This window comes from Pimephales promelas, chromosome 11, assembly GCF_988280905.1.
Source record: "Pimephales promelas chromosome 11, fPimPro1.hap1.1, whole genome shotgun sequence".
NCBI classification, from domain to species: domain Eukaryota; kingdom Metazoa; phylum Chordata; class Actinopteri; order Cypriniformes; family Leuciscidae; genus Pimephales; species Pimephales promelas.
In genome coordinates, this window is record NC_142779.1 from 24,866,737 (window position 1) to 25,010,915 (window position 144,179).

At 37.0% G+C, this 144,179-nt stretch overlaps 3 protein-coding genes across 5 annotated transcripts in view; 2 read left to right on the forward strand and 1 right to left on the reverse strand.

The window, feature by feature from the left end:
* Positions 1-7,347: 7,347 nt before the first annotated feature.
* prkg1a (protein kinase cGMP-dependent 1a) lies at positions 7,348-110,300 on the forward strand. Of its 3 annotated transcripts, XM_089117216.1 has the most exons (19): positions 7,857-7,993; positions 8,098-8,197; positions 24,401-24,567; positions 42,488-42,601; positions 70,536-70,641; positions 76,000-76,063; positions 83,460-83,537; positions 83,623-83,717; positions 89,552-89,617; positions 90,081-90,155; positions 98,123-98,219; positions 98,398-98,537; positions 100,092-100,181; positions 100,265-100,406; positions 102,320-102,483; positions 102,619-102,741; positions 102,829-102,891; positions 102,978-103,044; positions 109,216-110,300. In XM_089117216.1, the coding sequence occupies exons 3-19, from the start codon at positions 24,444-24,446 to the stop codon at positions 109,312-109,314; spliced, it is 1,707 nt and encodes a 568-aa protein (XP_088973342.1). In that variant the 5' UTR covers positions 7,857-7,993; positions 8,098-8,197; positions 24,401-24,443; the 3' UTR covers positions 109,315-110,300. The 3 variants fall into 3 exon arrangements, with proteins under 3 accessions (XP_039506767.2, XP_088973342.1, XP_039506766.2); XM_039650833.2 differs by lacking the exon at positions 8,098-8,197 and having other exon boundaries at positions 7,348-7,993; XM_039650832.2 differs by lacking the exons at positions 7,857-7,993; positions 8,098-8,197 and adding an exon at positions 14,887-15,471.
* A 5,852-nt stretch (positions 110,301-116,152) lies between these two features.
* On the forward strand, positions 116,153-118,519 carry dkk1a (dickkopf WNT signaling pathway inhibitor 1a). Its single transcript, XM_039650656.2, has 4 exons — positions 116,153-116,530; positions 116,705-116,846; positions 116,925-117,071; positions 117,620-118,519. Exons 1-4 carry the CDS (start codon positions 116,312-116,314, stop codon positions 117,868-117,870), a joined length of 759 nt encoding a protein of 252 aa, XP_039506590.2. The 5' UTR covers positions 116,153-116,311; the 3' UTR covers positions 117,871-118,519.
* A 16,678-nt stretch (positions 118,520-135,197) lies between these two features.
* LOC148977189 (uncharacterized) overlaps positions 135,198-144,179 on the reverse strand; it is a 12,481-nt gene continuing 3,499 nt past the window's right edge. The window contains exons 4-5 of the mRNA XM_089117411.1: positions 138,272-138,408; positions 135,198-135,398 (exon numbers count right to left, since the gene is read on the reverse strand). Of these exons, the coding sequence (XP_088973537.1) occupies positions 135,198-135,398; positions 138,272-138,408 (338 nt within the window). The remainder of the gene's footprint in view (positions 135,399-138,271; positions 138,409-144,179) is intronic.

The following is a 144,179-nucleotide window of genomic DNA, read 5'->3' on the forward strand; positions in this document are numbered from 1 at the left end:
AAAACTTAAACATTGTTATTATTTTTTTTAAAATGAGTGATCGTTTCGCTTGATAAGACCCTTAGCATCGTCTGGAATCGTTTAAAGCCCTTTGAACAGTTTGCAGTTTGCACTGAAAGTGTCTTTTGGACCTTGAACTGTTTGGTTCCCACTGAAGTGCATTATAATGAGAAAATCCTGGAATGTTTTCATCAAAAACCTTAATTTCTTTTCGACTGAAGAAAGAATGACATGGACATCTTGGATGACATAATGATAATGGATGAGTAAATTATCAGCAAAGTTTTTTAAAGTGAAATACTCCTTTAACAGAACATCATGAGATCAATTTATTTGTGTTAATCATGTGTTGAATTGAATAACAAAGCACATCATGCTAATCTGAGCAACAGCAGAAACTGTAACTGATACCTGCAACATCTACAACTTGAGATAGATGTACATGAACAAAAAAGAAACACAAAGGATAAATCATATTAGCATTTTAGCAAATTAGCATATAATCCCAAACATTCGATTTCTAATAAGCCAAATGCTCTAAACGTTTGAAAAATGTGCATTAACTAGCATTAGTTGTTATCTAGAGACACAAAAATGAGTAGAGTTTGTGATAAAAACCAGGACTTATCCATTCCGGTGCCTGTGCAAGATGTCCTCGGTAAGTATTGAGCCTTTCTTAACTTCCACGTGTTTTTCCGCTCCTGAAAAATACACAGCAGCTTATGTTCTCTGTCTGTTAGACATCTGCATGCTGACCTTTCTCCAACGATTCCTTTCTCACTTGAGTGATAGACACACACCCAGACACACATCTGGTTTACTATCTTTGTGGGGACTCTCCATAGACGTAACGGTTTGTATACTGTACAAACTGTATATTCTATCCCCTTACACTAACCCTATCCCTAAACCTACCCATCACATAAAACTTTCGGCATTTTTACATATTCAAAAAACTCATTCCGTATTATTTATAGGTTGTTTGCTCAATTTGGGTCCCCACGGTGGCACGAGTTCCCATGAGTCAGTATGCATTCAGGTTGAATTCCCCACCAGGATAGAAAAACATGTACACACACAAACATTCACCGCCGTAAACACCGGAGCACCCACACACAGGAAGGGGCAGCGATGTAGACAGATATTCTGTTTTTTCCACTGCGGCTACAATTAGATCAGGTTATCTGAGGAAGGGTTGTGACTGTGTTCTTGCAATGCTGCTCTGTCGCTGAGGTAGTGGATCTGTTTGCTGTCTTTATGTTCCTGCCAGGAAGAGGGTCCCACCGCTGTGTTATAGTGCACAGCCGCACCATTTAAGGTCTGTTACGCTCCACTCACGCACGTATGTAGACACACACACCATCACTCTGCACCACATAATTCATACACTGACCTTTAGAGCACAAATAAAATGTTAGTGTTAACACAGCCACACGGTACAGTCTATCTATATATCTAATTTATCTATCGATCATGTTTTGAAGGATCTGATAAAGTGACCAAGGCTAGTAAGAAGACATCAGGATTAAACTGGGCCTGACCTGAGATGACAAAAGGACTGTCTGGCTACCATCTGAAAAGCTTTTTGCTCAACTCTTGAGGACCAGTTTAAGAATGAAAGGCCATTTTTGACACAGGGAAATAACTCCAAAAGCTGAGACCCATAAATTCCACCAGATGTGGGCAGTCTGGAAGAGGAGCGGTGATGGTCCGACATAGCAGATATTTTGCCATTGTCTCTGAGACCATGACAGCACTGAGAACAAATGAATGAGTCAGATAGTGAGTGAGTTCTGGTTGTTTACATTAAATACGGTGTACAAACTGTTCCCCTAAAAGGCCCAAAATAAAAGTGGGGGAATGGCTTGATACTGAAAGTTATATAAACAGCACCTTTAAATGGAAGTCCATGAAATGAAAACATTACTGAGTTCTTAGAGAGAGAAGAGATAATCAGCCATTTGAATTGTCCATTGGATGGCGTCCTATCATCAACTATTTTCCTTAGAAGAATAAGGTCTAATAAGATGCCCCCCCTCCCCCTTTGATAACGGTGTGTTACACTCCTCTAAAAATATAACATGCCTGAGCCGAGGGGACACAACAGCGTGAGAGAATAAGTCGACAGAGAGAGATGAAAGCTGGAGTCAGTTCCGTTTATATCAACCTGAATCTCCTCATTTAGAGAATGTGAGCACAGACCGTGTGAACTGACAGTCGATAAAACATAAGCAGACAGAGAGACGGTAATTAGCATGAGCACGTCTACGTTGTGACATTTCTCAAGCCTTGTTTTGTAATGATGCATCTGGAAACTGCTGAGAAGGGCAACCCCACCTCTGAGCTCAGACAATTGACTCCTCAGTTTAGAAACAGAAATGTTTACATATTTAAATCTGCACTGGAAACTGATATGACAGTCATAATCAAACTGTTTTTACATTCTCTTAAAAATGTTTTTGATCCTGGAGTGTTTGCTAATCCATTGCCATGTCTAGTAAGAATGGTTTTCATTGGGTTTCCAGTTGCTAGGCTGTTGGTCAAGGTCTCATCTACATTCACACAGTTATTGTCAATGAGTGACAACTGTATTTACTAACAGCTGACTCATAAATTCCCCTGCACATACTACAGCAGACAAGAATGCACTGGCCTGTATGGACAGATAACTGAAGTCAATCCGTTTTTATAGGCTTGAATCTATCTTTCTATCGTTCTACAGTATCTGTTTGCCTAAAACTGTCCATCCATGCATGCAATTTTGCCAGGTACATGGATCAACATATTTTGTTAACATATTTTTGGTAACACTTTACAATATAGGTGCACCAATATGCATTAATTCACAGATAATCATGAGTTAACATATAACTAATGAAGAACTAAACCATTAATTAATGATTACTGTATCAATATCTAAATACGATTAATAGATTAAGTAATACATGAATTGCTATTAATTCAATGTGTCATTGTGTATTAATTCCTTCATAACATATTTTATTAACTAATAGTTGAAATTAATGTGTTAATTACCACAATTAGTCAAAGCTATGCACTTCAACTTCCAGTTGTCTGCTTTAATTAATCATTAGCTAATGATTTGCAAAGGTATCATTATGTTATGACTTTACTTGTTGGGGCACATCATTATTAACTAGTCATTTAGTAATTGTAGTAGTTTTGCACATGAATTTGCACTAAAATGAAGTAATTAATGTATTAATGCATATTAGTGTACCTGTCATATTATCTGGAAGTTGAAATACAAGCCTTTGGGTCATTCTGGTAATTAACATATTAATTAACACTATTAGTTAAAAAAATTGTTATGGAATTAATCCACAATTACATATTTAATTAATAACAATTCATGTATTCTAATACATTAACCTTACAGACTCTTAATTTGTTCATAATGTGGTAATCATTAATGAATAGCTTAGATAATCATTAGTTACACATTAATTCAGTATTATCTGTGCAATAGTTAAGCATGAATTAATGCTTATTAGTGCACCCGTATTGTAAAGTGTTACCATACTTTTTAAATTTTTGTCATAACCCTATCAATTTACCCCTAAACCCAACCCTACCCACAACTTATCTGTAAAATCAGAGGAAAATGAAATGTGAATAATACCATGTAGAAGCACATAACCTTGGTTGTTGGTTGTAAGTCTAAATTTGACATACATTTTGATTGTCCATTGATTGGAAAGTTGTTCAGGAGCACATGTTATATATATATATATATATATATATATATATATATATATATACAGTGTTGGGAGTAACGCATTACAAAAGTAATACATTACAGTAACATATTACTTTTTGCTGTAACGCAGTAGTGTAAGGCATTACCAATCAATTTTCAGTAATATTTTACTCGTTACATGTTCAGTGAGGCTTGTATTACAGTTGTATTACAGTGTATTGTCTGCTTTTACTTCTTAAAGGCAACAGACTATGTGAAAGTTTTAAAGCGGTCTTTTAGTGCCAGTTCAGAGCGGTCGCGTCTGTAACATTGTTTTTTCCTCATAAATGCGAACACGAAAACTAAAATAAAATGAATATTTTAAGTACTATGGAGACTGGAAAGCCAACCCTTCGTCATCCGATTTGCGCAGTGTAATTAACAGAATTACAAAAAATATATTTTACCTCCTATTTTTTTGTCACACATGAATGTGTGTCTTTTCCCTAATATTAAAAATAAAACAGACTGATATTTGTCTAATGTTTGGAGTCCTTTAAGGAAGTAGCCATACACGTTTCAATACATGTATTTTCTGAGAATTTTTATTTCAAGTTTTGACTGCAAATGTCATGTCCATAATGCTGGACTTCCCCAATTTTCAATAATTTATCCTCAACTAGTTTTGTGGTGTAGGTCTACGTATTTTATAATGTTAACTTCAAATAATACTAATAGCCTAATTTAAAGATAAGGCAGCATTGGATCTGGACGGTAAGGAGAATAACGCTGGAGTTGGAAGAGGTGTGTCGCGATTCTGTAGGTTCGTGGATCTGAGTCGTGTGGCGAATCGCGATTTCGGTTTCATATTGCTTATCGTTACAGCCCAAAAGTTAAGTTCTACTTAGTTATTTTTGGTGAAAGTAACTCAAAAGTAATACATGAGTAATGTAACGCATTACAATTCTGGGACAGTAATATTGTAAGGTAATGAATTACTTTTAAATAACAGTAACAAGTAATACCTAATGTATTACAGTTTGGAAGTAACTTGCACAACACTGTATATATATATATATATATATATATATATATATATATGTTGATCGAGGAACATGTTGTAGGCTACTTGGTGAAATCACATTCAGCTCATCCATCCATCTTGATGAAGCTGCATGCATGTAGGTATCATTCAAGTCTGTAGCATGTACTGTATGTATATGAACAATAATAATAATAGTGTTGCATGACTTAGCAAGCATCACCAATAATAAATGATCACTGAACCCTTGATCAAGCCTGCCGTATTGACCATATCTCCTTACTGACTTCCTAGATTTCAGGGCATAGCGGCAGAACTGATCAATGACTGACAGAACGTCCTCTGGTCCTGGAGCTCAGAGACATCCGATTGGGTTTCACTGAGAGAGTTGGATGGAGAGACTGTATAACAGGAATGGGATGAGTAATGTCTGCGCCAGCACCATCCCACCCCACCCTGTAATCCAATCAGTCCCTCAGGTGCACAGCAGTCCTGTGCTAATCACTGTGTCATCATTCGCACAGCAGGATGGACAGAGAATTAGCTCCTATCACATCCCTGTGATCACACCAAAGACAACGTATTTGTGAATCCTGCTCACTTAATAATGATAAACTATCATAACATAATACAAAATATATAACTGTGATAAAGGAAAATGCACATATGTGCATATGGTGAATGCACAGCCATAAAAATTGTTTCTTATTATGATCCTACTTTGATGTTCTGTCAAACATCTAAAAACAATACACCAATGTAGGCTCTGTTTTATGGTTTTACCATGGATAAATAGTAAAACAGCATTAGCCAAGAGGTAAAGCACTGCTAGTTCATCCAAAAATGTAAAATTTGTTATCATTTACTTACCCATTGAACACAAAAGATGATATTTATTTTGAAGAATGGGTAACCAAACAGTTGATGGGGACCATTGACTTCCATAGCCTGGTTTACATACTATGGAAGTCAATGTGGCACATCAACTGTTTGGTTACCTATTCTTCAAATGATCTTCTTTTGAGCTTGTTAAAAGAAAGAAATTCATACTGTTTTGGAACAACTTGAGGGTGAGTAAATGATGACAGATTGTTTTGGGTCCCTGCAACATACAGCTTTGTGTGGCTTATTGTTATATTGGCTGTTAACATGACTTTATAGAATTAATAGTGTGCATTTTTCAGTGCTTGCATAACTAAACTAAATATTAACTTTATTAATATTTTTTATTTTTATTTTATTTTTTTGTAAAATATGTGTGTACGGTGCTGTTTGGTTATGATTAAACAAATAGCCTATTATTAAAATATGTTTTCTGAGCATTGGATGCCTTTCAAAGAAAACCAATAGACTATCTTTTCTCTTGTTCTTTTCTCTCTCTAGCCCTGCATTTGAATTACAGCCCCTCTCTCATGAATGTAAAGAGGGATGATGCTTTCATATCATGGCTGGATGGTCATGAATACACAATAGTCTACTGTATGTCCCTCAGAGTGGCCATAGAAAGAAAAAATGCTGCCATTGCCATAATCCTAAATAGGCTTATTATTCAGCTAATGATTCATGCAAAACAGAGGTTTTTTTTTTCTTTTTAGATTGAATCATTTTAGATCTAAGATGTCTGACAATTAGGCTACAGCATGTAATTCAAGTTTCAGGTTTCACGAGATTACGTCACCCATTCATCACATGACGGAGATGATGAGCCGCATTGAATTTGGGGGCTGCCAGCCTTAATTGGTTTATCGGCTATTTGCACGTGTGGATAAAACACAATTAATTTCATAGGCTTTAAATAACTATTAGGCTTATAACCTGTAACTATGTAGTTTATATTAAATGTGTGCTATCATATCAGTCTTAAAACACCACATTACATGTCTCCTTCACTTGGCATTAACGATGGGAAGTCTATGCATTTCAGCTATCGATTCGTTCAGACTCTAAACTTTGGAGGTTCAATAAACGATTCAGCAGTTCTTTACGCCATTACGGCATTTACTTTAAAACCACAAAGGATTTGCTTTTTAAAAACGATTAAGATTGTTTGTTGTTGTTATTTGTTAAAATTACTGTTTATTTGTGTGTGTCCAGTTTGTTGTTGCCATGATTCACTTCATAAAATATTGGCTATTTAAAATATCAATAGCCTTTGAATTTACATTTTTAATTTTACACAATAATTACGCTTTTTTTCGCTTGTATGTTGAATAGTCTTTTTCTGTAATATTTATTTTATGTAGGCTATTATATGGGCGTAACTAACTTTTCGCCCGCCCTCGGTCAAATCCTTGGTGCAATCCAAATCAGTTCACACATTGGTTTCGGGTCCATAAAGAATCGGGCTTGTTAGGAAAAAGAAAGTTTCGTTTCTTTGTTAAAAATAGAGTCAATAGCTTGGGCCGATTCAACTTTAATGAAAAAGATTGTTCAACCGATTCATTCAAGATATCCAAATCACGTTTAACCGTTTGAAAAGATTCGACTCTTCTGAAGAATGATTCATTCACAAATCGGATACGGCAAGTTGTCAAACTTGTCATATCGATCTATGCGCGTCTGTCTGACCTTACACATATTGAGGTTTGGGACTCCAGTGTAAGCGCATTTATATCGCCTCTGTGCTTTAAAATGTCCGTGGAATTGCACCTTATCGTGGTTTATATAGAATAGGCTAGCCTACAGCTTCTTTCCCCCCACTTTAGCCCCCCAAGCACAAAAGTGAAACTCCGCCTATGCCTTTGAAGATCCAGTGGATGAGGAGACAGTCTGTTCTCGGTACTATGGTGTGTGTTTTTGGACAGGGATGTTTGGGAAACAAGTAACCGTCAGCGGGACCGAAGCCGACTCCCGTTTCCAACTGTAAACACGTGGATAGATCAGCTGTTTTACACTGGAGCTTCACAACCAGAGCTTGTCTGGGCGCGTGATACATTTTGAGAGCGCGCCTGGTTGATTTCAAGGGGATTAAAGTTTTTTTTTTACTACCTCAGAATGAGTGACCTAGAGGAAGACTTTGCCAAGATTCTAATGCTCAAGGAGGAGAGGATACGAGATCTGGAAAGGCGCTTGTTGGAGCGAGAAGACGAAATCCACGAGCTGAAGAGAAAGCTGCACAAATGTCAGTCTGTTTTACCGAGCGCGCAGATCGGACCGCGAACGCACCGCGCGCAGGGAATATCAGCAGAACCGCAAACGCACCAGGATTTATTATCAAACCAAAGCTTTAGGAGAGTTGCTAAATCGGACAGGTGAGATGATTTCACACATGCAACTAATGCTTTATGGTTTTTCACATGGTTTGGGTCATGACTTTTAAAGTTAACACTTTGTTGACATTGATTTGATTCTATAGTGCATCATTACGAGTATTTGAGGATGAGGATTCAGGGCATGAATGAAGAAAGTCATGATGACAGAGCATCTTTGTGAAGCTTCAGAGAGAGAAGGAGGAGGTGGGGGAGATAGAGTGTATCATTGATCTAAACCATCATCATCATCATCATCAGATCCCAGAGGGCTCCGAGCACAGGAAGCTTCGTGCATTATCGGCTTTTAGGGTTTGAACGTGTAGCGCCCAAGAGCCTGTCTGAGGATATTTAATACGCCATTAGAAAGTGCTTTGTTTGACCATATGCTTCCCCTCCCATCAGCCCTATCCATTTGATTCTTTGAGCATCTTTGTGTAAGATTTAGCCAAACCTTCTAAGGATGGCAATTCAGAAGTTTAGGACTTTGCGACTTAATGCGTTTCATTATTTTATTTTATAAATTCATTTAAAATTATCTCAAATATGCTTACAACTATTATTTTTTGTTGCATAGCCATTTTGAATGCATAGCCTTGCATATAATTATCCAGCTAATTTACATGAGTCAAATCCCACCCCAATCCGTAAGCTTTCCAAGTAACAAATACATGAATCAGCTCAAAAGACCGTTTGGAAAACGTATCAGCATCACCTCACATTTGATTTGCATGCAGAAAAGCCCACAAGAGGGCACAAGGTCTTCTGTTATTGTTTTCCCCCTTCACTTTAAGGGCCATCACATCACTTACTGTATGGCCTATATGACAACAAACCTAATAGTTTTATAATTGCATTTTTTTGGGATGCTTAGACTAGAGCAAAGTATGTGCATTTTGTGTTTGTGACCGTATGAAGTTACTATGAAGACAGATGTGCTGGCCTAATCACTCCTACCTTAATGATTTCATTATGGAAGAAGCAGAGGGATACAAGCTGTTTGTAGCTTAATGAGCACTGAGACCATGTGCTGATAAACAAACTTTGCCTTATGATGCATCATCTAACCCTCCGTTTTTAATTAATGATGGAAATTACAATACTACTTTTAGCAACTTGTCAGTAGTAATAGAGAATACAATTACTTATGGTCCACAATACACTCATCTAAGGATTATGAACACCATACTAATACTGTTTTGACCCTCTTTCTCCATCAGAACTGCCTTAATTCTACTTGGCATTGATTCAACAAGGTGCTGATAGCATTTTTTAGAAATGTTGGCCCATATTGATTGGATAGCATTTTGCAGTTGATGGAGATTTGTGGGATGGACATCCAGGCCACGAAGCTCCCGTTCCACCACATCCCAAAGATGCTCTATTGGGTTGAGATCTGGTGACTGTGGGGTAGGGCTGCAACTAACAACTATTTTAATAGTCGACTAGTCACCGACTATAGAAACGATTAGTCGATTAATCAAATAATTATTAAATTTTTCTAAAATTTTGTAACTTTAATGCTGATAGGCCGATTCATACTAAAAGTAAATAAAAATGCCCTGTCTAAAACCAATTAGGCACAGTGCTCGGTCAGTATAGACATAATAAATAGAGAAACTCTATCATTTTTATAAAGGACAACATTTGTTTTATAAGAAAAAATAAATTAAAATCAAGTAAACATTTTCTTCTTGTAAACCAGGGGCAGGCACATTAGCAGCAATAAAACAATAAACAAAAACATTAAGTGCATTTTGTGAGAAACATTCAGTGGTCAATCTGTTGCAAAAGAACTTTACAACTCGTCTCAACATTATGAAATCTAACGATTTTAAAATAAGCTTTCAGAGTCGTCTGAATATCGAAAATACGCTTATAAAAATCGCAATGTACATCCAAAACAAAACGTATTGACTTCCATGTTATTTAAATCTGACCGAGGCGAGTCAAACTCCATTTCATTCAACTGTCCGACGTGCTTTCAATTTAAATGTTCGTGCATCACAGAGGTGCTGCCGTGATACGCAAGGACTGCTTTGCAAACCATGCAGGTAATCTTTTTATTTAAAATGTTCCCAAACTTTAGATGTTTTGGTACGCGCAGCTGCTGCATTGGAAACCGCCATTTCTGTATGTTATCGCTCAGCAGAGAAGCTAATGCGCATGTGCGACTTTCGGCAGAGGTTGAAATGAAGAGAGATGCCTCGGTCGGAAAAAAAAACATGTCTTGCGACAACTTTGACAATGAAATTCATTGTCGACTATTTCTATTATCGATTTTTGTCGACAACATCGACTAATCGTTGCAGCCCTACTGTGGGGGCCATTTTAGTACAGTGAACTCATTGTCATGTTCAAGAAACCAATTTGAAATGATTCGAGCTTTGTGACATGGTGCATTATCCTGCTGGAAGTAGCCATCAGAGGATGGGGACATGGTGGCCATAAAGGGATGGACATGGTCAGAAACAATGTTCAGGTAGGCCGTGACATTTAAACGATGCCCAATTGGCACTAAGGGGCCTAAAGTGTGCCAAGAAAACATCCACCATTACACCACCACCAGCCTGCACAGTGGTAACAAGGCATGATGGATCCATGCTCTCATTCTGTTTACGCCAAATTCTGACTCTACCATCTGAATGTCTCAACAGAAATCAAGACTCTCCATACCTCTGCGCACCTGCTCACACAGACATCACACATCATCAGCGCAGATTGATAGAGGCTCACTGATCCCCGCAAATGGGCTTTATGCCCAGCTGCACTACTTCCTGAACTTCAGCCAGCTCCTTGTTTCCTGTCTGCCATTATTGGCCAAATTGATTAATTCAGGTGTACCTGACCTCAGTAGTCATGGCAACAATAATCAGACACACCTGAATTAATCAATTTGGCCAATAATGGCAGACAGGAAACAAGGAGCTGGCTGAAGTTCAGGAAGTAGTGCAGCTGGGCATAAAGCTCATTAGTTCAAATCTCCCGGAATCTAGAGCGAGCGAGCGAGCAAGAGCGCGACTGTGTTTCAAACTGTGCAACGCGCGCAACAGATAGCGAGAGAACCCTGGCGCATGGCCGCATGCGAGTTTTAAACCTTATTTTGGGGCAAAGTCATCAAACTTTTTCAGGGATTTTTATTATATTTTACTGCTGTTTCTATACATGCAGTTTTTATGTACCGATGACCAGTAAAAGTGCAGTTCTGACTCTCTGCCCATTCATTAGATAGAGCCCGGTCTTGTTAAGTCCGAAATAGCTGCCTGAAGGCGTTGCCAAGATGGCGGCCGAGTCGCATGACTTGCCTTAAAAGGACTTTGCTAACGTCGACAAGACAAACTCTTCCAGTCTCAGCTACAAGTGTTTAAGGACGAGGCAAAGTAGAAGTTGTTCGCAGGTAGCCAATGAAAACCATAGGCTGGGATTATGCAAATTTGTTACATTGCTACTTACGTTCGTAACAGGAAGTCGGACTGGAATTGCTGACGACTCGTTTCAGTAGTTCAGAATCAATTCTTTCTTTTAGGAGACAATAACTTTAGGCTATTTGTTGTGGACTTTTATCTTCAAAAGGTTGCAGACCTTTTTTATTCACAAACAGGTATATTACACTAAAGTAAGTAATTGTTTTGAAATTGGACATCATTTTATTTCACTTGATATCTAAATTTGGACAAAACTTGGTTAGACAAGTTTTAAAGTCCATATATATATTTTTTTATATATATGTTTTGTTTGGTACATTTGTTTTACAATAAACTAAGGAGTAGTCAAGACTTTGTCTCCTCAGCTGGAATTATCATTAATAATAAGATCTTGGTGTCATCTAAAAAATAGCTGGTGCACTTAAGGGTCCCATAAAAGAGACAAAATGGCGGCAGATGTGAGTCTGTGGCACAAAAGAGCAGCCACACTAGTCATGTTACAACAGATCCTCTTTCCATCGATCCACAAAGGAAGAACCCTGCAGGAAGAGTTTATTAAGGTGAAATTTAAAGCCTGTTTTTCTGGGAGAGGTCCTTTCAAGGGCAGTGACAGTGAGAAAGAGAAGGGACAAAAATAAGTGGCAGAAAGAAGGAATAATCTTGCATTCCTCATTTGTTATTTTTAGATATTCTTTATATTTAATTGTTCTTTGTGTGTTATTTTTGACTACAATAACTATCCAAAGAATGGTAGACATCTGGGTGCTGTTGTGGGCCCTTGGGATCTTTTTAAGCGGTTTCAGTTTCAGATACCAAAGATGAGGGTTTGTTTCACTCATTTTCATCTGCTAACACTGCCTTAGTGTCTCTCTTTAAAGGGATAGTTCACCCAAAATTGAAAATTATGTCAACATTTACTCACTCTCAATTTGTTTCAAAACTGCATGAATTTCTTTCTTCTGTTGAACACAAAAGAAGCTATTTTGAAGAAGTAACCAAACAGTCGATGGACCCCATTGACTTTGTTTGCACATACTATGGAAGTCAATGGGTTTCATCAACTGTTTGGTTACCCGATATTATTCAAAATATATTATTTTGTGTTCAACACAAGAAAGAAAGGGTTTGGAAACAAATTGAGAGTATTTGAGTATACTTTAGGATTTTTTAATGTACTCTGCTGTTTTGTTCATGTGTAAATAGCCTATGAAAACAGATAATTTTGCTTAGACTGGGCTCTGAAGTTTAACACCTCTCACAATGAGCATAATTTGCCATCACATCACTTCATTGTCCCTGTGTGTCTTTCATAGTCTGACACCAGAGGGCGCCTTATGTCCTTTATAAACTCAAACGTAATGCATATCTACTAGCTCTTCAAAGTTGAGGTAAGTCAAGCTATATAAGCAATGTCAGTAACTATGAATAGAGGTGACTGGGACTATGTCCCACATTTTATTTCAGTGAATATTTCAGGTTAAGTTTAAATGTGAAGGTACTCTCTGTTTAGACACATTCCAGAAATCTTGGCAATTGATCATTTCCAGGGAGTATTTTTCCAAGAATAAGACAGTTAATTTAACTTGTGAATGTCCCAATAGCAGAGAATGTAATCACATTAGTTGGGGTTGTCACAACAGAAACCTGCCATTAAACAGCCTATAGCAAAGGTGTAAAACTCAGCCTCTGGAGGGCCACAGCAGTTTACCTTCAACCCTAATAAAAACACCTGATCCAGCTAATCAAGACATACTGTACAGGCTAATATGCAAACTACTGGTGTGTTGGACATTCTGCTGGGTTGTTTACATGGCCCTCTAACTAAGAGAGGACTTTAGTAAATAGTAAAACTAGGGCTCTTCAACAAGGTATCTCTGGTGGTAACCATTTATTGGCCAATAGAAATTTGTATCAATTCATTATGTTAAATGAAAGCATACAACACGTGACAACTTGCCCGATTTTGTCCTGAGAATCAGATAAGGTTTTTTTTTTTATTTTTTTATTTTTTAATCTCTCTATAGCCTAATTGTGTTGATTTTGTAATAATGTTTGCTGGTATGTTTTTGTTTATTGACTTTTTCGACCAACAGTAAAATAATAGGCTATAAAATATTATCATTTGGATTTTTAGTTTGGAATTTCTATGCCTTCATTGAGCTCATATCAGATAATAGCCTACCTACATTCATTAGATCAGTGGGAGAAACACTTAGAAGGCTTTCAGTCCACAAATCAGCAACATTCACCATGGATTTATGCTAATGTTATAATTTAACTCTAACCATAAATATGATAATGTGACAGAAATATTCATTCGCTTACAAGTAGACTAAACTACTGATCTATATGATGTCATTATATAGATCAGTACTACATCCAACACTTCAAAACTATTAGCCTATATCATATATAAATGTTGTATTTGATGACCAACACATTTTTTTGTTCATCCTTTAAAAATTGTCCTAAAATGAAAAATGTTAATATGTTGGAAAACTCTAATTTAAAAAAAAACAAAAAAAAAAAAACATTGTAAACAGTAGGATTTTCATTGGCTATTTTCACTCCTTATACGTTTTCACTTCTTTTTTTTTTATAACTAATATTAAGACATTATGAATGATAATAAAAAAGTTAATTTCATCTACATTAAGCTTAGTGATTTATTGTCAGCCCCAGTGCTAACAGATGTTTTTTTTTTTTGTTTTTTTTTTTTTACTCTGTGTGAGTTCTGATTTGAGGTGTTGCTGCCCTCAAATTTGAGTCTGGAGCCCTGTGAACTTAAAATAAAACTGCGTATCGTAATATTTGAATTTGTATTAAAGTTATTTTGGGGGAAATGTTAATAATTGCATTGCAAGCTGCTTGCGCTCCTAAAATTTTCAGTCAGGGGCAACAGCGCCTAGTCAAAAAAAGTTAGTCTGGAGCCAGTACTTTTGACAATAAAACAAAAATATATTAATCTGAGTGTGGCTTAATTTGTTTACATTTTAAGTGTTTTTATGATAATACCCCACCATGTCACTATGGTATTTGTTACGGGGGCCCAGCAAGATGGTTTGTACCCAGGGCCCACAATTTGGTGCTACGCCCCTGCTCATATCTCTCGTTTTTCCAAGAGCATATGGATCCACCATTTTAAAACAATTACAAAAACAAATTCTGATTCTAATTCAGATTTTTTTTAACCAACGGGAAAACTGAAAATACGCATTTATTTAATTGCAACTTTAGCAAACCCCATCTCTGCAATTTTGAATAATTTTGAATTAATTTTGAGTAATTTTGAAACTTATTTTTGTATAGCCTGCTTTTGCAGTATTTTTGTAAAGTTGTCGCACAGCAATCAGCTGTACAGAGCTGAACATCAGACTGTCTAAGAATCTGTGCTCTTCTGTGACGCGCGCGAGCGTTCTGTGCACTCTCATGCTCAACTCATTCATCACGTCACTGCCCACGAGCGATGCGCGCTCACACGGATACGCTTCTGACTGTCAGTGCTGAGGATTTGTGCGGCTCTGTTGGATTGAGCGCTGATTATTCCCTTTTTCTTTTTTTTTCTTTTTTGTACACGGAAACACTGAGATACTTTCCCCTCACAGGTTCTTCTCGTTTTGTAGTTAGTTCCTTTCAGAGTAGCTGGTTTAGTGCTCAGTGTTTCTTTCCTCTCAGTAAAGTTACTAGAAGTGCCGTTCTGTTCGGTTTTATTCGGTTCTGTTCGATTTTATTTGGTTTAGAAGGGAAAGGGATGATGATGGGGACTTTACGCGACCTCCAATACGCGCTTCAGGAGAAAATTGAAGAACTGAGACAGAGAGATGCTCTTATTGACGAACTGGAGCTCGAATTGGACCAGAAAGACGAACTGATTCAGAAACTGCAGAACGAACTGGATAAGTACCGCTCCGTAATTCGCCCGGCGACACAACAGGTCCAGAACCGCTCGGAGCTTCAGGAGCATCAGCGCACCAAACGACAGGCGATCAGCGCCGAACCAGCCAACGTCCAGCAGCTGAGTCACGTGACTCTGCCCAACGTCCCCAAGAGTGCCAAGTAGGTTAACCAAAAAACAAAAACAAAAATTGGTATATTAGGCTACATTTACAGTCGAACGTCAATATGCTAACAGCATCAAATCCCAAATAAAACTAATATTGAAATCCAATTTAAACTGTGACGGAACAGAGTTATCATAACACATTGGAGGGTCATCACTGTCTATGAAAAGGGTCCAATCATTGGACCCTTTTCATAGACAGTGATGACGCGGTTTAACGCCAACCAGCATATATAAATCCGGCAAAGTTTTTTTTAATTTTCAGTTTAAATGTATGAAAGCCTACTTACAACACTATATGCCTACTTTGTAATAGAAGCCTACATCAAATAGCCTACAATAACCTACTGTGAGTGTGTTTCTAAAACAGGGAGTGATAAAATTGACATCTTTCCATCTTCTGATCAACATTAGGCTATCGATCTCTCTATTTTTTATTTTTTTTTGAAAGTTGTGAAAAATGTATTGTGGAGTTTTTAATTTTTTTTTTTTTTTTTTTGAGCAAATAGGATTTATATAACAATATATTTCTCTCATTTACGGAAGTTTACTGACGACTTCCGCTTCTGTGAAACATGGAAATGGGCTATATGCACGCATAAATTCCGCATTTGACGCAAGGATGCTCGTCCATTTCCGGTTGTGGAGATTAAAGCGGAGGAAAACCGAGGAAAACGAAACGTACATACGTTTAGATGTAATGTTATATAGGCCTATAGTTATATTTATTTAATATAATTTTAAAAAGAAGCATAAACACAACGAGGGGTGTCTGTTTTATCTGTTTTTGTGACTAACGTTTCTTTAGTATAACCATGGAGTATAAAATTCAATAAATTCTCGGTATTGCATTGGACTCTACGATCGGCGGAAGTTATCGAAAATCCCTAATGCTTCACCGGAAATACCGCCGTGCATAGACAGCAAACTGATATTGAATCAACGTGGAAACGACGTCTCTCATGACATTGAAACAATGTTGATTTTGCTCATTGAATTAACGTTGAACCAATATCAGACGCGGCATTCTTCAAAGCTAAATAAAAATCGAAAATTGGTTTGCTTTCATAACGTTGAAACAACACGTTGATTTCAAGTTGATTTTCCGTTAGTTTTGAAAGAATGACGCGTCTGACGTTGGTTCAACGTTAATTCGATGAGCAAAACAATGTCAGATCAACGTTGTTTCGATGTCATATTTCCACGTTGATTCAATGTCAGTTTGCTATCTGAAACTCAGTTTACGTTAATGTGTTATTTGATAACGTCAATGTTGAATGTTGAGTTTAAAGTACTCTACAAATACAACATTAATATATATGACCTATGAAGTAGCCTATCCTAACAACAACCACAAAGGAAAAAAGCTGCAGTGTAACAAGAAAAACTTTCTTGTTTTCTATTACACTTTAATAAAAGCTGCCCAGCTCAAAGTTCTCTAGGTTTGTATGCATGAATCTGATCAGATATATGGCTATAGCTTTGTATAGCTTAAACCTTGTAACATGCAGGATCCCTACAAGGAAACAAGAAGCTTCAGTTTCCATAAACCAAATATTTGCCTAGTGTGTCATATTGTTGTATATTCAGACACCCTATACTGATTTGACTTTCTGCTTTTTGCATATCTACTACATAGGGAAGTATGCATACACTTTTCACTGAACTCACCTGTTGTTCTTTAGTGCATTACCTAAATATTATCATAGTCATGCTAAAATAACATAGTAATGCAGGTATTTTAACACAATCTTTCATCTGTGTCAAATTACCATTTTACTGAAGCAGCAATAAATGGTGTTGATTGTTTTTTGGCTTTGGTTACCATGGCAACTTGTTGAAACTATTCTAATGTCTGATGTAAATCCAAAAAAAAAAAAAAAAAAGAAAGAAAGAAAGAAAGAAAGAAAAAACCTTATTATGCTCTCTTCAAAATGCCATTCATTGACATTTGCAGAAGCATCTTAATGATGACGCTCTAAAGTTTGATTTTCCACAAGGAAAAATCGGAACCAGGAATACTGTGTCTGAACGGAGTAGTTATAAGAGCACGGACATGGACATACCCAAAGTCTGCCATTTAATAACTGCTTTGTTTTACGGACTGATTTGCTTATCAAAGCAGCCTGATATCGTGCAGCAGGTGGATCACAAACACTATTTACATGATCATCTGTTATTATGCACACAGTACTGTGTCATGTTTCAATTGAAATAGACACTGCCGTGACCCGAGGGCCTAACCAGACTAAACAGTTCGCCTGAATGTGAAGGATCTTTGTGTTTCAACCTGCTGTCATGAACTCACATACCCTTAATTATTTTGTATCCAGTGGTTTGGCAGTAGAGGAACTTTATTCTTCTGTTTCTGAGCATTGTGACATTTGACAGCTCACACCTTGTTTTGTACAGAAAAACCCATTGAACACCACAGCGGAGCTTGTTCTGCATTTTCTTCTTCTGTTCTGCTTGTATCTTGAGGTCATGAGCACCTCAATGAATGATTATATCAGCTTGGGTTGGGCTGCCAGATGGGAACAACTGGCATCAATAATGCTTTAGTCATATATGCTTAATGTTTTTGAATGTGCGTGGTCAGGGAGAAGACTTATTTTTATTTTGCTTGTCCTTTGCCAATGTGTGCATGCATCAAATGTCCTGCTGCTTTCTTTTAGAAGTAAAGGCAAATGATTTCAAATGACGCGGATCCCTTTCTTTCCTTTGGTAGAATAAGAGTTTTTGCCATTTGAATGTTATTCGCAGTGTGTCTTTGTCTCATAATTGCATCTTCTTTCTTCCTGTTTCAGTTTCTTCTTTTTTTTCTTTTTTTTTGCATTTTCCAATGCAGTGGCATTTGATTGGCTTTAATGATGAAAGACCAGAAGTGTTTTTTGAAGTCTTGTTTAAAATGTCTCTTCTGAACTGGTCTCTCTGACATCTGCACTGTCTGAGGTATTTTGAAATATCAGAGATCTGAAGAAGTCCTGTACCGATATAGGAATGTCTGAATTGGACTCTTTGTCCTCTCTATTTTTCCTAACTAGCCTGCGTTAGCTATAGGAGGCACTTTGGTTTGGGGGAGCAGTCAAAAATATTAAAAGAAATAATAAAAAATCATGTTGTTGTGCTATAAATAATCCTTATCAGTTTGACTGAATGAGCTCTAAAATGTCCTTTATAGTTTTATTTCAGACTTCAGGAGAATAACGCTACACTTGTCCTGTTACCCTCATGTCGTTCCAAACCCGTAAGACTTTTGTTTGTCTTCGGAACACAAGTGAAGATCTTCTGATGAAATCTGAGAGCTTTTTATCCTTACATTGACAGCTACTCTACTACCTCTTTGATGCTTCAAAAAGTTCTTAAAGAGATCTTAAATCTAATCCATACCGTGTGAATTGAGTTTAGTCAATTTTGACACAACACACTAATGGGCATTAATCATGTCGAGAAGAAGCCGCTCAGGCTGACATTTTCTTCAACATGTTTATCAGGGAAGATAACGTGCATAATAATACTTATTTTATTAATGATAAATACTAATAAACAATAAGTTCTTTGCCTCTACTTCGTGCATTAAAATATTTATGTGCATACATAATTAAATTGAATGGGAATAATCAGTGAAATACTCAACCCTGCATGCTAAAGCTAATAAATGCCAGTCTAATTGAAAAACGTCTCTCGGTTAGTGCACATCTTATATTGGAACTATGCAATTTGACATTTCTGATTTGAATATTTTCAATAATTTTATATTTTTTACCAGTTGTTCTTTTTTTTCCCATAATTTTGGCAATAGATAAATTAATGATCTCGATATTATTAGATCGTGTCCCTAGTCATCCAATTTGACTCTCATATGCTGATGTATAAACTTGACAACTGATTTTTATAAAATGGAGTTTGATCACTTATCAGTTGTTTGAAATTTTAAGGCAATTATCAAATGTTTCCATTTCCAATAAAAGATGATAAATTATTACATGATTAGTTACATTTCATTACCCATTTCAACAGTACATATTTAACGAAAATATTTATATTTTTTCTTCAATAACTGAAACAGATTTTGTATAGTTTAGTTTTTTTGTAGTTTTAGTTAAAGTAGTTCACTTTTTAAAAAAAAAACAAAAAAAACTTTTGCTGATAATATCCATGTCATTCTTTCTTCAGTCGAAAATAAATTAAGGTTTTTGATGAAAACATTACAGGATTTTTCTCCATATAATGAACTTCAGTGGGAACCAAATGGTTCAAGGTCCAAAAGACACTTTCAGTGCAAACTGCAAATTGTTCAAAGGGCTTTAAACGATTCCAGACGATGAATCTTATCAAGCGAAACAATCGCTCATTTAATAAATAAATAACAAGGTTTAAGTTTTATAAGCTCAAATATTCGCCTTGCTCTGTTCTGTGACGCACGTTTGTGACTCTCCTGTTCGAACTCGTTCATCAAAATGAACAAATCTTTTTCCAAGTCGTTTGGTTCATTCAACGAACGAAACGAACGAATTGACTCGGAAAAAGATTTGTTCATTGATGAACAAGTTCGAACAGGAGAGTCACACAGAACAGAGCAAGGTGAGCATTTGAGCTTATAAAACTTAAACTTTGTTATTTATTTATTAACTGAGCGATTTTTTCGCTTGATAAGACCCTTATTCGTCGAATCATTTAAAGCCCTTTGAACAGTTTACAGTTTGCACTAAAACTTTCTTTTAGACCTTGAACCGTTTGGTTCCCAGTGAAGTCCATTATATGCCAGTATGGGTGGACTAACTTGGGACTTCATAACCAGATTTATGCAGTTGGATTGTCCTTGGATTAAATTCATGCCGCTGTTCTTTGGTGACTTACAAAAATTGCAGAAACTTTTTTTTTTCAGTTGTGCTGGTATAAAATTAAATTAAGATTATATTCCACTGAGTGAGAATATGGCTAAAATCAATATACTGTACATCACAGCAATGCATTTGGCATCTACTGTATATTCATAAGCATAAACAGTGCAATTTTCATTTAAAATATAAAGGACAAATTATATGTCCCTTAATTCTGCTGAGTAAGTTTAAATCTGGAAATAAATCAACTTGGCCATTCATTTGTCTCAGGTTATTATTATGCAATGTCATGTGCAGTATGAGCTGTTATCTGCCATGAGACTTTGTTTCCTGTTTCAGCATTCTGTCTAGAAAATGGGCATAATAAACAGAGGAAGATGTGGCCATTAACTCATTAGCATACACATCTGATGACCACAGAACAACTGATGGCTTTCCAATGAGACCACAGCAGTCATGCAGAGAGGGTAGAATATGTGAATCAATACAGATCATCCGGACAGTCCTCTGCACCGGCAATGGTGAATTCTTTCTTCAGTTTTTTTCCCCCAGTATTTTTTAATACGATTCTCTTGACGAAAAATGTTGCGAGACAGACAAAATGCCTACCAATGCACAACATTCTCGTAGGAATTTTTATATGCAAGATCTATTCAGTGTCTTTATACAAGACGTTCAGTTCCACGTCTACCACTTTCTCCAAATTTCCTTTCCTTGGCATACTTTGTCCTTTTAAGGGAGAGACAGTCTGTCGACCTGTGTGACGTGAATAATTCTCCTGAAAAAGGCAGCGAGTAAAAATGTAAGTCAAACAAACAGAGGCTATGGATGATCCAGAGGTTGTCTCAAATGAGGCCAGTGATCTCTGTGCTTTTACTGGATGTAAAACATCTCTGACTGCTCCTCCAGAGAGCCAATGTCATCCAGAATACAGACTGGTATGCTAAAATATCACAAAACTAAACCGCAAAACAGAGCACAGAGAGACATTAAATGCATTTTATAGCTACACAGACTGATCTCATGAAGTAGCGTGTGTATGACACACCAATTCGTATTTCCATTTTTGACGTGCTATCAAGACGCATACTCGCTTTTCAGCGTGTTTATGAACGCCGTTGACTTAACGTTATTACTGTAAATATAAATATATGACTTACCTCAACCCCGTCCCTAAACCTAACCATCACTGGGGTTAATGGCATTTATGACTGGACATTTGACGGCGTGTACAGACACGCGGAATCACTCGGACGTTAATGGCGTAGACATACATGCATAGACGCGGATAGCTCAAAATGCGTAGAGATAACACCGCACTTGACTCGAAAGTGGCGTGTATGTTTACGCAAAAGTCATAATGTCATGTTGAGTTACATTATTAAACCAGTTATATTAATAAGACTTTTGCTGAAATGTCCTGCTTCTCATGATATTTCTCCTGAACCTACTAATCTCATTATGATCTCACATGCCCCTCATGAAATTCCTCCAACAACACATGAACCGAGCAATGCCATACAAATTCATTTTATTGCTTTTTAATTGTATTGCATGTCAGCAATTGTCAAATTTGTTTCTATTTTTATATCTCCCATGTTAAAGTCAATAACATTTTCCTTAGGGTGAGACTGTCCATGTGTGAAAGTGAAAGAAGCTGTATGTAAACTATTGCAGAGATCTTAAAGTCCTATTTCTGCTCACAGCGGAGCGTGTCTGTGGAATGTAAACACTGTGTGGTTCATAGGCGAGCAAATGTGGATTTTAGTAGCCTAACTAAATCAGATGACTGGCGTAAGTCCAGGTCTACAAAAATAGGGAATTGCTGTCACAATGATAGGCTTTGTGTTGAGGAATGTTCGGAAGTGTCGTATTTGAAGAACACTCCACCATATCAAACCAGGCTTTTTCATCCACCATCACATGAGCAAGCAAATGTCATTTTGATGAACTAAATGGATTTGCATAAATAATGACTTGAGTTGCATTTCCAAACAGGTTTCCAGAACACTGTGCTCCATCTGCCATTTTTCATTCAAACAGATCCCGCTTCAAAAGGGTAGTGCGAGAAGTTCTCTCTGGCTGCTCAAGAAACCAAACAAACAAACCAAAAAAAGAGCAACGTTTTTAGTGCAAACAGAGCCACGGTGTTTACACTCCTCAAGTCAGTTTCTGCATTTTAGTGAAGTATTTCATCATGGGAACAAAAATAGTTTTGCATCTGATATTTCATGTGTTTGAAAATATTATTTTTTTTCATTGTGTTCAGTCCTTGTGTGGGAGGTTAAGGTTACGTTGACTTTCAGTTGAAATGAGTTTATTTGTGTGTCTGTGACGCAAACCTTTGAAATCCTAATTCTCCTGATTTTTGTTTGCTGTGACGTCCAGCGCTGACTAAGAGACTTTGTCTGTTTACTTTCATCTTCTGAAATATCCTCTTCATTTCATCTTTTTTTAACCCACATTCACTGTTGATTTGTTTCCTGAAGCATCTCATTGGCAATGTTCAGATTACTATCTCTTACTATTTCTACAGTATATACACTCACCTAAAGGATTATTAGGAAGTCCTGTTCAATTTCTCTTTAATGCAATTATGTAATCAACCAATCATATGGCAGTTGCTTCAATGCATTTAGGGGTGTGGTCCTGGTCAAGACAATCTCCTGAACTCCAAACTGAATGTCAGAATGGGAAAGTAAGGTGATTTAAGCAATTTTGAGCATTGCATGGTTGTTGGCGCCAGACGGGCCAATCTGAGTATTTCACAATCTGCTCAGTTATGAAAATGTCTTGTTGATGCTAAAGGTGAGAGGAGAATGGGCCGACTGATTCAAGCTGATAGAAGAGCAACTTTGACTGAAATAACCACTCGTTACAACCAAGGTTTGCATTTGTTAAGCCACAACACACACACAACCTTGAGGCGGATGGGCTACAACAGCAGAAGACACCACCGGGTACCACTCATCTCCACTACAAATAGGAAAAATAGGCCACAATTTGCAAGAGATCACCAAAATTGGACAGTTGAAGACTGTAAAACTGTTGCCTGGTATGATGAGTCTCGATTTCTGTTGAGACATTCAGATGGTAGAGTCAGAATTTGGCGTAAACAGAATGAGAACATGGATCCATCATGCCTTGTTACCACTGTGCAGGCTGGTGGTGATGTAATGATGGTGGGGATGTTTTCTTGGCACACTTTAGGCCCCTTAGTGCCAATTGGGCTTTGTTTAAATGCCATGGCCTACCTGAGCATTGTTTCTGACCATGTCCATCCCTTTATGGCCACCATGTACCCATCCTCTGATGGCTATTTCCAGCAGGATAATGCACCATGAAAGCTTGAATCATTTAAAAAATGATTTCTTGAATATGACAATGAGTTCACTGTACTAAAATGGCCCCCACAGTCTCCAGATATCAACCCATTGGAGCATCTTTGGGATGTGGTGGAATGGGAGCTTCGTGCTTGGATGTGCACCCCACAAATCTCCATCAACTGCAAGATGCTATTCTATCAATATGGGCCAACATTTCTAAAGAAAGCTTTCAGCACCTTATTGAATCAATGCCATGTAGAATTAAGGCAGTTCATATATATTCCGATATGTTTGGAAATTATAACACCTGGATGTTGCACTTCATTTGCCAAAATCTATACAACATATTAGTACACTGCATTGGATTCTGTATTCAGCAATGAAAAGTGTTTCCTTGCAGTCCCATATGGTGAAGCAAACTCACCCATGTATATTATTGACAGTGTCAGTTATTATTTTGTACATTTATTCATAGTTTGATTTTAATTTTTTTTTTAATTGCCAAAAGTTTAGAGTTAGTAGACATCCCAAAGTAAATCTGCATATAATCATAATGAGGTCATATGACCATAATGTAGCATGGTACTGCTTGACATGTTTATCGTTGCATAATGCATTGTTCTATTTTTCTTAAAATTTAGGCAGTATTAGCAGTTTGTAGTAAGCAGTAAGTTACTACTCTATTTCGAATATGGTCATGTTATGTTAAAGTATTGTTACAGCCCTACCTAACTCTGTTTTTCTGCACTGCACAGGTCAAAGGAACTGATTAAGTCAGCTATCCTGGACAATGACTTCATGAAGAATCTTGAGATGTCTCAGATCCAGGAGATAGTGGACTGTATGTATCCAGTGGACTATGAAAAAAACAGCTGTATTATTAAAGAGGGGGACGTGGGCTCCCTCGTCTACGTCATGGAAGGTGAGAGACGGGAACAGAGAGAGAGAGAGAGAGAGATGCAAATGAAAATGTTGTCATTTACTCTCCCTGCCATGTCTTTGAACCCTGAATAGATTTATGAATACCAAAAGGAAAAATATTGCACAATGTTTGAGTAGGCTAATTCTGTTTAATTCAATGAACCCTGATGGCAAGTAACTGCCAGGCTTACAAAAATTATCAAACCGTTTTCTGTACCACTTATGATCTGTCTTCTGAAGAATCTAAAGCCATACGATATTTTTGTGTAAGGAAAATACCAAACCTGTATTTCCTAGGTGAAATAACACCAGTGTCTATAGTCCGTGAGGTCAAACTCAGTCACATTTGGTGATTCTGCTGTAGATCCACTGAGTGGATCCAGAATATTGACTCTGTGATTAGATATGTATTGATAGGTGCCTGTTAAATTGATCCAGTCAAAGCAGCCAAAGCCTCTGAGAGCTGTTAGACTTTCCCAAACGTTAAACGTTGTATTGATATGGGCTTTTACAGTTGAAACGGTTAAAACTGATGCTGATAGAGATGGCCAGACTCGACTCGACTCGAACATAGATAATTAGTTAATGCAGGTTCAGTAATGATTCGTGTTTCTTTGCACTGCAATTAATAGTTTGTGCATTTAAGTAATGTTATAAATGAGAATATGTCCTAAAATGCTGTCTCTATATTATTAAATGCATGTAAACACTTTTTGGTAGTACAACAACAGACTCTGACTGGGATACATTAGTGTAACATTTGAAGCAGGAGAATATAAGCCTACTTTTCTGTCTATACTTTTTGCTTCGCGAACATGGCCGATCACTTATTTTTAGATTTTTTTTAACATCAGTGTTATTTGATACTCATTTACAATTTTGATTAAATATTTGATGTGGTTTTGGTGTGGTTAGGTTAGGATTGTGTCAGCCACCTGTCTCTGATGTCATTACATCTTTCAATACATCTTTCCGTTTGTGTGGTTTAATGAGATAAAAGAGCTTTTTTGTTTTCTTAGGATCACAGGATTTGCTCTGTCTTTCCTCTTTGTGTTCTGGAGGGAAAGGAGGAAGACTTGGTTTGAATTAAGAGATTTCGTTAGTCATGCTTCAGAGATTCGATGCTTTTGTGGTACAGTACAAATTGGGCACATGCCAAACACACCATATCCTGGCACAATCCAATTAGGAGTAGTGACAGAGTGGATGTTTTTTCTCTGTAATAATACAAAAAAAAAAAAATAGAATGAAACATAGGCAAAAAACTTTTTTTAATCAATTAAATCTATTCTCTCATCATTAGCTCTGTCATAGAAAACAGGAAGAGCAAAAGATTCAGAGAGAACTGAAATGGGAGAGAGAATGAGGACTATTCATTTGAGATTTTCTAATAGAAAGAGAAACAAAGTTTTCATAGCTGGGGATCTGTTTTCCAGATTTCATTATTTACATGTGAGACTGACTGAAATACAATACAGACTGCAAAGGCAAAGCAGTAAAGCGCTTTTGAGATTAAAAAAAAAGAATACTTCTATTCAATGATCCTCCATTCAGACTCAGAGTCTGTGATGGAGGTTAGAGGATCAATAATAGTGATCCGAGCTAAACCGACCAGCATTTGATGCCCAAAATCACATTGAGTCCTGTATTTTAAAGCTTATGTTGATGATGAGATATATCAGCGGATGGATAGAGTATTTAAGTTCTCAGTCACACAAGACCTTTCAGCTGTGATAATTAGTTTGGCCTTACAAGATGAGAACCTAGACAGGAAATTAGGCCCTGCATGCTATTATTGTGCATTGAATGTCATATTAGCCTGTGTGCTGAAGTTGTCATGCTAATTAGCCCCAATCTGAATAAATAAAGACATGCTTAAGGACTGTAGATAATGTCAGCTCTAATACAGTTTTGCAGCTTGGGTATATTTGATGCATGACTTCATACCACCCAAAAGTCGTTTATTAGTAACCAAGAGGACAAGCCAGCCACAAAAATCCTGCAAGTGTTGCTATTTAAAGCTGCAGTCCGTAGCTTTTCTTGGGATTAAAAATTATACAAAATACATTTTTGAGAAAATGCATAACCAGCCAGTGTTCACCGCTATCTGCACTTATGTACTTGGTAAAAATGTTCACCATATCCTGCGACATCTATAATTTAATGCACAAATAATTGCACAGCCGTTCACACTTGTACTTTGCATTAAATGAATGCACTTTTGTATCTTTAATAAGTATATAGAGAGCCTAAGTCCCTCCCCTTCCGGTCGACCACCATGGGACCTTATTTCGGAAAAATATTGAATGGTAGTCAATGGCGAGAGACAACAAATATTTTGATCTCGTTTGAATTGTGCCCTGAATTACACATATGATGTTTTTCATTTTAAAGTAAAGAAAGTCGCAGTTTGATGTAAAACCGTTGAGGTATAAGACTGTGAAAATACGTAATTACAAAGACTACAAACCCCAAAGGCGCACATTTTCTCTCAATGAATGAAGCTAACTTTACTGAGGCTGTCTGTCATTGTTTCTACAGTCTTACGTTATAATCGTAACGTTACGCCGTCATACCTGAGTGTTTTGTACCAAACTGCACACACACGAGCAGCGGATCTCGTTTCGCTTCCCGGGAGATGTAGTTCACAGAGCGAATTTCACATAAAACTAAATGTCACTCTTCTGTTGTATGACAAACTGCGACGTTTTTTTGACTTTCAGAATTATCTTTTAAATTGACAAACGTCATATGTGTAATTGAGGGCACAGTTCAGACAGAATAAAAAGATAAATTGTCTCTCGCCATTGACTACCATTCATATTTTTTCCGAAATAAGGTCCCATGAGCCGGAAGCGGAGGGGCGGGACTTAGGCTCTCTATATAATAACATATCATCATTTTTTTGATAAGCCGTTTGATAACACCGGTATAAGCCGGTTATTGGCGCTTAAGGACTGGTGGATGAATCATGTTTGTGTCTAAGACTCTATTGAATGGAACTTATGTGATGCAGAAACTCTTACAAAGCAAAAACAAAATAATTTTTTATTCATTAATGCATTTCTCACTTACTCTGCGGTCTTACAAGTTTGAAACATAAATGAATGCATGCTGTCGTGAATATTTAACCAAGGCGTCTTCTCATAGGATAAGGACACACTGTCTCATGAATAATTGAGACACTGATCCTCGATCATCAGTATCACATCCTGTGACGTTGACACAAAGGCAAACGTAAACCTAGAATAAGAAAATAGCACAAAAATACTTAATTAACTAGTTTTCTCCTACAATTAAAACTAACTAATGGTTACATTTTCTTCCATGATGTTCACACACATACATTTACTGTAGTTTATCCAGTGCGATATGTAGACATGGCTGATGTATCCTTTATATTTTACCTCCTGTAATCTGATATACATTATTTTTTAAATGTGATATTCAATGAGAAAATATTTTGGAGTTGAACAACAGTAGGCATTGCACCGTTGGTTGCTATGTAGGGGCTAAGGAAGAGTGATTCATGATTCAGCAGGAAAGAAAAGCTATTTCAGAGGCTGAGCAAGGTGTATATATAATATAGAATAACATGCACTGAGCACAATATGAAACTTTTGATTTCAGGCTGACATTAATGAGGACAAATGTGCAAGCACAGATTGACTAGAGGGCCCATATAGTCCTCTAAGGTCAAGGATAGGATTCACTGAATAGGATTCACTGATTGAAAAATGTTCTGTTCTCCAATTTAGTTTTCAATCACTTTATAACCGTCAGAACCACGGTTAACCAGCATGAAAGGAGTGCTACAAATAATCATAATCTGTCACTTTGACTGACTGGCTTGTAAATTTGCCATCATCTTCTCTTTTATCTGTCAGTATTGTAACACAGTAAATATTGTAAAATTGTAATGGTCATTTTATCACAAGAACGTCTGTTGCTTTTACTCTTACCAGGCACTATGTTGCCTGTTCTTGGCTTCTTTTTATTCTGCTCACTCAATGTGACAGATGCCAAATCATCTTGTGATTTGGTCACCCAATTTAATTTTCAATGTCCCATTAATTATTCCTCTGGTCTACATTTATGCACTTGTTTCTTTTCCTGTGTTTTCACTCATATTGCTCTCTCCTGTTTATGGTTTTCCATTTGCTTATTTTTTTAAAGCTTTACTTTCTTTCATATTGAGCTGTTTGTGTGGTTAAAACACCCCTTTTCCAAAAGATTGTTGGAGTTTAAGGCTTTTTTAAATATTTCTATCAGGATAAACTCAGGATTACACACAAATTATGATCATCATCCCGAGCATAACTTTCTCTACACTGAAATCAAGCGACGCAATAGCACGTAAAACTAACATGTCTGTAATGTTGACACATTTTGCCCATGACGTTTTCTTACCTGCAGGTATATGATGTGTCTAATCTTCCCTCTTGGCTAGTGCTGGCTACATCCATAATTCATAATTCGTGAGAATGTAGTCTATTGGACGCGGCACAGCGCGACACAATGATTCACTGATAGCAAGCGGATGCCCGTTCTTCTTCTGAAGCAGCGGCTACACGAAGGACATATCATTTGCACCTTTGCTTTGTCCAGACAGACTCATACAGGGTAGACACGATGTAAGAAATGACAAAATGGATGATTTTGTCTTTTAAAGTCCAATCGTGCTGACAAATAGCTAGCTATAGGACATAAAAATGTAGAATACCAAATATCAGCCCAAATAAGAGAGAGAGAGAGAGCAAGTTTGAAGACTGCGCGCCGACCGGGGCTTTCACTTTCTCTGCTCGTTCTCTCAGTTAAATAAGCGCAGAAGTCATTCATCTACATCTACATCACTCACCGGTCAAATAAGGCTTTGGTGGGACAAAAATACGCCTTAGTAACACTGACAGAAAACAATGTGCAAGTTCCAGTCTTCTTGCGCTTGATGTTTAAACTTACAAGACTTGCGCTTGTAATGTATGCGCTCGTGCAAAAACAAACATCCCCACCCCCACACTCAAATCTACATGCACGTCAAAAAATACACAGCAATGATTATCGGCCTGTTCACATCGGCCCTATTTTGACATCAGAACGATGCCGATGTGTAAAAAATGTATCATTTCGGCCGATATTATAGCGGTGGCCGATATATCGTGCACCACTAGAATTTTTCAGTAAAATAAGTATGCCAGTACAGTGTTTCTCTATTAATGTTTCTAATTTGTAAAAGCATTGACGCATTTATTTTATGCAATATTTACTCCTGTCATGAATTTTCAGCAGCAATTGTCTTTAGTCACGTTTGATCCCAATCCCCCCCCAAAAAAATCTTACCCTAAACTTTGAAACGGTATTTCGGTATTAAACGTTTTTTAACTCTCAGGTGCTCTTCGGTCATTTTTGACCGAAAAATTTTCTGTTTTGAAATTTTAAAAATCACAGCTTCATCGGAATGTTACGAAACTTGGTGACTTTTATGGCATTGGGTATGTGAACACAAAAAAAATTTGAGGTCATGATTCGAGCAATTTAAGTGGTCGTAAAAAAATTAGTCACACTTTTGCTCTTCTGTCAAAAATGACCGACCCATAGGAAATGAATGGGAAATTGACAAAAAAAAAAAATTCTCTGAATTTTTGAATGTACAATCTACAAATCGGCCACAATTCTAAAAAAAAGTACACCGCAGGAAAGGGGTGACACTCTACAACATCTAGAGTGCAAAACAGACACACCCACCAATACACACACACATACAAACACACTTTTATATACATACACACCAATAAATTTTGATTACAAAAAGTATGTTTTGAATTTTTAAAAATCACAGCTTCATCGCAATGTTACGAAACTTGGTGACTTTTATGGCATTATGTATGTGAAAACACAAAAAATTGAGGTCATGATCGGAGCATGCCAAGTGGTTTAAAAAAAATAGTCACACTTGTGGTCTTTGGTCAAAAATGACCTCCATAAGAAATGAATGGGAAATTGTAAAAAAAAAGAAGAAAAAAAATTGTGAATTTTATTTTTTTTTGTCAATTTTTTTAATAATAAATAGTTTTTGAGATTTTTTCAAATATATATTCAAATCCACCACCACCAACAACAACAACAACAAAATGTGTTCATAAACAGCTGGGGAATTCACATGCCTCTCCATAGAGAGCTGTACATGTCATCTAGTGGTTACACCATGATTCTATGTTTTTTCTCTATACTGTAACCAGATGGTGCTAATTTTCTTCAAAAAATATTTTTTTTCTGAAGGCCTAGACTCTATATTAAACTAAAATACTGCGTTAATATTTTTTTGAAAAAAATAATATATATATAGAAAAATATATATATTTTTCCATGGCAAAAATAAACCATAAATATTGTATGAATATGAATAAATTAAATTAAATTGTCTCAAAATACTAAATTAAAAAGAATAAATATTATAGAACAAAAATAAAATTGCGTTGGTTTTACTGGGATGGAGAAAGTTTCATTTTTAGGTGTCCGGCCACTTTTGACCGGGAAGATAACAAGTGTGACTCCGAAACGAAGAGCACCTGAGGGTTAAATATACAGTACATTGGCCAGTTGCATAAATTGCTAAGACTAGTCTCAAAAGTTAGTCTTTTTTTTTTTTTTAACTGTGTTCATTACTGTTTTAATTCAAGTTACATATAAATGTAGATCGGTCTAATTTGATACTAAAATGCAAGACAGATCAAGTCACTTTTGTAAGTCACTTTTCCCACATTTCCAGTCCAATCAAATCCCGATGGATAAAATTAAGTCCCGCTCTGAATTTCCTGCTTTATGTTTTTTGTTTTGCTCCAATGTACAGCATGGAGAGTTCATTTCAGCCTGCAGAGTAAACACAAGACAATCTCCCATCATTTAATATCTGTCTTCAGCGACCTTATCTACAGTCCGCTCTCTTTATTTCATTTCATGCATTATTTCATTCCTGTCTGTTTGATCACTTAGCATCTGTCTCTGTGTTATTAATGTTTGTTTAGTAGAGCTCATGTCAGGGGAACATCTCAGTCTCTCTCTCTCTTCCTCTTATCTCTGTATGAATCATAGGTAATAGATGTTTGGCTGAAGGGCATTAATAGTAGTTGAGCTGCTCTGAACAATAGTGCTTAATAACCAAGACAGAGTAAACATTAATTTATGAGCAAGCCAGAAGGAGGCTTACCTGCTTACAGTACCATGCAGCCCTTAAAGCTGCAGTAGGGAGTTTTGAGAAAACGTTGACTTAGCCCGGAAATTTGAACAAGCACAACCGACAGGTCCCACCCCCTTGTTCTCTACTGTGCTAGAGCCCTCCCCCCACAGCTGAGCCTGCCGTGAACCCGGCCACCGATGACTGCGGATAAACAGTTATGACACATTCCCTATAGAGACTCAACAATATCCTTTACATTGACTAAGGCCTGCTCATACTTTGACTTAGGGCTGGGCGATATATCGAGTATGTACGATGTATCGTTATATTTTTTGAAACGATATGGAATGAGGCAATACCGTTTATATCGATACAGTAGTTTGATATGAGCACATCTGAAAAATAGCGGAGGTTGCAGTGTGAGCTGCTGCAGTGAAAGTAGCTAGGCTACGTAGTACAATTTGTCCTAAACATGACACAAGCTTATATTAATTGCGTCAAAATCACTTTGATATAGTTAACAAGTTTAAGGCAGCTTGCCGCCCTGTCAAATGCTCTGACAGACACTGTTGCTGACTGACAGATATACTTGCGCTGTTTAATGCGTTTGAGATGTGCTTTCCTCAGTGCTCAACTTACATTTCACAGGTATATTCTCCATCTGTAAATGTTAGAAAGTAAAGCAAATATGTCCATTTCACAACAAATATGTCCATGTCAGAAGAGGACGAGCTTCTGCAAGTGAATCTCCGCTAAAATTCATGCTTCCTTGAACGAGCGCCGGCGCGCGCATGCGCGTGAATAGTACTACGTAGTACGCAATAATTCTGACTAAAATAAACATATTGCTAAAATATTTGTTGTTGGAGAAAATAAATGTGCCATATGTGGAATTTTAAACCTACAAGTATATATTTTTAATGAAAGTGAAAGTGATTAAAATGGGGTAATCAAATGCAGGCTAATATAATTAGTTTGTGCTTTTGTTTTTGTTTTTTTCTTTCATTTTGAGTTTAGCTTTTAGTCAATATAAAAACAAAAGCTTTTTGCACATAATATATTGCATAGCCTATATTATATTTGTTTCCATATCCTTCAATATCAACATTGTTTGTAGGATATCATTGGGCCGAATGTGAATATATATATATATACAGTATATATATATATATATATATATATATATATATATATATATTTTTTTTTTTTAAATGTAAAGATTTTCTTTATCTAAATAGAAAACGTAGAAAGTACCGAGATATTTATCGTATATCGCCATTTGACCAAAAAATATCGAGATATGATTTTTTGCCCATAACGCCCAGCCCTACTTTGACTACAAACTTGGTTCTCAAATCATTACGTATTTTGCAATATATGTATGTAATGTAACTTTATATTGTTGCACCCTTTCTATATGTAATAATGGCAACAAACTAACGTATATATATATATATATATATATATATATATATATATATATGTTGGCCTAATGCTTGATAAGGTTTGCTAGTAAATTTGTAACGGGGTTCAGTTGTTATGGAAAGGAGGAGGCGGGAACCGGTGAACATTCAACAAGTTTAATAATAAACAAATACAAAATGAAAAAAGCCATTAGCCCCTCACAGACAACAGACAACACAAAACAGAACATAAAATCACAACGTAAAATCAGGACTGTTCCTCTCTCCACTGCCATCGCTCCTATGCAGTGGTGGAGGAAGTACTGAATCTCAGTACTTAAGTAAAAGTACAAATAACCAGATAAATATTTACTTTAGTACAAGTAAAAAGTAAAAAGTACCTGATTTTAAATGTACTTTAAGTATTAAAAGTAAAAGTATTGCATAACAATTTATTCTCTTAATGTCTATTTTTTTCTTATGATTAATAAAACATTTAATTCTAACTCATTCCACCTAATACTCCTATAATGATGTTCAATAATTATGGGAAAAAAAAATGTTGTCACCGTTTCTGAAACAAGCTTGCAATTAGGCAATATAGGCCTACACATCATGCTTATCCTTACTATATATTAATAGCCTAACTATGTTTGGCAGTAAACGCGATTAATTTATGGTGTAATTCTGAACCTCTTGGCTTGCCATAATCTTAACCAATATTACACAGGGTGCATTTCCTATGCACGTAAAAAATAATTTTCGCATAAATTGCACGATAAACACACTGCGCGCGAGACGCATTTAGTGTGACCGGGTTGATATATCTATGGCAACCAAACGTCACTGGTGAGACAAACGTGCAACGAACGGATGGTCAGATTACGTTTTGGCAGGGGAAAAACTGATCAGGAAATGTAATGAAAAAGTAACAGAAGTTGTAGAAATGTAGTGGAGTAGAAAGTATAATAATTGCTGCAAAATGTAACAAAGTAAAAGTAAAAAGTATTCACTATTTATTCTACTTAAGTAAAGTAAAGATACGTGAAAAATGTACTTAAGTAAAGTAACGAAGTATTTGTACTTCGTTACATTCCACCACTGATCCTATGCCTCCGCTCAGTGGTTAAAGTGGGATTTGTCAGGTGGGGGAACCCTCAAATTTTGTGTAGGTGCAATAGAGAAAAAATGACTCATCGTGGGACAACATATTGAGTATCGTGGTATAGCAATACTTTTTGGGTGTCGCTGTGGCACCAAGTAGCCTGTCACTTATTTACTTGATATTTTAATGGTTATATTTTGGCCCATCTACACTGATTGACAATACTATGTTAAAATTGCTTAACACTGGGACAAAAAGTGGGGTTCGGGGCCTCCCCGAGAAAATTTTGATTTCTCTGAGCAGACTTTTGATGGCCAAAAAAAGGATAATAAATAGCTTTAAAACCCCCTGAACTTTGACTGATAGTCTTTCATTTTCGTCTGTGTCAGTGAAGTAAATAGGCTTAACTGATAATTATATGTTTGATGAATCATTATCTTAAACAAGTTAATTTCCTCAAGGCTACCAGGTCAGTATTGCCACCTTCTACAAGCTTTGGAATTTTAAAAAGTATTTTTAAATAATATAAATTAAAGGGTACGTTTAACGCAGTTGGTGGAATTGGCAGACGTCCCTCATCATGCGCTGTGCAAACGCGTCAAAACATTCTCAGGACTCAGATTCTCAGGTATATGCAGCATTAAATGCACGCAGGTAATTTTTGAATATTAATGAACGAATATTAATGTCGATATACAATGGTTTGTTAAAACTAATCCTGCTATTGATCTCTTTGTAAGACCTAGAACAGTGGCTATAGGGAAAACCAATGTCAGGCGAAATATTTCGGACCTAAAACTAACTTTACTGCGCTCAACCACCGCGAGTGCATTTCAAGCATTTGTAAAGCCTTGTGTATATACACCGCGTTCCAAATTATTATGCAAATGATATTTTACACTGATTTTCCTAAATAGTCAATGCAAATGACAGTCAGTATAATTTTCCAGTCACCAACCACTAGGGTATAAGTTGAATTTCATAGAACAAAACACCCAACGAAAACAGTATTTTTTGAAAAAATAAAAAACTCAAAATGCACTGTTCCAAATTATTATGCACAAAAGAGTTTGAAAACATTTTATTGGTTGTAAAGAACTGAAAATGGTAATATGATGAATTTGCAGCATTAGGAGGTCAAATTTAATGAAAACAAAAGCTATTTCAATCAAACTCATCTTAACAGGGCAAGTTACATGTTAACCTTGGACCCCTCCTTTGATATGACCTTCACAATTCCTGTATCCATTGAAGTTGTGAGTTTATGGAGATTTCTGCTTGAAAATCTTTTCACGATGTCAGAATAGCCTTCCAGAGGTCTTTTGCTTGAGGATGCTCCAAAGGTTCTCAATAGGGTTGAGGTCAGTGTGGGGGCCACTCCAAGAGTTTATCTCCTTTTTTGCCCATAGCAGCCAATAACACAGAATTATTTTTTGCTGCATGAGATGGTGCATTGTCATGAATGACAATAATTTTGCTACGGAAGGCATGGTTCTTCTTTTTGTACCATGGAAGAAAGTGAGAAGAAGAAAGTCAGAAACTCTGGATGCATTGCAGAGGGCATTTTCACACCTTCAGGGACGCTAAAGGGACCTACCAGCTCTCTCCCCATGATTCCGACCCAAAACATGACTCCGCCTCCTCCTTGCTGACGTCGCAGCCTTATTGGGACATGGTGGCCATCCACCAACGATCCTCTACTCCATCCATCTGCGCCATCCAGGGTTGCACGGCACTCATCAGTAAGCAAGACTATTTAAAAATTAGTCTTCATGTATTTCTGGGCCCACTGCAACGTTTCGGCTTGTAAGTATTGGTTAGGGGTGGCAGAATAGTAGGTTTATGTACAACTGCAAGCCCTGGAGGATCCTACACCTTGAGGTTTGCGGGACTCCAGAGGCCCCAGCATCTTCAAATACCTGTTTGCTGCTTTGTAATGGCATTATAGCAGTGCTCTCCTAAATCCGATGCATTTGTCTGGCAGTAACCTTCCTCATTATGCCTTTTTCTGTACAAACCCATCTGTACTCTGAATCAGCCACAAATCTCTTCACAGTACATTGATCATGCTTACATTTTCGTGAACTATCTAAAGTTTTCATACCTTGTCCAAGGCACTGCACTATTTAACTCTTTTCCGCAACAAAGAGATCCTTTTTCTTTCCCATATTGCTTGAAACCTGTGGCCTGCTTAATAATGTGGAACATCCTTCTTAAGTAGTTTTCCTTTAATTGGGCTCACCTTGCAAACTACTTATCACAGGTGTCTGAGATTTTTTTCCATGATCCAAAGAACTTGGAGACACAATACTATCCATGAGTTTGATTATAAAACTAAATATTACATTTTTATGACACTTATTTCCAATTTGCATAATAATTTGGAACGCGGTGTACACTCGAAACGTCCGCACGAGCGCGAGGCTCCGCGCGCACCTCTCCAAACAGACGAGGCGTTTATACTTTACCTAGTTTATACTTTATGCGTTTGTACTATATATAGTTTATGCTTTATGCTTTTATCGCTCACGTTCAGCGGGTAGGAAGGGAAGTTGGTCCATATCTGGAGAACCAAGATTCGTTCAGATTAATTAATCTATTTATTTATTAATTTATCTGAGGTGCCGGAACACAGTTCCGGACCGTTCCGGCCCACTTTAACCCCTGCCTCCGCTCCTCCGTGAGAGATGCGAGACCGGTGCGTCTCACAGGTGTCATTTATTATCACTCACGCCACCGGCCTCGCGCCGCTCTCACGTCCCTCGGCCTCGTCCTGCTCGCCACAATATTATTTCAGCAACATGACAAGCCAGTAAATTAGCAGGTTTCAATTGTTGCTTTGTCAATGGGCTCTGTCTAATTCTTTCTTTTTCGCTTGTCTATTCTCATCAGTTTTTTTCCTTTTACCTGTTTTTGTTTTATGAGCAGGTGCCACTTGAGAAATTCACAGTTTAGGTTGTTTCTCTGCCATTAGCACAGCTGCGGCACACCGGCAATCTTGAGTCTGAACGACTGGAACGTGTGATTGACACTGCTAATACATTCCTCCTGGCTCTGATTGGTTGTTTCTGACCGGGAGCAGTGTATTTCTGCAAATGGCAATATATATATATATATATATATATATATATATATATGAAGAGTTCAGATGCAAAAGCCTCTAAGTGACATTTGATATTTTCTTCTAGAATGATCATTTTTATCAAGCTTGTATATTTAAGTTCAGTGATTTCACTTAAATGGCAATGATAATTACCTATTAATTGTTATTTAAGTGAAATTACTGAACTTAAATATACAAGTTTGATAAAAATCATCATTAAAGAAGAATATTTTAAATGGCATTTAGAGGCTTTTGCATCTGAACTCTTCATATATATATATATATATATATATATATATATATTTACTTTTTTATACAGATTATCTGTCTCATATTCTACTGTCAGGACATAATGACAGTGTTAACAAATATAAACAAAAAAAAAATGTTTTATGAAAGTTGTACAGCATGTCTACATGTCGCTGTGTGGCATCACAAGAGATTTTCCTTTCTTTGCCAAAGAAGCAGTGTGTGTTGGGAAATGTAATCGGTTGTTCACAACAATGTCATTGACCCAGAGGGTCAAAGCTTCCTGTCTGTCAGGGGAGGAACTGGAGGTCATGTTATTGCACATTAGTACTTCCTGTTGTGGTGGTGTGTGAATTAGCTTTGGGAAAAACTTTTGAGACACTTAAAATGACTGCAACTTTTCAGTTTGATCAAACCCTGGGCTAAACTTTACAACGTTATCCCTGTATTTAAGTATTTAATGGGCTGCACAATCAATTGAAGAGACACAACTACAAGCCAAATATCCTTAGAATATTTCATCTTTTGATAGAGATGTACTGTATTTTAAAGTGTACACCAAAATACTTTAGACTTTTCTGTTGGTATAAGCCTATAAAGGCTTTTAAAAGTCTAAAAGCCTTTATAAGCCTTTCAGTCGGGGTTGAAGAGAGCTGGGCGTCGGTGAAGGCTTGGATGTCAGAACTCCGAAAACGTCAGATGCATTTTTCAGATAGGCGCTATCTTTATAAATAAACTAAAGATTTGAGATTTAAACAACCACATTCTCGCCTGAAACACTCATTTCATGACTCAATAACAGTAGTATTTTAATATTTCGCGGGACGCTTGCTGGTTGGTGCGAGATGCATTCTGGGATGCCTGGCTATCTCAAGTCCACACAAGTCACCTCTCGATGCATCCTCGGTAAACAGGGCGGATCAAGAACACATCCGGGGATTTGAAGTGGACTTGACTAGATGTGAACTTTGAATTGGAACAGTACTTCGGCAGCGAGTGATGACGTTTCACAAGTCCACAAGAACACAAGTACAGACAAGTACGCATATTTATAAACGGCCATACATAATATGCAGAGCAGTGGGTCGTGAAGACTGGAGTTGAGAACCCCTGACTTATACAACACACACAAATACTTATTGACCATGCTACAAAACACACAAAAGCAACAATTATTAATAATACTTACAGGTTGAATCCACACTTGAAAGCATTTGTTTGTAAAGCAACGAGACTAACACATTACAAGGTTCAGCCTATACTTGTGTGGTATAGTTGTAGGCTTATTCTGTACCACACAATCGTTGTAGAATCGTTTGAAATGTTGTAGGCCTGAGTCTGTCAAAGTTCTAGTTTATTTAATAAAAACACTGCTTCTTGCTTCCTGCTCTGCATCGTAACTCTCAGACAGTCACAGTATCATTTCATGTTGGACTTTTATGGCTTGTTGTTGGTCACTTTTTAACCAATTCTTACCCTGTTTTGAATTTTATCTCACGCTCTGACTTCACCTGAGAAGTTATTTGCATGTTCTAACCTCTCATTTTAATAGGATCTAAAAGTATTTTGTGTAATGATTATCTTAGCTTACACTACCTTTCAAAGGTTTGGTGTCAGTGTATTTTGTTATTGGTAAGTCTCTTGTAATAAGTCTCTTATTACAAAAAAGGCTGCATTTACTTGATCAAAAATACAGTAAAAACAGTAATACTGTGAAAAATTATTACAATTTAAAATAACTGTGTTCTATTTTAATATAATTTTAAATCTAATTTTATCAATGTTGAAAACTGGGTTTTGGTTGTGCTTTGGCTCTGCTTGACTATGTGGATAAATATGGTATACTGCTCATAAAATATTCTCTAGCTTAATAGATATAACCAGTTTAAAAGGATGGAAAGAATCTCAAGCTAACTAGCAGAATACATTACTGTAGCTTTCCCCATTAATAGACACGGTACTTCCTTTTTATTATTATTATTTTTATTTATTTATTTTTTTTTAACAGGCAATTCTCCGGAGGTTTGTGCTCCATGCATGTCAACCTTTCTTGTCCGTTGTGACAATTAACCTCTGCCACACCATACATGTGTCAAAGGCCCTTAAATGGCACCATAAACACTTGTGATCTTCCTACAAGTCCGCACTTTCTCGTGTCAAACCAAAGCTCATTTCAGTGCAGGCTTGGCAAAAGTATGTATCAAGGGTGCATATCGACCACAAAGGGGGCCCTTGCGAGCACCCTTCTGAAACCTAAAATGACAAATGGGAAACCTTACTGTCTTGAGGACTTAACGGACATAAGCACATGGTGGCCATTAAGTCCACAATACCATAAGTGCATATGAAGTGTGTCATTTGGGACAGGGTCAAAGCAGTCAAAGCTTGTTTACATTTGCTGATATGATGAGACACGCACAGGCGAGTATGTACACATGTATTTCCAGTGACAAAGCCATTCCGAGAGGTGTAAAATATGGATTACCAGTGAATCAGGGTAAGACCAAAACACATTTTGGAAGGATTGATGATCTATTGACTCAAATTGATGATGTATTGGTTTTAAATTTTGTTTATTCTGAACAAACAAATTTTTGAACGGTAGCGTAAATGTGTTCCTTGAACTTAACTACATGAATAATAATTTGTATCAAAATATTGCATTGTGTTGTTTATAGTTGTTAAAGTTGTGCTCAATTTGCTCAGGGCTGAAAAAAAAATTAGGAAACATTTTGGTGACAAGGTGGTATACGAGAGTCTGGTTGAACCAGGCTAGTATTTGTTCTCATTTGATTAATCATCTGAAGTCATAATCAGAGGACAAAATTTAAACCAGTCAAGTGAAGAATGCATAAATTAGTCAAATTTGGCTTTGGTGAGTAAATAAAACAGAATGACTTGCCATTTGTCTGGTAACTTTATACGGAAAATCTTCATAACATGCTTTAAAGGGCACCTATTATGCCCCTTTTTAAAAGATGTAATATTGGACTCGGTTGTCCCCAGAATGTATTTGTGAAGTTTCAGCTCAAAATACCCCACAGTTAATTTATTATAACAATTTGAAAATATCATTTTGGGGCCTGTTTGAAAATGAGCTGTTTTGAGGCATGCCACTTTAATGCAAATGAGCTGCATATCCCCGCCCTGCCTTTGGATGAGGGCGTAACTTGATACCTATGGCAGTCAGTCTAAGCAGAAGGGGAGAGTGAGAGACGCGCTGTTTTGTCTGTCATTCAGCATACGTTTGAATCGGAATAAATAAATAGCACGAAGAGACTCCGGCAGAATAAACACAAATGAGAATGGACCAGTACGTCTCGGTATGGTTATTTGATACATGTATGTACTTACAGAGTTGTAATCGCGTCCTCTTTGCAAGTATGGTGGAGCAACACACACACACACAGACACACAAATACTAACGCTGGCGCATTTTTTTTAAACTAACGTTACACACACATTCTGTGATAAAGTTTGCAACGTAACTTACAAGCGAAATTACATTTATGCGAGGGACCTGTGGCGTCATGTTTACTTGTCATACAGGTGCTTCTGTGGCAAATGTGAGAAGATGGCTAACTTACAGAACAAGAACATATATGCGTTTTTTAATACAATATCTTTAAATATATATATATATTTTTAAACGTGTGGTTACACACTATACAAACAAGGTTTTAAATTATATACACAGACATCCTACGACGACAACAACTTTAGACGCATTTGTTATTGAATTGGCTGACATCGACTGAAAAGACTATTTGCCCAAAAATCATAAAATACACTTACTGTTACTGGAGGTGACGGTGGATCGCAAACAGTAGATGACGATCCACACTTGAGGATTAACTTTTAAGCCACAACAACAGGATTAACCCACGAGTCGATAAGTTATGTTAACAAAAGATATTACCGGCTGTCGTTGAAACAATGGAGGATGATGTGTACAGATCACCGAGGGCGGGGTCTAGGCCACAGCCACACTGTCAATCAAACCCCTTGCTCACTTTCTACGTCACAAAGAGATTTTTATCATGCTAGGGTGGTTTTGCTCACACACTGCCAACACACATTTATGTTCAAACACCATGTAAAAGTTAATTTTCCATAATAGGTGCCCTTTAAGTCAAACTCCCTGATGTACAGTAAGTGATGCATATTATTCAAATCTGTTGCATCTTTTACCTCAATGGAAATGTTATTATCAGAAGATCATCTAAATGCCTAATTTCTATTTTCTCAAGAACTCCATGTGGTGATGCTTATGTGGAATATTTTATGCATTAAGCCACTGAAACAGAAATATCACAGACAGACAGAGACTGGCTCATCTCATCGAGTCAAACAATGATCTGTGCTTTTTGACGCAATTATACAAACAATAATTCCGTGCAGAGCTGTTAAATCCATTGTTTTTTATAGCCAGTGATTTTCTCAATTGATTCGCCATTGGCGAGTGTGGCAAAAAGTACATTTTGAACTAAATATAACATGTTTTAAAACATCCATGTAACACTCTTTTCAGGGTCTTGAAAAGCAAAAAGTGAATATCAGCTGTTGAAAAGTGAGAAAAGGTGCTTGACTTCCTGTTATTCTGCTCGTAATGTATCATATCAGCCCATCTACAGTTGACACCTCAGAGAGAGACAGCACAATAAAGATGTGTTGAAGGGTGTTTTGTGTGCTCTTTCATGTATCATGAATCATGATACAGTGCCAGTCAGCACAGCATATATCCAGCCAATTATTTCTGTCTGTTCTTTTTATTTATTTATTTATTTGGGATTGAAATGAGGGGGTCTGGTTTTAAGACTGAACTCACGATTAAATATGTTTTGAAAGTGTTTCTTGTATTTACAGCTTGTGTGTGTTTTATTTCAGAGGGAAAGGTTGAAGTGACTAAAGAAGGATTGAAGCTGTGCACTATGGGACCAGGAAAGGTGTTCGGAGAGCTCGCCATCCTTTATAACTGCACCAGGACGGCCACTGTGAGAAGTGAGTTCACACAGACCACAGTAATAATTAAATAAAATGATCCTGATTTTGATTCTGAATAAGCAAAGGACACTACATACATAGATGAATACAGCTTGAGTTTATTCGAGGCCACATTTCCCAGTCTTCCAGTGTGAGATTATAATTCTCAGTATGACTGAAGACAACCAATCACATCTGTGATTATATGTTATTTCATCAATAGACAGGAGCCCAGATTGAGATAGATGTGGGGAATGAATTTATATTAGGAGACAACAAATGAATTGTGCTCAGATATTCCAGAATGTTATTGGTTATTTTGTGATTTGAACATACCCCTAACCCTGAATTAAAGTATTATAGGGCATTTATGTAGAATTCAGAAACCGTTGTTATTAGTGACACCAGTGGCAATGTAGTGAACTGCAGCCAGCAACTTAGGCCTATTGCTTTTGCTCGCACTCGTGCAAATGTTGCAAACGAGACTACATGCGATTCGATGCTCCGAAATACTCACTGCAAAGTTATTTTTCCTTCGTTCCTTAGAAGTAAAAAGAAGTTGAAAATACCTTTGCAGCGATACACTTAAACATCCAGATGCCGTTGATGCTGATGAAAGCGACGTTTAGATGAATATGTAAATATCCACAGCATGCTTTCCTCTCAATAACAAAATAAACACACCAAAAATGGCATTGTTGAGAGCCAAAAATCATTCAGTTGATGACTGATGTTCTCTCAACGAGGATGAGGACGTCGTTGCCTTTTCCATTATGGTTTTTTGATTCTGACTGATTGACAGTGGTGGAATGTAACGAAGTACAAATACTTCGTTACTTTACTTAAGTACATTTTTCACATATCTTTACTTTACTTAAGTAGAATAAATAGTGCCTACTTTTCACTTTTACTTCGTTACATTTTGCAGCAATTATTATACTTTCTACTCCACTACATTTATACAACTTCTGTTACATTTTCGTTACATTTCCTGATCAGTTTTTCCCCTGCCAAAACGTAATCTGACCGTCCGTTCGTTGCACGTTTGTCTCACCAGTGACGTTTGGTTGCCATAGATACAGTATATCAACCCGGTCACACTAAATGCGTCTCACACGCAGTGTGTTTATCATGCAACTCATACGCGAAAATTTTTTTTCGTGCATAGGAAATTTTTACGTGCATAGGAAACACACCGTGTGTAATATATGTTTGGTTTGGTTAGGATTATGGCAAGCCAAGAGGTTCAGAATTACACCATAAATGAATCGCGTTTACTGCCAATAGTAAGGATAAGCATGATATTGTCTATTTGCAAGCTTGTTTCAGAAATGGTGCCATTTTTTCCATCATTATTGAACATCATTATAGGAGTAGGCTATTAGGTTGAATGAGTTAGAATTAAATGTTTTATTAATCATTAGAAAATAGACATTAAGATAATAAATTGTTATGCAAGTACTTTTACTTTTAATACTTAAAGTACATTTAAAATAAAGTACTTTTTACTTTTTACTTAAGTATGGTTGTCATTGTGTTACTTCTACTTTTACTAAATTAAATATTTATCTGGGTATTTGTACTTTTACTTAAGTACTGAGATTCAGTACTTCCTCCACCACTGCTGATTGAACTCCCATTGCTCATGTCTCCCTCTATCCTAATTAGGATTAATTGTTCCATCTTTGGGATCTCTTTTGATCGGATACACCATCAGCTTTTTTTGTGAATGAAAATGAAAATATGCTTGACTGTCTTTTTACCATTTTTACAATATTAACTTATTTTTAATTTGAGTATTTCATCAGGTGTACACTCTCTCAGTGTCAAAGAACGGTAGAGTGACTCTCAGAAGCACGGTTAAATATCTCACACTTTTGATTTTTACAGCAAAAATGTCGCTAATCCTTCACATAAAAACCAGTATTCAGGCTTTCATAGATAACCTAGGATGTCAGAAAGGTCTTTTTTAAGTTTTAAGTTAACTCTTGCACTAAAGCCAGACCGATATATCGGCCGGCCGATGTTATTGGCCGATATTAGGCATTTTCCAATATATCGGTATCGGCAGTAATAACGGCTGATAAATGAATATTTAAAAAAAAAAAAAAAACGGACGAAGCGTGTTTCGTCCTCCTTGGCCTGTTATATTGAACATGTATGTTTTACAATTTGCAGTATGATGTTATCTATTGCTAAATTATGGCTCATCATAGACAAAGCTAGCTAATGCCACTATCATCAGTGGAAGACTGCTAACGTTAACATTAATGAGCTTGGAAACCACAACAAACTTTTCCTGCCTAAATAAAGTAACGATTAGTGTATTTTATAACTAGCATATCTCTAGTTACAGTCCCTGCATAAATGTAAAATGCGAGGAGTGAACATTTAGACATAGAGATGTATCAAACATATCTTGTGCATAAAAGTTTGCTTTTCTTTCACACTTGTGTGAAATCCAACAATATTTAATAAAAAAAAAATATCGGCCGATATATCGGAATATCGGATTTTAAAACCCAAAAATATTTGTATCGGTATCGGCCTTTAAAATCCTTTATCGGTCAGGCTCTATCTTGCACACATAACTTGTCTCTCTTCAACTCACCACTGGCATTTTCATTAGGCTTTTCCATATTTATAAAAAGCCCAGAGTTGGTTTTAAAATCGAGATTTTATTCTGTAATTAACAGCCAGTTTATATAGCCATAATTAATATCCACATTTGTCCCATAATTCTTTTTTTTTTCTCCCTTTAACCAGATCATCTCATATGCACAGGCTTGTGTGCTGTGAATTTTTTGCAAGCCCTTTTCTCATCTATAATTCCATTCTTCTCTCTCATTTTTCTTTTTCCTCTGAACTATTGTTCTCCTTTATGCATATTCTCTTATTTCCTCTGCTTGGCTTTGTTTCTCTATTCGCTTTCCCTCCACTCTGTCTCTCCTCCCCCGGCTGTTTATGGTGTTCCTGCACTCCTCTGCTCTCTGTCTCTGGTTCTCTGGATAGCGTCTGGGACAGGAAGTGAGCTGGACTGGGATTAAGGGACATTCATGTGTCTGATCTCTTCTTCATGCATGTCAAAATTCAACAGTTTTTTTGTAAATTGAAATCTTTGACATTTTATGCGTCTGTTGCATGTTGTTGATTACCTAATAATTCCAACTTGTCCATCAATTCCCGAAATGCAATTGTATGGTAGCCTATTGGGAAATTGTACAGGACTGCAGAGAAATATTTAAAATATGCAATTATGTCTTGAAATGATTGTGCATTTTTTGCATTGTTTTGCACCTTTTACCTAGTGAAGATGTAAACCACATACTTTTTACACAATGTGCACAAGCATACAAAAAAGGGACATGATTTAAAGCGTTTTTTTATATATATACAAGGAGTTGTAACCATAACCAAAAGATCATTCACATAGATAATTTTTTCTATCACAAAAGGATTATTTAGACAACGTTACATCTCAAATATAAGCACTTTAACAAAAATACAAGCTTTTCATTATTGTTTTTAAACCCGCACACTCTGCATGCATAAAAATCTGATGGACAAGCCATTATTATTTTCTGTGATAATCAACATTATTGCATTATAGAGCTTAGGCTACAAGGCTTTTCATTTGTGTTTTTAAACCCTCAGACTGTCTGTACATGCGCAATTGCATACTTAGAGTTCGATTAAATGTCAAAATGCAACTTTCCCCACATTGTTTGTGCTATAGACATGAATGATTACTCAAATTGTGTGGCTTTTGAGGAGAACTGCACTATTTGTTTTCTAAACGATCTGACAGGTTTCAAACCTTTTGCAACTACAAATCTTATGCTGGCAGACACCCCTTTTCTCAGAAGTAGTTGCCATCTTAGTGTTTGCATAGCTGCGTGTATGGTTATTCATCTCTTTCTTTCAAACACACACCTTTTGTTGTGGCTGGTTTCCAGTGCATGTAAATGAGCCTTCAGGAGGAGAATTAGAATGCACAGGGGAAACAGCACAGATATGTCAGTGCTTAAAGTGGTTTTGACCTGGTGTGATCTTACCCACCCTTCAGCTGCCCTGTCCTTTCACAGTTATAAACAACAGAGCAGAGCAAGCGAGAGCGGGCCCGGTGCTTCACTGGACACACACGACTAAGGCTCGTTATCACAATACTCTGATGTAATTACTGAACCTAGTGGATGCTCTACAGATATTATGTGAAAGGTACTGGCATAGCCAAGCAAGCCTGTAGGAAAGTCAACACCATTATTAAAGTAAGTGCTTAATATGTGACATCCCTGTTTGTTGATTTATAGAATATACGATTAAAGGGGCTATTTGGAAGAATTTTCATTAATTGCATTTATTGCCTGTGGTAACAGCTTGTAACAAAACACCTTCCCCGACTTCCTAGGGTGTCTATGAAAGCTTGTTTACTGATTTTTATGGGAAGGGTCCGGGAAGTTTCTTGGAAAATCAAAAGGATGTGAAGTTTACGTGCATTCTTAGACTCTCTTCCGTTCTATGACACATGAAACAAATACTTACTACATTTTTAACATAATGGCGAAAAAGCCATTCTATACTGCAATGTCAATGTGCCAGGCAATGAAAAGGGATTAATTCATAGTAGCCTCACAAGCAATATCTAAATAGACTATAGTCTCAAATATAGGCTACTTTATTATCATCATAATGTAATTTGAATACCTCATCTGTTGACATGATGCAGGTAAATTGCAGAGCTTGGGTAAACATATCCACATTGCTCTGATCAGATTCTTTCTTAAAGGGTACATATCATGCTTTTAAATCATTCATTTTTACATACAAATCATACCGTTGTGGTCTATAGAAAACATAACTGCAATGATTGGGTCTGAATTCCTCATTATTATAGCTCCACAAGCCCCTTTTCTACCCCTTTTCTGATGTGCGTCTTTGAGCGACCCGTTTCAAACGCGGCCCCTTTAAATAAAAAGGAGATGCGTCATACCCCGCCCGCTCTCCAGATCGATGAGTTCACGGTCAGTTCAACTCCCCACGTTCGGCCATTATTGTAGTTTGATTAGAGATATATACGATTATATACGATACCTTCAAAGAACAATTTTATTCACACGTTAATAAAATGTCAACAACAGAAGACTTGTCCATCAAGCCTTACATATTCGAGCCAGAGCGAGCGAGTTGATAAAGACGACAACGAACCTGCAGAACAACGTCTTCATATGGATGTGAGTTAACTGTTTTGTGTTATTAGTGAAAGTCGACTATTTCTCTTGTTAAAACAAGCACACTGACAAGATAAATGACTACGGTCTAATCTTACCACAAACAATCTGTATTGATAATATGATACGTTTAGAAAAGCATCAGAAAACACAGCAGCTAAATGACCATTGATGAAACTCAAGAACAATAATACTGCAGACGTGTAACGTTACTTCAAAACAAAAACAAAGAAAGACAAAGCCGGTACTGCTAAACCATGACCACCATGGGTTTTAAGAAAGTAAAGTACTTTATTTTTATTAACGATATTTACAGCTTATCGAAATGCTCTGTTCGTCGTCTCCAAAGATAGAAGGAATTTACCTTTCATTCAGACGAAGTCAATCGGCAAACCCTTCTTTACAATGGCGGAGGTTGTTAAAATGGGAATCCTTGAAGTGCTTCAGGTCACTAAAGTACATCCAACAACCGAACATTTTGACTTGCCCTCTCATAACTTCTGCATCATTGAGCTCGGACTACAAAATCGGAGCGAAAAATAATAATGGCGGATTGCTTGAAGTGTTGGACCGGTAGTCAATGTCCTTATTTGGCAGTTCCACTGCAAATACGGTGATGTTATAGTTCAAAAAATGTCATAGAAAACAGAAAAATCTGAACAGGTTGAAAAATATGACCAAAACAGAATATAAAGATATAAACGAAGCACCTGAAGAGAATAATTTCATCTTTTCTGTACTTATAAACACTCCAAATATACAACAAAATGCATTTAAGGGCAAAAAAAGTGGATTTTGCATGATATGTCCCCTTTAAAGTCGGCGTGAAACGAAAGTTGAGATTGTCATTTTTTCCTTGTCGTGATGTATATCTGGATGAAATGGCTTCTGAAATTAGAAAAAAATGTAGGGCTGGGTTTGATTTTTTCCTTCGGGAATTGATTGGATCGTTGGAGGTTAGGCGTTGCAAACAAAATGGAAACAGATTTGAATGCGATTCTCTGAGAGGCTGTGCACCAATAGCCGCACCCTCATCGGATCTGGCCGCACTCTTTCGCCATTCCACGTGTCTGAAATAGAAGAGGTCGTTTTGATGGGGGAGGGAAGGGTAATGTATTTGATTAAAGATTATAATTTTACATTAATTTTTTAAAAATAATGAAGTGCATGAATAAATCATTTATAATAAACACTACAATATTACATATAAAAAGAAGATTTGTCAAATTTGATTTCATGCCGACTTTAAATGCTGTTTCTCTCCACTGTCATTTTTTTGGTGCGTTTATTTAGTTTATTGAGTAGTTTGCGCATAGCACATATTTACATATTCATCTAAACGTTGCTCTCAGCATGGTGGACTGTGATTGGATGTTCGTATATCACTACAAAGGTATTTCCAACTTCTTTTTACTTCTAAGTAAAGAAGTAAAGAACCAAAGAACTTTATCGTGAGTATGGTTTCTGAAGGATCATTGAAGGCACTGAAGACGAGAGAACTGAAAGTACTTTTAAAATGTTAAAACATCTTGTAACCCTTGTTCCCTGATGAAAGGAGCAGAGATGTTATTTCGGTAGTGATTGGGGGGTTTGAAACTACCACAGGCACAGAGACAGGGCAAAGTTGGATTCGGTCAATAAGATGGCACATCTCACAAACGAGTACACACAGTCAATTCTGAATTGCCTTGAATACATTCAGGGGGAAGACAGCAGTTCCACTGAAACAATTTCAGAGGTTCCTGGGTCATATGGCATCCACAGTCGCGGTTACGCCGCTCGGATTGAGGAGACTGCTTCAGCACTGACTATAAGGCGGCGTCATAAGATGGACATGGCGACGTGGAACACTTTGTTTGACCATCACACCAAACTATTGCCAAACTTTAGCCCTTGGTCAGACATTGCTTTTTTATGAGCGAGCGGAAGTGCCAGAGGCTGAAGAAACTGCTCTTTCATTGAAAGTTTGGGTACCAAAAAAATACCTTTCAATGAAAACAAAATATTCTCTGCCTGGCCCTCCTCCAGGTGAAGGAGTGGTGTGATCACTCCTGGTTCAAAGCAGCTCCCTCTATCTCTGGGTCGCCCGCCTCAGGAGGAGTTTGATGAATTTGATTAATTTGGGTTTAATGAATGTTTGGAGAGCTTAGTAGCGGCCTGTGGTACAGGCTGCATAGCCTTCCCCCGTGAGGTCTCAACATTGTTGTGGGGATGCTGCAGGGGGACACCCTATGCAATGACTGGAATCCAGTCCTGGTAGCAGTGGTATCAAGCCGGGACAAGATGTACTTAATGGCCTCCGTCTGCTTTTGAACTGCAGAGAACTGCTGGGCAATATCCACAACAGTAATAAGCACTGCAATTGCATGCTCCACCTGGGATGGTGGCCCCACCATCGATTTAGCATTAACCAGCACTTTGCATTGATGTCAGAAGCTCTGGCTCCCAGCAAACATTTGACTATGGCGGCTGGTGTCTCTATTTTTGCGTTCCGTGTAATATAATCACCAATAACTAAGGTACTTTCAACAGTGAGTGTGTCACTGAGTGGAGAGAATCTGTTTGATGTTCTAATCGGAACGGAACAGCAGTTTTTGTCCCTCAACTATGGCGTCTCAAATTAACCCAGTTGCCCTGCTGTGGAGGCTCTACAACAACAATGTACAGGGCTCGCTAAGCTAGTCAAAGCAGTATCTAAAGCACTTGCATTCTTTATTTCCTTGATTAAAGTTTGGATGTGTGTCTCTAATTCTGAAAATCTTCTCCATCTGCCTGTCTATCTCCTTGCATTTATGAAATTGAAACCCTCACCGCTGACAGAGAAGGCTATGCTTTACATTTGGCAGGCAGTACAAGTGAAGATAACAGATGACATGACTCAGCGTGTTTATTGACTGATCCGACCACAGTTGTTTGATGGACTTTGACGGAAAACGGTAAGATGGTAAGGACGGGATGGCAGGTTAACAGGCTAGAAATGAATGTACTTTCCTCTTAACCACAGAATGACTCTAGACAAGATGGCCAACTGCCTTGAGGATGTGAAAACATGGTTGTCGCAAAAAATTTTAAGTTTGAATGAAAACAAGACTGAGGTTGTAGTGTTTACACCTTCCAGTGTATATGATACTACAAATATAAATCTGGGCATCCTAACACCATATGTTAAACCTTATGTTAAAAACCTGGGAGTGATATTGGACAGTAGCTTATAGCTGGATAGACAGGTTAATCAAGTGGTGAAATCAAGCTTTTACCACCTTCGTACCCTGGCAAAAATTAAGTCTATACTATCAGTCTCGAATTTAGAAAAAGTTATACATGCTTTTATTTCTACCAGACTGGACTATTGTAACTCAATTTATATGGGGATCAGTGATCGCCTCCAAATAGTCCAGAATGCCGCTGCAAGAGTTCTGACAGGAACTTGAAAACGAGAACACATAACTCCTGTCCTCAAGACTCTGCACTGGTTACCAGTGCGCCATAGAATCACTTTTAAAGTTTTATTATTAGTATACAAGGCGCTAAACGGGATGGCTCCATCATACCTCACAGACCTATTGACTGTTCACCAACCACCTAGAGCTCTTAGGTCGGCAAACCTAGGCCTTCTGGTGGCTCCGAGAACAAAACTGAAGACTAGAGGAGACCGGGCTTTCTCTAGTGCCGCTCCTAGACTCTGGAACAGCCTTTCTCCAGAAATCAGAGCTGCACCAACCCTACACATCTTTAAAGTGAGATTAAAGACGTTTTTATTTGACCTGTCATATGCAAACTAAATGTGGAAGTAATTGCCCTGTGGATGTTTGTATTTTAATTTTTATTTTTCCCTCTGTACAGCACTTTGGTCAACGGAAGTTGTGTTTATCTGTGCTCTATAAATAAATTGAAATTGAAATTGAAATTGAAAATGAAGAGTTCAGATGTAAAAGCCTCTAAATGCCATTTGAAATTTTCTTCTAAATTGACCATTTTTATCAAGCTTGTATATTTAAGTTCAGTAATTTCACTTAAATGACAATTAATAGGTAATCTTCATTGCCATTTAAGTGAAATTACTGAACTTAAATATACAAGTTTGATAAAAATGGTCATTTTAGAAGAAAATTTCAAATGGCATTTAGAGGCTTTTGCATCTGAACTCTTCAAATGCTAACGCGTTGTGCTAGCGATATCAGATTAATGTGGCAGACAATATTAGATAATATCAGATGTATTGTACAGATTGAGTTATATTAAACAATATAAACCGCAGGGAAAGATAGAAAATAGAGATTAAAAACAAAGCTATATAGTCCTACACACACAATCCACTCAGGCAGACAGGAAACCGCTGTAACATTGGAAACAGGCTGCCCGGCAAATGGGCCATTGAGGGTAGTAAAAGTGGAGGAAGCTGTGAAGTGGCTTCGTGCAGAAAAAGGTGCTGTCCATGACTTATGTGTCTCCTCATGCACCCCCCGGGAAGAAAGACAATGTGGCAGGACGTGGCTGTGAACTGTGCGGTGCACCCAGGAACCAATCATCCTGATTGGGACAGAGATTGTGACTGTCAGACAAAGCCAGAAAATTACTGCATCCACAAACATATGGACGGAAAGGCCAGTGCTTGCTCTTTTAAGGAAATCTGCTCTTTTATGTCGAAGCGCCCTGGGTGGGAATCGCTGCACTTGACCGTGCAAACAGTGACTGGAGAAACACTGCTGAATGTGCCTCAAAGCCAGAGGGAGCTCCTCAATGCGTTTTTATCTGCTCTTTTAGAGGAGAATGGAAGAGTGATTTCTGTAGCACAGACAACCACTCGGCTCTGAAGAAAAACCCAATGAGTGGAGGCAATTGTGCAAAAAAATCCACACGTTGTCATACTCAGATTCTAGTCAGAATATGAGTCTGATACTGCTCCATTGGGTTATGATTATGGGGCGTGTTTCAACCAAACAAGGAAAGAAAATGCCTCTGCACACATTTGGCTAGACCTACAACTAATCAGACCAAAGGAGTAAGTATGTTGAACGGCAAAAACATCTTTCTGATTGACAAATGCTTTAATAGACAATGCTTAACTCTTTCCCCGCCAGCGTTTTAAAAAAAAGTTGCCAGCCACCGCCAGGGTTTTTGACGATTTTCGCTAAATTTTAATGCCCCGCTGAATATTTTCTTCCATGAATATATGAAGATGATATATATAAAAATAAAGATCTGAGCCTCTGCTTTTAGGCAAAAAAACGTTTTTATTTTATCTTCATTTGTTCTTTTTTTATTGCCTCTTAAACAGAGGTAGGTTTTGTCAAAAACACAACATTTTGGACAAAAAACTGAGAAAAAGGTATTTTTATCAAACAAGTGCATTTAAAAGCAGGATACATTCAGATGTTGTTTCCTTCATATATAAAACTTTCCAAAATAAATTAAAAACATAAATAAATGTAAAATCAAAAATCAAATTTCCCAGGATGTAAGGGAAATGTAACTTTTGCAATAAAACTTCTGCCTCTGCCTCTCTGTGTTCTACCTGTGAATAATGAATAATTGGAATTACAATAAAAAGGCCTAGACACACACACACACAAATACATATTACAATGTGGTAAATGTGCACAAAGAGAGAAATAATTGGACAATTACACCTTCATATTTAGACAGCCACACATAAATGCCTGCACACACACATAAATATTATAGTGTCATAATACAAGTATTATACGATCTATCTGCGGCACGTCCATGGCTAGAACTTTCTGTGACAAGTTGACAACATGTGCATCTCTCTCACTGACCACTTCGTCCCGATCAGATTCAGAATTATCAAATAAAGAGTGATTGGACTCCGAGTCCATTAACCTCCAGTACTTCAGCCATATACCTCTGCATTGTCTGATACATTCTCACTACTCCACTGTTTGAGACGATTGCAATCTGTTTATCTGATCAAAGAGTTGCGCACTCATTCAGGACATGCGCGCGGGTCTTCCTTACCGTATACCACCTAAAACACGGATACCCGGAAAATTGCGTGTTTGGCGGTGATGCGTTTTTTCATTAAACCCGGAAAATTCCGTGTTTGGCGGGGAAAGAGTTAATTGACAAATGCGGTTCTTAGAATACTTAGAATACACTTCTCATTTTTCCAGCAGCAGCCCCCTTTGTTGTAAATGAATTCAACCCAAGCACTCTTTAGTGACGTGGATGATTACGTTACTGTTGATCGTCTGTCCATCATCGTATAAATAGGGCTGTCGCGGTAACCGCAATATTGTAGTACCGCGCTTCTGACAAGTCAACCGCAGAGGATTGCACGTAACCGCAGCAACCGCGATATTCACTTTTTTTTATAAGGATACCCTTCTTGTTTTTAACTTAATGCATGTGTATTGAATGTTAAACAAGTTCATAATGATAACAAGACTGTTTATCATGGTGATGTGTAGCCTACAGGCTTCACACAGACAGTGAATGATCGGCAGAGCGCGTGCATACCTCTGTCTTTGAAGTCGTGAAAAGCTTGTCGTGTCAAAGGGAAGCGAAATATTTGTCGCATCATCATTTTAACGTTCTCTTCACGGATATTTTACCATAAATGCGCGTCAGCAGCAGCGCTGGTCAGCATCCCACAGCACAAGGAAGCCGCGGGGAAATAAAATCAGTGAGTCACACATTGAATCAATGCTATATGGTCTCTAATAAGTGAAGCATTACCTTCAGCGTTGCCCATGCGACGCATTGCTGCTCAGCTGAGCCTTGAAAAGTTGAACCTCAAAGTTAAAAATAATTAACATCTTCTTGTTTCTTTACATCTCTTTTAATGAATCCGCTTTTTTAAACGTGTTCGTTGAATGAACGGTTCAATGACTCGCTCAAGTCCCTTGTCATAACAATGTGCGTGCTGAGTGAAAGTCTTTCAATGCGCATATACTGTGTAGACGCTGTTTAGTTTCGGTTAACGTTACATGGTTACTGAAAATGTCCTCGTTTTTAGCAACAAATACATATAAATTAAATAAATAAATAAATGGCGGTAATACCGCATATCGCGCTATTGAGCCACTCAACATTACCGCAAGGGAAATTCCATAACCGCGACAGCCCTACGTATAAAGCCCTCTCTGAAAATTTGATTGGTCCGAACAGCTTTGGTTCGAGCATAGTTGCTCCACAACGGATCAAGTCCAGACCGAACTTCCCGACCTCAAATGTTGAGACCCCACTTGTCAGTCGACATAACGTCATAGTGACTGACGGGTAGGGAACCGTTATTTTAAAGGGTCACTTCACCCATTTGCATTAAGCTTTGTATCTTTAGTAACCCATTCATATTTTTGAATGGTCATGGGTCATGGCCCTTATTTTCCCCTGAGATGTTTTACTTCCTGCTTATCGTGACGTAAAAATCGCCATTTTGCGTCACGATAAGCAGGAAGTCATATTTCATTAAAATCTGGAGAGACTACAAACATTAGCTCATTATTATTCCAGGATGTGGGACCCACTCACCCAACAAGCTTATAACAGATCAGTGGGTGGGACTTTACTTGCAGAAACTGAAATCAATATCCGCCATCTTGTTTGGAAGCTAAGCTAACAAGCGCTGTGGATATAGTAAGTTATGACAATGACGGAGAAAACTAAACATGATGTGGAAGAAGAGGATTTTGAAAGTCTGCTACTCGAATCCGATGTTCGTGAATCCGATGTTCTTTACGAGCCGCAGTATAGTGAAGCGCAGCTGAGGCTGATGGAGGAGCAGGAGGCGGCTGCCTGTTGGTCGAGAAACCCGGACTGGGTCGAGCTGGGCGGATTGCTGTTGCCTGTGCTCTCGCTGCGTGCTACGGCCTAAGGACTCAGAGTCCGTCTGCTGCAGGGAATTTCAATGATGGCAATTTCTCCTGGAGGAAATCTCGGAATCAGACGAGCACACAGACTTTTGTGTTGTAATAGTTTCGCCTACAGAACATCCAGGTATCATGCAGTAATTCACCAAACAGAAATAAATACAAACGAGTAATTCACTAATAATTTGACAATGTAACGTTAACAGGGTTTGTTGTTGTGGGAAGAAGGAGGCAGGAAACGGCGAACATTTAAACATTTTAATAGTAAAATGAACAAATAAAAAACGAAAGTATAAGCCAGCAGCCCCTCATTGACAACTGCTGTAAGGTTACACACAACAGAAACAAAACATCATAAAATCAGTCCTGTTTCTCTCTCGATCTGCCGTCGTCGCTCCCCATTTTATGCTCCCGCTCCTCCGTGAGAGACGCGAGACCGGCGTGCGCCTCACAGGTGTCTTACATTATCACTCACGCACGTCGTCCTTTTACGTCCCTCGCCCTCGATCATCCTGCTCGCCACAGCCAACTAGACATTTTGTGTAAAATGAATTTCAAATTCTGGTGACAGCTAATGTTAGCCTTGTAGACGGAAGAGTGAATTCTCTGTTTGCTCTGTTCCGGATTAGTGGGTGTGGCTTCCGGAGCTGTGCAATGCGGTGCATTGTGGGACCTGTAGTTCTTTCATATATAGGCGCCCCTTGGTTATTTTCTGTCTTTTCTCGGTCAAGAGGGCACCAAATAAAAAAAAAATATTTTACATTTCGACTACATATATGATCCACTTTCAATAAACATTAATGTTGCAATGGGTGAAATGCTCCTTTTACAACTTGTTACACAATATTACACAAAACAACTTTCACAATATTACAACAAAATGTTACTGTTTTTTTTGTTTTTTTTTTGACCAAATAAAGGCAAACTTGGTGAACATAAGAGACTTTAAAATTTTAAATATTTGTTGGTGCTGTTAGATTAAATTTTAAGATATACATTTTTTTTTTTACTTGTATATATATATATATATATATATATATATATATATATATATATATATATATAGTGTGCGAGAGATAGCTAGATTGTGATTATCAGGCTGCTTATCATATTAATTTAGAATGAAGGAATATTTTCAGTGGGTGCAAGAGAGCAAGAGGATGTAGAAGATGGTCAAAAATGATTCATTTGAGTATTAAAACAAAATCTGCTATATTTTTCTTGTCTTTCTGGATGTTAATATAGTAGTGTGTATGTTTGTCTATGTAGCAGAATCAGGAGGAAGTCAGGCAGGTAGTTGAGAATCCCACTTGATATTATTTATCTATAATAGATTTGAAGTCTAAATCTGATTTTAGACTTCATTTTATGATTGTTTTGATGTGCCTGATTTTATGATGTTTTGTTGAAGTCAAATTTGAGTGATGGGCTCCTGCACAAAACCTTGATGTGTAGACATTAGTTGTCAAACTGTGGCCCTCCAGCAGTCTGACGAAAACTCGATAAAACAGCAGGATTGTTTGCTCTGTTATGTGTTTTGATTGTGGAAAACACACCCTGTAGCGAGAAGTTTGCATTTCGAACACAATTTGCTTTGGCCCACACAAATTTAGCAGTGAGGAAAAAAAAATGAGATTTACTTTGAGGTATTTTCTGTGCAGCCATCCAACTGAGATAAAAACACGGTTTTGTTTGCTCATAAAACTTTTATCTAATAAGCCAACAATAGTGCCATCTCGATTCACCACCTAATGCATTGCACACAAATCAATCGGTTCTATATGTAAGGTGTTTACAAAGACTTAACTTGCTGCTTAATTACCATATTACAATGCATCATATAATATATCAAATAGGTAGCCACTCACAAATGTTTCTGTATTGTCGCAAATTTATTCAAATACACAACGCATTTAAAACGGCAACTAAACCCAATGACTTCACAACTATTTAATAAAATAGTGTTCTCATGTTTTGTAATATGACATTTCCAAATTAACCATCGTGCTTGACATCTAGTGGCTACAGACATGTAAGAAGAATACAAATTCTTTTTTTTTTTCAAGCAAATATAATAAAGAAAGAAATTTAGACAATGGAAATGTTTCTTCAACAGGAAAATAGAGAATGCAAATGCTTCTTTAGGTTGGATGTCAAGTCCTGGGATAAAGAAAGTGTTTTTGTGGCTGGAAGGCTCAGTTTTCACAGTACAACCATGTTGTTGGCATTTAAAAAAAAAAAAAAAAAAAAAAAGCAGAGGAATTTCGATGAAATGAAAGCGTTTTGACCCGTGGGCAGCAGCATCGTTTCTAACAGCAGTGATTCAATCAGTGTCTGAGGAGATTGTTGCCGAGAGCTGTTATTTTGCGCATGCACCAGCGGGTGGCACACGCGACTCGTGTCGTGAGTCATTAAGCAGCGCTTAATATAGTGTTATTATGCCAAAATACAGATTTATTTAGTTTTAAATGAAGCCATTGAAATCCTGAAAGTATCCCCCCTTTTTTTCAAAAAGTAACTATAATCTGATTACTACGTTTTTTGACGGAACTGTAAGGGATTACAGTTACTAGATTTTTGTATCCTGATTACATAACGCCGTTACATGTATTCCGTTACTCCCCAACCCTGCGCGTCACCATGGAAACAAAGTTCTCTAAATAACAGTCGCCTTAAACCCAGAATATTTTAAACTTACGTTTTGAAAGGGTTAATATGACATCATATGATTTCGTAACGATTCAATGTTTTTCTGTTTTTGAAATCTCCCTGTACATTCTTATAACCCAAATGTCCTAAACATTTAAATTATTTGTTTAAACAGTGTAATAGGCTACTGTTTTTATTTGTAAGTATTTTCGTGAACACCACATATTTCGAAGCAGTAAAGATAACGACTGAAACATTAATAAATGAAGAATTACCATTGTAAGAATACAAATAACACTTAATTCAAATGCAATCTTTCATAGTGAAAAGTCATAGAATTTGAGCTGACCTGTGTTTTTTTTTTTTTTTAACAATCTCCAAGAATCTAAAGGGGATGTTGGTTAACAAAAAATACATCAGGATTTAATGCAATAATCCCAGATATGTTCATGCTTAATATTTTCTACATAATTATGTACATAAAGAAATCTATTTCATGTTAGTTCAGTTACCTCTTTCGGCAGTGTGCAGTAGACACACCCATCTTAACGATTTCTATATATTGCTTATCCTGCCCGAAAAGACTTTGAAGTATCAATAAATGTTAACGTACTTTAAAACTATTCATGTTCGATTGATTGTTTTGGCTCTAAGGCAATGATGCCCTCTGTCGGTAGGGAATGGTTAGATGGCGTCTCAAACATTTCCGGCATTTGACGGCAGTTTAAAACACAAAGAGCGATCCAGTCATATAGATCAGTGGTCTCAGGACACACACAGCTCCGAGTAGAACATTGCCATCTTGTAATTACGGATATGACATGGCGTGAGTGTAACATAAGCTTGTTATTTGGTTCAGGAGGACCTGTATAAGATGGCTGCTGTTTGTTTGCAGCACTCAGTGACTGTCTGTCTTTAACTCTACATAGCCTCTAACTCTACATGACATGCAGACGTGTGATGACTGGTGTGCAGATGTATGGAAATACATTTGACCAGCAGGTACAGTAGGACATCAAATGCAATGACTGGACACACATTTTTCTGATCCTGAGACTTTCACAGAAGTTTTGTAATTTAAAATGGACATTTTTGTAATATATTTAGACCACTTATATTATTGATTGCAATCAGGATGTAAAGAGAGTTCAACCAGTAACCAGTATAACAAAGTGTTTACTAAAAAAATGCATACCCTACATGGTTTACCTCTGGTGGTGTTGAACAAATCTAACGAAACTGCTCAGTCTTGCATTGTGACATTGGGTTGACTGGCCCATAATTGCTGCTTGCAGCTATATGTGATCCTTTTTGTTTTTGAAAAGAACATGTTTGAGATAATAATAATATAATGTTCTTTGTAAAGAAACTGACAACTGTAGAGGCCACAAAATAGCAAAACAACATAGTGTGTTCACCTGCCTGTCTCTCTTTCTGAAAAAGTGACTGTCAAAAACAGTGACTGTTTTTATTTTTACTTTTTTTTTTTAATTCCCGCTGAGCCCCTTTCATTTTCAGACTTAGACTGCATATATTTGTTGTTCTTATCGTTGAAATAAATAGGAATTGTCCTTGAGAAAATGTTGTAAAATTTGAAATGATGGCACCATTTCTCTAGAGAAATAGCAGAAATGGAAATCTCTGCTCTGTTTCCTGGAATACTGCTGTTTAGATTAGTTGCAGTGCATACATATTTTGAGAATATATATATATATATATATATATATATATATATATATATATATGAAGAGTTCAGATGCAAAAGCCTCTAAATGCCATTTGAAATTTTCTTCTTTAATGATGATTTTTATCAAACTTGTATATTTAAGTTCAGTAATTTCACTTAAATAACAATTAATAGGTAATTATCATTGCCATTTAAGTGAAATCACTGAACTTTAATATACAAGCTTGATAAAAATGATCATTCTAGAAGAAAATTTCAAATGGCACTTAGAGACTTTTGCATCTGAACTCTTCATATATATATACTGTATATATGTATATATATGTGACGAGTGAATGTTGTTACACTAGATTATTGACATAATTTAATCAAGAACAGTATTATTTTATGGGACTCTTATTTCGAAAACCTTTGTTTTGGAAACTTCACAGTTGTTAATGGTTATGTGATCATAAATGTAATAATTTGCGTTGTTTTCAATTCTTCATACATGTATATTGTTATTTTTTTTTTGTATTGCTTTTGGTTTCACTCTTGATAAATATTTTTACACTAAATTAAGGAAGCACTATTACGTAAGCTACGGCATGCGTGAGGGTAATGCTGATGCAATTTGCGTGCGCGCTCTCTCGTTCGCTGGATGTCGTGGCGAGAGGCACGGCTAGACCGGAAATGCCAAATATGTGTGCTTGACTGTGATCGTGTCAGTTATTTCTTTTGACACAGACACAGCAAGGCTGAGAGTAAAGAAAAACTAAAGTACATCACTGTGTGGGATCTCTTTCTTTAAAAATCAAACACAACGCAGAAGAAAACCCACTATATATATATATATATATATACACAGCAGTCTTTCCTCTGTTACATGGCAGTTTTCCAGCATCTTTCCATCACCCCATCTCATAATCCAACCTGGGATCGGGGGAGTATTCTGGGTTCGGGTCAAATTCTGAGCTCGGAGCCCTCTCTTTGGATAATGCCAAATATGCTTTACTCTATTTAGTCTATTAAAGTGTGAACCCATGAAAGCGAAAAAAAAAAAAAAAATACAATGGCACAGATCAGTTCTAACTGCAGCTTTAAAACATGTTGGTGTGGAAATCTGAAAATCTGAAAAGTGGATAGAGGCAAAAGGTGAGAGAACACAATATCAATCTCAAAGTTTCTCACAATCAACACAATCAGTCATTTAACATTAAATTTTAATGCTATTTTTTCGCTACCTTCCAAACGCTGGCATCTCCTTCAGGAACTGAAATGTAGTCAAATTACACTGATGAGCCAAAGCATTATAACCTGCCACAAGGTTAAGTGAATATCATTGATCATCTCCAAATAAGGCCACATATTAAGGTCTGAATTGATTAGATGGTGTGTCAACAATCAGTTTTCATAATCAGTGAGTGGGGCAGGAATAAAGATCTGATCGACTTTGAGAAGGACTAAATTGTTATATGGCCTCCAAATTCCCCATATCTCAACCTAATTGAGCATCTGTGGGATGTGTCAGACCAACAAGTTAATCTCTTGCAAACATCTTGGTGCCAGATACTTCAGAACACCTTCAGGAGTCTTGTAGAATTCAGGTCGCTGCTGTTTTGACAGCACACGGTGAACCAACAGCATATTAGGCAGGTGGTCATAATGTTTTGGCTCATCTGTGTATTTTGTTTTTGCACTTTTGCATGTCTGATTGGACTTATTTTCTCTGTAAATAAAAAATATGTGAATGGCATGTTTGTCACTTTTAAAATATGGCTGTAAATCATATGGTTTTATGGGGAGATGAATCTGTGTAGGGTTGAAAGAGAACGGGTCGTGTCAGGGCAAGTTTGATAGTGATACGTTTCCTCTCCCTCATGAATAATATTAACTCATGTGCTATCAGAGAGCATGCTGGGACGTGCGTTGCCTCTGACCACACAGCTTCTATCTACATGTTAATTGAGAACATCATTTTTATCAGTGCTGCTGGGAAGAATCTTTGGGTGTTGATGGCCTGGGGGGAAACTGTTCTGCTCAAAACCTACTCATATCAACCTGCTCATATCATTTTATTTATTTTTTTGCTTTATCATAGGTGATTTAGGTAAAAAAAAAAAATATTATCATATGTGCGTAAATGATGTATGTATGCACCCATTAGATATTCTCTATAACAGCACAGTAACGGCATGCAAATTTATATGATGTTTATTTTTGGTACTTCACTTTTTGAATAACAGCTATTCATTCTCAACTCAGAAATGTGTAAATTAACCTGTTAGATGGAAATTTGTTAGGAAAAAACTTAAATAGTAATGTAATAGTAATAATAATAATAATAAAAGCACTACTATTTATGAAAATATTCTTAAAGGTGCTATATGTAACTTATCTTCTAAAATAAATCCTTTTTTATTGCCTGTGTGTGAAGGGGTTGTAATCACACATTACAATGATCCACTTGTCGGGTTTTGCTATTACCTCTGAAGGCCAGTATTCCTATTTTACTGTGAAGTCCCCGGGTCAGATTTTCTACGAAATCCATCGGATGTGACGTGCATGCGTACTCCCGAGCCTCTCTCCTTTTTATATAAAGTCTATGCGACGGCACTGCAGAGAACGACATGGAGTCTGATAACACTAAAACACGACCTGCCTCCAGCACAACACACACACTCTAAGACAAACTCCACATAAATATAAAAAACAAAACAAAAATGTATCTGCTGAAGCTCATCTGGCCAAATGTGAATCGGATCAACTTAGGACGAAAACACGAATCAACATCGGCAGAGCGTTTGATTTATGGAGAGACCTCCGTAATAAATTACAAGTTTTTAAATTACAAGTAAAATGAATGCAAAAAACTGTTCCAGGATAACAAAAAGTTGTTGCTATAGGATGTAACTTTTATTTTATGTACTAGATCTACTGTCTAACGTCACTCATCCCACTACTATCATATTGTTTATAATACACATTTCCAGACACGTTCAGTACAGTAATACTTCCTACGATCTTACTGTTACACTGAAATTGTTCAGTCTAGTTCAATAACCGTTTTCGTTATCATACATTTACCTATGTTGACATTGCTGATTGTGAAAGATACACGAATAGTTAGCCTTATGCTAGATAGCACCACAAATGTAACGTTATCTTGGTACAAGCATGGAGCATTAGTTCAACGTCAAACTGATAAAAGTAGCCTATTATTGTAATGTTGCAGTGGGAGTTTACATGAGTTTCCAGCATGTTGTGTGATGCTTTCTGTGTTGAAAGTCTCTGTGGCCGTGTACCATGAGTGCTCGCTCTTAGGTTTGAGCATGCGCAAGAGCACAAGACACTCTTGTAAAAATTATTTGCAATCTGAAACATCACCGATTGAGGTCGCTAAAAAAATACATGTAGGACCTTTAAAGGGGTCATACAATTCCATTTTCATACAAGTTAATGTGATTCTTTAGGGTCTAAATGAAAATGTTGTTATATACTTTCAAAAATTCTGATTAGTATTGTAAGAAAACACAAATTTTACCTGGTCAAAACAGCTCTGTTTTCAGCACGCCGTTTCAGTGCATATGCCTTTAAATGCTAATAAGCTTCGCTCTCTCCGCCCCTCTGTTCTGCGAGCGTTTTAACACAATATTGTGGAGAGTTGCCTTTACAACTATTAAGGGAATATTTTGGAGAAATAATGGCAGCGGGAGTTTCTGAGGACACATCTGTGCAACCGTATCAATTTGAGGGACCCGGAACAAGATGACGGCCGCAAATAAGTTTTTAAGGCTCCAACAGGACGTTTCTAACATAATGTCACTTTGATCTATCTTTGTGTACTGGCAGGGTAGAGTAACTTAGTGAGATGTACGAAAGCTATGCGTTTACTGATGTATACGTACTCAGTTTGTAATAACATTGTAATAACCATAACGCTTTGTTCATTATAAACTTGAGATTATGAATTATATTGAGAACGTTGTACATAGAAAACATGTCGTAATGTAACTTACCCTGAGTGTAAACCTTAGCCGCATTCATCGTGAAGCGTGCAAACGATTTGCAAAGATTAATATAAAGGTTAATACAATTTTACACTCACTTCTTCTGGAGGTGCAGCAGGGACATGAATAGTTGGGACCGATTCTTTTTTCAGGAGCAGCTTCTTAGCAAAACCAGCTTTATACTGAGTTTGACCTTTGACAATCATCTTGAAAGTGCATGTACCATTATATGACCCCTTTAAAGCTTGTTTTTTTTTACATTTATGCATTTGGCAGATGCTTTTATCTAAATTGACTTGCATTCAATTTCAAGGTACACATTTACATTCTCATCAGTTATTGGTCTGTTATTGGTCTTATTGATTTAATGTTTTATTGTTGCAATAGATTACAACAATCAAACATTTACATGTTGTTTAATGGGTACTTAAAGTTTCAGCTAAATAACAATATATTTATGACTACATACGACATAATAGTAATAATAATAATTATTATAATATGCTAATACTTTCCAGCAATTTCTTCAGTTTATTGCTGTTGTTGTGGCAGTCAACAACAGCGCAGCTTACCTGCTCATTTAAATTTTTTATAATGTTCAAAAAGTTTCAATTCAGTTGCTCTTTTACCCCGTTTTACCAATGGGTTTCTATGGAGACTGTAACAGGACATCATCCAAATAGAAGTTAGAATCCATCATGGTGCCTCTCATCATTTATTAAGGAAAAAGGTGAAAATTGGGAATATTTGTTGTGCTAATAATATTAGCACAACGTATGTTAAGCAGACCCATACATTACAGGCATGATCAAAAATGAGATCTGCATCCAGTAGCCATCACCATTTGCTCTGGTGTCTGAAATGTACGCATAAATTAGAGGATGGAAGCAGTGCTGGGTTTTGTTAAACAGACATTTGATCTAACTTAAAGGAGGGATTTAGGGTAAATATGGAGTAAATTTGAAATGCAGCACAAGAAATGTTTGTTCATGAACATACTGTAGTTGTGTAGGTGGATGCTGTTAAATTGTTGTGTATCTGATTAATTCTGATCTGCCACAGGGCTGAATGTCATTATGGATCCAAACAGGAGCATATTTTGCTCTTTCGCTTTAATGCACTGCAGAGAGTGGGTGTTTAAAACAGTAAAGTCACAACATAACGGTTGTTTTGCACTTCATAATAAATCTGCCAGGACTGTCTGCCTCTCTGTTGAGTAGCTCATACCTCTCTTTTTGTTGTTACTTGCTCTCATTCTTATTCTCTTTCTCTTCTTCCAGGCAGAAAAAAAAAATAAGTGTCAGATGAAAGTCTGAAGAATTTAGCTTAGACCCGATGATGTCAGTCAGGCACAAAACTGAACTCAGTCTTAGCAATGCCTCTTGTGACAGATGTATTAGACAGAATTGTGTTTATATTTTATCTGTCTGATGAACATAGATCTAACCCATCGGCAAAGCTGTAGCATATCTATAAGAAAAAATCATAAATGACAAATGTTATAGTAGACCCAGGATTCAATGGAAAGCAACTGAGATGTGTCTCTTGCTTCTCAAAATTTGTATTATTATTTTTTTTTTCAGGGGAGGAAAAAAACTTCTCTAGAGTTTCTTCTCTATGATAGTGTTATACTTTTAGTTTTGGCAACAAAACAAAGTTAGGAAATTGGTATTTGTTTGCTTGGGTGCGTTAAACAACACCCTGGCAAACAAATATATGTTTTAAGAACATTTAGCTAACGTTCCTATTAAGTTATTAGAAGTTACAGTATTTCTGAAAGTTCTCAGAACTTTTTCTTTAATGCGAACATTAAGGGGACATTCCATTTTATAATTTTTGCTAACTTTAACTTTGCTAAATTTTGCATACTTTTCAATGTTCTGAAACATAAAAAATAAAACAATAAAGACCATCCAACTAAAACGTTTCAGAAGAAAATATTCGTTTGGTGTTTTAAATATTTTATTTAGGACCAGATACTGTAACTGTAACATGTATGTTCTGTTAAGTTTCATTGTGTTTTAGTTTCGTTTTCCCTGTTCCTGTTTGCCTGTTTTCCCTGTCATTGTAAGTTGACCTAGTTTCTTAGCTAGTGCCAGTTTGTTCACCTCTCCTTATCGTTTGCATGTCAGGTTAGTGCTTTTATTTTTTAGATTTTTGTTCCTGTATTCTCCTGCGTGTTATTTTGGATTTGCTATAAAGAATATTAATTCTCCTTTGTGTGTAACAATAACAGACTGAATGTTCTATTAACATTACTGGAAGAAAGTTTGCTCATTTTTTTTGAGAGAACCTTCCCAGAACATTAGTCAACATTGGGGGTAATGGATTGCTTGTAACGTAAGTTACGTAATCTGGTTACTTTTCCAAGTGACTAGTAAAGTAACGCATTACTTTTAAATGTACAAAATATGTGAGTTACTTTTTCAAACAAGTAATGCAAGTTATTTTTTTCCCCCATTTTTGATTGACAGCTCACCTGTCCCCATGTTGATGTGCACTGTGTGATTGTGAGCATGCATTTATCCATCTCACTTGCACAAAAAACAGATCTCGTTTTCCTCAAAATGAATAAAAACATTGAAATGCAAACTCAGAATATTACGTAAAACTGTAAAAATTAAATGTTAATTAACACAAATATTCTTTATTTAATCTCAATGGCCTTTGCTGCCAACCTTCAATGATCCAATTCAACCATACTAATAAGCAAAAAATGACTTTAGATGATCACAGTTGTTTATTTTTTGTTTTAATTAAGTAGGAGTGTTAAACTTTCTTCTGTGTCGTATTCTTCTGCAATCCAGAATGGCAGAACAACTTTGTTTGAGCTGTGCCCTCTACTCTACGTGAATTTGGCCTATTTTTCTTTTGGTGACCTTTACTAAAAATTTGCTAAAAATAAAACTTTAGTATTTTGATTATTAAAAATGATCTGTTTATCTTTTATTGATATGCAGTAGGACACTCTCAATCATCTTTTCAAACATCAGCAGTATCTATAGTTCTAAGTGCCGTGATGTAATTTATTGCAGGGATGTCCCAAGAAACTCTGATTGCTCTGAATAGAGGAAAAAAGAGAAGCCAATCCAACAGAGCCAATAAGATATTTGTGTGTTCTAGTAAGTTTTTTTATAAATCAGCACCAGCAGCAGCTGTCAAGATCTGTGAGAGATCCAGAAGCAAAAGTAATGAACATTCATTGACAAGACAAGTAGGTGGGTGTAGAGTGAAAAACACAAGTAACAGGTGAACACAATCAGACAAATGAGGAATAAGTGATCTCTGATCGCTCTCATTGTAATTTGATGTCATGCATTGATCGGAAGCAACATCTGTGGCATGTATGTGCACTTACTCAGGCATCCTAATCATGGTATAAATCTAATACACAGCCAACCGACATGTGAACAGTGATTTTTAAGGTACCATGATGCACCATTTACATTTGTGCGTTTTGCAGAAACTTTTATCTAAAGTGACTTGCGTTGCATTTATGGTAAACATTTGACCAGTTCGTGCATTTCTGTCATGACAACTCTCGGGAGATTGGTATGGTAATGGATATGGCAATGTTAATGTATTTGGTCTTGGTGGAATAGATCTGCTATGCTCCTGCAGAGCAAGTACCAAGACTTGCTACTGCCAATACATTAACAGACATTCATGTGAGCATGTAAGACACATGAATGAAATGAAACCCCATAGCAGATCTATACAGGTGGAGCTGGGGAAGGTGGAGGGTTTCTGAAAGCACGCTGCAGAGTGCTAACTGCAACACTATAGCCTATTGGCTGCTGATGCAACAACAACCTGTGCTTAGTAGATAATGATGTGATCGCTACCAAATGAGTCAGACCTATCAGCCTGCACCATCTAGAGTTTTATGCCAGAACTAGGTATTGCCTGAGAATGGAACCTATGACCATGGCATTGCTAGATATGAATGCACTGAACATAAAAAAAAAAACATGCACTATAGCAGTTTAATGTTCACAAAATCTTTATTTTTTGCCTATTTATTTACTTTGCATTAGTTTTTTCCTGTCATGTTTTTAAACCAATGTTTTTCAACCGATGCTGGCAAACTGTCAATTTTGCAAATAGTTTGCATGAGAGAATGCATGTCTTCGAGCAAGCTCTTCAGAAATCTCTCCCCACTTATTAACGGTAGTGGGATATGTAACATTCATTGCAAAATAATGAAGGATGAATGATCAAAAAAAAAAATGAATGCCTGTGATATTTCCCATTGATTCTTGTCACATATTAGAATGCAGCAGCATTGGTATGATATGAAGGCAGCATATCATAATGCAAATGTAATAAACACACTCACAGCTGAATACAGTTGTAGCATTTCCAAAATGACCCTTTGTGCTTGTTCAGTTTACTGTACTTTTAAGATAATTTTTTTTCTTTTTTTTATGAACCGAGAACTTGTTACATATATATATATATATATACATATATATATAGATGCATTTAATATAATACCTTTTTTATTTAAAAGTAGCGTACAACAAATTGCAAATATATATAAGATTCGTAATACTCAGGAAGTAGTAGGTTGTTGCTGCTGAGCTCATTTGGTGCAGTTTTTGTTTTTATCGTAACGGCAACAACTCGGCTGATCAATCCTCTGAAGTACTATTGGTAAAGTATTATTTAACCACAGGGTTTTATCTGAAATCTACATTCATGCTCAATATCTAATAACAAACTGTTCTTCTATATGCTGCTGTTCTTATACATGGGTGTGAGAATAAATGCAGTTCACATGATAAAAAACAAACAAAACAAAACATAGGCCGAGTATTTCGAAAGGCTGTTTATTTCCTGTTGTTATCAGAGACTATTCAAAGATTTGAGTCCATCTGAATGAGTCAGTGGCTGTATTTAGATGTGTGACAGCTCACTGTTTATTTATGCTTTAGTGTTTTCTGATTATTCTTATAGGGTAACTAAACCCTAAACCATGTTTTTTTTAGTTAATGATCTGTAAGAATTGGGCTTTATTATTGCTGATCATTGATTCAAGTAACTTTTTTGACATTTGGGTATAAAGTGCTTTAATTCTACAATATATGGTGTAAACACGTGTGAGTGGCACACCCTTCAGTTTGAACGGTGGCTACTGCAGTTGAATTTTGCTATTGGATGTTTGTGGTGGTTTGTGATGCAAGCAGTGAGAGCTGGAGGTTTCAGCTCACCACGCCTAGTATAAAAACCATATTGTTTCAAAACCACTGCGAGTCAAGAGTTGGAATTACGAGTATTGAAAACTATCAGGATAGAGTATTTTGGCATCTATTTAGCATAGCATTTATATAGTTATTTAGATTATTTTGTGTAGCCTAGTTAGTTAGTTAGTTAGCAGCATAGTAGGATAGCTTCAAGTTAGCATAGATTTATATGTCTCCTGGCTAGCCTGGGAACACCTCGGTGTCCACTCGGAAGTGTCTAGGTAGGGAGAGGGAAGTCTGGGCATCTCTGCTTAGACTGCTACCCCCGCGACCCAGCCCCGGATAAGTGGAAGAAAATGGATGGGTTCAATATATCCTTGAAGTTTTCTAATATCATATAGTAGTTTTTGTTTCACTTGACAGCTGTTAATCCATCTTAACTCACTTGAGTGTCTTAAAGAAGTGCACAGTCCTGCAGGGGTCAGAGTTCATTAGACCAAGAAGCAATAATCAATCCCTTCAGCCCCAGCAATCCTCCTTTGTTGGATATTTCGTCATCAAAAGTGTGGACTCAGTCTATGCTGCGCTATTTTTAAATATTTAGTCATTTAATGCTGTTTATCATTATGGTTTGGATTCAGCAGTATAATGTTTGTTGTATTTAGTGTAATTTATGTGCTGAAGTTTAAGGTTGTCACTGATTTTGAGCCAAATATACTGCACAGATTACTTACCCATGCATTGTGAATAAGTTGAACTTGATTTATTTACTTATATGATTAATCTTTTAATAATAATAATAATAATACATATTGCATAATCATTTTAAAACGGACCAATTAAATCATGTATACATATTTTAGTGCTTATATTACAAATATTATATACAAATATTAGTATTCATGTGTATGCGAGTTAAATATGATAATACCGATCAGAGCCGAGTGCTTGATTGTGATTAGTTGACGAACGTTCTAAGGCGTGCAACCATTTTCCAGTAAATGCACAGCTAAAGTAGTTCCAGGTAGGTCTTGACCACATTACAGTTCACCAAATGATTTCAGTTATTTCAAAAGTTCCTTACAGCCCACAACAGAAAATGAGCCAAAACCCACAAAGACACTTTGCTTTACATCGTGGCCGGATTACTTCAACGGCCCATTGTCAATTATTTTTTACATAAAGATGACTTCTGATGCTCTGTTTATATTGAGCGTACACTGTAAGTACCATGAACAGAACAGACAATTAAATCGGTAATCAGAATTACTTGTATGGCAATTAAACGTCTAATTTCATGTTTATATTGTGAGAAAAGCTTTTGGTGCTGATGATGGTTACGTTCACAAACTGATGCTGTGTTTTCTGGTGTGTGTTTCAGCCGTGACCAGTGTGAAGTTATGGGCCATCGACAGACAGTGCTTCCAGACCATCATGATGAGGACAGGACTCATCAAACATGCAGAATACATGGAGTTATTGAAAAGGTGAGCAGCTGTCTTGTCAAGGAAGTGCATCTCTTTCTTTATCATCTGACATCTTAATTTGCATAATGGCACCCAGAGAAGAGAACATGGGGTATATTTTACATATTAAAGACAGAATTCTCAATTCTGCATTGTTAGGCTCCTGAGCCAAACTAGATGAAAGAAGTCTTCATCAAAGACTTTAAAGACACTGAGGCAGAACATAGAATTGAAGTAAATGTAGGTTTCATTAGTCTTGAGCTAATCCAGGCTCATGTAAGTAACATTGTGTGTGTGATCCCATGATTTACTACTTGGCTATTTACTACTGGCTTCTTAACCTGATACTAAATACTTGGATTAGTTGATAGAGTTATCTCTGTTTAGTTCGGAATGCAAAATATAGGAATGTGTGTGTGTGTGTGTGTGTAATTATATAGACATATATACAGTATATATATATATAATAACGTATATATATATATATATATATATATTAGTGCTGTCAAACGATTAAAATATTTAATCGCGATTAATCGCATTAATGTCATAGTTAACTCACATTTTCACAATTAATCGCACATTTTTATCTATTCTAAATGTCTTTTGATTTCTTTTTGTTGCATTATTTTTTTCTCATTTTAATGCTCTTATCAACATGGAAAAGTGATTTGGCTTGTTTAGTGAAAATGTTTTTTTTTAATTATTATTATTATTAGCTTATTGATTAACATTGGAATAACATTGGAATAACCTAGTGCTCAATTTCACACTAACATATATAAATAATCTCTCACACAATGTAACACTGTCTATCAATAAAAGGGTGAAAGAAATACTGATGAGTAGGGGTGTAACGGTACACAAAAATCACGGTTCGGTACGTACCTAGGTTTTAAAGTCACGGTTCGGTACGTTTTCGATACAGCAAAAAGAAAGAAATGCCAGAGAAATTTCCTATTTGTTTAAAGAAAAAATATTTTTAAATAAGTGTGAGTTTTCCTAGATCTTGAAACTTTCAGGTTTATAAATGGGGGTCATCTTTGAAGGATGAACAAATAATGTTTTGGTCATCGCAGTAAAAATAACATTTAAATATATATTTATTTATATAATATTTGAATTTTGAAGTGCTGGAAAAAGATGTGTGAAGTACTTGAAAGCATTTCACCATTCCAGCCAAACTGGTTCCAGTTAGTGTTACTATATTAAATCCATGGTGAATGTTGCTGGTCTGTGGACGAAAGTATTACTAGTTCATTCACGGCACAATGTTTCTCCTGGTTTCCATGACAGTGCTGTTTGATCTAATAGAGATCTACGGCTAATAACGGAGAAATGTGAATGCTTCTCACTAGATCTCGCAGCGATGTTATTACCTCAGTGGCGAATTCAAATGTGTTCTTTACCGGATCTCTTAGCGCTGTGTAGTAACAGTGTTGCTTGATCGAGATCGGCTCGCGCTGCACAGATGTTGCTGGTCCGAACTGATAAACGATCCGTGAAGCACATAACGAGTAGCGCAGTTTCGTTCTGCTTTCATTATTGCCATTTGATGTTGCGCAACGTTGTGTTGGCCGCGTCAGCACGAATTTTGACGGCAGGAAAAATGGTCCAAGCAATCGTTCGGTTTGTATGCGTACCGAACCGGAAGCCTCGAACCGAAACGGTTCAATACGAATACATGTACCGTTACACCCCTACTGATGAGGTCCTGATATTGACGAGGGGGTGGAGAATTCGCATCATCTGTGTGTGTTTGCTTGGTCATCATCAAGTGGTGTTTCAGACTGGACGTGCTGCGATGATGATCGCTCAGTTCACAAAGACAAAACACACAGATCACTTGATCTTGTCAATGGGACAATTTGGCAACTTTTTAAAAGTAAAATTTCCATTCAGAATCTTCTAAGGGCATCCATTTCGGCGTCTCGCGCTCGTCATCCACTCAAAACGTAACGTTACTATTTGGCCGGCTCGCAAGCCGAAACGAGTGTGTGTGGCACAAAACGTCCTCGTTTTGTTGCTACTTCGACCAAAGCACAAGCGGATCTAGCTAGAACGGAAACAAAACAACAGGCACGCCGCAAACACACGTTTGGGCTTGCGAGCCGGCTTTGAGTGGATGACAAGCGCGAGACGCCGAGATGGATCAGGACGCATGCCGCGTCCTGTTGCAAAAGCATGTGAAAAAACGACAAAGTTTCCTAGGACAAAAAGACTGTTAATCGTGCGATAAAAAAATTAACGCCGTTAAAATGGGTTTGCGTTAACACCGTTAATAACGTGTTAAACTGACTGACAGCCCTAATATATATATATATATATATACATATATTGTTTTTGAACTGAATGGTAGCTAATTAGCATGTCCTGGCTGAATTATCACCATTGACGTCAGGAATCAGGGAATGATTGAAATTTCATTAGAGCTGAAATGAATTTTTTAACTGCGACCTTGGCCATTAACACTACCTCTGGGGGAGATGCAACCTTGATTCTCATACAAAAGGCTGTAGTATAAGAATGGAACATATTTTTAAATACAACAGATTCTTGCAATAAACTCAACCCCTCTGGAAACTGTAGCTCTACTAAATGTGGGCGTACACTGGGCGAGTTCGAATACTCGGGTGGTTGTGCACTTTTGCACACGTTACAATTCGTTTACCTGATAATCTTGTAAAAAGCAGCTGCTACATGGTACAGCTGTAATACCCCCAAGGTGAATACGCCCCCTAGGTGAACTTCCTTAATTTGTTAGCATTGCCATATTGGGAAAATAAGGTCAGCAAGATGTGTCTAAAGACCCACTCCTCTAATGGAATGAGCACCCCTGTTTATAGACCCAACAGGGAAGGGTAAGCAAACAAAATAGAGGGGATGTAATGCCCTACCGTTTTTAGTTCGTTTTGTATTAACCACAAAGAGGTTACCTGAGTAATGGCCATTGTGATGAATAGTGAGAGACAGAAAACAAGGAGGCAGCCCACAGGCGAACTTCCTCTACTTATTAGACCTGCTATCCCTACTTAAAGACCCAACGGTAGTTGGGGAGGGAAAATACTGCCCATCTAGTTCGTTCACCTAGGGCCAATCCCAATTCTACCCCTCACCCCTTCACTTTCCCCTTCCCCTCCGTTTTGCGCGTCCATGTGAAGGGGTAGGGTTGTCCCAATTCTCTTTTGGTTGGAGGGGGAGGGCTAGGGGGAAGGGCCAGATAGCCCTTCAAACGAAGATTTTTCGGGAGCACACTTCAAACGAAGGGGTATGAGAAGTGTCACTGCTAACCCAGGCTGGCTGCCCAAGCGACAAAGGAGACCCATAAATTTAAGTATTTGTGGCTTTAATAAGTATTGTAACGACAAATAATGATTTGCTTTAAGTTACATTCAATATTGTGTTCATCTTTACGGTCAGTTTCTTCACAGAAACGTTTGTAAAAAAATCGCTAAAATTACTGTAGTTTGCTAATGATAGTCCCGCAACATATTTTCGTCGTCTCCGTTGTTTCCTGCGAACTTCACAAGATAAATGCAAGAAAATAGCAGTAACCCACGCGACTGAGATAAGTGCAGCTGTCGACGGCATCTTGGAAGTTGTGATAAACATCAGCGCATCTCTTGTGACGTAGGCGCTAGCGACGACTTATAATGATGTTTAACGGAGGCGTAGTGGTGTCCCATTTCTTAGGGGAATATTTTCACCCCTACGCATTGCCACTCTGTTTCAAGGGTCAAGGGGAAGGCGAAGGGGTAGGGCTAGGGGAAAGTGAAGGGGTAAGGGGTAGAATTGGGATTGGCCCCTAGTATGGGCCATCAGAAAGGGAGATAATGCCAGTCGGCCATTGGTTTATTGGTGCGTGTACATGTGCTTCAGACACCAGTCATGCTGATGGCGTTCCCTATAGACCTTATGCACCAGAGAAACGTGGGTGCCGTCGTCTTTAGAATATTTTCTTTGAACATCCGTTTTTGCGGTCGCTCTGTATATTTCTATGGCATCGCTGTCGAGGAGTAATTAGCTGGTGAAGTGGATTTACTTATTGTAGAGTTAACAAAAGTTATCATGAGCATTGTAATGTTTATCATGAGAATTTTAATGTTTATCGTGAGCATTGTAAAGCAAATGTCTTAACAAATGTTGACTGGGAATTTTTTTATGAGCAGTTCATTCATACTATGCAAAATCGCTGTGAAAATACAGACCGGAAGTCAAAAGACAACGAGCGCAATGCTGAAAAGGGTTGGGGCTACTTAAGGTCTATAGCTTTAATCCAAGATGCAGTGTTGAGTTCACACTCAAAAAGTAGTCAAAAAGTACCAGGATGTCCTACTTACTTTGAATACATTCTCCCATGAGGCCACGGTACAGGATTTGTGAATGGCAGTAAACCGACGCAACTGATGCTATAGGTCACGTGATCATGACAGCATTTCACAGATACTACATCCGGGATACAGTCATACTACACACATTCATATCACTACACACATATCCCCCTATGCTGCTTCCCAAATTTCTTATTATGGTTGCAGCCATGATACTTTGAATCTCAGATGTGCAAATAGGATTATCTTGAAAGTTCATCAGCAACCTTTTGAAATGAAATGACAAAGAATATAAAATCCTATAATTTTAAGACACAAATGTTTACTCAGAATGGCCTGTCCATAAAACCTTTAGATTTCTCTTCTGCGGGCTTATGCTAAACTGTAATATGAGACTTTAATGTCCCGTTGAATTTTTTATGGCACGTGAAATATTTATGCAAGCTGTTATTGATGTATGATCATCTCATGACACACAGCAGTGAAACATAGATGCAGCCCATCCCTGTAAACGTGTGTGCTTTTGCTAATGCAACAAGACAAAGATGCACAGATCTCATTAGAGACAATCTACGATCAGGCGGCCTCTCCTGCCATCTCATGCTAAACATGATTCATTTAGATTTAGATAAATTACAGCTGTTATTACATAACCTAGATAATGCCTCGGCTTTTTGGCTAATGAGCTCAGCGTATACAAATTAGCCAGACACAAACCTTCTCCTCCATTACACAACACATGACCAGATATGTTTAGAAATGTTGTATTATAGTGATTGAGGGATATTGTTGTTTCCGAGGCAGAGAGCAACTCTGGGTTTATTTCAACCACCTGTTTGAACCGTCTCAGGGCAGATAAGAAATGTACCCAGTGATATTCAGTATATTCAATATTTGTGTTATTTTGAAGAAATAAACACTAAAGTTACATAATATTAACAAAGACCAAAAGACCCTTCAGCCTTATAAAAGGATTTCTTCCATCACACATTTACAGATGATTGTTTCTTTTTACAACATAATGACACAAGTTGTCTCTTACTGACAGTGTCCTGACGTTCCGGGGTCTTTCAGAAGAAATATTGAGCAAGCTGGCTGATGTCCTTGAGGAGGTAAGATATCTTTAAGAAACACACACACACACACGCACAAAATGTGTATCTCCGCCAACATTTTTCCATCAAGCTGCTTTTTTAAACTCCGATCTTCAACAAAATGGGCACACAGCAGCTAGGGATGGTAGTGGCAAAAAGTTATCAAAATAACTTGGATTTGTACCCTCGTATACCCTAGTATTGCACCCTCTAATAGGCCATGATCAGTGACTAGTCGACAAGCTCCAGGGGTTAAAGTAGGCTGGAGCTGAGTTCCAGCACCTCAGATAAATCAATCTATAAATAAATACATTAATATAATGATAGCGTGATAGTAGGCTATTGTTTTAACATTAATATTACAGGATTAGTTTTAACATTATTTAATAGTAAAACAATAGTAAATCAAATTTTTAAAATAATTTATTACTTTTTCTAAATCATCCTATGCTGTTGGTTGAGCTAGATGTTCATAAGATTCCTCAAAAACAAAATGTTTTACAAAAAGCAAACTGATTATTGAAACAAAGAATAGGTTTGAATGACCTGAACGAATAAAAAAAAGATCCGACTCAAAAAGAACCGAATGAGTCTTCTAACTCTGCCTGAGGGGTGAGTCCTTCATTTCTTTGGTTTAATAACCCGTCTGGACGGACGGTTACATGCTAAGAATAAGAAATCATTCAAGAATTGAACATCAGTTAATTTTCAAGCCAAGTGTATTCTGTGTTCACCTATTCACTCATTTGATCACAATCTCATTCAGTTAAACACCACACCTGAGTTCATCCTCTGTTTCTGCCTTTAACCTGCTATGTGCTGTCAAGGATATTAAAGTATTTTAACACTGGAGAAATTACACACTTTAAGAAAACACCTGATGTGTTTTAAACACCTGATGTGTTGTTAAACCTCTTCATTTATTTCATCAATAATTTAGGGAGCATTTTACGGAAGCCCTGAACTGCAACCTAAAAAAAAAAAAAAAAAAAAATCTGTAAAAAAAAAAAAAAAAATCTAGCATTTCGAGATTAAAGTCGAAACATTTCGAGATTAAAGTCGAAACATTTCGAGAATAAAATCGAAATATTTCGAGATTAAAGTCGAAATATTTCGAGATTAAACGTACAGTATGCGATTTTTGGCCACCAGGGGTCACTCGTTTAAAATAATAACAAAAGACGTACTTTGATGACGTCGGGAAAGAGCGTGGGCTCACGGGAGTTGTTGTCGCTGTCAATGACAACCAGCTCAGCTCATGACATCATCGTTTCACAAAATATCCCTCCTGTTATCCTCAAATCTGATAACACTTTTTACCCTCTGGGGTCAATTTGACCCCAGTAATTTAAACCTCCACAATATGTTTATTTTTTTTACAAAGGTTTGTCTCAGTTAATGTATGTCTTTGTTGATTACTTAAGTAACGTTTTAAGTTGACATCCACCCACCACCCCCCTCCCCACCCCACCTAACCCCACCTAACCCCTTATACATCCAGAATACCCATTGCACGACTATGGACAAATTTACAAATCAACATAAAATCTTACTGATTTGACCTAAAATTGGAAAAGTATAAATACATCTGGGGTTTTATTTGTTTTATAATGTTTCTAAGTATAGATTTATGCAATCTATGACATTTGGAAAGAAAAACTATTTATTTTATCAAGGATAGTAACACGAGTTATGTTTGGGGTCAATCTCACAAAAATTATGTTTTCTCCTCCCCCATGGCATGGGAAACATCAAATTTCTCACAAAAATGATGTTTTCCCCTCCCCAATACACAGGAAAGAATTATTAGTTATCTTGAGAATTATGTCACATGTCATGTGAACTACTAGTAGTTCTCGCAATATTACAGATATGGTTATGTTTGGTTAGAGCCCTAAAACAGAGGGACGTTTTTTGAAAATGACATTGAATATGTAAAATTACAATGAACATTATAAATTCAAATTATAACATGTTATAATGACCTCAATATAACAACCAAAACAAATGTGTGTGAAATTTTAATATTTCTTCTGTTTTATTATACAACTAAAAGAGCCTGGGGTCAAATTGACCCCAAGGAACACCGATGCTACAAAATTTGTACAGGACTTTGAAAAAAATATTAGCAGGTTAATTTTATGTTTACAGAGTTGTCCCCATTAAATTAGGAAAAGTCATTCAATTTGAAGCAAAAAAATAAAAAATAAATTATGTTTTTACAGACGTTAAACATTGAATGGGGTCAAATTGACCCCAAGGATAAGAGGAGGGATATACGGATATACGGCATCTCTCTGTAGATTTAGCTTGTCAAGAAGCTTTAAATACAACCCCAATGTTTACCTGTGTCATGCTTCTCCTGTCCCAAACCCTTCTCGGGTCATATTTTTCAGGTACGTTTGAGCTTTAGCTAATGAGCTGGCTGTAGCAGCAGAACGTGCAGGCAAAGCGTAATCGTGGTCCATAACTATAATACAGACGAATATAAATATTAATATTACTACTTCAATGAATGACCTATTTTAGAACATTTTTCATATATAGGGCGCACCGGATTATAAAGCACATAAGATACTGCAGTCTAACGTTTGACTGGGTTTGCGTTATTCATCCACTATGTGCTAAAGGCTAAAGGGAATATAGTGAGTGCGCGGCGCCGGAGGTGAGGCGTTTATTTAGTAAGCATGAGCGCGCTGAAGCGGGCACGTACATTCGCAGCCTGACTCATAATGAGTATTCAATGTGCGCGGCTCGCTAACAGCAACAGTTGGCTGTTTTGAATGAGACGACACGGTTACTGTGAACGGCGAGCGCTTTAGCACCGGGGACAGTGTGTCTGTTAAGAGTGAGCGCTCGTGAGCGGGCACGTGATTTACACACATAAAAATAAGTACTATTTTTTTTTCTTCGTCATTTTCTTTGCTTTATTGGCGGTAGTCCAGTGTTCCCCTTTGTGTTTGGCGGTTTCGCCGGGTTCCGCAAGGAAGTTAGAGAAAATAGAGGAGTCAAAGGTTATATGACGTCATAGACGGGCGACGAAACGGAAATAAAGAAACGTCCCGTGTCTTCGAATTAAACTATAAATTTCTCCGTATTTGAAATTTGGTGGAAACTGTCGGGATAATGTAAGTACACATCTAACAGAAATATATAACATAGATACAATTATTTGTGCTATTTTTAATGCAGAAAAAATACATATTGTGGCTTTAAAGTCGAAACATTTCGAGAGACGAGAGTACGAGAATACAGTCTTTCGTAGAAGCTGCGCGTGTTTGCTTGCCATTGTCTCACATTGCCACACACACACAGGCATTCATAATGGCCAATAGCGAGTTTCACACTGTGTGTGTGTGTGTGTGTGTGTGTGTGTTTTGTTTCATCAAAGGAAATTCAACAGGTGCCAATCTACCAGCATTAGGCTACCATTATAGGACGTTATAAAATATACTGCGCCGGAATAGACTTTAGCCTATAGGAAAACCAACCCGGAAAACACTTTTCAGACTGGATGGAGAAATCCAGCTTTATGAATGAATGAATAGGGCATTTATATAGCGCTTTCATATATGCCTACACTCAAAGTGCTTTCCAATCATATCAGAGAATCTCTCCTCAACCATAAGTGGTTATTAAATCTTAGGAAATCGCAGGATCCGGCCAAATGATTGGATACAGAATGATGCACTTAAAATGTATCCAGAGCGTATTTACGGTGAAGAGGGTGACCGAACAGTTACTGTTGTGTTCTCGACCCAGATAGTGTTGACTAGACGATCACGAAAACACCTCAGAAACACTGCCACTAGCACGTGTGACGTGTAGAATTTTGTTGAAAGCCCAGATAAAAGTAAAAAAGCTACTATTTTGTGTTTATCCATGGCAGTTCGACTTCACACACACACACACACACACGCGCCGTGGTTGCGCTCTGAGCCACTGTTATGAATGCACAACATTTCGACTTTAATCTTGAAACATTTCGACTTCAATCTCGAAACATTTCGACTTTAATCTCGAAACATTTCGACTTTAATCTCGAAATGCTAGATTTTTTTTTTTAAGATTTTTTTTTTTTTTACTAACTTTTTTTTTTTTTTTAGGTTGCGGTTCAGGGCTTCCGTAGCATTTCCCTAACTTTTTTTTTTTCTGTCTTTTTAGTGGTTCAATAAGTTGGAGTAGAGTGAATCATGAAGTTGTTTACTCTCTGTATAAGATGAAGAATAACCTATTCTCGGAGGTCCACTGACTTTGCACTAAGCATCAAAAGAGAAAAATCGATGTTTTTATCCAATAATAGTGTGAAAAGATGAGCCGTAAACATTGTGAATGTCTTAGTCATCAGTCAGTCTATCATTCACAGTTTCCTTTTGTTTAGGGGTGAAAGGTTTTCGGTTTCCATTCTGTGAGGATTTGTTGATAATCTTGCAGTCGCTCTGGTCTGCCTTTTGTGATAATGCACAAAGCACAACAATAACACAACAACACGTAGACATTGGTTTGGCTCTTATAATTAATTACATATATGTGTAATAGGTCTAATATAGACACCCTCAGATTTGTGCTGTTTAGACAGCGACCATGATACATCTGCAGGATAAAAAAAGGAGAGAACAAAGATTATTTTCAGACTTGCCCATTATAATGTTGGTCACTGGGGAAACATCTGATAAAAGGGGATGTTCACTGTTTTTATGTTGCTTGCTATATGTATTATTATTTTAGTTTTAGTTTTTATTAATTATATATACAATATTATACTATTTTGGTATATTATTATTACGGATATAATATTACTATACTTATAATTATATGTAAGTATAGTATATACTTATACTATTACGGAATATTCATTGTCACTTGCCAGTATTATTCTAGTAGACCTATTAATTAGTAGTTTTAGATTTTATTTTTATATTTCTAGTCATCATTTTACTTTGTTTACGTGTTAGTAATTTTATGTGATTTTGTCTTTTTTTATTATTGTTTTAGTTATGTTAATACTTCAAATGAAACATATTTATTTCAGTTAGTTTGCCAAGCAATACTTCTAATTTTCATTAAAGTTTAAGTTTTTCAACTGATATTTATATTTAATTTATTTCAGCTTTATTTCAATTACCTAAAACAATAATTAACAGTTATAGTTAACGATAACAACAGTCCTTGCTAATGTTTTTATATTTATGGCGTATTTATCTTACAATTCTAACTTTATAACTTATAATTGCACAAGTTTATATTGTGCAATTCTGAATTGTGAAATGTAAACTCGCAATTGCAAGAAAAAAAAGGTCAGAATTCTGAGATACAAACTGGAATAACTTTTAAATGGCCTTCAATGGCGAAAGATGTATTTCTAGCAACGGAAATATGTATTTAAAGCATGTACCAGCACGGACAAACTTCAGACAAACCTCGACCCATTTGTTCATTGTTCATAATGTTAATCGTTTATGTTCATTAACAAAACAACAACAGAAGAGCACGTGTGGAAGTAGCATCAAACAATGAAAGTATCTATAGACCATTTTGCAAGATGTAAACAACACTGGTCCAGAAGCACTTCCTAATTCAGTTTGTTAACACTACATAAAAGCTGGGATAAAATACAACCAACAGAATATATAAAACTGAATCAAAAAGTTAAACAAACATCTTTAAGATGTTTTCTTTACATGTGAAATAAAGAAAACAGTTACAAACTGAAACAGAAAGTGTTTCTGGACCAGTGTTGTTTACATCTTGCAAAATGGTCTATAGAGTGCCGAAGTTACGACGTCACTCTGTAGGCCAAAACGCGGAAGTGAATTAGCATTTTAGCATTACGGTTCCCTCGCTCTAAAGCCTATGGGATTTTTGAATGGGTTTTTTGCTAAATCGCCTGAAATAAGGTCTGTGGTGAACAAAGTCTCTAAATATTTTCACATTTTGATCTATGACATAGAACACACATTTATAACCTGCTTGTGGTTTTTTAAACTTCATTGTGTCTGATTGTGTTTTTTAAAATATAGGCTTCAAAATGTATAAATTTTGGATTAACTTGTAAAGATGATCTTGCTAGACAAAACGTGTAAGGGTCACAACCCTTTGTTAAACAGATCTTATTTTTTGCGATTTTCCAAAAGTCTATGGGGAAAATGCATTGCTTTTCAACCGAGGGAACCCATGCACCGCTAGCTTCCGAGTTGTCCTACAAAGTGACGTCATCACTTCGGCACTCTATTGGCACTGTGAGCTCTGTGTCATTAAAATGACTAACCTGTCAATCATGGGATCTCTGTGAGTATCAGCAGGTCAAACTCTCATTCCAGTGTGTGACGTGATTTGTAAAAAAAAAAAAAAAAAGTGTCAGCTAGAGTGAAAGGAGTCACTTTATCTAATAATTGACCTTAAATTGGAAACTGAAATTTGTTTAAGGTTTTTTAACTTAAATGCTTTGTGGAATATAAGTCTGGCCACATGGATGGAATCTGTCCTCCTTTCCTTGGTTGTCACTTTATATGTGCAATTAAAGTTGGAATTGCATCAAATTATGTGTAGCTGCCTCAATTTAGAGTCCAGCCATATCTGCATCTTACTGAATATTCACACTGACTTAAATGAATACTTCTCAATGGAAAGCACTCATCTCAAACGGTCTAGCTACAGTGGCACTTAAACTACACTCAAAATGCATGAACATCAAACAAAGTTGCATCAAATAAAGGCACACTCAAGCAAAAAAGTTATTAAATGATAAAATGAGAAATTTGAAGACAAAAATCATTTCTTTCTGGTTCTCTAATGCTAGTGGAATGTTATATTATGCAATACTTTTAGGACCACTGTAATTTAAAACATGGAGAATTTAAGACATTAAAGCTGAAAGTGCATTAATGCAGCAAAATCTGCCAGTTTCGACATTCATGAAAAGGACATAATACAAAATAATATATATATATATATATATATATATATATATATATATATATATATATATATATATTTATATATATATATATATATATATATAGGGGTATTGGTTTTCTTTTTTCTTTCATTTTAATCTGGATAATAAGTCAAAAACCTGTCTCTTATCACTGCCAGTGTATATGTGGGTGTTTTGTTGGAGGTCAGACTCTAGGTAATATTGGAACAAAGTGTTTGCTTGTGTCAGTCTTTCTGGGCTTCAGTTTCCTTTCTGCTGGCCATATCTGATTTCAGCCTGATGTGTCTGGAGGTCAAGGGCATAGAGAGCAAACTGAGGGTCAGAGAGATGTTCTGTTGCCTCTTTTCTGTTTAGAAACCTTTTGGGTCTTATGTCTGCACATCCTCTATTCTTACCCGCTTCATAAAAAAAAAAAATAGCTGTGTTTTTTCCATCGTCTTTTTCCACATCCTCAAACCAATTTTCTTTGTCTTATAGACACACTATGGGAATGGCGACTACATCATTCGCCAGGGGGCAAGAGGAGACACATTCTTCATTATCAGTAAAGGAAAGGCAAGTCTATTTTAGTGCAAAGTGCAAGCAGTGATGCTGTGAAGATGAACCCATGTTAATATCTCTTCCTTTCACTCCCGTCCAGGTGACGATGACTCGAGAGGAAAGTCCGGGTCAGGAACCCGTCTACTTGCGCTCAATGGGGAAAGGAGACTCATTTGGGGAAAAAGCCCTACAAGGGTGAGATTGCACTGTATATTACTGTCAGATACAATACAAAACTTGAACTGAAAACAGGAAGGTCATTATGCAAATCTCTCAAAACCTGCAAAGAACATGTTCAGTGTCCACGCAAATCCATGAGAAATATATATTGCTTAAATTAACATTTATACCATTCAAATTCTGTAATGTACGGAGGCGTATTGCATTCACTTGAAGAAAAAAAAATCTACTCTGTTTTTCTGAATTAACGAGTTAATTTTTCATGAGAAAAAAAAATTGCTCTGTTTTTCTGAATTAATGAGTTAATTTTTCATGAGAAAAAAAGTTTCTGCTCTGTTTTTCTGAATTAACGAGTTAATTTTTCATGGAATTTTTTTTTTTTGCTCTGTTTTTCTGAATTAATGAGTTAATTTTTCATGAGAAAAAAAATATTTTGCTCTGTTTTTCTGAATTAATGAGTTAATTTTTCATGGATTTTTTATTTTTTTTTGCTCTGTTTTTCTGAATTAACGATTAAATTTTTCATGGAATTTTTTTTTTTTTGCTCTGTTTTTCTGAATTAACGAGTTAATTCAGAAAAAAAACTGAGCAAAAACTTTTTTTTCTCACGAAAAATTAACTCATTAATTCAGAAAACAGAGCAAAACAATTTTTCTCATGAAAAATTAACTCATTAATTCAGAAAAACAGAGCAAAAAGTTTTTTTCTCATGAAAAATTAACTCATTAATTCAGAAAAAAAGAGCAAAAAAAATTTCTCATGAAAAATTAACTCGTTAATTCAGAAAAACAGAGCAAAAAAATATTTTTCTCATGAAAAATTAACTCATTAATTCAGAAAAACAGAGCAAAAAAATTTTTTCTCATGAAAAATTAACTCATTAATTCAGAAAAACAGAGCAAAAAAATGTTTTCTCATGAAAAATTAACTCATTAATTCAGAAAAACAGAGCAAAAAAAATTTTTCTCATGAAAAATTAACTCATTAATTCAGAAAAACAGAGCAAAAACATTTTTCTCATGAAAAATTAACTCATTAATTCAGAAAAACAGAGTAAAAAATTTTTTTCTCATGAAAAATTAACTCATTAATTCAGAAAAACGGAGCAAAAAAAAATTCTCTCATGAAAAATTAACTCATTAATTCAGAAAAACAGAGCAATTTTTTTTCTCATGAAAAAATAAACAGAGTAGATTTTTTTCTTCAAGTGAATGCAATACCCCTCCGTAGCAATATGCCTCCGTAGTAATGCACTGTAATGCAGAAAATATAATTTTCTTTATTAAAACAAGATATTAGTTTCTATTTTATTTATAGATTATTAAAAAAATAATTACAGTGTAGTGTATTACAGTGGTGAGAACTGGATAAATATCACTATTGAGAATAAGGGTAATTACAAAAATTGTATTTATTTGTTTATTTGGATCATTCAGTGAAATGTGAACTGGACAGGTTCTTGTGAGATTCTTTCACCCCATTCGTTTTTAAAGGATGTGGTGACATCTTGTGGTGGCTGACAAGAAGCATTAATGGAATTGAAAAAAAGTATTACACTGTTTTGAGTTGCTGCACTTGCAAAAATGACATTACATTTACATATTATTTAAAGGCTCTGTTTTCTCACACTCTTACGACTGACTGAGAACAGGCTAATTCAGGAATATTATGCAGAATCTAGTGTTTTCTACCATGGAGCTTTCTAGATCCATGACTACATTCCTAATTTAACTGCTTAATGCGTAAAAATGACCTTCGAAAAAAGATTTTGATTTCCTGTTATGGTGGGCTTGGCGAATCTAAACGTTATATAAATATTTTTGATATTTATCAGTTTTTTAAAGGTTATGACCAATTATGCTTTAGAGCATCCCATAGCAGGAAATTAACTTCCAAAAATAGTGGAACACAGTAAAATAAGGTAATAACAGGGAGTAAGGGTCAAAAGTACACTAGGAGGTATGCGACTATAGACCAGTCAGATATCATCAGTTATTCTTATGCATTCTTGGAGTTTCTATTCTATTCTATTCTATTCTGGTTTAACAGGCTTATTATTTCTATTCTGTTCCTGCTAATCATTCTGAGTTCAGTTTTATTTTAGTATGCTCCAGTTTATTCAATTCTGGTTTAACATGCTTATTATCTATACTATTTTCCATTTTATTCATGCTGCTTTCTGTTTATTCTATTTATGCTAATTATTAAAAATCCTGTTCTTTTCTTATTGTGCTTTATTCTATTCTTTTCTGGTGTCTATTTTAAGGGGAATGTTTACTCCTAATTATAATCCTGCGTTTGGTTGTGTTACTAGGAAACGGTGATCCTGAGAGTGTGTTGATATTGCCCCGCCGTGTATCAGGTGTCTTGCTGCGAGTGTGTGAACGGAGGTGAAATTTAGGCCACGGTTTTGGAAATCAGAACATTGCACGCGGTCATTGTGATCCCTTAGAGATCAATTAAACGCTCTTCTGTCAGAGCTCACAGCACCCTTGGATACAGCATGTGGGTGGGTAAATTTACGGAGATACTTAACAGCGTCCAGAATTTGATAAAGGAATCTCTTGGAGCCGGGATTAAATTCATGCGTGCATGTGTATATGTGCATTCTGATCATTTGACACCTGATTGGTTCACAAACCCATTTGACAGCTATGATTTATCGGTTTTTCAGGCTGTGTTTCCTTAAGCAGGTTGATGTGTCCCAATGAAGGAAAATTCTGTCATTATTTATACTCTGAAGTCATTCCAAACCAGTATGATTTTTATAAAACACAAAAAGGCAAGTTTAGCTGTTTCTAAACTTCCCTTTTCCATACAGCAAACATAAATAGGGATCTGGACAGTCTGACTCCTTAAAAAAATTACAAAACCAATTTAAAATCATTCCGTAAGTTTCATTATTCTTCTGAATTGTACTTTCTGTCCTGTTGTGTATAGCAGTTTTAAGGGGAAAAAAAATGCAATTTCAACATTCTGCACATTTTTTTTTTTTTTTGTGTGTGTGTGTGTTCTTAGAAGAACTAAATGCATAAGGGTTCAGAACGTCATTTAGGGTGAGTAAATGATGACAGATTTCCCTCTGTGTTCAGTAATATCGTGCAGCAGCTGTGACCTTTGCAGTAGCGTTATTGTGTATTTGTGCTGTGACAGCTTTAGAGCCGATATGTTGTAAAGAATTCTCACCCTCTGCAAGCTTGTTTCACTGGAAATGGATCCAGCAGCGTGTATGTGTGTGCGGTGTCCGGCAATTTTTGCAATTGTATCTAGGAACAGATGTATGTTTAGCGTTTAGTCTCCAGCCCATCTTGCTTTCAGAGGGTCGTGTGTGAGAGCTCTTCTTCGGCTCAGACCTGCCAATGATGGGACAGATGTCACACAGTGATTGTTTGTCTCAATAGAAGTGTGCTACTGTAGTGGTATACTGTACTGTATGTGCAAGTATAGCTGTGCTTAGATCAGAAAGTAAGTGAATAATGCAAAGCATCATGAGGTCACAGTGGGATTCAGACTCTGATGACTGCGACTGGAGAGACAGTGAGGAAGAGGACAATCAGCAAACTCTGAGGCATGCTGGCTTAATTCTTTAACAGAGTTGAAATAGCTTGTAATTCTAGTAATCTACTGGTTTCTAATTTTATATATATATATATATATATATATATATATATATATATATATATGAAGAGTTCAGCTGCAAAAGCCTCTAAATGCCATTTGAAATTTTCTTCTAAAATGATCATTTTTATTAAGCTTGTATATTTAAGTTCAGTAATTTCACTTAAATGACAATTAATAAGTAATCTTCATTGCCATTTAAGTGAAATTACTGAACTTAAATATACAAGCTTGATAAAAATTATTATTTTAGAAGAAAATTTCAAATGGCACTTAGAGGCTTTTGCATCTGAACTCTTCATATATATGTGTGTGTGTGTGTATAAATATGTGTGTGTATATAATATATATATATATATATATACACACACACACACACACACACAGACACAAGTATTATTATTCATTGTTGTTATAAATACTTCAATTTGGTTTATTATTTTGTGCAGTTTTATTACAATGAATAGTTTATATTATTTATTATTATTATTATTATTATTATTATATGTACAGTATATATTACTTTTATTTAATAATACATTGTTACTTATTTTGTTGGCTTGACAAACACAACATACTGATCTACTATTTAAGCTTTTCCTTCCTCCTCTTGTTCTTCTGAGAATAATTTGAAACGGTATCTCCTCCGAGAGCTTTAAAGCTACAACCAGCAAACTCTGGTCAGACCTACAGGCTGTTTTGTCTCAGGTTGCTATCTCTTTTCTAACTGATCAGACTCACGATTTTCGTTAAAACGGACGATCACAACTGCAAAAAGTTATGTAGACTTTGATTGAGGGGGTCAAAACATTTAATACAATAATTTTAATAGATACTTGGTGGATGAATCTTAAATACTCTATCACTAGCCAAGCATATCTCAGCTCTGGCTCAGGAGATGCTGTAAACATGCTAATTCATGTTATCAATGTACTAATTCATGCTAGAAATGTGATAATTCATGTTAACAGCATGTTAAATCATGCTAACAAAGTGTTAAAACATGGTAACCTGCTATATCACATTAGCAATGTGTTAATTCATGTTAGCAAAATGGTAGTTAATGCTAGCAACATCCTAAAACATGTTAACAGAATGATAATTCATGCTAGCAATGTTTAAAATTTGATTATGATTCCATTTTCAGTTAACTTTTCAGTTAGCTCAACTTATTGAAAATGCTCGCTCTACTCCACACCGTTATAAATGCCATTAAAAGCGTGCTGCACAAGCCCTGAAAAGTCAAAACATCTCGATCGACCCTGGGTGACTCTAAATCTTCTAGTAGCTGTGCAAAGACAAATCTGAGTCACCTAATTCCTCAAAAACTTTGTTGAAAATGTTTGTCCCGTTGCTTTCATGGGCTTCTCCCTTGATGTTGTCCTTCCATGTCCCCCCGATTGCCTCATAGTAAAAGTTTGCCTGCGAGCTTCTCCTCCTGTCTATACGGTAATGTCTGTTTTCTGTGATAGAAAGTCCTGTGGTTATGATGCAATCTTTAGCCTATTTTTACAAAAACTGCTTCTATGGGGCCGTAACGTAAGATACGATGTAATGGAGGATTTTTTTTTATATTGTCATGTTTCTTTAGAAATAAATAATGGACAAATGTAGTCTTTGGATGCCTCAAATGTTAAGTTATTCGCTGTCAAAGAGACACCAAAATGAATGGGAGTCAATGCAAAGCTAACAGCAGGTGAAGTTCTGCTACAATGGCGGCTCTCGCGAGGCTTCAACTTCCAGCTGATGGATTACCCTCCTTGGTTCTCACCAATGGAAGAGAGCGAAGGGGTGTCGTCCATCTTTTTTTACAGTCTATGATGCGGAAATGCGCATTTTACTTTCGTTATCAACTTAGCGATTTAAAAGCCCCCGCCGGTGATACCGGTATTACCGGTGTTGTCACACACCAATTAACTGGTGGGAAAATATCCTCACTGTCACATCCCTACTATCAATGTGTTAATGCATGAGATCATGCTAGCAATGTGCTAATTCTGCTAACAACATGCTGATTCATTTTAAAACGTTAATAACTTTTTTATGAACTTAAAGTAAACATTTTCAAACCAAGCTTTTCAAAGTTTTTTCAGACTAGGCTTTGTCAAGCCAACATCAAAGTTTGTTTCCTTTACTCATCTAGTTTACACTTATAATACTTATCATTTTTGAACGTGTCGGAACATTATAAAATGACGATTCTCTGTATTGCGTCTGTGTCTTTTGAACAGGGAGGACATCAGAACAGCTAATGTCATCGCAGCAGAGACTGTCACCTGCCTTGTGATTGACAGAGAGTGAGTATATCAAACTTTTATCCTGTGGAAAAGTGTTTCTTTATATACGCTGCTTAAACCTTTACACACATCATTCCAGCAGTCAGCAATTCAATCCAAGTTTTACAGTTTGTTGAACATCTGTGGATTTTACACTGATTGTTCTATTTGTGTGTGTGTGTGAGGGACACTGAAGTTTGAAGGTCTTATATACTGCCTTAAAGTTAAATAATTAAGCTCAGCCTGAATAGCTAAAGTGTCACATGTGTCAATAATAAATTAATTTTAATTTTATAAATTGTAATAATATTTTACAAAATTTCTGTTTCTACTGTATTATTTTATCAAATAAACACAGCCTTGGTGAGCAAGCGTAAGAGACTTCTTTCAGAAACATTAAAAAATCATACAAACCTCAAATGGTATTACATTTGTCATAAAGATGAAATCTTTCTAAGTATGCTGTTGTTACCAATCGTTCCAGCTCATACAAACACCTGATTGGAGGTCTGGAAGACGTATCCAACAAAGGCTGTGAAGATGCAGAGGCAAAAGCAAAGTAGGTGAAATCATCTCTGAAGAGTAGACCTTTTTATGTAGGTGTAAAACATTAGCAACCTTTTTTGATCACCACTATGTTTTAGAAAATTATGTCTACAAAGTGTTTTCACTGACCAACTTAATGTTTTTTTTTTGTTTGTTTTTTTTTTTTTTTGTAATTATGAACACATTTTGATTGCAGCAAAACTCTCTAGAAAAGTTAGACAGATGTTAACCCTCTGGAGTCTAATGTGTTTTTGGGGTCCTTGAGATATTTTGACATGCCCTGCCATTTGTGCTTTTTTCAGTTGCTTATAAACATAGTATGCGTATATTTTACATATTATATTATCATGTGAAATTACACTCTATTTAGCACAAACATGACTACCATAATATGTGAGCAACATGTATGTACATGTTTGTATTTTGGAGAGAATATTGTAAACTAAATTAAACTAAATTAAATTAAAGTTGCTAAAATAAGGCCACAAATCACATACTAAATACAATGTGTCCACAAGACTTTTGACTAATGGATGATGTCGCCTAGAGTTTTTGCTTCAAAATGATCTGAAATACACACACACACACACACACATATATCTATCTATCTACAAAATATCACCTAAATATATCAAAAAGATAAATGAAAGTCAAAAGCACATTTTTAGTAATTCCTGGAGACAATTCCTGTTCAAATAGGTTATATGGGCCATTCTACAGAATTGGTTCAAAGTTAGAGTTGGAAACATCTTGTAAAGAAAATTGTCTTTTCCCATAAATCTCTTTAAAATATTATAAATATTATCAAAGTTAAGGATTCATCATTTTGATATTGCCTAGCTTGCATGGAAACAAACACTATAACAGTTGCTTAGTTGATTTTTGACAAAACATATTATATATTTAAGATATAAGTCTAACAACTGTCTAACAAAAGCCTATCTGATGTCTATTTTAGAGTAATAACTTTATAATCTATCCAAAACTAGTCAACGGAATGTTGTCACTACAGTATTCTATTCTATATATTTATTTTTTATATAATTTACTAATTTAAAAGAAGAGAATCTCAGCTTCATAACGAAAAATCTTTCCTGTCTGTGTGACAAGTATTTACTTGCAGTTAATTTTCAGATGCGTTTCAGAATGAACTTCACTGACAGAGAGAAGGTGAAATTCGCATCATGTTTATTTTTCTTAATTAGACAAAAAGCAGAACACTTTTAATTGTTAAATGGGTTTAATTGCGAGTATCCACAAAAAATAGACACTTAACAGGATCCAATGATGTACAACACTACAACAGAGTAATTTGAGTCTATTTTGCACTGATGAGAAAAAAGTGAGCAGATCACGCTGGCGTAATTGATGACCCCAGAGGGTTAAATCAAAGTGAAAAGATTTCTAAATTAAACTGTTTTGAAACAGCCCACAATAAGTAGGTGAATTGGTAATAGGCAAAAGGTAATAATTGGTAAAAATTCTGGAAAAAGGAATGTACTCAAAGTAAGGAATGTACTTCATATTCTTTGATGAATAGGAAGTTTAAAAGTAGCATTCATTTCAAACAACATTGAACAATAAAAAGTGGTAGGTCACTTCACATCACATGTGAGATAGCCCCTTTAAGACTGAAGTATGGCAACCATTACAGTGCAATTGTCAAAGGGCATCTCAAGGATATTTACTGTAACTCTAGAACTGTAAAGTAAGAAGTCTGTTGTTTACTTGTCTGGCTGCTGTCTTTATCTGATGGCATTGGACAGCTTGTTTTTGTTAGTCCACCAAGAAACATTCCAAATGTAGCAAACCTTTGTCCACTGTTACAGACAGAGAGGGGCTCGGCCGTAAACTGGGCCCTGGAATGTGCAATTCACTACACTGTGCTAGTATGCAGAAGACATGTTATATAAGAACCAGCAACTGTTCATAAACAGAAGAAACATGGTGAGAAAGTGATGGAATCATTGTGTGGCGTTAAGAAAATAATCTGCTCAGAAAAATGTGAAACCTTAGCACATATTCAGGAAAATATCATACAGAGAGAGGAAGAGGGATTCTGGGATAGCTCAGAAACTAATTTCTCACTTCAAAAATTCACTCAGTGTCATATCTGAACCGAAATAGAAACTTTTCTATCCTCTTATCTGCTCATCTGCATTGTAAATGATTGCTGATGAATAATGAACAGGTGCCTGTAGTCTGTGTGACTGTCATAGATTAAAGTTTATTAAGACACATCAACAACTGTCACCTCCTGCACTGCATCCCCAATGATCTAGACTACAAACCTGGAAATAAATCTCCAGCTGCCACACTGACAGATAGTGAACACTATAATGAGACCAGTGCGTTCAACTCTATTATACACGTGTCATTTCTGCATCACTCGTGGCACCAAACAGAATTGAGAAAATAATAACGCTTTACAATCATCACTCAATCAAGACCCTCCCTGTCCTTCATTGTTCAGCTAAACACTTACAGGTGCCTGACCCATTTAGACCACTAAAACAAAACAGATTGCATTTTTTTTTTGGTGTTGCCACTGGCATAAAAATGACAAGCTCCACCTCTCCATGCACCCTAAAATCCATATTTATAGTACAAAATTAGTGTACCCGTATACAGTATGGATATATATAAATACACACACGCATACATTTATATAGGGGTTGGCCAATGCAACTGAAAAAGCTGGTTACAATACAAGTTCTGCACAGTGGCCAGAGGGATTCCTTTTCCAGAACAGTGGTCATGTGATAATGGTGGATGAATGCGTTTTCTAACTTGCTCCACCCCAAATGGCTCAAAAATATTTAGATCTGGTGACTGTGCAGGCCATGGGAGATGTCCAAGTTCACTATTATGTTCATCAAACCATTCTGTCAAAAGTCTTGCTTTGTGTATATCATGCTGCAGGTTTTCTGCAGGTTTCAGTAAGTCAAATTTAAGATCTTTTTGATCTTTTTTAAGACATTTTAAGACCATAAACATTGAAATGTAAGACCTACACAACGCATTACCAAAAATTTAAATAAGAAAATATTCGGAAAAAAAAATGATTTTATATAATATGTGTGTGTGTGTAGGTGAAATTTGTACTTTGCATTTTATACTGTAAAAACACAATTATATTTGATTTTAGTTGATCATACCCAGAGATGAAATGGCATGAACATTTCATTTCATGATTACTATGAAATCAATTTGCCAAATGTATGTCTAAACCCAGCAAATAAAATTAGCATGAATATGCACTTTTTGTTTACATAAACATTAAAATACCCTTAAAAATGATGGCCAGATTTTAAAGGAGTGTCTTGCAACAGGTTAAGTCTAGTTAAAATAAAGTCTTCACAAAAATAGTTTTATAAACAGATAAACCTCACGTATTTCAGCCTTGAGTCAAAAAATGATAAATTACTGACATTCACATCCCCCTTATCTTTTATTATTAATGGTAAAATTTGGGCCGATTTTCCTGTTGCGTCTGTCGTTGCTATGCAACCATGCACTGCGCTCTCCATAACGACAAAGACATTTTAGTAGCCAAAGGATTTCCACCACCGAGAAACGCTTGCTGTAACCTTAGGTCTGCTACAAGATTTATTCACGGAGAAGAGAATAACTCCCTTATTGTTTGGGTGCACCGCGATCCTTCATGTTGACTGAGCTTTCAATGTTGTTACGGAAGGGGCTGATTGGTTGGTTCTTCAGTTCGTTTGCGGCATTCTGAATCTGAAATGGTGAGATTTTTTCAATCTCACTGATGCGACGCGCCTATATTTGAATTAACTTGAGCGCGCAAACCTGGTGTATGAACGGCCTCTTGGCAAGCTACTTCGTATCAAACCACGAGCTAATGCTAGCACGGGAGCTGCGTGTTTGAACCCCTGCACTAGAGCTCCGCTTTGTAGGCTACGACTCAATACTTTTTTGCTAGTTTGCAATAACTTTTTATGCGGCCAGAATTTTGGCAAATGAATGAGGGTAAAATCTCGTGACTAAAGACCTGACTAAATCAAATTTAAGACCTCAGATGGAAATCTAGCCATTTTTAAGACTTTTTAAGGCCTTAAATTTAAAGTTCAGAATTTCAGACTTTTCAAGATCCCGCGGAAACCCTGTGCTGATACACGGCACCCCCTTCAGGGTACAGGGTATATTTGAACCATTAGGTGCACATGGTCCTCCAGTATGACTTGGTAGTCCTTGGCAGTGACATGCACATAAAGCACAGTAGGGAATGCCATGATATTGCAGCCTAAACCATCACTGATAAACCCCAGCGCTTTACTCTGGGCACGCAACAACCTGGGTGTTAAGCCTCTTTGGGACTTAGCCACACTGTATCTCCCACAGATGTGCATCGTTGGTACCAATAAAACCGACATTTGGCATTTGACACAAGTGACCAAAGGTTTGGCTATAGCAGCCCGACCATAGTATATTGATTCTGTGGTGCACCCGACAAGCAGTTTTGGTAGAAACCAGAGTCAAGGTGCACATTAAGTTCTGTAGTGAGTTGGGCAGCTGTGGTTTTAGGTTTTTTGGATACAATCCGGGTTACTGGACATCCTTTTCAGATAGCTTCCTCAGGTATTGACAGTTACTCATGTTTGATATGGTTAGTCTTATACCATGGCTCTCGATACACCAAAAAGGTTTGCTGTTCTGGTCACAGATGAACCAGTGAGATGCACGCCAACAAATTGACCCCTTTTGAACTCTGATACGTCTCCCATTATGCACAACTGTCCAAATAATCAGGTAATTCAACCTTCACTCTTGCTGCTGAAATGTAAAATCAATGAGGATTGGCCACCAGGATGTGCAGATTTCAGTTTCATTGTCCAACCCCTGTATATACAGTTGTAATCAAATTGATTAAGACCCCATTGCAAATCAGGTTTGTTGGCAACATTTACAGACTTTCAGCTGTTTGGTAATTTGAAATGACTTAACACAACCAATGTTTCAAGTGGTTTCCCCAAATGGATCTAAAAATGCCACTTTTAACGATTCTGCAGTCTCAAAATTATTCACACACACACAAAAAAAAAAAAAGCACACATGGTGCAACTAATCAAGGGCTTCATTAGTCAAAAGAATGGTCCAAAAAGTTAAGAGCAGATATCATTGCCCTTCACAAACAAGGAGAGGGATAGAAAAAGATAGCGAAGGCACTAAATGTTCCTAGAGACCGTTGTTTGCATAGTTTGCAGGAACGGTGGTTGCGCTGCCTGGACGGGGCAGAAAAAGGAAGCTATCAAACAAGATTTCTGAGAAGGCAGGTTCAGCAAAACCTTGGAGGTTTCAGCTTGCACATTTAAGGCGCATACTAAACACAAGCCAGAACTCCGAGACGGGGACCACAACTGACCCAAAAGCTCATGAAAAGTCCGCTCCAATTTGCTAAAAATATTCAACTACAAAGGGGTTGAATCATTTTGAGAATGCAGAATTTATTAAAAGTTGCATTTTCAGTTGAATTTGTGGAAACCACTTGAAACATTGGTTGTGTCGAGCTATTTCAATTACTTTTATTTGATTTGTTAATTGCAAAGAGCTGAAAGTCTGTAAATTTAGCCAGTAATTTTGCAATGGGGTTGAATAATTTTGGTCTATATCAGCAAGGCTGTGATTCGGCCATAGGCACGAGTGTTTGCTTATACGCCGTGACGCACGCTTTGAGAGAAATGCTGCAATCAGAGTGATACCAATGGTGAAATGGTTCCTGTAGTGATACTGGTAGAATATTATATGGCTGGAAAAGGTTTTAAGAATCAGACTCAGAATCAAAAACTGGAATGAACTATTGTATACATAAATAATATACAAGCATACATACACACAAACACACACAGGGATATTATTATTATTAATAACCATAATACAAATAATTTGTACAAAAATTATATAGTGTATATATTTTCATTTAAATGTTTCAGTAATGCATGTTCACTGAAAATCAAATCATTGCAAAATTAGATGCTGATCATATAGAGAACCTATAAAGCTCCATATTGCCACCTTGTTGTCAATCAACTATTCACTCTGTAGTTGATCTGTAATGAATTCCAGGAACCATGAGCGTGCTTAATCAGCAGTGCCTCCAATGTTTATATTTGGTAACAATTTACGGTAAGGGTACATGAATTATCATGAATTCATGTATAAATTAATGCATGAATTATGCATTCATTCATGCATTAATATCTCATGAATCATCAGGAACTAACACAAGTTCAACGTTTTTCATTCATGACTACATGAATGAACAACACCTTAATTAAAACATTAACTAAGACGAGCACATCATCATGAATTATGATTTATTACGCATGATCATGATGTTTTCTTTGTTCACAGTTATGCCACCTTTCAATAGCACATTGTTCATCAGTGTTTCAAAGGACCTAGTCACCACTTTAGTTAAGGGGCCACACACATGATGACGTCATTGATAGATAATGCTTAGTAAATGATGACTTCTGTATTTGATTTACAGAATGTGTGTGCTATGAGCTGTGATTGGTCTATTATGGTGTCCGTCCAATACAGTAGTCATCATTAACTAAGCATTAATCTAATGACTTCATCATGTGTGTGGCCCCTTAAATAAAGTGGTGACTAGGTCACTGACCTAGACAAAGAACAAAGAAAACATCATGATCATGCGTAATAAATCATAATTCATGATGATGTGCTCATCTTAGTTTATGTTTTAATTAAGATGTTGTTCATTCATGTAGTCATGAATGAAAATCGTTGAACTTGTGTTAGTTCCTGATGATTCATGAGAAATAATGCATGAATGAATGCATAATTCATGCATTAATTTATACATGAATTCAGGATAATTCATGTACCCTTTCCGTAAAGTGTTACCATATTTAAATCAAAGACAATCAATTAAAATTGATTGCGTTGATTTGTGGGGAATACAATTTAAGTAAATTGTCCAGCAGAAAAGTGAAATCCATGACAATGTTGCTTTTATCAATCTGCATGAGCAAAAAGATGACTCAAATCATTCAATTTGGTAGATACGATTTAAATTAATCTGATTCTCTATATTCAGAGCAAAACCTGTTTCACATAACTTGTTTATAAAACTTCTTTCCATTCCATATATTTTCCAAGCCATGTCTGATTCTCTTGCTGTTCTCTCTATGAAAGGCATTTAACATCTCTAGCTTTCAGCTTAGGAATGAATGTCTTCTGTTAACAGTTTTAGCAAGAATTTTTGGCTTGTGTCCATGTCTCTTTCCCACACTGGAGTCTTACGAGGTGTTACTCTTGTTTGAGCATTGATCTATGCTGGTGTTCTGCAGCCTGCATGCACATCTCTGACCCTGCCAGCCTAATAACTGATCATTTGAAAGGGATTAAATAAAAACCAAAGCACATTTTGTGTGCACAGGCAGGTTTTTAGGACCCCTGGCAGTCTGCATGGAAAATCTTAACCTCTCTATGACATTACAAAGCAGTTTTTGCTGCCAAGCTAAATAGCAGCTCAATCGTGTCAATGGCCAAGGCTTAAGCAAAGGGATTTGATTGGCAAGTTCTGTATCATAAGTACTCGTAAGGAGGAAAATATGACCGTATCACAGTTTTATTTACAGCGTAACAGTATCCGTATGCCATTTTGGACATCTTGGGAATTAGAATGCAAATATCAGCGGTGAACAAAAACATTTTTATGAAAGTGAACTGAAACAAACTCATCCTTGATCTCTTACCAGTTAAAACGCTGTTGGTTTTATTTACACGGAAAATTTATGGAAAGTCACAAGCAGGTTTATTATGCATGCTATTGAAACATTGATCATGATCTCCAGACAGAGGATGATGACTTTGAAAATGACATGGGACTTGAGTTTTGATTTGCAGGTTGTCCTCCTAGACTGACAAGAGGGAATAACTCTACATCTCTTCTTCCATTCATCCTCCTTTTCTAATTTTGAAATGCAGATATGAGGCAGAGAACGCTTTCTTCTCCAACCTCAACCTGTCTGACTTCAACATCATCGACACTCTTGGAGTTGGAGGATTTGGGCGTGTCGAACTGGTAACAAACATCATGTTTTCAATGCAATATTTATGTTTATTATGCAAAAGTGCACATTTTTTCTCCAAATACTTTTTGATCATATACAGCATTTCATTATAATAGTTTATCATAGTCATTCATTCAGATTAGATTTGTGTGTGTGACAATACACTATCTCCACTTGTTTTATTCTTAGGTGCAGCTCAAGAGTGATGAGATGAAGACATTTGCAATGAAGATCCTAAAGAAGCGCCACATCGTGGACACGAGACAGCAGGAGCACATCCGATCAGAGAAACTAATTATGCAGGAGGCGCATTCAGATTTTATAGTCAGGTACCTCCCGTGGCCAGGCACATAGTACTTTAAACTGCAGTTTTTAATGACTAAAGTGGTTTATATGTAGAAGAGCCATACCGATTTTATCGGCCTATATTAGGCATTTTCCAAACTATCGGTATTGTCAGTTATAACGGCCGATAAATGAATATTTCAAAAATAAAATAAAAACGGACGAAACACGCTTCAGTAATCTCTCCTTGGCCTGTTATATTGAAAATGTATGTTTTACAATTTGCAGTATGATGTTATCTATTGCTAAATTATGGCTCATCAATGATCATAGACAAAGCTAGCTAATGCCACTATCATCAGTGGAAGACCGCTAACGTTAACATTAATGAGCTTGGAAACCACAACAAACTTTTCCTGCCTAAATAAAGTAACGATTACTGTATTTTATAACTAGCATATTTCTAGTTACAGTCCCTGCATTGTAAAATGTAAGTTAGACTTGCAAGGAGTGAACATTTAGACATGGAGAAAAACTATCAAATGTATCTTGTGCATAAAAGTTAGCTTTTCTTTTACACTTGTGTGAAATCCAACGACGCCAAGTGTGCGTTGCAGACTATCGTTCTGTAATGGATTTAGAATCGCTAAATAGTAGGTTTAATAGTAGAAGGCGGGCAGCAACTGATGATTGAAAATGGTTTGATGTAGCTTGATGGAAAGAATTTAAAAAGTGCAGGTAAAGGGATAAGCAAGCTGACATTGTAATTATAAGGTAGCTTATAAGGCAATGTAGGGACTAATAATTATTTTATTTATCAGAACTTTAATATATTTTGATGTTCCTCTGTTCTATGTTAATATTTTGTTGTGCATTTCTGAAAAAAATAAAATAAATATCGGCCGATATATCGGAATATCGGATTTTAAAACTAACAAATATTTGTATCGGTGTGGTGCTGTGCAGAGAGAAATAGTGCGGAGGCTGGATCCAAACGCAGTGTAGCTTTATTAACAAACTTGGAACAGGATACAGGACTAGAAGCAGGACTCGAGAAAATTAAAAAACACCAACGTTCACGTACATAAATTCAACAACCAACAAAGACAGGGCAGAAACACAGGGCTTAAATAATCAAGGACAAACGAGCTAGACAAGATAACAAGGGGGCGTGAGAAATAAGAAACACCTGGGACAAATAATCGACGGGGAATCACTAATAACGAAAACACACAAAACCACATCATGACAATCGGTATCTGCCTTTAAAATTCTTTATCGGTCGGGCTCTACTATTTTAGTATAATCGATATACTATTTTAGTTTTTGTTAATATTTTGAAAACAATTTCATATTTCTGTTTTCATTTTCATTTTATTTAATGGTTTAGTAATTATGTTGTGCGTTCTTGTGATTTTATTCGTTTTTATTTTTTTGTGAATATATAATTTTAATTAAGTTTTAGTTTAATTTAGTACCTCAGCTTTAAGCAAAAATGAGAAATGTTACATAAGCTTGTTTATTTCAAAGAATGGAATTTGAATTGTTTATTTCTGTTGTAAAATGGCATTTTCACACTGTTCCTCTTGTTTTCGTAGACTCTATAGGACGTTTAAAGACAGTAAATACCTCTATATGTTAATGGAGGCGTGTTTAGGTGGAGAACTGTGGACTATCCTCCGGGACAGGTGACGCTTATCTATTCACTTTTTGTTTTCTTGTATGGTCTGGATTTCAACTACAAAACTGTTCTGTTTCTTCCTAATCACAGAGGAAACTTTGATGATTCAACCACAAGGTTTTACACGGCATGTGTGGTGGAGGCGTTCGCTTACCTGCATTCCAAAGGCATCATATACAGAGACCTCAAACCAGAGAACCTGATACTAGACCACAGAGGCTACGCCAAACTGGTGAATATAGGATGCTATAAAGACACCCAGTATTCATCTTCCAGTAGTTTCATGATGATGAAAGGACAATAATAACCATCTAGATCATTGCCCTTCTTTAAAGTACAGTAATTAAAGAATATTTTGTAAACTGAAGCTACACTTAAGAGTTTTTTAAAGTCATTGCTTTAAGAAAAAAACAATATCAAACCAATTGGTATTTAAGAAAAACTGAGAGGCTGCTTACAGCAGAGCCAATGGTCCACCTATAACCCTAACGCTAAACATAACTCCCCCAATTAGGTCTGGATGTTGTTCGGCTCTACAGTGAGCACCACTTGCATTTTAAGCAACATTTCAGAAAAACAAGAACAGATGTTTAAAGGGTTAGTTCACCCAAAAATGAAAATTAAGTCATTAATTACTCACCCCCATGCTGTACCAACCCCGTAAGACCTTCGTTTATCTTCGGAACACAAATTAAGATATTTCAGTGGATCAGTCCTACATAGACTGCCTAAGGGACTGGCTCTTGACGGCCCATAAAGTCATTAAAGAAAATGTTTAAATATTCCATGTGCCTACAGCGGCTCAATTATAAGTTTATCAAGCGACGAGAATACTTTTTGTGCGAAAAAAACATAAATAACGACTTTATTCCACTATTCCATTACTTCCTTATGGGCGCATGCGCGAGAACTGAGACGAGGACGTTCTCATTCGTCTACTTCTTGTTACCGGCTGCTCACCGCTTAGGAGTTTTACCGCCACCTACCGAATAAGATGATGTGCTGATATAGCTGGAAGCGCAAAACTTTCTGTTTACAAGCAGAGGAAGATGCGCGCTGTACATACGCTTTTCAATTAGCGTATTTTCCGCACTATAAGGTGCACTTAAAAGCCTTTAATCTTCTCAAAAAACGACAGTGTTCCTTATAATCCGGAGCGCCTTATATATGGATCATCATTTTATACGGTAGGTGGCGGTAATACTCCTAAGCAGAGCAGCCGGTAACAAAAAAGTAGTAGAAGGAGAACGTCCTCGTCTCAGTTCTCGCGCATGCGCCCATAAGGAAGTAATGGAATAGTCGAATAAAGTCGTTATTTATGTTTTTTTCGCACAAAAAGTAGTCTCGTCGCTTGATAAACTTATAATTGAGCCGCTGTAGGCACATGGAATATTTAAACCTTTTCTTTAATGACTTTATGGGCCGTCAAGAGCCAGTCCCTTAGGCAGTCTATATAGGACTGATCCAGCTCTCAGATTCAATCAAAAATATCTTTATTTGTGTTCCGAAGATGAACGAAGGTCTTACGGGGTTGGAACAGCATGGGGGGTGAGTAATTAATGACTTAATTTTCATTTTTGGGTGAACTAACCCTTTAAAGCACACTGTTACACTGTTTAAAATTAGGACAAAAAGTAATTTGAAAGTTTATCAATTTGCATTTTGAAAACAAAATGATCCACGTTCACTTTGTAATCTTTGAATAAAAGATATGACAGAATCAGAGGCATAGTAAAAAAAAGTCAACTGGACACACTGGGCCAAAGGGACCAGTGAGACTTTCAATTCAAGGGACAGGGTGAATACAAAGTCTACTGGATGCTTTTTCTCCATTCACTTTTTGGTCCACTTAAAGGTATATTTCAGCCAAAAATTGAAATTGTCATCATTTGATCTCCCTCATGTCATCCCAAACTGCTTTCTTCTGAGGAATATAAAATATATTTTGAAAAATTGTCAGCATTCTTCAAAATATTTTCTCATAAAGTTAAGTAAGTCATACAGTTTTGGAAACAACATGAGGGTGAGTAAGTGATGAGAGAACATTCATTTTTGGATGAAGTATCCCTTTAAAGAGTTCAGACGTTGCTTCTGCTAAAGAAGACTCAAACAAGAAACCTAAAATCTTGTGTAAATCTTTTAAAGGTGGATTTTGGCTTTGCTAAGAAGATCGGCTTTGGGAAGAAGACATGGACATTCTGTGGTACTCCAGAGTATGTGGCACCAGAGATCATCTTAAATAAAGGACATGACATCTCCGCAGATTACTGGTCCCTCGGCATCCTCATGTACGAGCTACTGACCGGCAGGTGAGACACAGAGAAAACAAGGATTCATCTAAACTTTTTTTTTTTTTTTTTTTTTAAATATTATGATTTTTAATTCATACTACAGATGCAAAAGTAATGTTTTTTTCAAATCTTTTCATTTCCTCTATTTTTCAGTCCTCCTTTTTCAGGACCAGATCCAATGAAGACATATAACATCATTCTAAGAGGCATTGACATGATAGAATTTCCTAAAAAAATAACCAAAAATGCTGCCAATCTAATCAAAAAGCTATGCAGGTATGCATCCATCACTCTATAAAAACACATTCGCTGTCAATCAGCTATGCTTTCCAATGCAGATTTTTTTTTTTTTTTTCTCCTCAGAGACACACCTTCTGAAAGATTAGGAAACTTGAAAAACGGTGTTAAAGACATCCAGAAGCACAAGCAAGTTCATTCGCTTTAAAACATGATCTTGAAGAACAAGCTGATAAACTTTTAAGAATAATCTCATGTAATGAATGTGTCTACAGATGGTTTGAAGGGTTTAACTGGGACGGATTGAGGAAGGGAACACTGACGCCCCCTATCATCCCTAATGTAAGTGCTAGATAGATTTTACGCTAATATTAGGCCAGAAACATTCTATGTAAGTACAATTTTAGAAAAAAAGGTTTTATTACCCTTAACCTTAAAGGGTTCTGTCAGGTGCTTCATATATACTGTAGAATTTCTTTTAATTCATTTTTAATTGTAATTGAATTTTATGAATTAAGCAGCTTGTAAACATACTTTATCACATTAAACACAAGTTTTAAACAATTTCTTCTTGTATAGAACCTGGCACTTTTTGAACGATTCTTTAAAACGGAGTCGAGGCAAATAGAACCATATTAAACATTTTTTTTATTTGTATTTTTTTAAAGAGTGTACTGTATGCACAAGTGCATTCACATTCTTACTGTGCTGCCTACAAATCTTAAAATGTCCCTGACAGTTAACTGAAAATGTTATTCAGGTAGCTAGGTATAAGCATTTCTAACTTTAACAACTTTTGCTCTCTTCGAACATGGCTTTGTACTGACAAAAGAAAATAGGCAGTCTATAATAGCATTGAAAAATGACATTTGAATTGTTCAGACTCATTTTGAAAAGCCTTCAGTGTTTGAAAAGCTAGCGTTTGGTTACACATACTGCTCGAATATTTGCACTGATAAAAATGCTACATAAGACACATGGTTGAAAAACTATGCTATAATACAAAAAAATAAATAAATAATGCTTTTATTCAACATGGATCCATTAAATTGACAAAGTAATATAAACAATTGAATCCTTAAAAAATATATATCACGTTTTTTACTGAAATATTAAAGCTGCATTTCCGGCATTTTTTCCTCTTTGTCGCCATCTCTGTTCGAAATCTGCAATTGCAGTCATTCACAGAATTATCAGCTTTACGCGAGTTGTTCTTCAATACCCTCGACGCGGCACAGTGTGGATGAACAAAATGTTTGGGCCGATGTGGATACTGGCATTCATAATCACAGATTATTGTTTTTGGAAGTATGACCAACACAAGAACTTTCACCGGAAAATGTCATCTGAACTAATAAGAAACAGCCACTTTTGTTCTGGTTCTGACATTGCAGTAATTTGCGCTGATTAAATAAGTTATCAATTCATGCAAAACCGTGCAACTTATACTTTGTTCTCAAATTGTTAACTACATCAGCATTGCGTGACTACATGTAATGTCCTTCTGATACGTATTCTTGTTTTCGCATGGGCCGGTTGCAATCTCTTTTTTTCTGTGGCCACTCCGAAGTCCAAACGAAGTCTTTTGTATTTTACAGCGGGTGAATCTGTCGTCACTGGTGATTGTCGTTTGAACCTTTCTGGATCCGCCATCAAATTGATACGTTTAATTATATCAAGTGCTGTGAGAAAAGGTTATAAATCTCCACCTCCAACATCCTCACTCGCAATATAGCCTACTAGCCGAGACTCTTCTTTATATGTACAGATGTGACGTAATGAATCCATTTTTAACCCCCCCAAAAAAGCAACGGACTGCAGCTTTAAGCAGTTTAAACATTGAAAATAATAAGAAATGTGTCTTGAGCAGCATATTAGAATGATTAATGAAGTAATGTTAAAAATAAACAGGATTAAATTACATAGCTAGCATGGTAACACTTTATACTAACTTAAAGCGTTAGTTCACCCAAAAATGAAAATTGTCATTAATGACTCACCCTCATGTCGTTCCAAGCCCATCTTCGAAACACAGTTTAAGAAATTTTAGATTTCACGAGTCCGCAGCATGCGTCTCTCTCAGACTGTAAACGCAGCTCAGGCGGATAGCACGTCAGTACTGCGGACTTGTAAACGCGGACTGAGAACAGAACCGGAAGAGAATACAATGTTGAATCATCGTTATTTTTGGACGAAAATGTATTTCCGATGCTTCAAAACATTCGAACCAACCCACTGATATCACATGGACTACTTTGATAATGTCTTTATTACCTTTCTGGACAAGGACAGTATTCCGTACATACATTTTCAATGGAGTGACAGAAAGCTCTCAGACTAAATCTAAAGTATCTTAAACTTTGTTCCGAAGATGAACGGAGGTCTTACAGGCTTGGAACGGCATGTGGGTGAGTCATTAATGACAGAATTTTCATTTTAGGGTGTACTAACCCTTTATGTATACAGACAGTAATTTAATACTTTACAAAATAATCATTTGCAAATTATAGTTAATAGGCAACAGTATATACAAATAGTGAGTTCTTCATTCATTGTCACTGTAATTAAAAAAAATCTAACTTTAAATATTTTGTTAATGTTTTAACAACTTCTTAACCATAAATACTTCTCACTTTAGACAGGTCATGGAAAATGTGTTTTAAATCAACCTTTATTGGACATTAATTGCATTAGTATTAAGTGTTCATTAAAAATGTTTATAAAATGCATTAAGCATATACAGTATGTCGTGTAGACAAAACAAAGAACTGAGATGATCTAAGGGCTTGAATACAGCCCTTAAATACAGTGAGGTCATTAACTGGAAAAGAAACCGGTGCGTGATAGATACTAATAACGACCAAGACACAGCCAAAATGGGAACGGGGAAAAAAAAAAAAAAAAAAAACTCAATGAAACTAAACATAGGCTACTACTGATATTATATACAGAGTTCTGTCATGAACCACTAGATGATGCAGGCTGATAGGTCCTAATTCAATGAACTTGCAATCACATCATTCTCTATAGGGCACAGCTGATTGGTTCTTGCTGTATCAGTAGCCAATGAGCTTGCTGCTCAACCCTCAAATACTTGGTCAGTATTTGCTGTAGCAGCAGTTGCAGTGCACTTTCAGAATTCCTCTGAAATTCAACATCTAAGATAAGTGAACGGTCTTTCTTATGCTATATCACTATGCATTATTGCGTGGTCTGCCTTAATAATTCCCTATGAAGTAATCATACACAAGGCTTAAAATCATGTGTCATGTTAACAATCCTGTTTTAATGCTTAGAGTGAATTACTAAACATATTAGCAGCTAGTGTATATTGCGTTTATACAGCAGGGGCAAGCAGACAGTGTAGTTGCTATGAGGAGGATACATTGCTGGCACATGCATTCGTTGAAGTGAATTAGGCATTCTGTTTTGTATCGCATCAATGGAGCTTGCAGCAGCTCTTAGTATTTTTGGACTGAAATTTGCTATACATGCTGAACAATGTTGGTGAATATATTACCATCGGCAACAGGACGCTAGCAGATGTTGCGGTCAAGTATAAAAAAAGCTTGAATCGAGTGCGAGTCATCATCAGCTGGCTAACGTTGATCATGCAATGTGAACATTATCATTTAATATGCAAACAAATGCATTCACTTTAATTACAATAGAATGCAAGCAGCTGCATTTCTGGCAGTATCAGATTGAGCATAATTATATACTATCTCACAACTAGCCTACAGGACGAATAACGATTTATGCTATGTCGGGTGCTTTCATCATCAGCATTTTAGTAGACTAAAGATAAGTAGATCGTCCACTGTGTCACTTATAAGATGGTGGAAAATGATATTTTATCATTCTGTCACCTGATGGAGTTTGCGTTTCTCACCACTGCTGACTCTACAGTAGCTGAAATGCATCATTTTCCTGTTATCACTGTAAAGCTGCTTTGAAACAATCTGTATTGTATAAAGCGCCAGCCATTTATATTATATAAATTATGGTGACTTGACATTCCATTTACCTAGAGCCAAGGACAAGTGTCAAGGCACTTTTCCAGGCATCCTCAAATGAAAGCAAATGAAGTCTCAGTTGATACTGGAATATCATATTGGTGAAATATGGAACAATATTTTATCCTTACAAATACTCCACGAAGGCATTATGTTGTTTAGAAAACAACATCCTTTTTTCGGTCAAAGCCCACAGTAGTCGATCGTCGAGTTCACAGGCTTCGACCGAAAACAGGTATGTGAGCTGGCTGATTTAACTTGATTTTTATTCATATCTTTCACATCTACTGCAGTCTAATTGACCGTGGTCACTCTTAATAACACCACTCACATGGCTGTACACTCGTAATGACAAATCAAGGACGTTAAGAGGCTAAAAGCAGGTTTAGAACATGCCCCATTGAAGTCAACAGGGCGATAACACTGTGTAGGCAACACCGATTCTTGTCGTTTTTGTCTGTACTGTGGCCCCTCAACTAAAGTGGTGACTAGGTCCTTTGAAACACTGGTGAACTATGTGATATTAATGGTGGCATAACTGTGAACAAAGAAAACAGTAATAAATCATAATTCATGATGATGTGCTCATCTTAGTTAATGTTTTAATTAAGGTGTTGTTCATCCATGAAGTCATGAATGAAAACCATTGAACTTGTGTTAGTTCCTGATGATTCGTGAGATATTAATATATTATTCATGCATTCATTTACAAATGAATTCATGATAATTCACGTACCCTTACTTTAAAGTGTTACCAGTATGGGTATATTGGATATCTGCCTTATGTCTTAAAATGACATAAGCCCAATATTCATGCTGTCTGTGTTTTTAATGTTAATAAAACCAAAAAAAAAACCAAAAAAAAAAAAAAATCACACTCCTCTTGAATTAATAACTTTTATACAACTTTTTTTTACATTTATACAGTGAAGATTATATGCAGAGTTACATTAAATTTAAATTTCTGTACCAAAAAACTACTGTTAGATCAACCTAAAAGCACTGTTTATTTCATTTGTGTCTTTGTTCTGCTGTATTTATTTGCGCTATTACTTGTAATTTGATTATTGTCTGTTTACTTGTCTTAATGTTTGACATTTATATGAGGATGGTAGTTTTAGCTGTGGTATCGCAATTAGAATTGTGAATTTTCACTTGTATCTAAAATTTTGGTGTCATAACTTTCATGGCTGGTAAAAAAGAATCGCATTTGCTGATACATTTTCTGAAGTCAACGGCCTTTGGCAGATGTGGCATAAAGTTAGTTTGAGGCCCGGCTTCCCATGGTGAATCAGGGTAAATACATTCTGGAAGGATTAAAGGAGTAGTTCACTTTTGAAAAAACTTTTGCTGATAATTTACCTACCCCCATGTCATCCAAGATGTCCATGTCTTTCTTTCCTCAGTCGAAAAGAAATTAAGGTTTTTGATGAAAACATTCCAGGATTTTTCTCCATATAATGGACTTCAATGGGAACCGGATGGTTCAAGGTCCAAAAGATAGTGTTAATAACAGTTTCAGATGCAGCTTCAAATGTCTTTAAACGACACCAGACGATGAATAAGGGTCTTATCATGCGAAACGATCGGTTATTTCAAAACTTATTCCAAAAATGTAACTTTTCTAAGGACAAATGCTAGCCTTGCTCTATTCTCTGAGGCGCGTTTGTAACGTCACGTAATACGTAATTACGTTCAAAAGGTCACGGGCGACGTAGCCGGAAGTACAGAATCAAAATCGTCCGACATCGTTGTTTTTCCTTTTAATTCCTTTTTTTGTAAACGGTGTTTGAGCTAGTTTGCACGTTCAACCTATGCGTTCAACTTGTAAACACTGACTCTGTACTTACGGCTACGTCGCCCGTGACCTTTTGAACGTAATTACGTAATACGTGACGTTGCAAACGCGCCTCACAGAATAGAGCAAGGCTAGCATTTGTCCTTAGAAAAGTTACATTTTTGGAATAAGTTTTGAAATAACCGATCGTTTCGCATGATAAGACCCTTATTCATCGTCTGATATCGTTTAAAGACATTTGAAGCTGCATCTGAAACAGTTATTAACTGTCTTTTTGAACTTGGACCGTCTGGTTCCCATTGAAGTCCATTATATGGAGAAAAATCCTGGAATGTTTTCATCAAAAACCTTAATTTCTTTTCGACTGAGGAAAGAAAGACATGCATGGACATCTTGGATGACATGGGGGTGAGTAAATTATCAGCAAAAGTTTTTTCAAAAGTGAACTAATCCTTTAACGGTGTATCGACCCTTTTGAATTTAAGTCCCTTTAACATTAATAACAAACTGTTTGGTGTTAAAATATATTTACGTTTCACAATATTGCTGTTTTAGTGTATTTTTGATCAAATAAATCCAGCCTCGGTGAGCATGAGACTCAAAAACAATGCAAACTCAATTGTACTCTATTGTTTCGGTCCATGTGGACTATTATAACTCGCAAGCTAACCGATTCTCCCATTTTTTGTGCACACGCAGCTAACATCATCCACGGACACCAGTAACTTTGACAGCTTCCCAGAGGACAACGAAGACCCACCGCCTGATGATAATTCAGGCTGGGATACAGACTTCTAAACAGGCCCAAACACACGTGCACGCATACACAGACACAGACACACAACGTCAGCCTGGGATGCACATGCTGACCAACCAAATGGACTGAGGGAGAAGAGGAAGGTGGATATTATTCCATCATGAAATGAAGAGACTGTCAAGACCCGGAGGTGTGTCTGTGTGCGTGTTCACCTTTGACCCTTAATAACCACCTTTACTGTGAGATAACTGAGGAGACAGTCCATTTAGGGAAAAGGCTGTGACCTCAGTGATTTGTTCTTCTCCCTGATTGGCTGTAAACTCTTTCAATCAATCAATCCGTGTGCAGACTACTCTAAAGAAGACCACACTGTACATCGCAGGAGTCCCGTCAGACCTGAATGTTGCTCTTAAAGTAATACTCATTCCTTTTAGCACATGTACATAACAGCATAATATCACTACCCCCAAAAACTCACACGTACACTGGCGTTCCTCACATTTATCTTAAGTGTATCATAATACGTCACTCATAAGACTCAGTTTTCACCCTCTACAAACACACATGCATCTTCTCGCCTCTCTTTGCTGTTAATTTATTGTTGTGCCGGTTGGCCATTACAGGTTATGATATTCTGAGCCCAGCGCTGGGTCTCTCAAACTGTATCCCATGAAATGATGTGCCTCGAACTCATAGCTCCATTGATGGTGTACTGTATTTATTGTCTCAGATTTATAATAATGACGAGGTAAGTACTGACCACTGTGAACGGCCAGATTTTAAACAGGAACGGACCTGGGATTGCTTTTCCTTTTATGGCCTGACTAATTCGACTGCAGGTACAACATAATCCCGATTTGTCCAGAGATTCAGCCGTGTCAGATCACGAACAGTATTAGTGCCTTAAATCAATGGCATTCTGCTACGCTCCACATGCTGCATGTCAGAGTACGATCCCTTCGGCCCGCTGCTGTCCATCTGTCTAGGTCTTTTTTTTTACACAATAAAGCGACTGTTTTAGACACTCCCTGTATCCTCACATGATCTTCGGCTGTCTTTTATACATCTGAAATGTTTGTTCTGTTCAATGTATTATTTTGATCCAAACATAGAAATTGTGTCCTATTTATTCACCCGAATCACCTTTTCATAGGTGAGTTGAAGTGACGTGAGGGTGAGTAAATGATATTTGAACTTTTGGGTGAACTGTTCTGTAAAGCGGTGTGTGCTATGATGCTATCAGTGGCAGAACAACTCAACTCGGTCAAATTCATTCTCAACAACACAACGCCACGCTACTCACGCAACACTTTTAGAGGTGCATGATTGTAGTGACATCTATAAAACGTACAGATTTAATCTTAGAGTACGCTAAAATCCACACCAACGGTCAGATATATAAAATAAAACCGTCTTTGGCGTGGAAAAGTGCTTAGCACCACATCAGGGGCCTTATGTATCAGCACTGCGTATGCACAAAAACACGGCGTACGCCAGTTTTCACGTTCACGGCCAGATGTACTAACAGTGAAATTAACTTAAGAATGTGTTAAGTGTTGGCGCTTGCAACGCCAAGGTCATGGGTTCGATTCCCAGAGAAAGCAAGAACTGATAAGAATGTAAATGTGTGCCTTGAAATGCAATGTTAGTCACTCACTTTGGATAAAAGCGTCTGCCAAAAAAATGCATAAATGTTGTCCGTGGGCGACGCATAGAGGCAATAAAGTGAAGTGGCAAACATTACACTACAAATTGTTCTAACGCACCACCACCAGCTGTCAGATATTGCTTAATAATGTCAAATAATGAATCAACTACAAATTATGTCACACGAGTCTTATTAAAATATTCTATTATGCAATTAAGAACATAAAGCATGTGCAAACCCGTCTAGCAATGGCAGCATTGGCTTAACTAGGAATCAAAAATAAACTTCATTAATTCAGTCAGTAAAGGTAAAAAAAAAAGAAAGTAATATTGGTAACACTATACAATAAGGTTCATTAGTTAACATTAGTAAATGCATTAACTAACATGAACTAATGATGAGCAATGCATTAGTTACAGTGTTTATTAATCTTTGTCAATGTTAGTTAATACAAATACAGCTGTTCATTGTGCGTTCATGTTAGTTCACAGTGCATTAACTAATGTTAACTAATACAACCTTTGATTTTAATAACGTATTAGTAAATGTTGGAATTAATATTCCTGAAGAAGTATTGTTCACATAAATGTAGCTACATCATGTAAAGACCTATACAGCCGCCGGCGGCTAAAAATAACTGTTGTTCTTAAATATTAAATAACTTTTGAACCGCTGCTTCAATCTGTATGCTTTAAAAAGTCCCATAAAGAGGAGATTCGCGGCTTTTCTGTGATATCAGGTTAATCGCGTTTGGACATTCAGAAGCTCCGTAGTGAATGTGATTGCGTCATCAAGTTTTGATCAGCATTGATTCGTCAAAGAAACCCGTGCGTTTTTTTCCTCTGAGCCAATCATAAATGACTGTTAATGCTTAGTCCCACCCCATCCCCAGATTGGTATTTGTGTGTGTGTGTGTGTGTGTATGTCTGTGTTTATATATATATATATATATATATATATATATATATATATATATATATATATATATATATATATAAGTTTTATTTATATATACGTTTTTTTTTTTTTTTTTTGCTTCATTGTTCTACTACAATGTTTCTATTTATGTTACTTCCTTAACTTTTTTGGACACATCTAAATTGTCAGTATGAAAAACACTGTTTTCACTGAAACAATGCTTTTCACTGAAAATCGCCTATAATAATGTTGTAATAAATACCTATAACTTGCTTAGGGATTGTTGCATGTAGTCAAAATTACATCTGGAAATGTAAAATATCCAAGTACAGCTTTCTAAAGAAAAAAATCCAAACTTCAGGAGGATTTGTTTGAGTTGAGTAAAAAAAATCACTACAAATATGCTGCAGTTTTTCTTAAATCTGGTAAATTCATCCATTCTAAGACAAATTAAATGTAAAATTTGATTATTTAAATGAGATAGATTAAAACTTCAAGTTCTCCTGATAAAAATGATATATGGCACTTGATGCTGACTGCTATAATGGGTTAGAAAAACAAAGAAAAGAACAAGCGGTGCAGGTGCTCCAAAAATGGTCTAGGTCTTAATGTAGTTAACTAATGTTAACTAATGAACCTTATTGTAAAGGGTTACCGTAATATTTTTATTCAGCAAGGACACATTGAATTTGTTTAAAAATGCCAGTAAACGCATTTATAATGTTACAAAAGATTATAAGATTACTATATGTGTTTGATTTAAGTTTTTATTCATTAAAGAATCCTGAAAATGCTATATATCACGGTTTCCATGAAAATATGAAGCAGAAGCACGGCTGTTTTCAACACTGATTTAATCATAAATGTTTCTTGATCATCAAATCATCATATTAAGAGTGATTTCTTAAGGATCGTGTGACACTGAAGACGAGTAATGATGCTGAAAATTCAGCTTTGATCACAGGAATATTACACTTTGTCATATATTCACATAGAAGACATTTCAGTGAAATTTTGTTTCTTGCTGGCTTTAGCCATGTTCTTGCAGGTTTATTTAGCTAAATTGGACTACTTAACATATTTAAAATAATTTAATTGAGGGAGAAGACTGGGTGGGGTGGGGTGTTGTGCTTGTGCATGTGCACTTAATTTTACATCAATTGGGATGTACAAAGAGAATATGCGTGGGATCCTTCGTACGCAGACATACATCTGTTTTTTTTTTTTTTTTGTGCGTATGCACATTTACAGCTTTGTTCGTACGCAATTGTTTAGTATGAATTCAACACAAGTCTTTGTACATGAGGTCCCAGGTTCTTAGCAGGTGAACACACTTTTCCCTGGCTCAAATGTAGGACTGTTTCTCCTCAACATTTTATAAATGAGGGCCCAGGCCCGGAAATCCAAAAGTTTCTGGATGGATAACTGCAATATACTGTGTGTGAGATATAAGATATACTGCATGTCACTCTGGATACAGAGGTCTTCTAAATGAGTAGACTAGGTGAACCTCACAAAAACATGAGCAGGTTATATTTCACCCCTAAATCAAAATAAAGAAGAAATTAAAGCCAAGCCAAGGCTTCATAACCAAGCATGGATTTCCATTATAAGTCTAATTATTCTACATCAACTTAGATTCTGTTGAATTGCAGATACAATATTGTACAATATTACATATTGTACTGCAGTAGCTAAAATAATGATTTCATTTCATGGTAATGCAACACGAAGTACATTCCATGACAAAAAAAGAACAGGAGTAGGATGAAGAAAAAAAAATCTTATAAACTCCTACCCCATTCCTATAAACAAGATTCACAAATTAGATGACCTCACCAACATAAAATGACAAACAACAGAAAAATTAAAGGAAATATATATATATATATATATATATATATATATATATATACAGACTAGCCCAAACCAGATATTGGGCTATATCCTAGCCCAAACCTCTACCTTCAATTATAACACATTTTTTTCTCTTTGTCTATTATTATTATTATTATTATTATTATTATTATTATTATTATTATTATTATTATTATTATTATCTATTAAAACTAATTCTGCTTACATGATACTAAATAAACAAAACCAACAAAGATGCAATAATGACAGATCCAACAACTAAAATAACATCAAGGCACATCAAGCTCAAGATCATATGTACTCTATCTGGCTCAAGTACACCTGGCTGCAGCCTGCACAATGGGGCGGGGTTACACGTCACGCCGCCTCATACTTATTTTGATTGGCCTGATCACCTTTCAAATTCATACTCGGCATACATGGCAGGATATTTGTTCATTGTCTTCACTTAATGCACAGACAATACAACATTAGCCTACAACCCACAATATCATATTACTTTCAGATCTTGGTTCATTTGAGCGAGACAAGACCAAATCAAATGTGTATTGTTCACTTGACTAAATTGTTAAAGCTGCAGTCCGTAGCTTTTTTGGGGTTAAAAATGATCCAAAATACATATTTGAGGAAATACATAACCAGGTAGTGTTCAAAATCTGCTTGCCGTAGCTTGATTTAACTGATAGCCTTACACTTTCCTCAAACATTGTGTTCATCCGTGCTGTGCTGTGTCGAGGGTATTGAAGAACAACTTGCGTAAAGTTGATAATTCCGCTAATGACTGCAATTGCAGATTTCGAACAGAGATGGCGACAAAGCGGAAAGATGCCAGACTGCAGCTTTAACGGCTTCAAGTTTAATATTCTGAATCAATCGAATTCACAAATTAACCATTAAATGTTATTTGTGAACCAGTTGATTGAAAATAATCATCTCAAAATCTTTGTTCACAAAACAGACACAAACCCCACTATTGGGTCTGAAAAAAATCTTAATTTCGTCCTTTTAAAATAATGAGGAACCGCATTTTTCCTGAAATGAAGTGGAGGTAAAAAGTCTTGTATTATGCTTTGCAATGTAGTGGAGAAAAAGAAAGTTTCATAATTTAAATAACATGGCAAAAATACTTTGTTTTGCGAATTTATTTATTTCTATTTTTCCCCCTATGGTGATGCACTTTTACAATGGTGTATATCTACACTTTTAGATATATACACATGAATATTCCTGCTGTAAGGTCACATGCAGAGTGCCTCTACTAAACAAATGCTGCTGAAATACAGAGAAGCCCCTTCAAAAACTCGGAACCTTGTTTATATATTAATATGTTTTAATGATTTCCTCAATGAAGTCTCATGATCTGTAGGGGGCGCCAGTTCACCATTTCATTTCAGAAAAACACCAGCAATACTAAACATTCATTTGAAGAGCAGTATTAGTCTGTTATAATTTTAAACCACTTAGTCAATGTCATTTCTATGAAAAATATGTAACAAAAAGGAACATAAAAGTGTCACTCTGTTCAAAGTTCTCTGTAAGATCGAATAACGGGGAAAAAAGCGATTAAATTAACATACTGCTGAAAAAAATAATAGGAAGAAGATTTGTATCTTTAATATTTATAAATAGATCAGAAAAGTATTTGTATGTGTTTTCTACAATGTTGTTGACACCAACATCGGGTAGCTAACTCGGGTTGCTTAACAAATATAAAGAGTCTTTATTAAAGCTAGCCTATATAAAAAAATATTCCACTTTAATTTATTTCAATGAAAAGTTTTCCTCTTGATTTCTTCTCCACTTGCACTGGTATAGGCCTATGTACATTAGCCTATTTAACATAATTGTTATGATAATAACTGAAATGTCCTGAACTAATGTAGGTCTATTATTAATTTAATGTAGGTCTATTATTAATTTATTGTCTACAATAAACACCGCATGTAGCCTAAGTTTAGTGAGTTCTGAATTCAGTTAAACTCGTATTTTGCACCCACAGAAGATGCACTTAGTTTAAATGAAGAGGAAGATCTGTTTTTATTGCCGTAAGTTAGATAAACGTGCGAAACATTAATGTGCACATTTTTATGTGCTGACAGACAAATTATAAGGTTAAGCCTCTAGCCCTGGTTAACAAAGGTCTGCTGACAGGTACTGTCTGCATAATGATATCCCTCAAATTCCACTTTAAGCACTTTGAGTTGTCAGTCTGTTTCTGAGGGGGCGCGACGGTAATTACGCACACAACTATTGCGAAAGACGTAGCGAAATTTCACCAATCCCTATTACGGCGAGGGCGTGGCTTTCGATTATCCATTAGGTTACGCAATCGGTCGGTACTAAGCAGCGTCTGCATGGCTCATTAATATGCATGAGCCGGGGATGCTGCGCGCCTCTCGGCAGAAGTACTAGGATCGCCTGCGCAGAGATGAGTTCACACAGCGCGTCTGCGCAGGCGATGAGAGGGGAGGTGGAGAGCGTGTTTGATGCTCTTATAGTAGCCTACAGTCATTTAAAAGGGGCGGGAATATACAAACAGTCCCGCATGTATAAAACTCTTGGAGACACATGAAGTGCTGTGGAGTTTGGACATTATGCGTGACATACTGGCAGAGAAGAACAAGAGGAACATGCTCTCACTACTCACCGTTGTGACTGTTTATCTCGCGGTTTGGGGAGGAATCACTGCAGATGCTCAAGTCGGACCTGCGTTACGGAACTCCATCAGGCATCTTCCCGCAGCATCCAGTCCGAGTGACGCGGTGAGCGCGAGCCCGCGCGTGACCGGCACCGCAGACAGCGACGCTCCGGCGGTACGTGTTCACAGGATGCTGCAACGCACAGAGGATTTAACAGGACTCAGTTTACATTTAGACTTTGAGATTTTTTTTTTTTTAGTTAAAATTCTTTTGGAGTTGTATGGCATGTGTGTGCTTTTAAAGGAGCGCGTTAAATAAAGTGTATCATTATGATTTGCTCTTCCACAGTCGCCGAACTGCGCCGCTGATGCCGAGTGCGGGCCCGGTGAGTTTTGTAACGGCTCTCGGGGAGTTTGTCTCTCGTGCCGCAAGCGGAGAAAGCGCTGCGCTCGTGACGGGATGTGCTGCGCTGGAAACCGATGCATCAACGGTACAAAACAAACCAGAGAGCGTCGTATAACCCATAAGACTCGGTTTGTAGACTCATTTCCCCATGTGTTTCTCTCAGGTGTGTGTCAACCTGCGGATGCAGAAGCTGTCGCTGGTCAACCGGTTGGCAAAACGGACGAGCAAAGTATAAGTGTGACACGTGGGCAGAACTTTACACATCCCAAAAGAACCACCATCCTACCAAAACAACAGCAGCCACTGGGAGGTATTGCATCTGTCTCCCCTCTTGTTTCTTCTCTTCTTTCCTCCTATTCTCATCCTCTTATCTTCTCATGAAATTCTCCTTTATTCATCTGACTTTTTAATCTAGTTGGATCCTTTTCTTTTCTCATCTTGGCTCATCTCTTCTCAGACTCTGTTTTCTCTTTTCACCTTGCCTCTCCTCATCTTTTATCCTTGCCTCTGAAATAAATTCTCATTCACAGATATGCCTTTTTTCATATCATCTTGTCTCTTGAACAGGCGAGATGAGAAAACTGGAGGCAAGATGAGATAAAAAGGCAAGGCAGATCAATTAGGGATTTTATTTCAGAAAAGAGACGAGATGAGAAGAGACCAGAAAAGAATGGACGAGATGAGAAAACTGGTCTCTTCTTATCTCGTCTCTTTTTTAAATCTTATCATGTCTAGTTTCTTCATATCAAAACGTTTCATCTCATCTCTGCAACTAGATCTGATTTTAAAACCTCCACCTCTTCTACTTGCTGCTCTCACATGGAGTGAATGCTGATGTGATGTATATTATCCTGTCAGGTGGCGAGGGTGAGACGTGTCTGAGGTCTTCGGACTGTTTGGGAGGGCTGTGCTGCGCCCGACACTTCTGGTCCCGGATCTGTAAGCCCGTGCTGACGGAGGGACAGGTGTGCACGCGCCACCGGAGGAAAGGGGCTCACGGTCTGGAGATCTTCCAGCGCTGCGACTGCGGCTCCGGCCTGTCCTGCCGAGGCCAGAGAGAGAAACCCGGAGCGGAAAGCCGAAACCTCCACACCTGCCAACCACGCTGACCCCGCAGAACCGCTCTCGGCTCCACACACACACACACACACATGCAGACACACATGCAGCGGCGGCAAAGGAAAACTGATTGCACGGAAGGATGCGCCATTAAAAGGACTGATCGTATTTCCTGGACGGATGCAGAGAAACTGCACCGCACAGATGTTTCTGTTGTACACTCTGCTATTTAAGACTTTTTCCCCTGGGTCATCACAAAAGGCAGATTGCTTTTGTTTCCCTTTATAAGGAACTTCTTATTCTTCTTGCAGTAAATTACTGTATTGTAAATACGTAGTCAGAAATTGCACTTAACACTGAGCATATGGATCCTGTAAAAGTAGCATTTTATGATTCACACAATATTGTAAATGTGCCAGTCATGTGATCTAGATGGTTAACAGTACTATTTTTTTTTTAAGCAAAGTGTATAGATATTTGTCTGATTAAAATCTATAAATGGAACAATAATGGACTTTTTACAATTCATAAAGAAACCACTTATGGGTGTTTTCATAATGGCACACACTGCTTGCTTTATTCAGCAGGTTACGCTTCCAGCAACATCCACAAACTTCGACTAAGCAAAAAAATGTTATTGTGTGTAGCAAAGTTGCTTGGGATAAAACTCGTTTTCTAAATTAATAAATGTAAACGTAAATGTGAAAGTGTCCTAATTTTTTATGCGTAGAGTGGGAAAAACAAAAGCTGCCCGTGTCTGGTTGATCATTGATCACCGCAGAATATCAATTTCAACTTGTATTACTACAAACAAACAAACAAAAAAGTCCACTGATGTACATTTTTTAAAACATAATTGTACAGAATATACAGAAAAACAAACATTACTCTTAAAAACTCACTGAAGTGCCTTGGAACATATTGAATGGCTAACCCTTTTCAAATAGCCAATGGGCTCTATGCACGGCGGTATTTCCGGCGATCGTGTAGTCCAATAGCCTACCGAGAATTTATATTGAATTTTACACTCCATGGTTATACTAAAGAAACGTTAGTCACAAAAACCGATAAAACAGACGCCCCCCGTTGTGTTTATGCTTATTTTTAAAATTATATTTAACCCACTATCGATATATAAAATGACATCTAAACATATGAAAGTTTCGTTTCAAAGACGGGAGGACAGTAAATTTTGAAGACTGTCATAATCCCGTTTTCCTCGGTTTTCCTCCGCTTAAATCTCCCCAATAACCGGAAACTGACGAGCATCCTTGCGTCGAATGCGGAACTTCTGCGTGCATATAGCCCTTAGCGTTTCGTGTTCCTCACAGACTGGGAGTCGTACTTGACAGCACCATGGAAGCGAATCCGAGCGCTGACATTGGATTCAATAGTAGAAGTGTGAATAAATTCTAGCCATTTCATTCTTAAAGTCCCCGTGAACCGGAAGTTGCAAACGATTTTTCTCCAGTGCTGTGACGTATTTCCAAGTGAAACGGAATATTGAACAGAGGGCAGGGTTTTACTCTAGCGCTCCTCCTCTCCATCTCTCGCTCATAGCAAACTAACGGTTTGAGGGGAGTGGTTAAGCGTTTCCCCACCCAAGTTGTGAAACCTACGTCATCAGAAAAAGAAACCGTTCCAGACCGCAAGTAACTTTTCAGATTTTGATTAAAGATTACCAAGGTAAAACATTTTTTTAATATATTTTTACTTGCACGGATTAATTGTTCACCACAAGACTAGTAATATGCGCTAACAAAGTAAATAGGTTCAATTTTGATTTCACGGGGACTTTAACTAACATACAGTTGGAAAACGGAAAAAAACATCTTGATCGTTTGAGCAACGAACACGCATCTCCAACCCATATTGCTCCGTGACGCTTTGGGCAGGTGGTATTTATCATAGGGGGCGGGACACTTTCGATTAGAGCATTTGATTGGACAGAATATGCGATGACAAGTCTGCGGTGATGTCATACAAATCGGCGATTGATTTTAAGCAGAAGTGAGAGACTAAGTTTTGAATGCCTAAATGCAAATTATGTAATCGCTTTGGAACACACCAGTTTATTCATAACCTTAAAGGGATACTCCACTTTTTTTTTCTTTTGGAAATAGGCTCATTTCAGAGTTAAACAGTGGAGTTTTACCATTTTCAAATCCATTCAGCCGATTTTCTGATATTTAGAAGAATATCAGTATCCAGACAGTTTCTGGTTTCATTGACTTCCATAGTATACTATGGTAGTCCATGAGACCAAAAACTCTCTGGTTACTGATATTCTTCTAAATATCAGAAAATCGGCTGAATGGATTCGAAAACGGTAAAACTCAACTGTTTTACTCTGGGAGTTGTCATGAGCCTGGGAGTTGTCATGAGCCCCCCCCCCCCAAAAAAAAAAAAAGTGGAGTATCCCTTTAAGGGTAAGGCTAACATATTAAAAACATATTAAAAAAAAAAAAACATTTTGATTTCAGGGGCTTTTAACATAAAATATCTTCTACCACATATTTCAGATGCACTTGCCTGCTTTGTGACCTCATAGCTGAAGTTATCATGGCAAACAAACAAGCTCGGAGCTCTGCTGAAGAGCCGTAATCCTTTTTGTAGCCATATCCCTGTCTGCAGAAAAACACCTGACCACATGAAAGCCTGAATGGGCCCAAACAGCAGGGAAGTACAAAGCCGACAGGAGGATATCAAACGTGAAGAATCCCGAGGAAGTACAAGAGGATCAGCATCAACAAACCTTTGGTGTGTCTGGCTAACTTCTAATTAGTCCTGCAGTCAGGCCTGAATTGCAGGTTAATCATAGAGATATCTGACCCTTTAATTACTTTATTATGCAGCCTACTTGGCACGCACACAGCATAGTGGAGTATAGAGAGAGTTCTGAGTTCTTTATTTTTGAAGTCTGTAGTTTATGTCATTAATGGTTTGCATATGATCAATCTATATTTGCTTGATCTGAAGCTATTTAGGAAGGTACAGTCATGACAGAACAGGTTCGCCTACTTTTAGGGCATTACATATACCGTTTTTGTGAAGAAAACTAAATAGCTTTGGGACATACTTTGTCATAATTGTGTCTTTAACGGATAGCTCTGTCACATAGTAACATCAAAGATTAGAGAATAACAAGACGCATCACTAGTATTGTTTTGGATGGGGAAAAGTGCAACGCTCAATATAGCGGAATAAGTCCTGCCTTCTAAATAAGAGCCAACTGGCGATTGGTAAAGCCATCGCATCACTGCAACTGCTGTTAGACGCTCCGGTTCCCATTCCCATAGAAACAGTGAGACGCACGCTTCCACTGCACGTTAGCTTGATACACCCTGAAATATATTTCTGTCATTATTCAAGAGTTTAGAAACACCATTAATGAGACAGTTGTTGTCAGATTTCATTGGGGATTTCAAATATGATATTTAATCGTAAGCTTGGCGAACAGTTTGAGTTTTTGATGTTTCCCTATTCAAAGAGATAGGAGCTGCACTTGCAAGCCTGAGAGGCATTTCAAAGATGGCCGCCGAGTGAAATGACTTGTCTTAAAGGGACTTTGGTTACACGCATCCTTTCACACTTTAAAATGCCCCATCAAGTTGTGGATGTTTCACTCTAAAACAATGCTGGGTTGTTTAACCCAATTTTAGGTAAAATATGGACAAACCCAACTATTGGGTTAAAATTTTAACTTAAAAATGTAACCCAATGGCTGGGTTTGTCCATATTTTACCCAAAATTCGGTTAAAACAACCCAGCATTTTTTAGAGTGCATGTTTGCATAACAATGCATTTAAAGGCTAATGACAAACATATCACAAAAATTCACAATGCTGTTGCAGATTAAATATAATGTGGATTACAAACATTTTTGTCAGGTTGGATACTGATGGATTAATCCAGGGTACCCCCAGGGTCCTCCAACTTAAATTCAAGGCTTATTAAGACCTTTTTAATACCATTTCAAATTAAATTCAATGCCAACTTCATACCCATTTCGACAGAAGTATGAGGGGAAAATTAAGTCATTAAAATCCCTTTATCCAAACTTCTCTAACTGTCAAACTCAAATCTGCCATGTTTGTAGTTTAACCCTTTAACCCTCCCGTGTCTGTTTAAGAACCGATAGAAACTGAAACCAAATGGCTATCTTGATAATTATTAAAACCAGAGATGTTACACATTCAATTCAACGATTCAACATGCTCCTGTTGCATTGTTTTCACCCTTTAATGAGTTGGTACGAATTACGAATGAGTTTACAACAAAAACACTAAAATGCATTGCACGTCTTTGAACACATTCTATAGACCTGCGATTGATTTACGTCTTCCAATGACTCATAAAACGTTCTGTGCACTATGACCTCAGTGTTTGTCACATGTTGTGATGTCACTAGCTGTGACATTTGACTCCCATATGCTGTATGGTACTCTACTGCATTCTACTTTCATTATGGTCTCTTTTTATTATTGCTTCATCATTTTTGACTCCACAACGCACTGTTTATAAAAATTAGTGTATTTATGTAAACAATTCAAATCAATTGTGTGTAGTTTTCAAGTGTTTTATGCAAGTTTTTAACATTGACAAGTTTGAGGATTGAGATTTGTGATATTTCTGTATTTAATAAAATATGTAGAAAAAAAAAAACTATTGATTTTTCTGGTTTATTGCACGTTTAATCTATATACTATTGATTTATCTATATATCTACTATTTATCTACAGTATATACTACTGATTTATCACATACAAAGCCTTCAAATTTGGGGTGTAAGTATTGTTTTGATGTATGGCATATGAAAATGCTCAAAAGAATGACAACACAGCATGGAAAAATACTAAGATATACTAAAATATATAACCCTACTATTAAGGGTTAACGCTTCGTGTTTGTAGTTCTAATCGAATCCTCATCAAACACGCAATGGGTTGTGGGCAAAATTAGCTGTTAGAGTGAGCAAGGATCTCCACTTCAGATTCTGACCAGAAAAAAAGGGATCATCTGGGTATCTTAGGAATACTAATTTCAACATACTAGGATTTGGGACGCATAATTCTAATTTCGAATACTATTTAGAACGGATATTATGTGCATTGGGATGCAGCAACAACACAATGTTCGTCTTAAACACTTAAAGGGATAATTATCCCAATAATTCAAATTCTGTCATTAATTACATGTCGTTCCAAACCCGCAATACTTTCCTTCATCTTCGGAACACAAATGAAGATATTTTCAATGGAATCTGAGAGATTTCTGTCCCTCCATTGACAGTCAACTACCAGTTTTAAGCCCCAGAAAGTTAGTAAAGACAAAGTAATTCATGACTCCAGTGGTTAAATCTCAATTTTATGAAGCGCTTTCTTTTTTTTTTTACCACTTTAATTACAAAATATGAATCTAAATTTTTTTGAGCGAACTAACATCCAAAAAATAATTTGTTTGCCGATTTAAATTAATTTGTTTGCAGACACAAAATGTTTTATATGTTGTTATATAATGCACCATACTTTAGTTTAAGTGTGTCATACTGTAAGTGTTATTTTGGGACCACTTTTCACAAATCAAAATCACAAGATCAGGGCTGTTCACAACTCTGCAGCAGCTGGCAAATGTCAGAACAAGACTCTGCATTAGTAGGGTCATAAAAGAGTGAATTTTCCACTCCTTCACGCTCTTACGGCAAAACATGACCTTTCTCTCCGTCCCTTGACCCTCCTGTCTCGCTCTCCTTAAGTCTGTCTCTCTCTGGTGACAGACACTGTGGCTGAAAATTACAGACAGGCAGATCTGTTTAATGATGTCAGGCGTCACAGATTCGAGGGCTCTCGAAAACTGACTATTTTAACTGTGCGCGTGGAGACTAGAGGAGGCGGCTTTCAAATTCACACACACACGCACACACAAATCATGTCCACTCTTTCAACGTGTAGTTTTGGTTTTCTAAGCTGTTCTTCTGAGCAACTGTCAAAGTTACTCACCTCCTATCTCAGCCAAATGAGCAAATTACTCAGAAACAAGTCCAAACAAAACCGCAGAAAAGCATTTTCTTACACTGCAGTTCAGATTGCCAATTTTGTGTGCATGTGTGAACATTTTTGTATGCTGTTTCATGTATGATTTTTTTACTGTTTGGATACGCTCCTTTTAAAGGGACAGTTCACGCCAAAACACCAAGCTTTTAATTGTCTTAACCACAAATTATTGGTCAGGACATTAGCTAAATTGTAAGCAAATGCACTATGATTTAAAAAGCCATTGCTGTCTTGGAAAACCATCAAAGACACAATGAGGTTTTTGGCAGAATATGGGAAGTTTGAATCAGATTGGTTCAGCAGAGTTGTGTGGAGTGATGAATCAATGAAACACGAGTTATGTGGTGAAGTCAGATGCTCCAGATTGGTGTCTTTGAAAATCTGGTGAGAAATATAATAATAAATGCACCTCTACCACAATGAAGAATGAGGAAGAGTGTCATTGTGTGTGGAGCCTTTTTTGCTGCTGGTGTTGGTGAGCTACTTCACTGTGAAAAGACATTTAATACTTTGGAGTACAGGAGAATATTGCAGAATGGCTTGCTTTCCCCTCGCAAGTTGGGGAAGGCTGTTCCATGCCAAGTTACTTTATCAACAGTATTTGTGCAATTCATGCACATTTCCTGACTAATGATTTGTGATTAAAAAAAAAAAACTATAAACATGTTGGCCCTTTGTTTTTGTTCAGGTGTGTGTAATTAATACATGCATATATACATGGCTGTATATTGGCTGCTACCAAACAGCACTACGAAAAACAAAATCTACTACATCTTCTGCAGCCGCTGCCTCCTCCAAGACGTCTCTGTTATCGGCAAAGCATTCTGCACAACTGACCATCGATTCCAGGGTGGAGAAGCTGCACTGTTATTGACCGCCATTGACCCGATCGTGTTACGGCACTATGTCGGGCGCAGACCGACGAGGGCAACACAAGCAACTGGAACCAGTTCAAAAATGACTGTGAAAGGCATGCGATGTTGCTGCAAAGCCAGTTGGATGAATAATAGCCACCTGAACAGGCCGGCTTCCGGTTTTGGCCCGACGTAAGCATGACGTGGTAAAAGAACGGTTCTAGTCCAGCAAAGAGTTGGTGCCGCTTTGGAACCTTCTTTGGCTGTCGAAACACAAAGAACTGGTTCGCGCGCAGGCACCGGCTCCGAACCGGCTCTCAAAATGCTTTGGTGGAAAAGGGGCTTTTGTGAACTCACTCTGAGGCCCACAAACTGTAGAAGAAAACAAATAGTTAAATAAAGTTTTTTGGGGTTTTTTGCACTTGTTGCTTGATAAACTTATGGTCAAAAAAGATACAGCTCAGTGACCCTCAGTAATGTTTGTGTGTATATATATATGTTTTAACACTGTGGTATAAAATGTCCACACATTTGAATTTGTTACATTGTTAATTTGTACAATTAATATAATTTGTACATTTAAATTTAAGTTATGTTATAATATTATTTTATTATTTTGATGTCATATTACAATATTGCCAAAGCTTGGAATACATGCAATATTTGTAATGTACAGTCATGCCAATAAAGCAGTTTTTAATTGAATTGGTATATGTATATATATATATATATATATATATATATATATATATTAATTCTTCCACTTTTTATTTCATTTTACATTTAAATAAATTAACACTTCATCTAAGAGATGCAAGTACAGTGAGTATCTTGTATAAAATTGAAGTCCTCTTTTAGTTGACAACAAATAAATCAGACGCACAGCATCTGAGTGAAGACTGTTGAAAAAAAGTCGACAAACAAAACTGGAATTTGAAGGAATCTGTTTTTGCTCAACGTTGTGTGTTTTAAATATTTTCATATGTCTATTAGTAAGTCTAGTGTTTTGTACATACACACACAAACACACTGGCAGTGACAGCTTTGTGAGTAATATTTCAGCAGCTGAGGGTTCTGGGGTTTGGGGCAGTCTAGAAACCGTGTTTACGCCGAACCGCTCGTTATTGGGCTGACCACAAACCTCTGCTGGCCACAGGCATGTGTGTGTGTGTGTGTTTGTGGTGATGGCGTAGGGGGAATGGATCTGCTCCCAAATATGCCAGAAACCAAGAGAGCAGAAGCGGAGATCTGACTGACAACGCAATCATACTCAACGTCTGCGTGACAATCCTCTCATTCATGTCCGCAGCACTTTTTCACAAACGTCGGAGAGAGCAAAACAGAATTGCATCACCTCTCTGACCGCGAAACAGGGCGGGTTGTTTGTGTCGCCTACATATAGTGCTGCTGAAATTACAAAGATGATGGTTGATTTTAGAGATAATGTTGCAACAAACGTCTCACATATCTCTGAATCACTGATTTCACCGTTGATTTCTTTGGCACAGGTGCATGGCAATTCACTGTGATTGGTTGCAGCACACAAACAATGTACGACAGAAGAAGCGGGCCTTGTTCTCTGTGGGAATGTCTGTGTTCATTAGAGACTTCAAAGCAGCTTCTCACCTGGCACGAGTGTGTGTTACCACGCTTATCTAAACAGTCTCAGAACGGGTGTCAATCCTTACACCCAGTAGATCTGCTAGCAAACAATATGCTCCATTCATCTTTGTGCCGGCACGCATTCGGTGGCGGTCAGAGGAGGTAAAGGAAAGCAGTTGCGTAAAGTGAGAACTGGCATCGCTAATGAAACCCTTTCATTGTGCAGCTAGCTGAGCTAACCTATCAAAACAAACAAATAAAAAGACATTTGTTCTGAGTGAACTGTACACCGCTCAGAGCCTCAGGTGTACTCTTGACTAACCTGGGAAAGATGCGCTCCCAGAGGAAAATTATAATCACTTATAATAGAGTTGTTTCGGTTAAAGTCAACATGAAATCAAAACAGCTTTTAATGGAATATTGCAGTATTGTAGTCTTTAGTCAAAATAGCTTCCCCTCCATTTTACAGTGACATTTCTTCTCTGATGACACGTTTACTGCCGGGAGGGCGGGACAACCTGTCACTCACATGAGATCGACCAATAGCAACCACAACCATCCAATGAGTCAACTTCCTGCCCTAAATTTCGTAATCGTTTTACAAGGATAAACGTCACGATTGGGAAGAAGAGACTATCACAACTTCATATCAAAATGAAGCATCAACAAAGTCTCATGTTTCTCCTAAAATTCATTAGAATATATAAAAAACAGAATTAAATATATAGATGTAAAATACGTGCAATGAATAGCTTAGATTCTGGTCTTTGGAACATGATCTTTGATTTTAGTATCTTAACTTGAGACTTTAGGAAGACAAAAATATTGTTGTGGTCTCAAATGTTTCTCATAAAAAATAAAAAAGTGGTAATTTTTTACAGAAAAGACTAAATCTGCTTCTTCATTTATTATTTATTCATCATCATGTTTTTCCAAACTCACTGCCTTTTTTTAATGGAACAGAAGAATGTCTAGTATCCATCCATCCATTCATACAGGCTATGTAGCATTGCTTTAGTTAAATTAAAATTAAATAATAGTAATAAAAATACCATATACAAATAATGATTATACATTTTTGTTTCTAATATTTTGTTTATGTAATAGTCATGCGTTGTTATATACTGTATATATATACACTGTTTTCATGTTATTTATAACATTCATTTAGGTCTTCTTATATCAGTGATGCGCGGGTCAATGTATATAAACAAACCGCAACCGACCGACGTTTTCAACTACCCGCCCGCAACTCGGACCGCAAAAAAAAAGTAAAAAAATATTGTACCCGACCCGCTTCCTGACCGCATTTTTTAAAAGTAGTAAATGCTCATCGGAGCGTTATTGGGCCATAGACGTGTAACAACACAGCATCGCAAGAAGACGTAGGCCTGGCCTACACATAACAAAGGCAAAGCCAGCACTTTGGTCATCATATTTCATTATTTCAGCAAATGTCTCCCACACTTTTACTCTTTCTATTTGTGTATTTGCGGAGCTTCCACTCCCCAGTCTTCACCTTTTCTCTTGCCGCCTCCATCTCTGCAGACTGTAGTGATCATAGACATGGCCGGTTCGTGAACGAATCGTTCTTTTGAACCGGTTCTTTTTAGTAAACCGGTCGAACCTACACTAAATCGAACTGAATCGTTCGAAACAGTTCGCGTCTTGCGTCAGTGCTGATCCACAAGTTAGTTACTTACTTTCAGACATGCCTGACAGTCGCCTCCGAATCGAAATAAATCAATATCCTGAATTCTATTTTACTCCAGTAACTCCAACAGTTCACTGAACCGAGACATGTTGGTGCCACTGTTGAGAGAAGTGATGAGCTGGAGCAGATGATACTGCGTACTACCGAACGCACAGGGACAGCGGTTCTCCAATCACTAGTATAGACCCGAGAACTGTTTAGACTGAGCTTGTGTGTTATCTTCGTGCCAGTTATTCAGCCAATAATGTGTATGGCTGTATATTTCATCAAAAATTGTGTCAAGTACTAATACAAATGTTTAATTGGCATCTTTTTTCAAACGACCCGACCGACCGCGACCCGAATATCATTAAAAACATTTTTGGATGACCCGTAACTGCGGGTAACCGCGGGTGACCGCAGGCACCCGCTCATTTCGGATCAACCCGCGCATCACTGTCTTATACTTTCTCAATTGAATTTTATACTTAAATAAACAAACACTACACGTGTATTGGTTCCCTGATGACCCCAGACAGCTCTTAAGGTTTGACAATAAATATGACAACATCGGAAGACCGTAAAAAAATAAATAAATAAATAAATAAATTATAAGTTACCTTACCATATACATGTCTACATGCAGTATTGATCATGTTGTAATGACAGGCTACATACTATGTACTGTATATGAAGAGTTCAGATGCAAAAGCCTCTAAGTGCCTCTAAGAATTTTCTTCTAAAATTATCATTTTTATCAAGCTTGTATATTTAAGTTCAGTAATTTCACTTAAATGGCAATGAAGATTACCTATTAATTGTCATTTAAGTGAAATTACTTTACTTAAATATACAAGCTTGATAAAAATGGTCATTTTAGAAGAAAATTTCAAATGGCATTTAGAGGTTTTTGCATCTGAACTCTTCATATACTATACTATGTAGTAGATTCATGTGGCTTTCTAGTTTACCACCTGTATAATGGTGGTGGTTTTCAGTACGTTTTAAGGTGAAAAGCAGATTTTAGCAGTTCAAGTACACTATTATTTGAACATTATACCAATTAATAAAAAATGGTTAAAATTTGTACAATACACAGGCACCAATGCCATACAATACTACAATCTGTCTTCAGCAATCTGTTTGCAGGCTTTTGGGACGACGGCCATGCAAACCGACTTGTTGCAGTGTGCGGTGTATGGTCTGAGCACTGACAAACTGATCTTCCGCTTCTGCAACCTCTAAAGCAATGCTGGCACGATCATGCGTCTGTTTTCTGCACCTGACACGCAGCACGAGGACTCAACTTATTTGACTCTTGCGAGGCCTGTTCTGAGTGAAACCCATCTTGGAAAACCTCTGTTTAACCCTGGCCACTTTACTGTATCTCAGTTTCAGGGTGTTTGCCAATATTCTGCATCCTGATATTGGTAACAACCTGAAATTGCACAAATTATAACTGCTCTAATACAAGATACACAAATTTGTATGGTCCTGTCATGCAGACAAAAACACGAACATGATGAATAAGACAAGTGGCTTTGCATATTGGTAAATGACATACAGCTATCACTTAGTGTACTTTTGTTGCCAGCTATTTTGAAAATAATGGCTGTATGTTGAGTTATTTTCAAATAGACAGTAAATATACTGCTATACAAGCAGCACACTGACTACTCTAAAATATATCAAAGTCTAATTTCTATAGTATTGTCCCTTGGGAAGTATTGTTATATATTCTATAGTATGTCTCTATAGAATATGTCTCTATAGACATAGAATATGTCTCTACATACTCTATAGAATATGTCTCTCTACTAAAACGTTTGCTGAAATGTGAGGGGTGTACTCACTTTTGTGAGATACTGATACTTTTTTAATCCTTAAAATGAGAGCACACAGGTTATTGTACTATAAGTCATTATTACTGAGCGGACGTCATGGTGGAATGTCAGTCTGGAGGGCGTCTGAGATACGAGACCCTCATATGGCATCCAGGAGGCAGGCAGACAGACAGCAGAGCTCTTGCTTGGACCACAGCCGACGGCTGGTTTGATCCATGCCGGTGTCCCTGTCTGATGCATCCACACACACACAAACAAACTTATTCATTTTCCCTGTCATGTATCATAAAACAAAACAACACTTTCTTCTTTTTATGTACAATCATGAATATTAAAACTAGGAGAAATTTTCCACAAGCAGGAGATTGTAACATTTACATGGCCACAAAAAAAAGCATTTAGACACTTCAGTCAGACTTCAAAATGTATAAATATTACGTAGACTCAAACATTATAGTGAGTCTTAAGCCTCCAATTACTTTCTGGAGCAGCTGCATCCATCCAGGATTTATTCCCAGGGCTCCAACATAGCCACTGACCCACCTGCTGTCCTCAGGTGAGTCTGGTGCATGGCCTACGGTTGTGTTGGCATCTTTATACCCTGCAACAATCTGCCCATTGTTTACCGAAATAAAACAATAGTCTGCGTCTGGAGTGGCTGCCAGACTAAACAGAACAAATGAAGAACTCCTGGGGTCCGCTGCTACCAGGCCTGTTGTGAATTAGCACGCTTTCACATTTGTTTTGGCTTGACCAAGACCAGGGCAACATTTATTGCTTTAAGAGCAAATCCCAGCTTTACAAACCCCACAAAATTCAGCTTAATTTCACACAGCAGCTCTGTTCCAAAAACTAGTGAGCTGGCTTGCTGTCTGCTGCCATAGATGCAATCTGAGGTGTGATGCTAAGCAGAAGTAATGAAGAGAAATTGTAATACAGTATGTAGTCATGAGAATATATACAATTGTATGACAGGAAACGAAGTTTTGTGACAGTCAAAATGACTTTGTATTCTGAAATATCTTGATCAGCAACATGACATCATGACTTTTGCGTAAACATACACGCCACTTTCGAGTCAAGTGGGTAACACTTTATTTTGATAGTCCACTTGAGACATTCAACTTACTATTAGTAACTTTGCCGCTACATGTCAACTAACTATCATTAGAGTATTAGTAGACTGTTAGCTTAATATCTGCTAACACTTTATTTTGTTGGTCCCCCAAAAGACATTCAACTGACTGTAAGTAACTTAGCAACTACAAGTCAACTTGTTCTCCTAACCTGAACCCTAACACCTAACCATAACCTAACAGTCTACTACAGCCTACTAATACTCTAATGACACTTAGTTGACATGTAGTTGAAAAGTTACTTATAGTTAGTAGAATGTCTAAAGTGACTATCGAAATAAAGTGTAACCGTCAAGTGGCGTGTTATCTCTACGCATTTTGAACTATCCGCGTGTATCCGCGTGTATGTCTACGCCATTAACGTCCGAGTGATTCCGCGTGTCTGTACACGCCGTCAAATGTCCGCGCGAAACGAAGCAAATTGTAGCTCTACATCTGGGAAGCAATCTTTTTTTTTCCTAGGATGGTAAGGGAACAGTCATAAATGCCATTAACCCCAGTGACGGTTCGGTTTAGGGACGAGGTTGAGGTAAGTCATATATTTATATATACAGTAATAACGTTAAGTCAACGGCGTTCATAAACACGCTGAAAAGCGATTATGCGCCTTGATAGCACGCCAAAAATGGAAATACGAATTGGCGTGTCATACACACGCTACTTCATGAGATCAGTCTGTGATTAGAATTGTTCCGTTCGGGATGACTGATAAATCAAAAGAAGGATTCCATTACCTAACATACTACAGTTCAATCGTGACAACTCTTGAAATAGTTTTAGCATGTTATTGAATATGGTAATGTTAATATCCAATATAATCCACCAAGCATAAAATTCATGTGGTTTTCGACTGTGAGGTTTTGTTGCAGGGAACTACACTAAAAGAGCTACCTCTTTATTGACCAGACATGACCAGTACTCAAATTAGAGTTATAATGAGATTTCGCCAAGAGCCTGTGACAATTATGGCAGATATGTAAGCGATGTGCCACCAGGTAAAAGTACCCTCTGAAGATGCTGACCCCTAAAATCCACTGGATCCATCTACGGTGCGGAACGTCAGTGTCGCGGATGCCGGAGCTCAATGCTCTTAAGTCCACCAGAAGTCTCAGAAGCGTCCCAGAAGCGCCTCTCCCCTCTGCAGTAAGTAGGTAGCAGGTCTAGTTTCACCGCTTGCCATGTTAAGCAGAACAGAGCACATCGTACCGGGCAGGAAGTCAGACACAGAATGGCATAGAAAATGCGGAAGATTTTCAAAATAAAACATCCTGTGGAAACTAAAGAAGTCACCAACGCTCGGCTGCTGAAATGTGTCTGAGTGGACTTTGACGCCGAGCTAGGGACGCATCAAAAACGTGGCGCTGACATTCCGCGCCGTAGACTGATCCAGTAAATTTTAGGGGTGACTTGCTCAAATTCTTGTGGTGGGCTGATGGTGACCTTATCCAAGCTTTGGAGTTTATCTGTTTGGTGCAACATCACCAAGCTGTGCAAAATATGGCCTGAGAAGATTTGCAGATGACAATGGTTAACAACTTGATGCATGGATGAATACACAACTTGTGTTGACGACTGATGGAATCTGTCATTTCTGTTGATTAAGCCATTTTCTTTACCATGATCTAACAGCCATGAGCCAAGAAGGGGGCTTCAAATGAACAAAATGGATCAGCAACAGTACTGCTACGTTGGCACAATTTCCTAAAGAAAGGCCAAAATAGTGAAAGTTCTTGATTTGGATCAAGATTCACTTCCCATTGAAAGAGCATTAGGGGTACAATGGCGCATCCAGTCTGACTGCTTGAGATTTAGAGTTGTCATCCAAAACAGACCCCAATAAGAAAAGGAAATCGGTCAATGACTTGATAATAATAATACGATCATAATAATCCTGGAAAAGTTACATCAGAAGTGCTGGTAGTTTCATTTCGAGGAACACGGATTCAGCTGATGAAGTAAGTTGTTTATTCTTAAGTACTTTGTTCTAATTGCGTTATTGAATAGTGTCTGTAAACTCCACAAAGACTGTTTAAATATGAATTGAGTGAGTGAGTGAATCCATGAATGGCACAGATGTGCACGCGATGTTACTATGTATATCACATCTATCCATTCATTCACTCTCGCTCCTACATTAGTAAACATTATTTTTATATGAACACAGCCAAACTATATTGCTATAGCCTTCAGAGATTTGTTCTAATCGCGATATAGAATAGTGTCTGTAATGACAACATTTCGTTGACTAGTTTTGGATAGATTATGGATAATCTATGTGAAATATGTATGATAAAATGTATTGGCCTATACTTAAAATAATACTTTGTAAAGAAATTTATGGAAAAATAATTTTCTTTTCAAGATGTTTCCAACTGCTTAAACCAAATTATGCATGGATGAATACACAACTTGTGTTGACGACTGATGAAATCTGTCATTTCTATTGATTAAGCCATTTTCTGTACCATGATCCAACAGCCATGAGCCAAGCAGGGGGGTTTAAATGAACAAAATGGATCAGGAACAGTACTGCTCCGTTGGCACAATTTCCTAAAGAAAGATCAAAAAAGTGAAAGTCCTTGATTTGGATCAATATTCACTTATCATTGAAAGAGCATTAGGGGTACAATGTTTATTCTGTTAAAATGATTTTTTTTCCTTTGTTGGCTCAGTCTGAACATGTTGAACAATGATTATTAAATCACACAACAATATTTTTTATGATAAATTCAAAGTTATTTTTTTTTCAACAAACACATGCAACATATAGGGACTTATATGAATTAATATAAATACAATTTAGTAACACATTTTGGCTAATAGTCATTCAGTGAAAAAAAGTAACATCATGGTAACATGACATGAAAAGTACTGAATAGTTATACTAGCCTACTGATAGATAAACTGGCCTTCATATTGACCATGATAAGGTGCATAATAAAGCTAGATTGTGTGTAGTGATGGTAGTGCAAAAAAAAAAAAAAATGTGACCAGTAAACATTGTTTTATGCAGTAAAAAGTGGATGCTGTAAAAAGCTGTGCTTGTTGTTATCAAAAATAGTTATCAATCACTGAGGAAATGTACAATTTAACTCTGTTAAAGACTTTGAAAAATATCTTATAGTCTACTCCGAGTAAGGAGACTGGACGCCAGAATCTAATGTCTTAAAGATCCCCCTTTTTAGGTAATAGGGTGACCACAGCTCTTCGTAGACTCAAAGGAAGCGTCCATCTTTTAAAACTCTCCATGAAAACAGCAAACAAATCCTTTCCGATGACTGGCCAAAAATGTTTATAAAACTCTGCACCAAGTCCATCCAATCCCAGAGCTTTGCCAATAGACAAATCTTTAACAGCAACAGATAGTTCATCAAAAGTCAATAGTTTATCAAGCTTGGTTTTCTCTCCTTCCAAAAGCTGAGGTAAATCCTTAAAGAGAAGTGCAGCCATCTCTTCATCGCAAGGTTCAGCTCTGTAGAGATCCTCATAAAAAGATAGTGCGAACATTGCTGAATTGCTACAGGATGGAATGGTATTCATGTAGTAGCAGAATTGTGTCCATTTTCCTTATCTTCTGCTCAATTCTGCCTCAGAATCTTTATGCAGGTGGCCGCCTACTGGAAAGGTGTGCTCTATGCCGAGGTTCGGGAAAAGTTTCATCAGCATGGACACTCTTGTTCTGCCTAAAACAAGAATCGCTGAACAGCCGAAGCCCCCTGCATCTGCTGACTTTGTCCTGAAGTTGAACCTTGAGGCAGTCATACAGCGCAGAATCATTCTTATTGTGGTCTTTGCTACCCTCATTCTCCTGCCACACATTCAGATGGACATCATCTTTTTTCCTGATAACTGTTCTCCTCATGGTGCACAACCACACCAAACAGGTACAGATACATCTGGCGTGAGTAATAGGCCTGTCCTATTGCGGTTTTTGGAAGGACCAGGTTTCGCATCATATCAAAACCAAGGGTCACATGACCTTCAGCAACCCTGCCTAACATGTCATAAAAAATTGCCCTCTGCGACGATGCAAGATGAATGATGTCGATTCCATCTTCTCTATGTCAGTTAGGTTTGGGTCTGTAATCGTGAACTTGTACTTGGAACAATCAGCACATCTGTAGCTGGGTGACCGAAGCCAAGATTGAATTCCTTTGAATAAAATAGGAAATACGTAGCTGGTTTGAGGATGGCTCTAAGCCTCAAAGAGCTCATGCATCTCGTACACATTCAGGTCACTGGAGAGATACTTGCGGCCTGGTGCTCCTTGAGTGCTCAACGAGTTGTCTTCTTGGATGCTTCTCAATGTGTCATGCACCACCTCTTCTCTCTGGGTGAGTCTCTGCAGTCTCAGTGTAATATTGTGCCACACTGGACACACAGTCTTTGCTGATGCCTGCGAAAGTAAATTACTTAGACTGTCATATAGATTGGAGCCAGTATGAAATACTAACTTGATATTACTCCCTCCCCCATTTCCTCTCTCCCTCACTCCTCTAGCAATGCCATACCATGTAACAAGCACATCATGTCCAATCATATGTAACAAGCACAACTTTTTACAGCATCCACTGTTTACTGCAAAATAAGTAAATAAATAAAAACAATGGCCACATCTTGTACTTTTGCACTACCATCACAAAACGCAATCTACCATAGCACCATATCATGGTCAATATAAAAGGTTAGTTTACTATCTATCAGTAGGCTAGTATAAGTATTCAGTACTTTTGATCGTCACGTTAGCAGGCTTCTTTACAGGAAAATACCTTTATCGCGAGGGAGAAACCTTCAAGACAATACTAGCCTATTCTGAGGCGAAAGTGGTGACAATTACTCACCAAACATCCCACTGTTGGTATTAATCGCACCACCCGAGTGACAAGCTCTTTTACTTTTTTTTTTATTTTTTTATTTTATTTATTTGGATCCCCATTGGCTTCCACAATGTGGTTGCTAGTCTTCCTGGGGCCCATAAGCGTACTAAAACTTATATACAATTAAAATACACAAATATAACATACATAAATATAACATTACCGCATGTACACATTTATCCGCATATACACACTCATACAGCATTTGATAACATCAGTACATATACACAGTCACAAATTAACTGATAATACTATTAATTGTAATCTGTTTTAGAGTCTTCTTATTATATATGTTTGTTATATGCCTTGTTCTTAAATCCAGTTTATTCCAAGCAGATGATGCTCTAGATAAAACAGTTCTTGCCATACAATTGGACCTTGCAGATGGAACCACTAACACACCTGAGCTCACCTGACGCGTAACATGTCTGTGACAATATCCACTAAAAATCAGTTTGTCTACAAAAGATCTTGGATTGTTTTTAAATAGAGCATTGTGCATATAACAGAGAAGACTTATATTAAGTTTGTCCTCCACTTTTAGCCAGCCCAAACGGGTATGCATTTTATCCACACTAGAGCGAAAAGAGCAACCAAGTGCTACTCTTGCGGCTCTATTCTGAACGATTTGTAATTTTTTCAGATGACCAAATTACTGGGCAGTACCCCAAATGTGACAGGACTAAAGACTGGACAACTGTTTCCATGACTGCTGGTGGACAATATACTGAACATCTCCTGGAAAAAGCAATACCTTAAGCCATTTTGGACACAATATGATCAATCTGATCAGCCCAGGAGAGCTGACTATCCAGCTTCACACCCAATAGTTTAGTCTGACTCACCTGCTCTACCACAGATGTGTCAACAATAAGATTTAAGTTGCAAGACTCGCCAAGCATACGTTTAGTACCAAAAACTATACATTTAGTTTTAGCTATATTGAGAGCTAATTTATTAAGTTTCGCCCAATTTGTAATGGCATTAAGTTCATTCTGCAAGGTGCAACGTATTTCGTTTATTGTAGATGCTGCGTAAAACATTGTAGCATCGTCTGCATAAAGTACAACATCTGCTCTTGAAACAGCATATGACATATCATTAACAAACACTGAAAATAACAATGGACCCAAACAACTGCCCGAGGAACACCACATGACAACTGCTTACGATCAGAAAAGCTTCCATTGAAAAATACCCTCTGACTTCTACCAGAGAGATAGCTGCGTATCAAAGACACAGACTGATGTGAAAAACCATAGCACATTAGTTTAGAAAGTAAAATGTCATGATCAATAATATCAAAAGCTGCTGTGAAATCCAGCAGCACAGCACCCACAAGATTTTTATCATCAATAAAAGTTAGCCACTGGTCTACCATTTGTACCAATGCAGTGTTAGTGGAGTGTCCTGGCTTATAAGCATGCTGTGAATTAGAGAGCAAATCATTTGAAACAAAGTAATGCATAATTTGATTAAAAAGTAACTTTTCAAATATTTTGCTCAATATAGGTAGAATGCTAATTGGTCGACAATTTGATTCAGTGAGACCTAATCTATCATCTTTCACTAACGGTATAATTTTAGACTGCTTCCAGATTTCCGGAAATACCCCACTAATCACAGATCTATTAAACATGTGACTGATAGGCTTGCATAAGATATTAGCAACAGTTTTAAAAAATTTGCCATCCAAATGATCTATACCTGCAGTTTTTTCCTCCGGGAGAGAGAGCAACATCCTTTCAACAATTTCCTCTCTAACTGTACCAAATGTCAATGAACAAGATTTATTCCTCATGATGTTCTTCACATTACTACAAGGTGATTTACTTTTGGTGTCCAGTCTGTGTTTTCTTCACCCAGGAAAAGGTCTCACTGGCTTGTCAAGGCCATCAAAAGTGTTATCACTCATTTTAATGAATGAATGAACAAACAAACCACTGTTCAGAGGGCCGCCATGTTGGACTGCGTAGAATGCTCACTGAATTCTGATTGGTCGAGAGGATGCATCACATTTAGACTAAAAATAGATTTGGCGCTAATCGCGGTCTGGAAAATAACTGCATCTTGCACTACATTTTAAACAAGGAAATAGCGATTTGGCAAGCAGCGATGGAGCATAATAGGTTCAGTACACAGCAAATCGACATGGTCGCATTTTTTTTCAAAAATGGTGTTTATCGTGTTTTGGAAAAGAGCTCTACACACATCAGAATCCAATCAACCCCCAACAGATGTGTCCTCTCAGAGATGGGGTTGAGCAAAGCTCATTATCAGTCCAGTCTCATTATATAGGCCCTAAAGATTCAGATTAACTTGTACAAAAATGGCATTATGACCCCTTGAATAAATATTGCTCCTGTACAAAGATCCCCAAAATATACAGTACAATGAAACCAGAGTCTGACAGTGTCAGAGATCTGTGGACAAGTAGAGCTGCAGACACATTCATGTCCATTACTATGCAGTACATAACCAATTCCTGGGAGATGCACTCCTGGTGCTTGGATTGTAGTGGCCTGAACACTGAACACACAGGGGAGTGTTTGAAGGATGCATTTGAAGAGAAAATACGGGAAGAATGGAAATTGGAGATTTTTAGAATGACGGGCATCATACTGGAATTCATTGTATGGTATGGTCGAAAGGTTTTGGAGCAGCAGTAAACTGTGTGTGCAGTGCTGGCAGATGACAGAAAGAAATGACACCTGATTCCTAAAGATACAGACTTACGGAATTACAAGTTTAGAGATTTTACACCCTCATCTGTTTTAAAACTGATGGCATTAAAAGATACGATCTTGCCTCGAAGCTAAAGACCGTGATGCTACGGAAATTAAAGGTTCAATCAAAGAAAATCTCAGGGAGTGTTATGATGATGAGAAATGAAAGTTACCTATCAACCTGGACCCTACTTTTAAAGATATTTGTGACACTTGAGGTTGAGGTGAAACAAATGCTTCTGGATCAAATAAGGGATGATTATGATGATAGAGGTGGAGCCCATGTGCCAAGAGACGCTTCAAGCCAACACAGGCCATCTAAGAAGTCTGAAGTTCCACAAGTGACTGTTTAAAATGGAGAGATTCTGGTATACAGCAAAATGCCAGAACTCAGTGCTGAGAAGGATCCACTTTCCTGGTGGAAACAAATGGGAGCACACAACCTAAGCTATCGAAGTTTGCCAGAAGCTAACTTTGCATTGCTGCGTCAAGCTGTGCTTCTGAGAGACCATTTGACCAAAGAACAGATTAAGATGCCATGAAAAGTGATGACATTCTTGTTTGAATCTAAGTGGTCTAACCCTAACCCTACCTCAGACCTAAACCTACCCATACTCTGAGCTTGTTATATTGACACTAAAGGGTGCCATGTGCATTGGATGTCTACACACTTGGAATTGACAGCAGTAACTTTAGCTGTGAGTATGAACCAGATGGGAAAAAGGGAGCTGCAGTTGTTAATAAAAGAATCAAAGTTTTGGACTGACAGCACAGCAGAGCCTCACCATTGAGAAAAGCAGATTACCTCACCATTGAAAAAAGCAGATTCCGGATGTTTGTGGCCAAAGGGATTGCAGCAATACAGCAAACTTCCAAAGTATCTCAATGGAGATGCGTCAGCAGGATCAGCTTGGCAAAAACAATAAGCCATGCAGTATAATATTGCTTTTGTCCTTTTGGAATATTATTTCCCCTTAACTGTCACCGTCCCGGTACCGGGACACCTAACTTTACTTCACTATATTTCTATTAAATCCTAATCTAATTATGACAAATTATATATCGTTGGAAAGGTCTAAGACTTCTAAATAGATATTATATCCCTGTTTTGTGTTAAAAATTATGTAGGAAGAGTAATTGATGAATTTATGACAAGAGTGCACCTCAAAAAAATCTGCAATATAACAGGAGTTTTGACCTTTGTCACAAAAAGTCGATGCACCCACTTTTAATCATTGAAACTTCTGTTTTTATGCTAAAAGTTCATAGTAAAACATATAGTCTAGTATTTTTCAATAATAATAAAAAATTATAGTATAATATTATCCTCTAAAAATGATAATATTTATATTTATTGTCTTCTAAAATATAATATTATTTTTTATCGCCTTTTTATTATATCACATATTTTAGTAGTTATCATAAATTAGGTATCATTTGAAAGCTTATACACTCAGAATTCATCGTGTGAAAACTGTTTTATAGTTGAACGTTGCGTTACCATAGAAACGGTACTTGTTTTATCAAGCTCCTACCCTTTTGGGCGTCATTATATTTCATAATTTATTATCAAAACCTTTTCTAATCTTGACAAAATTGATATTGTCAGAAAGGTTTGAGTCTCACGGTTCCACATTTCGTGACAGAATTGATTTTTGGACAGAAATGTATTAATTTGTTAAGGCAGAATGTATACAACTAAATTCAATGTCATTCAATGGCACCCTTTGGCTATTTTTGGTACTACGCCTAAACAAAATCTCATGGGAACTTCATTTTTTTTATATCAACTTCAAATTTGGAACATAACTTGATAAGATTTATGGCTTTGATTTTATAGAAATTTTAGAGTAAAAAATATTTTGTCAAATATATATTTTATATAAAATAAAAAATATATAGTACAGTATATTTGATTTACTGTAAATTTAAACTTCCATAACTTTTTCATACTAAGTGTTTTCACTTCAGCAATATTCTGCTGAGTGTTTTCTTTAAAACAAGACCAAACTTAGGTATATATTCCAAAGCATTCTTAAATTACAACCATTTAAGTTTGAATAGTGCATTTTAACCCCCATTCTCAAAAGTGGGGGTGACAGCTAAGGGGTTAAACTGCATCTATGCCTGTGTGTGCACCGCACATGTATGTATGGATCATGTTGCTAAAATATATTTTTAAAAAAGGCAATCCATTTCGATTACAGTGAATTACCTCCAGAGTTCTGTCTACTACTTGGCATTAAATCAAACATATCTACAATGAGACACAAGGTTCTGTTGGTTTATGTACTGAAATGTGTCTTTAAATATGTATAATTTCAGCAGTTACAAAAATGTCAAAAATTCACATTTAATCCAAAACTTCACCCAGACATTTAGAGAGGAGTGCAAGGCGGTTGAATATGGATTTCATCGGCCTTCAAATTCCATGTGTCATCAGTGATATGGATTGAGATCTTCCAGCACAAAAGAGGTTTTTCTTATTTCGAATGTAAAAGGGGGGCAAACTGTATTCATGATATAAAAGCAACAGTTAGCTGCATCTTGGGGTATTATACGTGGTGTTTGATATTGGAAAATGGAAACATTGTTCATTCTTTGTGCTAAGGAAACAAGAAGCATTACATTCTAGTAGGGCTGGGTAAATCCTGATTTCACGGTTTTGATCGATTCTTAAGTAGTGTATCATAGTGTATTCAGGTGATGCGTCAACAAAACTTCAACCAACATTTGCAGCGTGCCTCTTATTCAATAAATCACATGAAGCCTTGAGCTTTCTTATTTTTGATTCGAAAAGGTTTTCGAATTTCACATTTAATAATGAAATTCAAACAAAAATTATTGTTTTGGCGCTCTTTAATGTGGTGTGACAGATCGCTGTAGCGCCTTATGGCGCTTTTCCATTATCAGTACCAGCTCGACTCGACTCGGCTCAACTCAGCTCGCTTTTCGCTCCATTTTCCATTGCAGACAGTACCAACACAAAATAGTACCTGGTCGTCATAGCGACGCCTTTTGTTCCTCATTGCCCCATCAAGCTCTCGCTGGATCCTCTCTTCGGCAACCAAACAAAGGAAAGTCTGCCCCCTTGACCACGGCGTATTCTTCCGAGTTGCCATAATAATAGTAGTAAGTTTAGTAACTATCTCTGGCCAAACTATTTAAACATGGAGGGGTTATTCTGGATACTCCATCTGGCACGTGTAATGATGAATGGTGAATGGTGATGGTTCTCTCTGACCAATCAGCAGTCGGCATTGTTTTGATGTGACATTTTAGTATCGCCTTAGCTCGCTCAGAACCTCACGGGAACAAAAAAAAACAAAACCCATTTGTCATGCGCAGTTGCGCACTAGAAAATCACCAATCACTGGATGTGTCAATCAATTTAAAGAAATATTTTATTAACATTAGGGCTGTCGCGGTTATGGAATTTCCCTTGCGGTAATATTGAGTGGCTCAATAGCGCGATATGCGGTATTACCGCCATTTATTTATTTAATTTATATGTTTTTGTTGCTATATAAATAAAGTTTACGATGTGGACAAAAACGATGACATTTTCAGTAGGCCTAAGCATTGTAACCGAAACTAAACAGCGTCTACAGTAGGCTATATGCGCATTGAAAGACTTTCACTCAGCGCGCATATTGTTATGACAACGGACTTTGAGCGAGTCATTGAACCGTTCATTCAACGAACACGTTTAAAAAAGCTGATTCATTGAGATGTAAAGAAACAATATGTTAATTATTTCTAACATTGATGTTCAACTTTTCAAGGCTCAGCTGAGCAGCAATGCGTCGCATGGGCAACGCTGAAGCTGATGCTTCACTTATTAGAGACCCATTGATTCAATGCGTGACTCACTGATTTTATTTCGGCTTCCTTGTGCTGTGGGATGTTGAACAGCGCTGCTGCTGACGCGCATTTATGGGAAAATACACGTGAAGAGAACGATAAATTGATGATGCAACAAATATTTCGCTTCCCTTTGACACGACAAGCTTTTCACGACTTCAAAGACAGAGGCAGGTAATTGCACGCGCTCTGCCGATCTCTCTCATTCACTATCTGTGTGAAGCCTGTAGGCTACACATCACCATGATAAACAGTCTTGTTATCATTATGAACTCGTTTAACATTCAATATACATGCATTACGTTCAAAACAAGAAGGGTATAGCCTTATAAAAAAAATTTAAAAAAAACGTGAATATCGCGGTTGCTGCGGTTACGTGCAATCCTCTGCGGTTGTCTTGCGCGGTACTACAATATTGCGGTTACCGCGACAGCCCTAATTAACATACATTAATAATCATGAAAAATATTTTGAATTGAACTCGAGTGGACTCGGGAATAAGTCCGAGTCCTAAAAAAAAAATTTTCGAGTACGAGTCAATTCCGAGTCCAAATGCACACGAGTCCATGACAAGACCAAGACCATTAAAATATGGTCTCGAGACCGAGTCCGAGACGAGTCCGAGTCTCGAGTACTACAACACTGGAAACTATATTGTTGGAATCACTTTCAAACCAGCTGATAAACAATAAAAACATTGACGGCAAATCAAAATCCACCCTGCCTTAAAGAGCGAGCATTTAAATCGGCAGGCAACATACACCACAGATATTCTTCAGAAAGAAAAAAAAAAAAAAATATATATATATATATATATATATATATATATATATATATATATACACAACGCATTCTCATCCTTTAACGTCATATAGAACGCTATATGCAAAAACGGCGCTATACTACGCACATGGCACCCTTAATCGTTAATATAACACGCGCTGTGAGGGCTAAGTTTAGGTGTGGGGTAGGGTGTGCATGTCATATTCACGCTCAAGGATTTATAACGTCTTGTGTTCGCGTGTCATATTAACGATACAGGGTGCAATGTGCATAGTATAGCGCCGTTTTTGCATATAGCGTTCTATATGACGTTAAAGGATGAGAACGGACTGATATAGGAAAATGTCTTAAATCATTGCATAATAATTTCATGCTTAATAGTTTTTTTTTAATTCAGTGACAAAGTATATTTATGAGCTGTTTAATACATAAAATGTAGAAAAATTAAACAAGGTTAATTAATTATGCATGTTCAATTATTTTGACGGAAAGGGTTGTTGTGGGTTAACGCTTTTTGTTAATGCTTTGGACAAGTTCAAACGAATATAAAAGTAATCATTTAAAACTAAATACAAAAAATTTGATTGTACTATACATGAAGTGTCTGGCAGAACCCTTTAAGCATTTATAGAGCCTTTTCTTCTAAGAGTGCAGCTTTCTCACCCGATGGGCTGGCATTTGTTAAGTAATCATTGTGTTGACTGATGACGTTTAATTAGGAACAATTCACTCTCTCATCAGCCATCACATGTAATCGCTTCATTACATCAGAACGCTCAGCTTCGTCCACAAAATTAGCTGCCTTTTGTTTGACAAGTCTGAGCAGTAAGGAGAATGACAGGCACAAGCCGGCTTTGATCTCCACAAAGAGCTGATTGGATTTCTTTCACTCATCCACGGGGTGAAGCCAGAGGTTAAAAAATTTAA

Coding starts and splice junctions, on each gene's coding strand:
- dkk1a (XM_039650656.2), top strand. CDS start 116,312: ATGCGTGACATACTGGCAGAGAAGAACAAGAGGAACATGCTCTCACTA. Junction 116,531..116,704: donor CAGACAGCGACGCTCCGGCG/GTACGTGTTCAC, acceptor GCTCTTCCACAG/TCGCCGAACTGCGCCGCTGA. Junction 117,072..117,619: donor ACAACAGCAGCCACTGGGAG/GTATTGCATCTG, acceptor TTATCCTGTCAG/GTGGCGAGGGTGAGACGTGT.
- prkg1a (XM_039650832.2), top strand. CDS start 15,167: ATGATGATGGGGACTTTACGCGACCTCCAATACGCGCTTCAGGAGAAA. Junction 83,538..83,622: donor TCATTATCAGTAAAGGAAAG/GCAAGTCTATTT, acceptor ACTCCCGTCCAG/GTGACGATGACTCGAGAGGA. Junction 102,742..102,828: donor CTAATCAAAAAGCTATGCAG/GTATGCATCCAT, acceptor TTTTCTCCTCAG/AGACACACCTTCTGAAAGAT.